Source organism: Podarcis vaucheri (genome assembly GCF_965113315.1).
Source record: "Podarcis vaucheri genome assembly, chromosome: 14".
Taxonomy (NCBI): domain Eukaryota; kingdom Metazoa; phylum Chordata; class Lepidosauria; order Squamata; family Lacertidae; genus Podarcis; species Podarcis vaucheri.
In genome coordinates, this window is record NC_138752.1 from 45462796 (window position 1) to 45591374 (window position 128579).

General features: G+C 46.6%; 1 protein-coding gene across 3 annotated transcripts; it reads left to right on the forward strand.

The window, feature by feature from the left end:
* The first annotated feature begins 2765 nt into the window (after positions 1-2765).
* MAP2K3 (mitogen-activated protein kinase kinase 3) lies at positions 2766-73709 on the forward strand. Of its 3 annotated transcripts, none has more exons than XM_082199872.1 (13): positions 2766-2964; positions 56038-56070; positions 57389-57458; positions 58580-58628; positions 59067-59180; positions 59561-59680; positions 60077-60193; positions 62252-62303; positions 63018-63145; positions 65253-65330; positions 66152-66291; positions 68436-68481; positions 69311-73709. In XM_082199872.1, exons 1-13 carry the CDS (start codon positions 2949-2951, stop codon positions 69392-69394), a joined length of 1047 nt encoding a protein of 348 aa, XP_082055998.1. In that variant the 5' UTR covers positions 2766-2948; the 3' UTR covers positions 69395-73709. The 3 variants fall into 3 exon arrangements, with proteins under 3 accessions (XP_082055998.1, XP_082055999.1, XP_082055997.1); XM_082199873.1 differs by lacking the exon at positions 2766-2964 and adding an exon at positions 38156-38179; XM_082199871.1 differs by lacking the exon at positions 2766-2964 and adding an exon at positions 39493-40314.
* The last annotated feature ends 54870 nt before the right edge of the window (positions 73710-128579 follow it).

Sequence of the window (128579 nt, forward strand, 5' to 3'; positions counted from 1 at the left end):
GTCCACCCTCTTACCCAATTCTACCCTTCGAGATAAGAGGGAGTTAAGACACACAGAGAGGCCAGATTGCATTTGGATCCCTATTTTTCACCCCAGTTTGTGTAGGGCAGGCATGGCCAAACTTGGCCCTCCAGCTGTTTTGGGACTACAGTTCCCATCATCCCTGACCACTGGCCCTGTCAGCTAGGGATGATGGGAGTTGTAGTCCGAAAACAGCTAGAGGGCCAAGTTTGGCCATGCCTGGTGTAGGGTGTTGCCAGCTCAGGAAGAAGAAGAAGAGTTTGGATTTGATATCCCGCCTTTCACTCCCTTTAAGGAGTCTCAAAGCGGCTAACAGTCTCCTTTCCCTTCCTCCCCCACAACAAACCCTCTGTGAGGTGAGTGGGGCTGAGAGACTTCAGAGAAGTGTGACTGGCCCAAGGTCACCCAGCAGCTGCATGTGGAGGAGCGGGGAAGCGAACCCAGTTCACCAGATTACGAGTCCACCGCTCTTAACCACTACACCACACTGAGAGCTAGGGGTGGCCTCTGGTGATGCAGCAGGATAGCGTGGGTTGCCGGGACCCAGGGTGGGCAAGCTGCAACCGCCACCTGAGCTCACCGCCACTGGAGCCTGCACAGGGCAGAGCCCAACCAGCCAATGCAACCTTTGGCAGGGAATCCCTCCAACATCCTCAGAGAGGAGCATTGGGCTGAACTATGCTGGGTCTCCTCGCCCGCCTCATTCTGGGGTTCACAGCTGCTCATCATGAACCTGAGTTGCTCTGCTGCCTTTTCCAGAATGGGGCAGGGATCCCCACGGAAGCCGGCAGCTGCGTGAGGGCTCCTGGTTGTGTCCTCTCTGCGAACTGCCCTTAGATCTATGGACACTGTTTTCATAAATAATAAAACACAGACCTACAATTCCCAGCACCCTGAACAAACTACAGTTCCCAGGATTCCCTGTGACTGCTAATGTGGCACAAAAGTGCTAAGGAACGTGTGGCATGGATGTGACTCTTGCCCGCCACACAATGTTAAGCTGGAACAAGAATCCCTTTTGATAACTCATCCTGCTCTGGAAGTTCCAGATTCCAAGCTTGGGTGGTTCTCCGCAGATAATGCTGCCACTTGTAGTTCCCTGGTTCACCACATGGGGCAGCTTCCTGACGACGGCAGTGTAGCACTTCTATGTCGCACGATGCATGATGCACCGTACGAATATTTGGGTGAAACTCTTAATGGGCTGTTTTAATGCACTGTGGGATTATTCTGCTGTAGACGGATGGGATGGGATGGGATACACATGATTGTAATGTGACTGAGTTCTGCAGCAGTTAGCTTTTATGGTGCCCCATGGTGATACATCTGGAGATAATACATTTTCCCTAAATACAAATTTCCCTAAATTCCCAAACTTCCCCACCCACACCCCCTCCACGGACCACATGAAAATTATGGATTTTTCTGACTCGGTGCAACAAGACGACTAGCTTCCTGAGGTTTAAAAAAATCAAAAAACCGCTCCCAGAACAGAATCTGCTCCTGTAATAGGAAAACACCATCACATAATTTGGGATTGCCCTCTTCTCGACACTCATCGCAGAGATCTCCTAGGGACTGCCTTGCAGCTCAAAATATTGATTTACAAAGAGTCTGTCATCCAATATTTGTCGAGGGATGATACTACAAAGATTGTTTCGGGGGACTTAGCCAAGATCTTTAAAGCTAAATCTAACATTTCCTGATTTATTCAATGGTGGCTATGTAGTCTTTTATATATTGTATGTGTTTGGATTATCAATGCATTTGGATGATTTTGGATGATTTTACTGTTTTAATTTATGCCAACGAAAGCTAGTAGCAGCAGCTAGCTTCCTGTTTTCCTGGCAGCCTCTTGCCAAACCTCAGAGGGCAAGGGCGCAGAAGAAGCAAGACCTCGGATGCTGAAACACAGCATGCCAGTGGTAACCCAGTGCAGGGAAACCAACTTTTATTTTGAAATCTTTTAAGATAGCATTTTAGTTTTCTGTTATGTTGCTTTGACTGTATGCTCTATATTTGACTTTCTTCAGATTGTTTTATTTATGTTTTATTGATTTAATATGCTGCAAACTGCTTTGCTGTAAACCACAGAGCCTAGGACTTGCCGATCAGAAGGTTGGCGGTTCGAATCCCCACGATGGGGTGAGCTCCTGTTGCTTGGTCCCTGCTCTTGCCCACCTAGCAGTTCGAAAGCACATCAAAGTGCAAGTAGATAAATAGGTACTGCTCCGGCAGGAAGGTAAATGGCGTTTCCGTGCGCTGCTCTGGTTTGCCAGAAGTGGCTTAGTCATGCTGGCCACATGACCCGGAAGCTGTACGCTAGCTCCCTTGGCCAATAAAGTGAGATGAGCGCCGCAACCCCAGAGTCGGCCACGACTGGACCTAACGGTCAGGGGTCCCTTTACCTTTACCTAAACCGTTTTAAGATTTTTCTTAAAAATATGAAGAAATAAAATAAAAAAAAAACTTGCAGGGGAAGAAGGTGACGAAGATTCCTGTGGCACCCAGAGCGCCTTCCGCCTTGTGCATAGATCAACGCTTCTCCACCGCGCAGCCGGTGACTGGGATTCCCTGCAGGGCTACCTGAGTATAAAAGGTAGAGCAGGGAGGGGGCGTGGCCTAGCACAACCCCGCCCCTTCAGAGAAGGCAGCCAATGCGGGGGGCAGAACGGATGGTCCTGGGCGGGGCCGGGGCTCCTTTTATGCAAGCTCCTCGCCGCCCCTCCTGCAGAGGCTGTTGCGCTTGATCCCCGCGAAGGCTGCGAGGCTGTTTGGACATGTCCTGGGTGCTGCCGGCGCGCGCCCTTCCCCGACGTCTCCCGCTGCCTCACCTGGGCGCCTAGCCGGATCTTCATCGGGCGGAACCCGCCAGGAAGCAGCGCTCTCTCTCCTCCGCCGATCCACTCAGCCAGAGAGAGAGAGCCATGTCCCTTCCGAAAGGTAAGAGAGGGATCTCGCGTGGGTTGCGCGAGTGGCAAGAGGCTCTTTAGCGACTCAGGCAAAGGCCAACTGCTCGCACCCCTGCGCTCCACCCCAGTGCAAACTTCGGTGTTCAGAAATGGATGGCAGGAAACGCACAACGCTCGAAACCGCCAAAAAAAGTAATATTATTTTTTTGGCAAGGATAAGCAATGCAAGATCTCTTGCTGATCTCTCCCAAATGCGAAATGTTTGAGCGCACAAGTCAAATGGAATAATCGTGTGACTATAAATCTGGCCTAACGATAGCTCTGGCACTCCGAGAACGGGATCTTCTTAATTTTGCCCTCTTCTCTTTAAAACCGAAAGGTGGTCACACTGTCTTACTGTTTTGTTTAACCGTTTTTAAAACGAGTTTTGAATTCATTGGTGAGAATGAGATCGGTTGTCCCTGAACTTCCTTGAATGCGTTTTATTTTCCGTCCTTATTATGCCAGTGCAATGTCTTGAGAACAGTGTTGAAAGGCAGTTTGCCAGTACTATTAATTAGGTGATTATTAATGGTTTTGTGGTACAGTAATATCTGGAAGGTGGCTTGCCAGGAACGTGATTGGTGCGGAATCAGAATCACCTCTTTAGGTGTAAAATCTGAGTGTATTTTTCAGTCCAAAATTGTATCGAGGTCTCTGTAATCCACTGTGGGTGCAAACAGATGTGCCAGGTGTGCACCCACAGTGGATTACACAGTGGATTGTATTTTATGATGGATGTATTCTTTTTTTGCCTTGTGTGTGTGTTGTAAACTGCACTAGTGTGAAAGTGTTGTTGTTGTTTAGTCGTGTAAGCCCTGCTCTGCGCAGTGTGTTGCATTGGACAAGGAATACCGCTTTTCTGGTAAGTTATTCAAAAGCGGAGTGATGCTAGACATCTTTTTGGATAAAGAAAATAAACAGGGCACTGATTCAGCTAAAGACTTGTAGAACGTCATGGAATATTGGTGGCACATAGCCTTCCTTCTCCCTACCCCAAACTTACCCCGAGTTATATATTTTGGGGTCACACTAGTGTGCGAGGGTCATTCAACGTAGCGAAGAAATGGAATTTGAAAAGGTGCTTCTGTCTAAAATTTTGTATGGGCGATATTTATTTGGAAGTTTGCGTCCTGCCTTTCTTTGAGAAATAGACTTGATGTAGCTTACAAAAGAAGGGAAAAAGGCATAAAATGTTAATGAAACAGTTCGGATGGCTAAGAAACAAGTTCACGGCTTAAACCTAAGAGCAGGGTTTGAAAAACCAGTTAAGCATAAAAATACAGACGTTGCTAAATTATTGGTGAAATTAAAAGCAGCTTGTCTGAAACTTGACAGAGGGAGCCAACAATCCTCTCTATAACATGTAAATTATTACGTTTATATCCCCCAGTTCCTTCAAGGAGCTCAAGGTGGTGTACGCTGTTTTGTGTTATAAGTAATGCGTATCTTAGAAAAGTGTGTGTTGTCTTTATCTGTCCATATAAACATGAGGGGCAGTGTGGTGCAGCGGTTAGAGCATTGGCCCACCGCAAGGTTCTTTGTGCCTGGCCTTGCAAGGTTGTTGTGAAGATAAAGTGGGTGAGTTGAGTTCCCTAAGAGGCTGGGTGGCGTAATGATTGTATAAGGTACAAACGCATGGAGAAATCAGAAGGCCTTGCAAGGCCCTTATGAGCTTCACAGGCAGTTCTTCCCCTGTGCTGCGCCAGTTCTTTCTACAGATGTTTCATATTTCTGCTCTTATCATCACAGGCTGCGTGAGCTTTGCTCTGTGTCATGCAGCAGCTCTGAGCTGTAACTCAGCCTTGGTGGGATGGGCAGATAGTGTCATGCTTTTGTTTTGGAACACTTGCTCACGTTTCTGTTTCCAAATCTCGGTCCTCTTTGCGTGGGATCCGGCTGCTTGTTCTCGACTGCCTGAACTCTGTCCAAGGGGCAAGATATTGCACAGCTGCTGTGGTCCTTGCCGCATGTCGGAGGATGCAGGGCAGAATAAGAGTCCTGCTGGGGAAAGGTCCTAGCTCACCCGTAGAGATTCCGCCTTGCATGCAGAAGGTCCCGGGTTCAATTTCTGGCATCGCCAGGTAGGGTTGGGAATGTTGCTTGCCTGAATCACTGGAGAGGTGCTTCTGGTAATTGTAGACCAACCGGGCGACCACGATCGACAGGTAGATTGCCAGGGTTATCCAGGTCGACTGCAGGAGTAAAAAGAGATCGCTGGTTGTTCCTGAGCAATGGCGACGCATCCTGCCCCTGCTGGCGCTGCTGTGAAAGCTTTAACTCCCTTAGTTGGTGGCAGAGTGGGAGAAGGAGTGAGGGCTGCGGACTGTTGTGATTGATAGTCTGACACCTTTCCCTCAAAAAACTCAACTCTGGTCTCTTCCCCTAAGGAAAGCTCAACAATTGTGGGCAGTGACAATGGGTAGATCACATTATACTGGGAGTAGATTGCAGTCTCTATAGAGTAGGATGTGTCTGTTGTGGACGATAGATGTAGCTGGATAAAAACCAATGGTCTGATCTGGTATTAGGCAGCTTCCTTTCCTGCTAGGAGTAAGTGGCTGGAGGATGCAGCTGTACAGAGATAGAAGGCAAGATTCAGTCTGAATTCTTGCCATTGGCAACGAGGGATATGGGGAGATGCTTTAAAAGCCCCCAGCATGAACGCAAGTACCCCTGTGGCTCTGCAGAGGTGGAGTCTGAGGCCCTTGTCCTCCTGTCCTGGACAAAATATCAAACCCCTCTTATTTGGAAGCTTCAGCTGCCCCCAAATGCTCCAGCCCGGCTGCTGACTGGCGCCTGTTCCAGAGAGCATAGAATTGTAGAGCTGGAAGGGAGCGCACGTAGATAACCTTGCCCAACCCCCTGCAATGCTGGAATCTTTTGCCCGCTGTGGGGCTTGAACCCACAACCCTGAGATTAAGAGTCTCGTGCTGTACCAGCTAGGTTACCCCAGGTCATGAAAACAACTGCACAATTCAAAGTGTTGGTTATGACCTCTGAAGCCCTATATGACTTGGGCCCAGGCTCCCTGAAAGAATGTGCCTCCCTATACAGTGGTACCTTGGGTTAAGTACTTAATTCATTCCGGAGGTCTGTTCTTAACCTGAAGCACCACTTTAGCTAATGAGGCCTCCTGCTGCCGCCGCGCCGCCGGGGCACGATTTCTGTTCTCATCCTGAAGCAAAGTTCTTAACCTGAAGCACTATTTCTGGGTTAGCAGAGTCTGTAACCTGAAGCGTATGTAACCTGAGATACCACTGTATATGAACCTGCCTGGGTGCCAGGATCCTCGGTCGACCACCTTCTGTCGGTCCCATGAGCATCAGAAGCGCATGGTCGGCGGTGGCACGAAAGGGAGCCTTTTCCCGTGGCCCCAACTTGGTGGAAACCCCTCCCAGGAGAGGTTAGACTAGCTTCCTCCTTGGCAGGCTGAGACTGACTTATTCAGATGGCCCCCAGTGTCCAAAATTCGCCAGGTGCCTTTTGTCATCCAGCAGCCATCTATGTGATGGGTGGTCCTAATGAAGGTGTGGGCTTTGGTCCTGAAGACATAAAATGGACAGACATTTCAAGATGCTATAAGATTATTTAGATTATTCATTCCTTTCGTCCGGGTTGGAGCATGGCCTGAGGGTGGGTCCCAAGGGCCTGGGGGACAGGTTGGGGGGGGCGTCATTTATTTCCTGGGACTGAGGTTTAGCATCCTTGTCCTGCACCTAGAATTTCCAAGGCTGCTGAAGTGGTTTAATCCTAGTTGGGGAGGAAAAGGCTTCAAAGTTTGGAAAACAGCTTGGTTTGTGCCGACACTGCAGTTAATTGTACAAAAAACATATACTGGCCTGCAACCCCGTGCCCATTGAATAAACCCCATTGAGCACAGTGGGAATTGTAAGCGTATGAAAATGGAATTGTGTTTGTCACTTTTGGCCGGGCAGCACACCTGAGCTGTGTGTGTTCTGCTTAAGATAAAAAAAAAAAAAAAATTAAATACAAGGGAATGTCCCTTTCTGGGATTACAGTTGGAACAAGAATGCTTCGTTATTTGTTAATTCCCCACATCAAAGGCCGGGGAACCCTTTTAAGTACTCTGTTAATGACTACTGGGGTATGGCCCGCACGTTGTTTGCATAGTTAGGCATAATAGAGTAATTACTACTTGCGTAACTGGCAAGAAGAGAGAGAGAGAGAGACGGCTAGATACCGAAATGTTCTTTGCGTTTCGGTGTTCTCATTTGCCAGGCTGGCTTTATGGCAGGCTCGTAAATAGCAGATTGCCCGATTTGCCTGCGGTGGGTAAGAATCTCTTGCCTGCAAATGAACTGGGAGAATTTTGAAAACAGGAGGACAGTTGTCCATCAATGACTAACATAGGTATGTGCAGGCAGGCAGATGAGTCAACAAATATGTATGGGCAGGCAGGCAATGTTTTTCTGGTTGGGCTAAGTAACTTTGGTCCAAGGGTGAGGAACCAGATGTTGATGGACTACAGCTCCCACAATCCCTGACCATTGGGCCATCTTTCCTGGGGCTGCTGGGAATTGGAGTCCAGGAACATCTGGAGCAGAGCTTTCCAAACTGTGTGTCATGACGTCAGTGTGTTCTAGGTGTGTCACGCCCCCTGCACTCCTCCTGGGGCTGGAAAGGGGTTAGTTCAACCTCCAGTTTGCTAGTAAAACTGAATTATTGTGTTGCAAAATGATGCACGTCTAAAAAGTGTGTCACTGACATGAAAAGTTTGGAAAGCTCTGATCTGGAGGGTCGTAAGTTCCTGTATTAATGGACCTAATGTTCTACCACTGAGCTACAGTCTTGTGGAATAGAGTTTTGCTGGAGACAGCCAGAAGCTTTTGGAAATGCCTCAAAAGCTGGTGTGATAAAAGCAAGCGGTTGCTGTGTTGTAAAAATCAGTCCTTAATATCCTTTCGGCACATACTTGGAGGCCTGTCATCGCCCACTTCCCTTTTGGCAAGTTTGCAGAAATCTCTGATAATACCCAAAGGTGACACAGGAAATCACTTAATGAAGTGGGCTAATTTATTTGGACCATTTTTTTAAAAAAAACAAACCCTCTAAACTACTCCAAAACCACTTTGTATGTGGGTTTTAAAATAAGTTGGAAATGGAAAGCTGTAGGGTCATTGTGCCATTTATTTTTTTAAAGGTGTGTGTAACTGCTTATCTTACTTGCCAAACTGCAAAATGAACAGAAAGTGATTTGCAGCAATAGAATATTTGGTCAATATATTAAAAACTATACATTCAGGTTACCAGACCTCCAGTTCTGACCAGTCTCCAGGTTTGCCTTCCCCTGACAGGTAGACGGCTTGAATCTTCAGGTGGGTGAGAATGCCTTTAATAGAGTAAAAGAATATTAAGAAGATTATGCATGTTGTATGCGAGCGTTAGCCCAGCAGGACGTGGCTGCAAATTATAGCATAGAACCTCTGGGAGACCTGTCCTCCTCTGCTCCCCTCTCCCAATTAACCTCCATCTCCAGGGCCTGTCCCTGTGACATCACCAGTTCTCAGGCTTGGGCCCTGAAATCTCAGGATCTGGGATGCTCCTGATCTGGCAGTCCCATTGAAGATACATAAATCAGCAGTCGTGGAAGAGCATGATGAGCCCCAAGTAGAATTAAACGACAGAAATCCTGATGCAGGTGTCTCCCCACTGATGGGGGTTACATTCCCCGGTACCACACCAAATTGTGTATAGTGGGGAACACCATCTAAAAAGCCGAACTCGGTCCAAAATCCACAAAACCCCCCACCAAAACGATTCCTTCCAAACTCTAGCTCTCCACAGTTCTCAAACGTTGGTGCAAAGGCTCATGGGATTTCAAGCTGTGTTCCCACTCTTTTTGTGCCATTTTTACTGTTTAAATCTATTTATTTAAATATTTCCTGGCGCTGCACGTAGATGCGGTTGCACGTGAGTCAAAATGCATGTAAGTGGGGAAAACATTCGGAAACCAAAGCGCAGCTTCCGATTCGGGTTCCAAAGAACGTTTGCAAACAGGAACACTCACTTCCAGGTCTGCGGCGTTTGGGAGCCAAAGCGTTCGACTCGCAAGGTGTTCACAAACCAAGGTACAGCTGTATTAACATCACATACAAAAGCCACCTGCATGACCTTGTGTTAACTGAGCATATAAAGACATGCAACGACCTGGGCTGTTTCTCACCTAAAGATGCAACAGGTTGTTAAAGAAAAGATGGCTGCCAGTATGCTCTTTCTGTGAGCTAATCCATGGTCAGTCCTAGTTCAGGGGTGGGGAACCTGTGGCTTTCCCACTGTTGCTGGATCAATATACTTCTGACCATTGCCCAAGGGGCTGATGGGAATTGTTGTCAGTTACCTGAGCATTCCTATATGTGTCTACTCAGAAGTAAGCCCCATTAATGGGATTGGGTTATTATTGGGTTAATGGAATAATAATGGAATGATGATGATGATGATAAATATAATAAGTATAATTATTATAAATAAAAAATAGGTTAATGGAATAATAGTTTAATGGAATTAATGGAAGTTTTTATAGGATTGCACTGAAAGTGGACTTTATTGGATGCTCACCCATAAGAAAACACTACTTTGGGCTATTATGAATAAAAACCTTTAATATATTTATATATTAATTAATACAGCAAACTTCTTTTTATTATAAGTATCCAATCTTCTTCAACTTAAAGCAGCAGAATATTTTCTTGGAGAAGCAACATAAATAAAATAAAAGTTTAAAATAAAGTATAAATAAATATTATTGGTATTATTATTATAACTGGATGTGATCAAAGTATGATCCTTTCAATAGCTATTATCTATTAGCTTTGCAAATAATGCTGTATCTTGTGCTGCTGCTTGCATGTTTGTGTTTGCTTAACCTCATGTGGAAAGGATGCTGGGGAATTATCACCTGTGCAGGTGAGTGAGCCTGGAAGGCATCACTGGCTTGTCAGGTGCCTTTACAGGTGAGCGTGATGACAAGGAACTTGAATAATTTTTTCAAAACATAGGAAGCTGCCTTATACCTGAGTCAGACCGTTGGTCCATGTAGGTCAGTATTGTCTACACTGACTGGCAGGAGCCCTCAAGGGTTTCAGGCAGGAGTCTCTCACCCCTATGTGGAGATGTCAGAGATTAAACCTGGGCCCCTTCTGCCTGCATAGCAAATGCTTTACTACAGAGCCCTATGGAGGGAAATTATATTTTCAACACAGTTGCTGGAAGTTTTGAGGTGAATTTGGAAAGTGGTTTTGTGTTAATTGCGTTTTTGGGGAGTACAGTGATATCTCGGGTTAAGTACTTAATTCGTTCCGGAGGTCCGTTCTTAACCTGAAACTGTTCTTAACCTGAAGCACCACTTTAGCTAATGGGGCCTCCTGCTGCTGCTGCTGCGCCGCCAGAGCCCGATTTCTGTTCTTATCCTGAAGCAAAGTTCTTATCCTGAAGCACTATTTCTGGGTTAGCGGAGTGTGTAACCTGAAGCATATGTAACCCGAGGTACCACTGTATTTTAAATATGTAGTGGCATTATATTACAAAATACTATTTTTAATTTTTGTTCACCTCCTTTTGGCAACGCCTGCAGCCATGCTGATGCCAAACGTATTGCTCTGCTTTCCTTTTCATTTAAATATGTGGAATTTTATTCAGTTCTCACAGATTTCACATATAATTCCAATATGTAATGCATTTGTACCTCGGAAGTTGAACAGAATTCATTCTGGAAGTTTGTTCGACTTCTGGAATGTTCGACTTTCAAAGCACGGCTTCCGATTGGCTATAGGAAGCTCCTGCAGCCAATTGGAAGCCGTGGAAGCCCCGTCAAATGTTCAGCTTCCGAAAGAACGTTCGAAAACTGGAACACTCACTTCCGGTTTTTGATCCTTCAGCAGCCGGAACGTTCGACTCCCAAGGCATTGGGGAACCGAGTGTGGTGATCACACAGGGCCCCTGGACGTTTCACCACTTTATTTCTCGCTGCCACCACCCAGGCCCAGTCAGGGTTAAATTGGAACACAAACTTCTGTTTATTTATTGCAGTTTAACAAGTGTGTGGTTTCATAAATGGTCTCAGTCAATTACAATCATGGGCTGCCTATCCAGACCTATAACTTCCGCTACCTGCTCTCACTCACTAAACCACCTCTCAGATATTTACTTGTCTTCCTAGCTCCCTAACTGTTCCTGACTCAGCTTATTTCGCTACACTAACTCAACCTACCCACAGACTCTATTCACTCCCACTCCAACCAACCACCCAACTCCCAACGAACTCCCTGTTTCCCCTTCCCAGAGCTGGTTTTATAGTCCCTCTGACTCCACCCCCTCGGTTCTGATTGGGTAACCTGTTTAACTATTTCACCTCCAGCACTCTCATATGTTAGCGTCACACTGAGGTACGTCTACCATTCTTTCGTTTTATCAACGTCTTACCCTGTTTTCCAATCCCCCCCTACCTCTTTGCTGCACCCCATCTTCCCTCTTTTGTATCCTAATCACAGTACAATGATTTCTAAATCTTTCCGTTGCTCATAACTCAAATCCTGCTCGCGTATTCATCATATTATAATATCCCTTTAAATGCACTGCTTTCTTTGGGACCACATCAGCAAGACCAAGTGGGGTGTCTTGTTGTTTGAGCAGTCCAGGACCTCCATAATAATTTAATAATAATAACAATAATTTTATTATTTATACCCTGCCCATCTGACTGGCTTTCCCCAGCCACTCTGGGAGGCTTGCAGCAAAATATAAAAACATAATAAAACGTAAAACATTTAAAACTCCCAGATATGTGCAGGGCTGCTTTCCATATACGCTGCTGAGATTTGCGCCCGGGACAAATGGATGTCAACAGCAATTTCTGTCTCACCTTTCTTCCATCCTGGAACTCAAATCGGCATACCTCCTGTTCTGAGATGGTCAGCCGCCTAGATACTGACCAGAAGCGGACCTACTTTGCTTCCTCAGGCCCTCTTGCATCTTCAGACCAAAACCTAGGACCATAATGTGAACTGCTGTGGTATATATTTGCAAGAATAATAATATACAGCTGTCTTAAAGCAGGCGTAGCAAATATTGCACACCCTCCAGTTATTGGACTCCAATTCCCATCACCCACTACTATCATAGCCAATGGAGGGGCCTCCACATTGGGCATCACTGCCATAAATGAATAAAAATCACTTCCTTCTGAATCCGGTTAAGCTGATGCATAAATTTGGCCATGGCATCTTTATTAAGCCCTCAAGGAAAGGAAGTGAGCTTGAGTCAGAATGGAAGTTTCCGTTGTGTACTTTGGTGGTGGTTGTTGTTTAGTCGTTTAGTCGTGTCCGACTCTTCATGACCCCATGGACCAGAGCACGCCAGGCACTCCTGCCTTCCAATGCCTCCCCCAGTTTGGTCAAACTCATGCTGGTAGCTTCGAGAACACTGTCCAGCCATCTCGTCCTCTGTCCTCCCTTCTCCTTGTGCCCTCTATCTTTCCCAACAATAGGGTCTTTTCCAGGGAGTCTTCTCTTCTCATGAGGTGGCCAAAGTCTTGGAGCCTCAGCTTCTGGATCTGTCCTTCCAGTGAGCACTCAGGGCTGATTTCCTTCAGAATGGAGAGGTTTGATCTTCTTGCAGTCCATGGGACTCTCAAGAGTCTCCTCCAGCACCATAATTCAAAAGCATCAATTCTTTGGTGGTTATTATTATTATTATTATTATTATTATTATTATTGAAAGACAGGATGTGAGAGGCAGCATGGTGTAGTGGCTAGAGCACTGGTCTGGCTTGGGCTTAGGAGTGATGGGAATTGTCCAGTCCAACAATGCTTGGAGATGCTATAGGTTTCCTGGCTCTGTAGCGTAACCTACTTCACAAAGTGGGTGTGAGGTAGGGGGGTGTGTGTGTGTAAATGGGTTGGCTGTGGAGAAATAATTGTCTATGCTACCTTGAACTCCTTGGAGATACGACAGGATAAAAGTGTAGTTAACACCAGAACTGGATATTCTGTTCTGAAGGGGGGGAAATGGTGCAATAACTACATTAGGGCAATTCCTTTGTTTGGACCAACCAAAATGTTGCAGAGGTGTGTCTGTGTATTTCATTGCTCATCTTGCTTTTTATCCCGCAGAATTCTTCAGGCTGGATGTTTAAATAAACCGTCAGGGAAGAGGGTGAGGAAGATTAAAATCTGGGCATGTGGGGAAAGTTTGCAGGTCTACAGTTCATAATAATCCTTGGCTGGTATGCGGGCAGGAGTTTCTTTGACAGACCTGTCCCATCCTTTTTTGCCTTGAACATCTTATCTTTCTTTGCTTGGAAGGAAGCCCCATGGATTGCAGTGGGATTTCTCCCAAGGAAATGTGTGAAGGATTGTGGTCAGCAGGTTTTGCATACCATTTCCCGCCTCCAAACTTTCTCTCCCACATTTCCCTCCTCCCCAGTAACACTTGTCAACACTGCATGGATTCTGAAGAGGTGGATTGGGGTCGCCAAAGGCTTGCTGTTCTGAATTTGTTGATTCTTTGCTGACTGGGCTACCCTGGGTGGTGGCTGGCGCCCGTAGGTGCTTTTACGGCGGAAGGCCGGGGGGCCCACAGTAGGCAGAGCCAGGATTGTTAGCTGACCCCCTATTCTTCTCACAAGGTTCCCAGAATTCCCTGGGAAGAGGAATGGATGGTTTAAACGTAACAAACTACTGCTCCCAGGATTCTTTGCAGGAAGCCGTGACAGTGTTAGGGTGCCCAAACTTTTTTCAGAGAGGGCCAGATTTGATGAAGTGAACATGCATGAGGGCTGACCAAAATTGCTGAGCATTTTAAAGGATTGAACTTGTTGAGCATTTTTTAAAATTGACATTGTTGAGCTTTTTTTTAGGATTTTACCACGGCAGGAGATAGACTGCCATAGGGGCTGGATTAAACTGACTGGTGGGCTGGATTAGGCCCCCGAAACGGACTTTGGAAATGCCTCGTTTAAAGTGTTACAATACCGCTTTAAACAAATAGTGTGTAGACCAGGGGTGTAGACCAGGGTGGGACGAAGGTGGGCTCATCAGTTGTCTTTTCCGCATTAGGTATCCCACCGAGGTTTCAACAACTGAGGGGGATCTTGCTTCCAGTGAGGTGGTGTGCAGGATTCTTGCTGGGTTTCAGTGAGGGACGCCACAACACGTCCCTGTGGGTTGAGCTGAGTGTGTGTGTGTGTGTGTGTTTAACCAGAGAGAATCTGGATTTGCATTTCCTGTCTATTGGCGTGTAAACCTCTTATGAGTCAGCACCGTCATGTTTCTGAATGAAGAAACTGATTCACTGGCAGAAGTGTGTAGGCTGGGCACGGCTTCCTGGCCCTTGAAGCAAGCGGCTCTGCCTTTTAAAGGGGAAATGGTGTGGCCTTGAGTTGTGACAGGGTTTGCCGTACAAGTACAGTGGTACCTTGGGTTAAGCACCGTATTTTTCGCTCCATAAGACGCACCAGACCACAAGACGCACCTAGTTTTTGGAGGAGGAAAACAAGAAAAAAAATATTCTGAATCTCAGAAGCCAGAACAGCAAGAGGGATCGCTGCGCAGCGAAAGCAGCAATCCCTCTTCCTGTTCTGGCTTCTGGGATAGCTGCGCAGCCTGCATTCGCTCCATAAGACGCACACACATTTCCCCTTACTTTTTAGGAGGGAAAAAGTGAGTCTTATAGAGCAAAAAATACAGTACTTAATTCGTTCTGGAGGTCCGTTCTTAACCTGAAACTGTTCTTAACCTGAGGTACCACTTTAGCTAATGGGGCTTCCCACTGCCGCTGTGCTGCCGGAGCCCGATTTCTGTTCTCATCCTGAAGCAAAGTTCTTAACCCGAGGTAATATTTCTGGGTTAGTCTGTAACCTGAAGCGTATGTAGCCCAAGGTACCACTGGTTCAGTTTCCGTTTCCCTTATGTGTTGGAGGTCTGGGTTCAGGGGCGAATGTTGGTAATGTGGCTCTCTGAGCAAGGACAAAATTTCGTGCCCCCTCTCAGCTCTAAATACTCACATTCCGCCCCGCCCCCCGCCGGTTCACGTTTTGGAGAAAAAAAGGAGAAGACTAAGTCCAAGTAATAATAAATTCAAATTTCTAAGCCTGGTGCCTGAAAGTTGTTTGAGGGGCCTGTCTCTCCTACCCCCCCCTCCCTGGAATGGGTCAACATTTATAAACCCAACAGGCAAAATGCATTCCTTGTGTAGAAAATCGTAGAACTGGCTAGAGGGGATTAGATTTCTTCCTTTGTTTAAAAGCAGCAGCAGCAACAATACTGAACAGTTTGAGCTTTTTAATGTGGCATTGCACATCTGAGCTATCTGGAGAGTAGAATAATATGGTGCAGTAGGAGATATTGGGAACTAACAAGACCTGATTGATGCCAGAATAATAATAATAATTAATAATAATTTTCATTTGTACACTGCCCATCTGACTGGGTTGCCCTGGCCACTCTGGGTGGCTTGCAACAAAATATTAAAAACACAATAAAACAGGGGTTGGCAAGGCTTACCCGCGATTTCCGGCTCCTGCGTCTGTGCAGACGTGATTTCCGGCAACGTGGAAGTGAGTCCCCATGCTGTGCTGTGCCAGTTTAGTGCAGCGCATGGGGACTCGTTGAGCGGGCGACTCAGTTCGGGGGTAGCTCGTGGGCCAGTTAAATGACCCCCCCCCCAAGGGCCGCTTGTGGCCCACGGACCTTAGGTTGCCTACCCCTGCAATAAAACCTCAATAAAACCACAATAAAAACTACCCTTTACAGGGACTGCCTTCAGATGTCTTCTAAAAATCAGGCGTTTATTTCTTTGACATCTGATGAGAAGGTGTTCCACAGGGAGGGTGTGATTAGTTAATGGAACTTCTCCACTGAGAATATTGATCTGTTAGTATAACAAGGTCTTAATTTTGCTCATTAAGATAGTTAAAGAAAGGGGGCCCTTGTGTCTTTGAAGTTGTCTCTCTTCATTATGTCTTTAATTGCCCTCTTGTGTCTGCTGAGAGGTTCCTTGTAACTTCACTTCTTGCCATGAGGGAACTGCCAGAAGGCCCTCTAGGCTGGACCTCCGTGTCCGGGCTGAACGGTGGGGTTGGAGACGCCCCTTCAGTGTTATTATATTTTAATGCACAAACAGACAGCTTGAAACAGGCATCAACTGCATAACGCTAGTTGGCCAAGAGATTGTCCCAACTTGGAGAAACTTGGCTCCGTTGCATCTGCCATGTTGTGATATTAATTGGTTGACGCTGCCAAATCCGGTAGTTCCATCGAGGTAGACGTGTCCCACTGTGTCCTGGTAACCTAACCCAAATTGGTCTGGTGTATTGCCGAAGCATAAAGGGGGAGAGTGTCCCAGTGTCCATTGCACGGAGGTTGCATGCATGCCTGAACATGTGCAAAATCAGGGCTGGTTTATTTACAGCACAAGAGCTGAGATTCCTGACATCGAAACGAGTGTGCAACGTGGAAACAAGCACCTAGCGCAGCAGCCGTTTTTAATCTGGTCTAGGCGACCCCACAAAGTTGGTACATTTCCAGGTAAAAAAGTGGGTCATGTTGTGATTCTCCCCCCCCCCCACCCCAAATAATCTTTATTAGTTTTCCGGTTACATATTCCACATACACATAATGTGTCGCGTTTTACATTTATAAATGGGTGGCGGCTAACAGATTGAGGTTGAATCCTGACAAGACAGAAGTACTGTTTTGGGGGGACAGGAGGCGGGTGGGTGTGGAGGACTCCCTGGTCCTGAATGGAGTAACTGTGCCCCTGAAGGACCAGGTGCGCAGCCCGGGAGTCATTCTGGACTCACAGCTGTCCATGGAAGCGCAGGTCAATTCTGTGTCCAGGGCAGCTGTTTATCAGCTCCATCTGGTACGCAGGCTGAGACCCTACCTGCCCGCAGACTGGGCGGGGTATAAATAATAAATTATTATTATTATTTATTTATTATACTTGCACTTAGGAGCATGTTGTGATTCTTTTAATAGAATGCGATGCATAAGAGAGGGAAGGTTTGTGTGGTGGGAGACGTTATCTCTGGGGAAACAAACAGTGCCGTCTTGGAACTTGGCGAGGCAGGAAATTAATAGTGCAGCAAGCTGAAGGGGCTGTGCTGGGAATGGGGCAAGTTCCTTCTGGCTGGTGGTGGCTGCAGATAGTGGAAGGAAATGCGGGTTGGGGTTATCCAGTAAGACAGGAAGGACGGGCCGAAAGAGCCATCAGGTGCCTGAGCCTCTTAAGTACGCCTACAGCTCTTGAAACCCACCAGCTCTTCCTTCCCCTTTCTGCACAATGAAAATGGAAGTTATTCTGAACCCTGAAGGCTAATCATGCTGCTTCTGGGAGGTGCTAATCTGGATCTTGTGCTGCCAGGTCTGTGCACGAGAGGCAGTGTGGTGTAGTGCTTAGTGTTGGACCCGAGAGACCAGGGTTCCAATCCCCACTCGGCCATGAAGCTCACTGGGTTGACCTCTCAGCCTAACCTACCTCACAGGGTTGTTGTGAGGTTGAAATGAGGGTTGTGCATTTCATCCCGAGCTCCTTGGAGACAAAGGTCAAAGGCCCATCAAGTCCAACATCTTTGATCACAGCCAGATGCTTGCCAGCAAGACCTGAGTGGAACAGCATTTCCCCACTTGTAATTCCCAGCAGCTGGCATCCAAAGGCAGACTGCCTGATAGCTCAGTTGGTTAGAGCGTGGTGCTGATAATGCCAAGGCTGCAGGTTTGATCCCCGTTTGGGACAACTGCATATTCCTGCATTGCAGGGAGCTGGACTGATCCCCTACAAAATTCCAGCCATTGTGGCTAGTAGCTATTGCAGCTGGGTGATCCAGAAAGCATAAAACAAAGCAGTCACATATTCTGCAAATAACATTTAATAATAAATTGATTTATATACAGTACTGATCTTCACCAATCAAAAGATCCTAGTGTAATGTACTTCATATAAATAATAATAAAAAAGCATGATACAGCATAATAGTAAAATAATTATAATAATCATTTTTATATTATACTGTACTGTGCTTTGTTGGCATCCGTCTGTCTCAAGAGACAATGGAGTATGCCTCTGTGGGTCATGTCCAACCACAGCATGATATACGACACAGGAATGTTTAAGTGTTACATTGATCACTTAAACACCAACACACTTGCCCTTGTCTCCTGCCACACCCTTTGAGAACCACTGTCTTAGATCATGAGGTTCTTAGATGTAGACCTAGATCTCTTGAGCTAATAATAGGTCAAGAGAGGACTCTGGGAGGATGGAAGTTGCGCTCAGCAAAGTTTGCTCCATCAAGTGGAGTTTGCTTTCTTTTTGCTGCTGCGCAAGCGAAATTAACGTTGTCTTGCCTTGTTCTCTGTTTGCATTGGCCAGCTTTGTGACTCGGCTCTGAATGTCTTTCCCCCTTTGTTCTGGCTTGCAGAGAAACAAATATAATACGTTAGTATTACTCGACCATCATTTGGAGGGCTACGGATTCTCCGCCTCTGGCCCACTCCATCATCCTTGTTTACCCTAGTGGGAAACTCGCAAACAGGTCACTAGTGCAATGACTGTCTCCTGCTGTCACCCCCCAGAATCTGGTGGCATTTTTGCCTCTCATCCCGGGCTTTCAAAGCAGCCAAGCTGACTAGCCAAGCAGCCACTGATTGTCTCAATCCCCCATGAATGTCCCCAATGCTCTGCGATTCCTGGAAAGCTTCTGGACATGACGCAGAAGCAGAGTTCTCTCTTGTGTAGACCAGGCTGCCTTGCTGACTAGTTACAGCCTTGCATTTCTGGAGCGCCTTTGTACAAGAGCTCCACATAGTGGCTTTGGGTTTATTTTTAAAACAGTGTTTAAAGCATTGACTCGAGTCGCTGCTTTTCTTTTTTAAAACAAGTATCCCTTCTCCTTTTCTTTAGGTGAATTTTTTTCGCTTTCCACCCGGCGTTGCCCGTTTAATTCAAACTCTGTCAGCTAGCAACACTTCCTGTTGACGCCCTCCCTTATTGGCTGGTGTTTCGCAGAAGCCAAATAAAGCAACAGTATATAAAGAGAGGATGTCAGGCCGGCTGCTGTGGAGAGAGCTTTTTGTGTGGGTGGCTCAGTTGTGAATGGGATCATAACTGCGGCTAGCTCTCTTATCTTCCTGGCAGCATTGACAAAAAAAAGGGGGGGGAACTGTTATTTTTGTTTCATTTCCTTTTTCGAGGCTGAAACTGTGTTGCAGCCTGTAAAATCCGCAAGCATTTGGCTGGAAGTTACTGCACTTTCAACTTTCTCACCGGTGTGATTCTCTTGAATTTTCTTTCACTGCTTCAGATTATTGGTGCTTTTGTAATAATAATAATAATAATAATAATAATTAATAATAAATTATTATTTATATCTCGCCCTCCCCAGCCGAAGCCGGGCTCAGAGCGGCTAACAGTAAAACAATAAAACATTCTAAAATCATTTCATTATGAAATTAATTCCAATCAAGTTAATGGCAACCATTGGGCTAGAAGTTCTGTGAGGATTGCCAAAGGAGGGGGTCAGGCTGTGCCCTGACCAAAGGCCTGGTGGAACAGCTCTGTCTTGCAGGCCCTGCAGAAAGATGTCAAGTCCCGCAGGGCTCTAGTCTCTTGTGACAGAGCGTTCCACCAGATCGGAGCCACAGCCGAAAAAGCCCTGGCTCTGGTCGAGGCCAGCCTAACCTCTCTCCTTATGAAGGGTCAGGCCCGAAAACTAGACTCTTTGGAAATTTTTGTGGGCAGGGCTAAGGTTGGTCAGTGTGACATACCACAACCCTCAATACAAGCAGTCACAGGCATTGAAAATTCAAGAGTACAGTATTCATTTATTTACGTTTATATCCCGCCTTTTCTCCAAGGACTCACCGGGTTGTGCATGGTTCTCCCCCATTCTTTTCATCCTCTTAACAGCCCTCCGAGGTAGACTATAGGCTAAGGGACTGTGATGGGCCCAAGGTCACCCAGTGAGCTTTCAAAGGTGTGAGTTTGGACCCTGGTCTCTCAAGTCCTGCAACACTCTAACCACTGCACCCTAAAAAGGTAAAGGGACCCCTGACCATTAGGTCCAGTTGTGGACGATTCTGGGGTTGCGGCGCTCATCTCGCTTTATTGGCCGAGGGAGCCGGCGTACAACTTCTGGGTCATGTGGCCAGCATAACTAAGCCGCTTCTGGCGAACCAGAGCAGCGCACAGAAACACCGTTTACCTTCCCACCAGAGTGGTACCTATTTATCTACTTGCACTTTGACGTCCTTTCGAACTGCTAGGTTGGCAGGAGCAGGGACCGAGCAATGGGAGCTCACCCCGTCGTGGGGATTCAAACCGCCGACCTTCTGATCGTCAAGTCCTAGGCTCTGTGGTTTAACCCACAGCGCCACCCGCGTCCCAATACTGCACCATACAGACCCTGATTTAAAAATAAAAATGTACAAGTGGTTTCGGACATGATGTAATGTGTGGGGTCAACACACAGCAAGAGCCTGTCTCATGTGCTTCCGTTGGGTGCCTGTGGACTACATCTCCCATCATCCTGGATCATTAGTGACGCTGAACGGGGCTAATGGGAACCGCAGTGTAGCAACATCTGGAGGGCTGCAGCTTCCCCATTCCTTGTGTGCAAACCTGTTCCTAACACATGGAGAGATGCATAATGTCCGTGTCGGATATACTGCACTGAGAAATGAAGGGAACAGGAAGCACGAGGGGACATGTGCTTCCTCTCCTCCCTGTCTCCAAACCATTCCGTAATGTCTGGAACCACAGACTTTCCAGGTGTGTTTGAACCTAGGCCTGCTAAACACCTTATCTGCAAGAAAATCAACATTTCGCGGAGCCTTTTTAGGTTGGGATGGACAAGGCTTTAGTTAGAAGTTGGGTTTTCGTTGTTAACGTCCTTTCCTTGAATTGTGCTGGTAACAATTGCACGGGAAGAAGCTGAGGAATGTTTCTCTCTCTCTTTCATCTTCAGATGCTAACTACTGCCACCCTTCTTGTTTGCGCTGTTCTTGAGTTCCTCCCTGGAGAATTGTATGACACCCCCCCCCCGCTTTATTTATTCTGCGTCTCTCTTACACAAGCAAAGGAATGTTGGTGCAGTTCAAGATTTCCTGAATTGAATCCTCTATTGTGGTTCAGGCTCAAAATATGCTTTAAAACCACACAACACCTGTGGGTTTAAAATCATGGTTTATGGAAGCATGCTGTTAAGCCTAGGAAACAAGGTACTAGTCCTTAAGGATGTTGGCATGAATACTCCCCTTTAGTCCTTTCAAAGATCGATCAAGACCTTTTCCAAATAGCCTTTGAGTTGACTTGTTGGCTGCTGTTTCTGCTGTTGTATTCTGTACAGTGGTACCTCAGGTTACATACGCTTCAGGTTACAGACTCTGCTAAACCAGAAATCTTACCTCAGGTTAAGAACTTTGCTTCAGGATGAGAACAGAAATCGTGCTCCAGTGGCACGGCAGCAGCAGGAGGCCCCATTAGCTAAAGTGGTGCTTCAGGTTAAGAACAGTTTCAGGTTAAGAACGGACCTCCGGAACGAATTAAGTACTTAACCTGAGGTACCACTGTACTAGTCATTCCAATTATTCCATTTTTTAAAAATGCCACCTGCTCAGAACAGTGTGATCTGTCCTTTCCTCCACCATAATCTTCACAAGGACCCTGCGAGGTCATTCAGGCTGAGAGTGACAGCTCAAGGTCACCCGATGATCCTTGTTAGTGTTTGTTACTATGCTACGTGCATTATCTTCGTGTTTTTATGTTGTAAACATCCCTGTGATCCTTGGATGAAAGGTGGCGTAGAAATGTACTAAACAAGAACAGAAATAAATGAAGCTTCATGACAAAGTGGGGTTTTTTAAAGGTGGTTTTTTTGGGTCCTTTGTATTATTATTTTTTACTTCTTAATGTATTTACATAATTCTACTTTTCTTACGTTCAAGAGCCCAAATCAGTTAACTGCAAAGCATGTTTAAACCCAGCAACCATAAATAAAAATCTTAGGGGAACGAACAGGTGACTCAGGCATAGAGCACAATCTTTGCCTGGCATCCGATACGGTATCTTTACTGTCATTGTCCCATGCAGAACAATGAACTTGAAAAACTACATAAAACATTCAAAGACCCCTAAAACCTCTAAAACCCCATTTTAAAATACACTATACTATAGAGACCCCTTATGCTGCGTTTAGAACCAGAATTGCATTTGCGTAGAAACTGTTTCTCAGGCGTCTAGTCCTGGCCTTTATAACCCTGTACCTTCTTCCAGAAGGCAGAAGCTGAAAGAGATCATTTCCGGGGTGCGTACTATCCTGCCGCTTTCTTATGGCACCTGACAGCATAGATTTGATCTAAGGTGGGAAGAGTGCACCCAATTATTCTCTCTGCAGTCTTTTACAACCCTGGACAGCATTGTTTTTTCCCTGGCTGTGCAGCTCCCAAACCACACACACAGACCATAAGTTAATACAGTGGTGCCTCGCAAGACGAAATTAATTCGTTCCGCAAGTCTCTTCGTCTTGCGAGTTTTTCGTCTTGCGATTTACGGTTTCCCATAGGAATGCATTGAAAATCAATTAATGCGTTCCTAGGGAAACCGCCTTCAGACCAGGTCCGGGGACAGTCTGTCCCCGGACCTCTTCTGAAGGCTGGGGGGGGGGGGACAAGGGCTTTTCTTCCCACGCCCAGCATTTTAAAAAACCCCGGGACAGCGGAGGACTTCTCCGCTGTCCGGGCGATCTTAAAATGCTGGCGGGCGGCATTTTAAAATTGCCCCGGGACAGCGGAGGACTTCTCCGCTGTCCGGGGCGATTTAAAAGCCCCTGGGAAGGCAGGCAGGGGGGACAAAGACTTTTGCCCCCCGCCAGCCTTCAGAAGAGGTCCTGGACCTCTTCTGAAGGCGGGCGGGGGGCGAAAGTCTTTGCTCCCCCCTGCCTGCCTTCAAAAGCCCTCCGGGACAGCGGAGAAACGCGCTGTGTTTCTCTGCTCTCCCGGGAAGGCAGGCAGGGGGGAACAAAGACTTTCGCCCCCGCCCGCCTTCAGAAGGTGTTCCCTCCCCGCCGCCCGGCTTCGGAGCATCGTTCCGAAGCCCGGCGGCGGCGGGAGGAGGCGTTCCCACCCCACCGCCCGGCTTCGGAGGAGGTCCAAGGACAGTGGGGAAGACGCGCTGCGCTTCCCCGCTGTCCCGGATATTTCCCTAAGGGCTGTCGTCTTGCGAAGCAAGCCCATAGGGAAATTCGTCTTGCGAAGCACCTCCAAAACGGAAAACCCTTTCGTCTAGCGGGTTTTCCGTCTTGCGAGGCGTTCGTCTTGCGAGGTACCACTGTACACTCTCCACAGTGCAATGGTAAAATGCCATCAACAGGTCCTTTGAGAGATTGTTTTTCCAGAGGATTCTCAGAAAATATAACCTCTGCTCTGTCTGTCTCTGGAGACAATGGAGGTTTGCGCCTTTTGGGAGTAAAGTCAATCTGTTGGAGAGTCGCAGCGCCTGCTGTGGCTGTAGAGACCGATAGAGGAGAGACGTGTTTTGTTGCAGCTGGGGAAGATGAAGGCGCCCAGTTTTGTTGCTGCAGATGCACCATGGCGTTCCTTCTCTCTGAGCTCCTCCCAGCCATCACTCCTCCTCTGGTCACTGCTATGGATACAGGACTTGACTGCTTGTCTCCAGGCACTGCAGGCGTCCGCGAGGGATTCCCGCATGGCCGGGTTGGTTTTGCCAGCCTTTGTGTCATGTTTGCAGACATCTGTGTAACACACAGAGTTGGTCTGGCAATGGGCCCCGGTGCCTGAAACCAGCTCCCCGTAGAGCACATCCGTGGGGATCCTGCCATCTTCCATTCTGTGGACATGACCAAGCCAGCGCAGACGTCGCGGAGACAGGACTGTGAACATGCTGGGAACATGGGCTTGCGAGAGCACATCTTTGTTTGAGACTCTGCTCTGCCATGTGATGCCCAAAGTCCTCCTGGCCGGGGTGGATTTGATTTTAATCAAATTGATTTAAATCACGATTTACCATATTTTGTGCCCCATAGGATGCTCTGGCCCATAGGACGCACCTAGTTTTTTGGGGGGGAAATAAAGAAAAAAATTTTTATTCCCCCCCCCCAGGTGCGGGGCTGGAAGAACCAGGTTGGGGAACAGTGGGAAGGCACGCTCTGCCTCCCCGCTGTCCCCCGAGCTTGTGGGGCTGGCGATGGGGAGAAGTGCGCTGATCCCGGGACTGCAGGCAGCTCTGCACCGCCATCGGGAGCGGGGAGGGGCTTTGCTCCCGGTGGCCGCGCAGACCTGCGCTGATCCTGGGACTGCAGGCAGCTCTGCGCAACCCTCGGAGCCGGTCTCCCGCGGGTTGCGCAGAGCTTCCTGAAGCCTGGAGAGCGAGAGGGGTCGGTGCGCACCGACCCCCCTCGCTCTCCAGGCTTCAGCGAAAGCCTGCATTCGCCCCATAGGACGCACCCAGATTTCCCCTTCATTTTTGGAGGGGAAAAAGTGCGTCCTATCGGGCGAAAAATACGGTAAATCACTAGTCAGTAAGACTTGCTTAGAATCATTTTTTTTTTAACAGAAAGACTCATTCTTGCTGGTATAATCTTAATATTTACAACCAGAGGAAGGTTTCATTTTTGGAATAATAAATTTTTCAGAGTAGTTTTTACAGTTATATCAAAAATGACTGATTTGGTTATGCTGTTAGAATTACACAGACAGATAATTATGAAATTATTGTGAGGTTTAATAAGGTAACTGTTTATATTTGGACAACTTTTCTGCTGTACTTTGTTGGAAGGAGAAAAATAATCATTTCCTTAACAATTTAAACAATTTATTTAACTAAAACAATAGCATTATAGCATATGTATCCCTGTTTGTTAACTGATGTGGTTAAACAATTTCGTTTAATGAAAACACCTTAGACTGAGTTTTAGCACACATGAAAAACTTTAAACAAATCCTTATTTCCTGATGAATAGCCTTTGGACTATAATGTAACTTAAATAGAAAACTATCTTTAGAAAGATTTTTCCTACTAAAGCATTTTATTTTAAAAATCCAATTTAAAGGGGGGAAAATCCAATTTAAAGGGTGGGGATCCGATTTTTAAAAAATCATTTATTTTTATTCACCCTGCTCCTGACGTAGCACATGTGGAAGCAGTTAAGTTTTCAGTCCTGGTGGGTGTAAGCTGTAGGTCCAGCAGGCCTGCACATTGAGCATGCTGCTTAATGGTAGTCAGTTGAGAGCACAATCTTTGCATGCAAAACATGTCCCTAGATCAGGGTTGGGAAAGGCAGTTGCCTGAGACCCCTGGAGAAATCTTGAGTGCTACTGAGGAAGATAAACCAGCAGTCTGACTTGGCATAAGTGAGGTCAGGAACCTTGTGGCCCTCCAGCTCCACATTAGCTTTGACCAGCAAGACCAGTAGTCAGGGATGGTGGGAACTGTGCGTCAGCAATATCTGGGGGGCCACAGATTCCACACCCCTGTGGTATAGAAAGCAATATCCTATGTTCTTGTTTCCTGCTTGGCAGGGGGCTGGACTCAATGGCCCTTGTGGTCTCTTCCAACTCTATGATTCTAGGGTTCAGCAAACTTTTTCAGCAGGGGGCCGGTCCACTGTCCTTCAGACCTTATGGGGGGGGCAAGACTATATATATTTTTTTGGGGGGATGAACGAATTCCTATACCCCCAGAGATGCATTTTAAATAAAAGGACACATTCTACTTATGTAAAAACACCAGGCAGACCCCACAAATAACCCAGATATGCATTTTAAATAAAAGGACACATTCTACTCATATAAAAACACCAGGCAGACCCCACAAATAACCCAGAGATGCATTTTAAATAAAAGGACGCATTCTACTCATGTAAAAACAGATTCCCAGACCGTCTGCGGGATTTAGAAGGCGATTGGGCTGGATCCGGCCCCCAGGCCTTAGTTTGCCTAACCATATTCTTGATGATGCAGCAAAATCACTGCAGCAGATCAATACCAACCTCCCCAAAGGCATCTTGAAAGTCAGGTTTTAATTAGCTGGGGAAAATGTCTTATGATGGCAGGCAAGACAGACTTCCTTGGGGAGACTGCAGACTTTAGAGCATCAGCGCCATCCTCCTTCGCTGCCTACCTGCTATACTTAATCTGGCAGGAGAGGGGGACAGGACCTCCAATATTTCATTATTTATGGTTGCAGTAAAACTTCCTGGCAGTTTACAAAGAAATATTCAGATTATCAATAACAGTTTAAATGTTTACTGCTGATTTTAATTACTTTAAGTAATTGTAATCTAAAAAGAACACATCAACATCTGTATGTCTGCATTAGGCTTGCCTAAACAAAGTAGTTTTAAGCAGGTGCTGAAAAGAAGACAGCAAAGGTGCCTGATTTCAATCGGCAAGGAGTTCCAAAGTGTAGCTGCTACCACAGTTAAAGATCAGTTTCTCACAAATGTGGACCGTATGTGTAACAGGGCGACTTCTGTTTACTGAAGCTGTCAAGTGGGCGTATAGGGGAAAAGGCAATTCCACAATAAACTGGTCCTAAGCGGTTAAGAGCTTTATATATTAAAGTTTATCTGAGTGCATGGGGAGAGCCAGTGTGGTGTAGTGGTTAAACTGTTGGACTAGGGCCTGGGAGAGCCGGGTTCAAATCCCTACTTGGCCATGGAATTCACTGGGTGGCCTTGGGCCAGTCACAATCTCTCGGCCTAACCAACCTCACAAGGCACCATATTTTTCGCACTATAAGACGCACCAGACCACAAGACGCACCTAGTTTTTGGAGGAGGAAAACAAGAAAAATATTCTGAATCCCAGAAGCCAGGACAACAAGAGGGATTGCTGCACAGTGAAAGCAGCAATCCCTCTTGTTGTTCTGGCTTCTGGGGTAGCTGCGCAGCCTGCATTCACTCCATAAGAGGCACACACATTTCCCCTTACTTTTTAAGAGGGAAAAAGTGAGTCTTATAGAGCAAAAAATACAGTAGTAAGGATAAAATGGGGAAGAAAACAACCACCTTGAGCTCCATGGAAGATAAAGATGGTTTATAAATGTAATAAACAGAACTTTGTTTTGTATGCTGCTCTGATTTTTTTACAAACATAGAACAAAACAGAGGAAAATGTATTTTAAAAAAATAAAAAGTGTACATTTGGACATCACAGCAACTGTAGCTAGAGGAAAGGCAGACATATAGGTAGGTGACACGCTGTTCTTCTGAATGTTACTGGAAGGCAAAAGTGTGGCAGTGACGACTTGGGTGCAAATTGTAGGTTGATTCTTCAACATCAACTTTGTTGTACTAGTCATGTTGTACAGATTCCTGATTATCGTCTTCCAAAGCAACTACTCTATTCCGAACTTTAAAATTGAAAGCGTAATGCTGGTGGTCAACAAAAGGTTTAAAGACACTCTCAAGGCAAATCTAAAAAAATTGCAACTGGGACACACTGGCCTGCAAGTGTTCCAGTTGGCGAGCAGACTTTACCAAAGGTGTCATGGGCTGAAGGACACCTGAAGAAGCGTCTCCACCCTCATCGTTCTGCCCGGACACTGAGGTCCAGCGCCGAGGGCTTTCTGTCGGTTCCCTCGCTATGAGAAGCCAAGTTACAGGGAACCAGGCGGAGGGCCTTCTCGGTAGTGGCACCCGCCCTGTGGAACGCCCTCCCACCAGATGTCAAAGAGAAATACAACTACCTGACTTTTAGAAGACATCTGAAGGCAGCGCTGTTTAGGGAAGCTTTTAATGTTTAACAGACTATTGTACAGTGGTACCTCGGGTTACAGATGCTTCAGGTTACAGACTCTGCTAACCCAGAAATAGTACCTCGGGTTAAGAACTTTGCTTCAGGATGAGAACAGAAATTGTGCGGCGACAGCAGGAGGCCCCATTAGCTAAAGTGGTACCTCAGGTTAAGAACAGATTCAGGTAAAGAACAGACCTCCGGAACGAATTAAGTTCTAAACCCGAGGTACCACTATATTTTAATATTTTGTTGGAAGCTGCCCAAAATAGCTGGGGAAACCTAGCTAGACGGGTGGGGTATAAATAATAAATTATTGTTGTTGTTATGGGCTTTGAAGACACTCGTACTTGGGACGCAAGGGAGAAACATGCTAAGAGGAAGGCATGCTTGGCAAACCCTCACCGTGATCAACTCCCACCCGGAAACCTATGTCCCCACTGTGGAAGGATGGGTGGATCCAGAATTGGCCTCCAGTCACTTATGGACTCACTGTTCAAACTGTGTTTATGGAAGACAATCTTACACGGCTATGAGTGATCACAAAAGAAGAAGCAGAAGCAATTATTAGGTACTTTTAGGCTGCATTGAATGGGTGCAATGTGTCATAGTATATTCCTTCTGATAGTATATTCCTTCACTCACTTCAAAATGGGGCAAGGCAGCCCTGGTCTGTTTGGGGGCTTTCCTCTCCATTCTTCTGGGTGGGGCCCCAGACCTCTGCCTTGAAAGTCCTGCCCTGCTGGTTCCAGGAGGGTTGATTCACAGCCTTTGAGATCTTGAGCTGGCAAGGGAATGGGGTGCTTTTGTGCCTGGGACTAGCCTGCTGTGGGGAAATTCAATTTCCATAGAACTGAATGACTTTTTATTTCCTTCGTCATAACTGTGGATAGTGGAGGGGGAAAACCTGCAAAGCTAGCTTTCCATGCAATCTTGGAAACTACCATCTCAGTTACAATGATGCTTTTAAAAAAATCCTCCTTTCCCTCTATCCCATTTTTTAAAACTAGATTGTCTTAGGCAGAAATCTTTGAGATGGGGTTGGTGATCAGTTGGGAAGCAGAAAGAATTTGGAATCGGTTTGCATTTAAAGGTGATCTTTACCTTATTTGCCCTTCCCGAAACACACTGAAACACAGCAGTTCTTTGAGATTTGCACGTCTCTGAATTATGCATGCAGCGTTCCAGCCACGTGCTGTGCACAAGAATGCACTTATTAGTGTAAAATTTGCATAAAAATATATGCACAAGAATGCAAGTGTTAGTGGAGAACATGCAAAAACAAAGGGGCTTGCCTTCACTGGAGGCTTTTAAGCAGAGGTTTGCATGGCCACCTGCCATGGTTGAGCCCCTGGTCTGTGGTGCACTGAGCTGTGCAAGAGGTTCGATGGTGTGGAAGGGGTGCATTTTCATTTTCTGCCTCCAGCCTTCCTCCTTGTGCTACCTTCAGAGCTTGCAAAGGCCCCCTGCCCTAGATAGAAGTGCGCTCTGGCTGAGCTCCAGGCTTGTCGGCAAGGCGCTGAGTCATGCTGGCCTCTCTTCCAGTCGCTCCTCGTTCTGAGAATCGCTTCCCTTGCAGGAAGAGTTGAGTGTGCAGCCCGCTTTCGTTCTGCAAGGCCAGCCACGCTGCTACTGGCAGACGGGGTCTCGGGGCACCGCATATTTCAGAGCTGACCTGCAAGAGCACAAGAATGTGGACAGTCGGTGCCAAAAAATAATAATGTAAAAAGCCAATGGGAAGCAAGAGTTACGGTGTTGCTGGAACTGAACCTCTTCAGATTGCAAGGGGGAGAGCTGCACATCTGAATGTTCCCACTCCTGTCAAACTCCCCGCATGCAGTCTTAGATACATAACCTAGGCGCCAAAAGGCTCCTTAAACCAAGGTTGCAGTCGCCAAAACGGAATGTCTAGTTGCAAGGCGGCTGCAAAGTCTTTATTTTTCAAATGATGGACGGATTGTGATTGATTCTCAGTTAAACCTCTGGCTAGTTCACATGACTACCTTGAGCTAGGTTAAGGGGACGCAGGTGGTGCTGTGGGTTAAACCACAGAGCCTAGGACTTGCTGATCAGAAGGTCGGCGGTTCGAATCCCCGCAATGGGGTCAGCTCCCATTGCTCAGTCCGAGCTCCTGCCAACCTAGCAGTTCGAAAGCACGTCAAAGTGCAAGTAGATAAATAGGTACCGCTCTGGTGGGAAGGTAAACGGCGTTTCCGTGCGCTGCTCTGGTTTGCCAGAAGCGGCTTAGTCATGCTGGCCACATGACCCGGAAGCTGTACGCTGGCTTCCTCGGCCAGTAAAGCGAGATGAGCGCCGCAACCCGAGTTGGCCACGACTGGACCTAGTGGTCAGGGGTCCCGTTACCTTTACCTTTAATTTAGAACACTGCCTGCAGGCGGAAAGACAGTACGCTGGGGCTTTGCTGTGTGACATGCAGATGCGAATTTCTTTTGTGATATGCAGATGCAAATTTATTTTGCTCGTAGGAACTTAGGAAGCTGCCTGGTAGCAGGCCATTGGCCCATATGGCTTGAGAGCGTCTGCTCTGGCTGACGGCATCTCTCCAGGGTTTCAGACAGAGGCCTCACCTTGCCCTGCCTGGAGATGCCTGGGATCAAACATTAGGACATTGTTCTGCATGCAAGGCTATTGCTCTACCTCTGAGCTGCATCGTTTTTGATGTTTCCCTTCCATTAGAACGGACTGAAGTTAATTGTGTAACAGCATAATTAATCCTTGGGTTTCTAAAGAAGTTAATAAAATCAGTTAGTTTATAGGAGAGTTTTAATAGTTTGGAAGCTGGGTCTGCCCATTTTGTCTCATTCGCGCCTCACTACTATTGCCTTAAGAAGAGTACCGTATTTTTTGCTCTATAACACGCACCAGACCATAACACGCACGTAGTTTTTAGAGGTGGAAAACAAGAAAAAATATATTCTAAACAAAATAGTGGATATGTTTTTTGTGGTTCATGCTGTGGCCACAGACATGTGATCTGACGATGAGTTTGGAGTAGCCCAATGCAAAAATCCTGAGGATCCATGTGGATCCATGCTTTGTAACCACGGAGGAAGGAAGGAAGGGGAACCATGGATCCTCTGCTCACGACTGCAGCAGATCCCCCCGCCACCCGCAGGCATTCGCTCCATAACGCGCACAGACATTTCCCCTTACTTTCTAGGAGGAAAAAAGTGAGTGTTATGGTGCAAAAAATACGGTAAATGGATTGCACCAAGCTCCCACTGGTAAAGAACAGGTTCTTTACAAGTGAGTATTGTTAACGGACAAACTGCGTGAAAAGGACAATTGTGATTTTGAAAAAGAATGGGAACCCTTTACAGTATATTTGCAGAAACAACAAAAAAAATGGACTCGTTGGCAGGATTTAAATAAACATTTACAATTTGATTTACAGAGAGCAAGAAGTATAACATAGTATTAGATACAAACAGCAGAATGTATCATTTGATGTAACAAACTAGAAATGGAAGCTGAGGGACGTCAGAAGGGAGGGGGGAAATTGGAAAATGAATGTTTAGTAAGGATGTTGGATATTTGACATGTGAAAAGAAAATCTGTAAAAATTATTAAACAACAACAAAAAAAGAACATACTGAGTTTCTTTGTATTTACAAGGATGGCATCAGATTCTAACCTACACAGTGCAGCTAGTTTTTCATGGTTGTCTCATGCAGGAGGGAGAGGGGGAGAGAGAGTACGCACTTGTCAGAGTTGCTCCCCGATCCTAGCTCACAGAGGATCACGCTAGCCAGCGATCATTAAGTAGAAGTCTTTATTGAGTTACAGTTCCCATTCTCAAGCTGCTGCGTGCAACTCTACGTCTTATGGTTAGATCGGCGAAGCTCTGTCTGGGTCCCCGCCTCCTGTACACCAACTTAATATCCTAGCCCTGCTCCACCTTTTCCGCCTGACTGTTCTCCTCTGGGTCCCTCTGCCCCCCGGGGTCTCCTCCCTCCGGGACTCCTCCGACGCCGACCCCCCAGACCCTTCTGTCTCCTTGCGCCGGGCTTTAGGACCTGGCTCCCTCTCCGGGCTGCCTACTGCGTCACTTCCCTGTGCATTTGAACTTGGCGCGCGCGCCCAACCTTCCACTTTCCGTCTGACCGTTTCTTCGCTCCCTGATGGAGGTGTGGCCACTCCTGACTTGTGCCCTCCCTCCTGTTGTGAGCTGCCAGCGCTTGATCCCTGGCCCCCTTCCTCTTCCCTGCTCTCTGGCGGTGACGCTGGTCCCGATCTCCAACTGCTCCCCTCTGAGTCCCTCTGGCTCTATCTTCCTGGGGTGTCCCCCTAGGCTCCCCCCTTGCCCTGGCCACTGGTGCTCCTTTCTGTGAATCTTCTGATTCACTGGAAAGACTCGGAGATCTCGGGTCGTCGTCATCACTCATCTTTTCTTCTGCCTCCTCCTCCTCCTCGCTCTCTGTTTCCTCCCTTGCCCTTGCCTCTGCTCCTGAACCCCTGACAGCACTCAACCCTGTTGCACTCAACCCTGCCCTCTACTGAGTGAAGGCATGCAAAGCTGCATATACCCAATGTTAATTATGTTGCTTTTGGAGGAAGCCGAACTGCAGCCGAAGGGAAACAGCGCTGATTCTGACAAATGCAGAGGATGGAAAGCCTTGCCTCCTCACATTCCTTCTCCCTGCAGGCTGAAAAATACTGCATGTTGGTGGGCAGGAGGCTAATCTGAATCCTCCTTCCCAGGTGTTCAAGAATGACTTAAGCCCTGGTTTTTTTCAGTCTGGGCCCCATATCTCCACCCACTTCTCTCCCCTCTGCAACTTTTAAAAACATAACCAAAAGAGATATAATTATTTGCTTATGGGGTTTGTGGCTGTGCTGCAAAGCAGAAAGCTTGTACATCTTAATTTGCTGTGATTGGATTTTAAATTAGCATCTATCCGTATACATTAGCATATGTAAATTTGTGTCTTGGGCCTGCCTCTTGGCCACACCCCTGCTTCTGCCTGTGATGCGTCTTTTTCTTGTATCTGAGAGAGCATGCCATGAGTGTGCAATTCCTTTCCACACAACTACTGTCCGTCTCAAAAACCCCCCTCTTTACTGGTTCTCCATACCTCCAAGGCTCAATTGCTGCTTCCCACCCAGCCCCTTCCTGGTTTCTCTTCCTCTAGCTGGTGAATCTGCTGTGCCCACGGCCTTGCAAGTCCGCTGGATCGCGGGTTTAGTGCCAGGTCAGCTCATGTGCCTGAGTCTTGCATGAGCTGGAATTTTTTTGCTGAGTTGGATGAAAAAAAAAGTCTCCCCCGCCCCTTTTCTCTAGGGGCTTATGAGATCACGGTTCTAAAACCCAATCAGCAGAAATGGTTCGAGGGAGCTAGCCTTGCGGGGAAGGTTGCTATCCACTTCTTAGGCTTTCTGCAGAGTAAACCTCAGCGCGCCTCTCTGTATATGGAGATCTGTGCCGCTGCAGCCCATCTGGGTCCCATTATAGAGGGGCTGAAGAGGCACAGCCTCATAATGCAAGAATTTTGCGGTTAACTCAGCCACGGTCCTCCTCCCCACCCCCTTTCCCCACAAGTCTCACTCAATGTATATGGTTTAACTTAACGTAATGTAATTGGGGCATTTTTTGGTGATGACGAAACTCTCTGCTCGTTTGAAGGTAAAGCAATTGGGTGCCCTATTGTTTCCTAGACTGACTCACTTCGGAATGATAGTTAGGAGGGGATAGAGAGAGAGAGAGGAACAAGTTTCTCCAGCCGCACTGAAACTTCGATTTCTCTTTGATCAGGTAACGATGCCCAGTTTTCCTACCAGCCCTTGGGAAGCAATAAGACAGTGTGCGTTTCTATTCCATTATGTTGCTACTATTGCATTTGTGTCCCGTCTTTCCCATAAAGAACTCAAGGTGGCACGCCTGATTCTGCCCATTTCATCACCACAACAACCCTGTGAAGTTGGTGAATCTGTCAAATTTGGTTTCTCGGTTTCCCTAAGTTCAGTTCTCCACATTAAGTGATTTTTTTTTTTTAAAGGCCTAATGAAAATTCACCAGTGTTTGTCTCAAATTTATCCAGATATATACATTTACATATGCAAGCTTGTCATATATATAATATACTGTACATGCATGCATGCATGCAATTTCCCTTAATACAGTGGATGGAGCTTGCAGCTGGTGAGTCAAAAATGGGGTCCAATTTGGCCTGCTAGGCCATTCCCCAACCATGGTGACATCAGCCTATGGGTGGGAGAACGGGGTTTAATTCTGTGTTGACTATACCCCCACCCCAATACAGAAATGTATTGGGGGTGGGGGTTTATGCTATGTTGTAAATAAAATTTCCAATAAAATTTATTTAAAAAATTAAAAATAATTCTGCGTTTACTGCATTCTGTTCCCAGCAGCTAACAGAAATGCTCAACTTGGTCAGCAGGATTTATATACTGTATGTATTTATTAAATTTCTACATCACAGGGTGGTGTACAATATAAAAATGCAAAAATACATAACATAGTAACAAGCAAAACAACACCCCTTCCCGATGTTCGAAACTAGCCAGGCGCCAAGTGCGTTTTTTTGACTGGTGCTGGTCCAATTGTAAGCACATGGAGATCTCATGGGGATGCCACGTTGGCGACCGACATCTCCGTCTGGCTGGCTGTTTCCAGCTTTCTTACACAGTTAAACAAGAAGAGCTTATTGTATTTATATCCCACCTTTTCCTCCAAGGAGTGCAGGGTTCACTGCCATTTGGCAATGAGCTTATATACCTGAGTTTCTAACACTGCTCCCTCCGTAATCTAAAAGGCCTTAGATCAGGCTTCTTCAACCTCGCCCCCCCCCAGATGTTTTGAGACTACAATTCCCAGCATCCCTGACCACTGTTCCTGCTAGCTAGGGATCATGGGAGTTGTAGGCCAAAAACACCTGGAGGGCCGAGGTTGAGGAAGCCAGCCATAGATTGTTTAATTTTTCGCTCTATAAGACACACTTTTTCCCTCCTTAAAAATAAGGGGAAATGTGTGTGCGTCTTATGGAGCGAATGCAAGCTGTGCAGGTATCCCAGAAGCCAGAACAGCAAGAGGGATCACTGCATGTGGCTCTGTCCCTTCCCCCACCTCCCGGAAAAGCCCCCAAGAGCCGTGCTCCCTTTAAAGAGCCGTGTGTGGCTCTTGGGGGCTTTTCCCCTGAGGAGGGAGAAGGGCAGCCCGTCAGTGATGGGGCTGCCCTTCTCCCTCCTGGGGAAAAGCCTGCAAGCGCCGCACACACGCTCCTCGCGGCTCGTGAAAGGGAGCGCTGAGCAGAGACTGGGATGCATACAGACTCTGTTCAGCGCTCCCTTTAAAGAATATATTTTTTTCTTGCATTCCCCCTCTTAAAAACTAGGTGCGTCTGATGGTCAGGTGCGTCTTATGGAGCAAAAAATACAGTAAGCAAAGGCCTGGGAAAAGAGGAATGTTTTCGCCTGGTGCCTAAAGATATGTAATGAAAGGGGCCAAGTGAGCCTCCCTGGGGGAGAACATTCCACAAATGGGGAGCCACAGTAGAAAAACCCTGTTCTTGTATTGCTGCTATCTGGACCGCTCATGAATGGGGCAAATGAAGAAGGACCTCAGGTGATGATTGCAGGATCTGCGTCAGTTCATATGCGCTTGCTCGAGCTTTGTAATCAGCATTTGAGGCTCTGTAATCTACTGGTGAAAGCTGTGAGATTAGTGAGTACCAAGGACAGAGCCTCTTTTACGGCGACTCCACATTTTCTTTGGAAGAACGTCTGGCCTCCCTTTTTGCATGTGGTTAGTTTCAATGCCCCGTGCTTTTCAACAGAGGTTTTCTCTGCTGCCGCCACCTTAGCTATTTATTTATGGTTTGTTTATTCATTCTGCTTTTACAAGTATGCTGTGATCTGCTTTACGAGGGGCTAGTTACCCCCAAAAGCGAGCTGGGAATCTATTTAGTACCATGTCAGGGGTTGAGTGTTCGAATCTGTCCTTAAAGGAGTAGATGCATTTGGGAATCGTACTAAGTATATGGTGTCTAGCAGCTTAGTTAATAACCAGGACTGGACCTCTGCCACCTTTAATAGCTCGGCAGAAGAGGGAGGATTATCCGTCTTGGGAGCAAACAACGTCTCCTCTCGCCCTTCCTAAAACTCAGCTGCAGAGAGGTCCCAGTTTCGACTGGGACTTTGGTGCAGAGGAAAGGATCTAACTTTTGCAACCATGCTGTAGCGCTTACTTAAAATCTCTCTCTCACCCTACCCCGCACTGAGCAGAGAGGTACATTATTAAATCATTATGAGCTCCTCCAGAGTGTTTTTTATTTGCAGTATTTCATTGATGAAATAATCGTATATTTGTGGCGGATGGTGCATCAGTTTGATAACAGTGCACAAATTCTCCTCCTAGCACAGATCCTGCACTGAGTCGTGTTTCACACACGTGCCCGCCTGCCTAACTTCAAACAAGTCCATCCAATCTCTTCTCTTTCTGCCTCCCTCCCGGCTACCCTCCTTCCCCCTCCCCGGAAAAAAATCAAAACCCCCGCAAGCGCACTGGCATAGGGTTACCGATTCCACTCTCCTCCTGACAGCTGGCTTGCTCATGTTCCAAAAGAGGATCTCTTGTTTCGCTCCTGACGCAGGTTGCTGTGAAGGAGGCCGGGCTTGGCAGTTTGGCGTCAACCGGGATAGGTGAGAGCTGTCACCAGGAGGCACCCTCTCCCAAAGAAGTTCCATAGCTACCCAGCTACAGTGGAACACAAACAAAACCTTTTCACCGCTGCTATTATTATATTACTGTTATTATTTCGTTTATTTTAAAAAACACACGAGGTAGCCTTTGTTTCTGCCGTTGGCTTCCCCTTCGATATCTTGGAGAGATGCACGGTTCTTCTTAAGCCAAATGCAGGGAGTTTGCAGGCCTGTGTGAGTTGAGATTCCTGCATCGCAGCGGCGTTGGACTACATGATCTTTGGGGAGCCCTCCAATTCTGCAATTCCGTGATTCTACGTTTGCCGAGGGCGTACACACAGAGCCTTGCAAGGGGCTGAAATGTGGGTTGCCAGTGTGGCACTTGTGGGCACACAAACGTTTGCCTTCACGCCCCCCCAATCCCTGCTGAAATTGTGCTTGAAAGAGGCCGCCTTTAGCCAATAAAAGACTCATTTTAAAAGCCCAACCACGGTGCAGGGGCAATTTCAGTGATGCCACAGATGGGGAGATAGGGGAGTTTCGGCCCGCAGCAACTCCTCTGGTTTGCAAATGTACCCACAGGCCCTGAAAGGATGATGGCACCCCATGGACATAAACTTGTAGGCCAGACCTGCTTTGGGTGTGTACCCACTGGAGTTCTGAAACCCAGGTTTGTCCATGTAATGTGTGAAATCACACAAGGGTTGCCAAGTCTCGGAGTTGTCTCCAGTGTTAGTCTTACCCAAAGAAGACCCGTTGAAATTAATGCACGTGATCTATCGATTTCAGTGGGCCCAGTCTAAATAAAACTTAGATGCAACCCTCTGTGTTTGATCTGAAGTTTCAGGGCAGGAAGGAATATCTGAGTGGATGGTGCTAGAATTCGTGTCTAGCTACCTTCCGTTGACCAGTTTCTCGCTCTTGGCTCCACCCAATGTCCAATAGGCTCCGCCTACTGTTACTGTTACTGGGGACGCGGATGGCGCTGTGGGTTAAACCACAGAGCCTAGGACTCTGGTTGGTGGTTCGAATCCCCGCGACGGGGTGAGCGCCCGTTGCTCGGTCCCTGCTCCTGCCCATCTAGCAGTTCAAAAGCACGTCAAAAGTGCAAGTAGATAAATAGGTACCACTCCGGCGGGAAGGTAAATGGCATTTCCGTGTGCTGCTCTGGTTCGCCAGAAGCGGCTTAGTCATGCTGGCCACATGACCCGGAAGCTCCCTTGGCCAATAAAGCAAGATCAGCACCGCAACCCCAGAGTCGTCCACGACTGGACCTAATGGTCCGGGGTCCCTTTACCCTTTACCTTACTGTTACTCAAAATATTTGGGAGGACTGTTTTAGAGAGACAAAGTGTGATTGTCGGCTTGTGTATGTCTGTGTTGCAGCTGACCACCATCTTTGAAGGGGAAATCCCCTTTTCTCTTATCCAGGAAGGAATGACTCTTTCAAATCTATTTATCATAAAGGTATCTGCTATCCACATTTTTATTCCTTTTTTTTCTTCCATTCATATTACAAGCAATTTGGGGTTTATCTGATGGCTTAAGCTAAAAACAAGGGTCATCGAGGTCACTCCTGACCTAAAAATAAAAATCAGATTCTGCCTTTGTGCACAGAGAGGAACATTTCTAGGAAAGTGGGCGGTTTTCCGGCCGAGAAACAACAGCACATTACTCACAAACGCCCCCACCCTGAACCTGATCTCCCTAAAGTATTATTCCTCTGAAGTAACTATCTCCCCTGAAGTCGACTTTCAGGTAACTCTTCTGTCTGCCTACAGTTCTTAGTAGATGCTTCTGCTGTTTCATAACTCATTTATTTCATAATAATAATAATAATAATAATAATAATAATTTATTATTTATACACCGCTCATCTGGCTGGGCCTCCCCAGCCACTCTGGGCGGCTTCCACAGAAAACAAAAATACAATAAAATATCAAACGTATCAAACATAAGAATTATATGCCACCTGATTGTTAAAAAAACCCAAGGAAGCCTCAAAGCAGTTTTTAGAATACTAGAATTCAACAACGGCAAGGTTTTTAGAAACAGTACTCAATATTATAGCTAAATAATAAAATGTTATAATTAGCAACAATGTGTTTTTATTATGTCATTAACTGCTTGGGGACTTTTTGTGCAACCAGAGTTGCCTTGGGGCAAGAAAAAGCCACTAACAGTTTTTTTAATAGTAAGTGGGATAGCTCAGTCCGTAGAGCACGAGACTCTTAATTTTAGGGTTGTGGGTTCGAGCCCCACTTTGGGCAAAAAGATTCCTGCATTGCAGGGGGTTGGGCTAGATGACCGCCGGGGTCCCATCCAACTCTATGACCTTATGATTTCCTAAGCCTACTTTGGGTTGCAACTTGGTTTGATTCAGTTACAATTTTGTACATGAATGGGGGAATGCCTTTCCATGAGCCACCAGACAGGGAGTGAAATATTGGGGTGCTGGCATGGGCTTAGCCAGGATTTATCTTGTGGGGGGCAGGTAGCCAGGATTGGGGGGTGGGAGGGGCAGGACACCCACCTGTCATCATACTCAGCAGATTCGGAAGGAAATGTCTCCACAACAGTTCTTTTACTTTTCTTTTGACCCCCAAGTGCTTCGAAAAAATCTGTCCATCTATCTACAGTGCAGAGCTTTCCCCCTGCCGTAAAAAAATGTTTAGGGGTGCATACTCTCATTTTCCTATTCCTGTTGACAGTGGCGTAGCGTGGGTTGTCAGCACCCGGGGCAAGGCAAGTAATTTGTGCCCCCTAACCCGTGGATTTGCGCCCCTAACCCGTGGATTTGCGCCCCCTAACCCTAACCCCCAGATGTTGCGCCCGGTGCGGCCGCCCCCCCTGCACCCCCCACGCTACGCCACTGCCTATTGAAATACAGCCCCTCAATGAAACCAAACTTCAGATTCACAAAATGTTTAGGTGTGTGAGCCCCTCAGAAAGAGAGAAAGCACCGCTACAGTGTATACAGTACTTGTGATTAAGTATTTTTATTTATTTGCTTGATTGGGAGGGAGGGAGGGGCGGCAGCTGCCCATGGGTGCCGCTCGCCCCCCTTTCCGCGCTTGCAGAGGAAGGGTCCCCGGTTCGAATCCTGAGCCGGCGTTTCCAATGCAAAAAGTCTCGCTTGGGCTGCTGGATCCATCTCCTTTTTGGGCGAGCGGCCGTAGCAGCAGCAGGAGGAGGAGGCTGCAATGAGCAGCCTCCGTGTCCCGTCCCAGAGCTGCCGTCTCCCTTCCGCCCCGATTCCCGGGAGCCGGGGCTTTTCCTCGCCCGCCCCCCGTGGGCAGCCTGGCCGCTGCCTCCCCGAGTTGGCGGCCTTCCAGTTTCCTGTTTGACGTCACGGGCCTCTCTCTTTCTCTCCTCTCTCCTGCCGCCGCTGCTCTTTTTTGCAACTTGCGCTGCGTTCCGCTTGTAATCCGAGAAGCCCCCCCGGAACGGGGCAACCTCAGCTGCCGCCTAGAGAGATCGCGCTGCGCTTTTACTACCGCCGGGAGTTGGTTCTCCCTCCTCCCTGCTGCCTCTCTTGCGGGGTCTCTTTTTTTAGCCTGCGGGAGGAAAAGGAAAAATAAAAAATCCGGATTGCTCTGTGCAAACCTTTCCTCCCTCCACTCGCCTCCTTGCTGCGGGTTTTCTGCACGCCGAGAGCACGAAGGAAGAGTGTTTTATTTTTTTTAAGGGAGCAGGAGGCGAAAACAAGCAATTGGCGGATAAAGTTCTAGTCCGCAAGAACTTGGGAGCATGCACCCGTGCTTTTCCGACTAGCCGCCGCTTCTTGCAGCCGACCCGGGGTTGCTTTTCTGCAGGGCGCAAAGTCGTCCCTCCGAGGCGGCGCCGTTCGCTGTTCTTTCACTTCTGGGAAACCAACATGGACAGAAAACAAGGTAGATGTGTTGCAACTGTCGGAAAAAGGGTGGCGGAAGGCTTAAGAGAGGTCGATTGCAATGCAGCTCGTGCTGCTCCCAAGGCTCCTTTAAATGCCCTGCGTGCAATTGCTAATTTTAATTTTTTTAATTTTGCAAAGGAGGGTCTGTGCTCGGCGGAGAGTCGCAGGAAACTTGCATGGTTTTGCGGGGAGGTGCCGGGAACAGCCGGAGGAAGGGATTTGCAATGTGGGGGCTGGGGTGGCTGTAATGTCAGCCTGGTTCAATCATGAGCGTGCAAAAAAAAAAAAAAAGTTTTGCAGGGGGTAGAGTTGGGTGGTGCATTTTGTGTGTGTGTGGGTCTGCGCGGAAATGCTTCCCGGTTGCACAACTTTACCCCCCCCCCCCAGCGCCGGGTTATTGTTCTGCAGAGTGTTTTAACGTTGCATGCTGCCTTGCAAGCTCCTCCCCCCCCCGGCTCCCTTTTCCAAGTTCTGATTTTAGCTTTGGCAGTTGACAGGTAACACTCTCTGGGGTTGCCTCTGCAGCTGCTGCCCCCCCTTTTCCCTTCCTTTGCACAGGCCTCTGCGACTTGGAAAGGGGACTTTTTTATAGTGAGCTGCTTTTTCCTCTCTCGTCCGCCTCCCCTCCCCCACGCCCAGTTGCAACTTCTGCAAACAAAAAGGTCACTTGCCCCTTGCAGGAGAAAGCTCTCCGGGGGTCGGCGACGGGGTGATGGGCGGCAGCTAGAGTCTCACCCCCCCCCCAAGCGCTTGCAAAGCTTGCAATGTCCATAGTTGTTTTGTGTGTGTGTGAATGACAGAGAACGTGTGCGCGCACGCACCTAAAAGCTCTCTGTTCCTAGACCAAGATGTGCTCGGTCCATTTATTTGTTCTGCAGTCCCCACTTGTTTGTGGACCATGGGGGGGGGTTATAATTCTGGGGCATAAGGCGATGCACTCTGCACGTGCACAAAAGCAGGGGTTTTTTTTTTTGCCTTGCCATGCATGCGTTCGGAACATGTATATATCTCTGTGTGTTCCCGGGGGCCTGATGGTGCAGAAAGGCCTCTTTGGAGAGGGGTGGGAAAGAAACTCGAACTTTTGCCCCGCTCGCTCAGGACTCTGTGTACTTTCTTGCAATCTCTGCCGGATTAAGGCATGCCTTCGGAACATCTCTTGATGTCTGCGGTGGTTTCGCGTTGAGCAAGTTTCCAGTTCTCGGGGCTGGCTGAAAGAAAAGTTTGGCTGCAGAAAGGAAAAGTTTGCAGACATGCACAGAATTTCTGCCGCATCTCTTGCACGGGGAGGGGCAGGGCTGGACGCGGAAAGGCACCCTGCTCCTCAGCCTATTATCCTTCCTCTTGAGGCAACATCTGTGCAGTGCGCACCAGGCAGGAATCCTTGCAAGCAGACGTAAGAATATGCAACCAGCTTGCTTGGATCAGTTTCAGTGGCTCCTCTAAGTCCAGCATCCTGTTCTCACAGTGGCCGGCCAGAAAACCACAAGCAGGATTTGACCCCAGAGCGCTCTTCCCTCGCGGAGTTTCCGGCAACTGATATTCAGAAGTATTGCTGCTTCCGAGACCCACTGCTGCTTCCAGAGACTGTGTGTAGCCCAGGGGTCAGCAAACTTTTTCAGCAGGGAGCCCATCCACTGTCCCTCAGACCTTGTGGGGGGGCAGACTATATTTTTTTGGGGGAAATGAACGAATTCCGATGCCCCACAAATAACCCAGAGATGCATTTTAAATACAGTGGTGCCCCACAAGACGAATGCCTTGCAAGACGGAAAACTCGCTAGACGAAAGAGTTTTCTGTTTTGGAGGTGCTTTGCAAAACGAATCTCCTATGGGCTTGCTTCGCAAGACGAAAATGTCTTGCGAGTTCCTGCAGGTTTCCCCCCCCCCTTTTTCTAAGCCGCTAAACCGCTTATCAGCTGATCCGATAAGCCGCTAATAGTGCTAATCCGTCAATGGGCTTGCTTCGCAAGACGACAAAACCGCTAGACGAAGAGAATCACAGAACGGATTCTTTTCGTCTTGCGAGGCACCACTGTAAAAGGACACATTCTGCTCTTGTAATAATATGCTGATTCCCGGAACGTCCGCTGGCCAGATTCAGAAGGCGATTGGGCCAGATCCGACGCCCGGGCCTTAGTTTGCCTACCCATGGTGTAGCCAGTGATTCCCCCCCCCCTTGAAAAATAGGTGCTGGTACTCGCAATGAAGTTGTTATAGTAAGTGCCACAATTTAACAACAATAAAAAAGAGGTGGCTGTACTGCGTGCCCTTAAGCACCCCCTGAAAAAAATTCCCTGCTGTGTATAACTCTCTGGCTTGTGTAGCCATTGCTAACTTTGTCCTCCATGCTTGGTTCACTCCTTTTTTCAAAGCCACCAACCTCCGTGGTTTTATATATCCTGTTGTCAACACGTGGGAAGGGCTTGTTGATTTGCCAAAGACCACCCATTCAGTTTGTGCAGAGGGTGGGATTTAAGGCTTTCCAGGTCCATCCCTTGTGTACTTACTACGCCAGTGGTTATCTCACACAGAGGGCAGGATGGTTTGAGCATATTGCACTGATCCTGGCCCAGCTGCACTTACTTGCCAATCATTTTTCAGGCCCTTTACCCCCAAGGGAACTCCAGGAATTTTAGTTTTGCAAAGGGGCACTGGGAATCTCCTAACAACACCCAGAAAACTTAGCAAACGGCGGCTCCCAGTATTCTTCGGGTGGCAAGCCATGACACTTGAAAGTGCTATGATAGTGCTTTAAAAGTATAGTGCAGATGGAGACTTGGAGGAATAAAGCCATCCAAACAGCTGAAGACATTGTACACCGAAATGTCTGGGCAAATAAAAGTTTTGTCAGCTTGGCACTTAGCGCGGTATTTGATGCCAGGTGTATCTCCATCTAATAGTGAACGCGGCTTCTGAGTGCCAACATAACTGTAGCCAAGTTGGAACAGGTCACCCTGTGTGCTCAGAGGAAATTCGAGCTTTGCAGAAGTACCCCCAAACTCTTACATGTTACCCTTAATAAAAATATTAATTAATTAATTAATTAATTATACCCCGGCCATCTGGCGGGGCTTCACCAGCCACTCTGGGCGGCTTCCAACAAAATACTAAAATACAGTAATCCATCAGACATTAAAAGCTTCCCTAAACAGGGCTTCCTTCAGATATCTTCTAAAAGTCTGGTAGTTGTTTTTCTCTTTGACATCTGGTGGGAGGGCGTTCCACAGGGCGAGTGCCACTACCAAGAAGGCCCTCTGCCTGGTTCCCAGTAACTTGGCTTCTCGCAGTGAGGGAACCACCAGAAGGCCCTCGGCGCTGGACTTCAGTGTCCGGGTAGAACGAGGGGGGTGGAGTTGTTTAAGAGTTTGGAGTATTTCTGCAACCACCCCCCCAAAACACACACACACACACACACACACACACTACAGTATTGTCCAGTGAAGCTTGAAGATGCTCAGTGACCATAGAATGCTGAGCTCTCTTGGATGGGGGGGGGCTAGAATGTGTGTTCTGGAAGAGACGCAGGCTGGCTTTGTATTTATTTATTCCATAAAATGTATATACCTCTTGATTGTTGGAGGGGGGACGGACCTCTAAACCAGGAACAGGAGTTCTTCAAACTGCAGCACATTGGTCTCTGTTTGCAGCATTACTTTTACAGTATTTATTCTTGTCTTCCAGGAGCTCAGAGTAGCCTTCTGGGTTTTTATCCCTTAAACCCATCCTGTGATTGTGGTTAGACTGGTATAGTGTGAATGGGCCAAGATCCTCCGTGAAACCTTGGTACCTGAGTAGGGATCTCTACCCAGCTCTCCTGGATGTGCATGACTTTGGTTGATCATTTTGTGCTTCACTCTGCTCATGCGCTGAATGCACATGTGCAATTCTCTCTTGACGCATGGTCTGCAAGGCAGGGAGAATTCCAAGTGAAACGCTAGGTGCTGTCCGCTGTAGAATTGCTAACCCAGAATATAACAAGAGTCTCCTTCCTGGAGCTTTGATATTGTTGGAGTGATCGTCTGGAAGGCTAGCAAAAATCCACACTTGGTACCAAACAAATCAAGGATTTAGGAGAGGGCTGGTGGTTGATGCCCCAAACATACCATTAAAAAAACAACCCAGCAACCCGAATCCTCCAAGTGATTTTGGATGTGTTTATGAAGGGTTTCCACTAGGGGAATTGGAGGAAGGCCTCAGGGTGAAAGAAAAGGTAATGCAATGGAAGTGAAATAATTTAAAAGCACGCCCCTTGGAAAACAATTGTTGCCTGGATTGTTTTGGCAAGATATTGAGGATAGGTGAGTGTGCTGCTTGCTTGTCCACTAATAGGTCAAATGTCAACAATCGGCTTCTCTGTAATTCCTAAAGGTAAGAATGACATTGTGCAGAACAGCAGTTTTATCTTTTCGATTTTATTTACGGGGTTAGTTGGTCGACAAGAGTACGGGCGAGGACTGCTTGTTCTCTTTCCCCGCAACCGGTGTGGCGGCACATTCTTTAGCACAGCGCAGGTTCTTCTACTGGCTATAGTGGCTGTTAGCTGCGTGTATTAGGAGGAATGTGTTTTGGCTACCCATGCCAGCCAAAAAAAAAATTAGAGAACCCTCAACCCCCCCCTAAACAAAGCTACACCAGAATTTGTGCATCTCTCTGTCTGGGCTGCACATTGCCAGTAATGAAGTGCTTAAACTAGTTTCCTGGCTGCATTGTTAAAAGCAGCCTGCAAGTTAGGAATCTGTTTGCAAACTACACATGCAAGCCCGTGCGAGTGAACTTTGCAAGATGCGTGGAGCAGCACCAAACACATAGTGGCCTTGAGGATTTAAGGACAGCTCTCTCTGGTCCAGTGCCCTGTTTTCACAGTGGCCAAAAAGATACCCCAATGAAAAATCCACGAATGGGATCTGAGTTGCAGCTTCGCTCTTCTGGGACTTGGCGATTTCCAGCAGCTGCAGTTCGGAGGCAGACTCCCTCCAAAATGTAGAGCCTTCACTTTGGTCCATTTGTCTAATACCGTATAAGAGCATCAGAATATAAGAAGAGGCTGCCATATCAGGCAGAAGCCTTGCCTAATCCAGCTTCCTGCTCTCGCACTGGCTAAGCAGATGTTTCTGGGAAGCTCTCAAGCAGGACTCTTGGGTGCAACAGCCGTCTCTTCGCTTGCAGCTGGTATACAGAGTCTTGCCGCTTCTTGCCTGTAGCACCTGAAAGCACATTAGGCAGAAAGATGGCTCCTAAGCTGTATGCATTCTCCTTGGTTAGATGAGTGAGCGGTCCTGTTATCCTCGTACTTTACAGAACCCTTCCCTGCAAACTGGCATTTAGTTAATGTGCAATTCCTGGGTTTTTTTGGGGGGGATTTTTAGACCAGCTGGAATTCTCTTTCCTTGTCTCTCCGTTTTGGTTTGTCATCCTCCTGCTTGCTCAGACAAGTATTCGGAGAAGTGTCAGCTGAGTGTAAATCTCCTTGTGCTATTTATAGCTTTTCTTTGCCCTGTGTGTGTTTGTGCGGTGTTGAAGAGGTATACAAGAGGCGGAGGGAACTGCGCTGGAGCCTTAGCAAAAGAGGCAACCTTGAAACTGTAGCCGCAGCAAACGTTGACAAGGCCTCCAAAACAGAAAGGCGGAATTTCCAGCAGAGCTTGTTGGGTTAGGAACAGGTCACCAAATGTGCATATTTTCATGCATGCTCCTGGCTTGAGGTGTTCCAGGAAGCTGGTGTGTCAGAAGGGTGGAGATTGCAATGCAACGTGAGGTTGCAACCCATCCTTTAATTTCGGAGGTGTTGCAATGGTGTCGCTAAGGAAATAAAAATGTTAACAAGGGCACAGGCATTGAGACGGTGGGTTTGAAGATGCTTTTCTCGTTGCTATAAACTGCAGCCTGAAGATTTGTGGAGGGGTGGGGTGGTTGTCTAACCTGCACCCTACAGCATGGGTAGGCAAACTAAAGCCCGGGGGCCGGATCCGGCCCAATCACCTTCTAAATCTGGCCCATGGACGGTCCAGGAACCAGCGTATTTTTACAAATGTGTCCTTTTACAGTGGTACCCCGCAAGACGAATGCCTCGCAAGACGGAAAACCCGCAAGACGAAAGGGTTTTCTGTTTCGGAGGCACTTCGCAAGACGAATTTCCCTATGGGCTTGCTTCGCAAGACGAAAGCCCATAGGGAAATCTCCGGGGACCTGTTTTAAATTGCTGGCGGTCGGGAGCAAAGACTTTCGCCCACAGCCGGCCTTCAGAAGAGGTCCTGGACCTCTTCTGAAGGCCGGCGGGGGGCAAAAGTCTTTGCTCCCCCCGCCTGCCTTCCCGGGACAGCGGAGACTTCTCCGCTGCCCCGGGCGATCTTAAAATGCTGGCGGGCGGGAGCGAAGCGTTCGCAGCCGACCCCCAGCATTTTAAAATCTCCCCGGGACAGCAGAGAAGTCCCGCCCCGCTCGGGATGGGCGCAGAGCTGTCTGCCGTGCCGGGATCAGCGCGGGCTCTGCACGGCCATCGGGAGCCGGGGGCGAAGCCCGCCCCGCTCCAGATGGCCAGCTTTCTGAAGGCTGGGGGTGGGAATAAAAGCCCTTGTCCCCCCCCCCCAGCCTTCAGAAGAGGTCCGGGGACACACTGTCCCCGGACCTGGTCTGAAGGCGGTTTCCCTAGGAATGCATTAATTGATTTTCAATGCATTCCTATGGGAAACCGTGCATCGCAAGACGAAAAACTCGCAAGAAGAAAAAACTTGCGGAACGAATTAATTTCGTCTTGCGAGGCACCACTGTATTTAAAATGCATCTCTGAGTTACTTGTGGGGCATAGGAATTCGTTCATTTTCTCTCTCCCCCCCGAAATATAGCCCAGCCCCCCAAAAGGTCTGAGGGACAGTGGACTGGCCCCCTGCTGAAAAAGTTTGCTGACCCCTGCCCTACACGGTGATTATTCTAATGTAGGCCCCCTCCAGATGTGTGGGGTCTTTTTGCAAGCATTTTCTGCAACTTTTCAGAGATGTAATGATAGTGCTTTGGTGGTGGATATATATTGGACTGATATGTTGGACTGTCCATGCAGTATCATTCTGCTTTATTTTTTCTGTGATGCTTCCCCAGTGTTAATGCATTATTGCCATCTGGAGGGACAACCCTCCAAAAACAGTGGTATTAAAAAGATGCCGTATTTTGGTAGGAAGATACAGGGAATGAATTAGTTGGAAACAAAGCAGTAGGTTCAATCCCAAAACACTGCAGGCACAAACAGTATTGAAAGAGGAATTGCGTATAACTGCCCTGGTTTCATCTTTTATCATTTTATTTATCATTTAAATTTATATAGTATTTAAATATAGCTTCCCACCCCCCAAAAAAACCCCATGCGTCTTTTAGATTTTTTAAATACTGGTTTTAATGTATGTATGTGCTTGTTTTTTGCTTAAAAATTAAAATATTGTAAGTCGCTTTGAGTTGCTGTGGCAAAAGATGCAACTAATAATTTTATTTTTTTAAAAAATAGTTTTTCTTTGGTTTTACAAATGTAGAATTAAACAGTACAATACAAAATACATATCCGTGGGGTCCTATTGTCATCCTTTTTATTGCGTATTCCATGTTATATGTCTCCCATTTTGTCCATAATATTTGCTACATTCAAGTGTTACTGCGATCCTTCTAGTGTTTTCATCTGTTTACAGTGGTCCCTTAGATAAGATGCCACTAACAAAATAAATGAATAATAATAATAATAATCTGGAACTAGACTCTGTATCCTTGAAGAAGTAGGATTTGCTAGCGACATCGTACTCGCACCCCTGTTTGTGGAGGAAAGGGGGCAAAGTTTGGACCTAAGAATCTGGCCACCTATGGGAGACCCCTCCATTGATAGCTGTGCCCGTCTACCGATGAGCAGAACTCCCTCCCTTGTGTGTCACACTCTCTCCGTAGAAGTTGTGGGCTGCAGTTTGTGGACACGGCGTTCCAGCTTCCTGATCCACCCCAGATTTCACTTTGGGGTGGGGGGAGCAAGTCTCTAGTCCTCAAGGATCCGAGGATGTGCTTGAAAGTGAATGGGGGCGATGGCTGCTGGAATCCCAGAATCCCAGGGAGGCATCTGAGTAAGAACTTCTGGGTGGCAGGACTTCAGAAGCTGGCGCTGCTTCTCGTTTAACAGTTTGGGAAAGCAGAGGAGCAAAAATAGCAGACTGCTGCAGAAGTTCCTCAAGGAAAATAAGCCAATTGGCCTAATTTTATGCTGATTGTAGAATTTTGGGTTTCCTTCATGCAGGGTTTTGGATTGCCTGACCTAGAAATACGCTTTCCCCCTTCTCTCATTAGCATGGGGTCTCTCAGTGTTAGAAACTCAGATATATAAACTAGGCACCAAATGGCTCCTTTAAACCCGGATTACAGTCGCCAAAATGAATGTCTTAGATGCCGTTTGGGGGCCGGAGGGCTCAAAAGTTCTATTTTCCCCCATAACACTACTCTTTGGTTCCTGAATTTCGTTCCGATGGTGCAGATAAAATATCATGGGTCGAATTCTACAGGATTTGCTTGTGAAAACAGGCAAGATCCAAACGTCAGGTGACATTATGGCACCTGGGCATCTTCACTTGGTTGGAAGTGGCGGATAATCGCCAGGTGCAAAATGCGCTTGGTAAATGTTGAACAATTCTCTCTCGGGACCTTTCTTGTCGCCTGTCCCAAATTTCTACCCCTTTGCCTCCTGCAGCATTCTAAATTCTGCAGAAGTCCCTACGAACAGAGTTCACTAATAAACTGTTAAAAGATGGGCATTTTAAAATAATAATAAATTGGCGTCTAGTCGGAGGGCAAGATTAAGGGTTTTTACCTGCTCGCTGGAATGCAGCAGCGGGGAACATACACCCCCTCAGCTATGAAAAGATTTACAGCGCCTGACACTAAGCAGACCAGCCTTGTTGCAGCCACTCATTTTATGGGTGACAAAGGGACGGTTCACACAGTAATTCAGTCTACGGCTGAGCCCTTGGCAGGTTTCCCCCCCCCCCCAACACCTTAGCCAACCCCTTACTAACCTACATTTTAAAATCTGCCTGAATTTGGGAGGTGGGTAGTAACATGGCTGGGGAACTTTTCATGGCGGGGAGGAAGAGAAATCAGAGTATTGGAAAGCTTTTCATTTTCTAAAAAACATTAATAGCTGCAACACCAGTCAAACATCAGGCAGTTTTAGAGTTGCAATTAATTCAAATGTGTGTGTGTGTGTATGGGTGCACCGCTTTTGGGATGTGTTAAAATTTACAAATGCTAATGTTTTTCCCCGGTGCCTTTGTTCCCTCCTTAAAATATCTGAAAATTCAAGAAAGGTTAGAGATAAAAACAGAAGAATACCCGGAAATATTTCAAGGCATGGCCTATATAGTTTTCTTAAACAATGTAAGGAAACTACAGGCCATTCCTTGAAATACTTCCGGGTATTCTTATTTATTTATTTATTCGTAAATAATATTCACTTGAGTTTTCATATGTCTTAAGAACACAATGCTATTATGCATCAAATACTATACTACCAGGTATTCGGAGAAAATTAATTTCCAGGTAAAGCTTTGCATTTATTTATTTTTTAAATGTAACATTAAATGTGCTTAAAGGGTTTTCCCTCTAATTCATTTCTGTTTGCCTTTTGAGGTCCAAGTTACACACTCGGTTTAGGGCAAAGGAACATTTTCTGCGTTCCATTATTTTTTGCATGAAGCCACATCTCTTGGGGAGAAATTTGCACAAGACCGTGGGGAGGGGCATGTGGAGCCTCTGCCCCTCCTTGCCAGGTTGCAGGTAGATCTCAGGGATGGGGTAGGTAAACGGGACAGACAGACGGGGCCTTTGCATGCTTCAGCTCTGCTTTTCAGGTCTTGTGAGCTGACTGCCTCTTCTCTCGAGATGAGAGATCCCAGGCTTCCTCTGAACCTTGGGGCTGGAGAAAGGTCAGGAGCCGCAGGTTGTCAAAACGGACTCATTACACCAAGTAGCTGGTTCCAGGTTTTCCAGGTTTGGGGAGCAAGTGAGCCCCAGCTTTGAAAAGGGTGACAGCTAGAACAGGCCTCCCCATGCATGCTCTGGCTGTCCGTTTGCAACGGGAAACAGGGTACAGTGGTACCTCGGTTTAAGAACAGTCCTATTTAAGAACAATTTGGTTTACAAACTCCGCAAAACCAGAAACAGTTTGAGAACTTTACTTCGGTCTAAGAACGGAATCCAAACAGTGGAAGCGCACGGGCGGCGGGAGGCCTCATTAGGGAAAGGGTGCCTCGGTTTAAGAACAGTTTCAGTTTAAGAATGGACTTCCGGAACGGATTAAGTTTGTAAACTGAGGTACCACTCTGTCTGTCTGTCTATCTATCTATCTATCTATCTATCTATCTATCTATCTCTATCTCCCAACTCTTTTTGGCCCCATCTTTGCTGAACATTTAAAGCACTGTACAGTCGTTCCTTGGATCCTGAACGCCTTGGTACTCGGATGTTTTGGCTCCCGAACGTCGCAAACCCAGAAGTGACTGTTTTGGTTTGCGAATGTTCTTTGGAACCCGAATGTCCGATGGAGAATCTGACAGGCTGCAAGAGTTTCCTGCAGCCTATCGGAAGCTGCGCTTTGGTTTCTGAACGTTTTGGAAGTTGAACGGACTTCCGGAACGGATTCCGTTCGACTTCCGAGGTATGACTGTAAAAGCACTTTAAACAGTCATGGCTTCCCCCATTTGTTAAGTGAGGTGTTAGGAGAGGAACCCCCCCCCCCTTTAGTCTCCTCCCAGAGCTAGTTCCCGGAGTGGCTTAACTGTCGATCCCTCTTCCCAGGGAACTATGGGAATTTGTTCAGTGAGGAGAACGAGGTTCTCCTAAGAACCCTCAGTACGCTTAAGAAACTACAGCTCCCATAATTCTTGGGGTAAGCCTTGGTGGTTTAAAGTGGCATGAAACTGCTTCAGATGCTTAGTGCAGATGAGGCCGGAAGCAGAACTTGAATATTGGCCGTCCACTCCTCCCCCCTACCCAAAAAGCTCTGTCTTGAAAAGTGCATGGAGGCCATTTTGTGTTTCGGAACATTTTTTCCATGTAAACCTGTCCCGAGCAGTAGAGGCCCTTTGCAGTTAATGGCTCCTCTCAGGCCTTTCACACTAGCAGAAAATAGGAGGATATTCCATTGCTGCCGCCTCCTTCATGAAGGCCGTAATGAATGGCTATTGTCCTGCTGCCTGCTGTTCCAGGCTGACATCACTGGCGCTCTTTTGCGATGGTGTTGGACAATTTCTCTCCCCCCAGTTAACCCTTCCCACGATCTCTTTGAGTTTTGCAAGCTCCATTCTACATCTTCACGTCTCCAGGAGAACCACAAATTTGCTCAGGGTGCTCGGCTGAGACTGAGAGGGTTCAGACTCGACTCTGAAACTGTGATTTTTTTTTTGCATGCTTGATTTATTGTGGCATCTGCACCGGCTCCCACCTGATAGAGCTATGGTTTGTGAGTGGCTGTTGAAGCTGTTTGTTTTTTTTTTCAAACCATGGTTCAGGCGGATCATGGTTTGGTGTTGCATGTGAGCTGACAAATTGTGATGTTGCTTTGGCCTCGAGAGGCTTTGGTTTGGGGGTAGGATTCGGGGACTTTTGAAGCATAGGGGAACGGAAACAATAGATGCTATGGTCTGCCTGAATATTGGGGGCACAATTTGTGGTTTGGAGCCTAGACTGTGGTTGGCAGCGCAGGAAGTTTTCTTCTACTAAGTGAGACGACTGATCCTTCTAACTGTTTTGCTGATTGGGGATGGCTTTCCATTTCTTTCCGATGGGGAGTCTTCTCTAACTGTGCCGGGAAGTGCTATGGAATTGGGACCTTCTGCATCAGGGGTCAGCAAACTTTTTCAGCAGGGGGCCAGTCCACTGTCTCTCAGACCTTGTGGGGGCCGGACTACATTTTGAAAAAATAATAATGAATGAATTCCTATGCCCCACAAATAACCCAGAGATGCATTTTAAATAAAAGGACACATTCTACTCATGTAAAAACATGCTGATTCCTGGACCGTCCGTGGGCCGGATTTAGAAGGTGATTGGGCCGGATCCGGCCCCCGGGCCTTAGTTTGCCTACCCATGTTCTACATGCAAGTCAGATGTTCTGCGGCTTGACTACAGATTTTCCCTTTAGCTCACATCATCTGTGTTGAAGCTGCTGTTGCAATCCTGGCGCTGCAAGCTCCCCCTCTCTTTACCAGAATTATTACAAATCCTCCCTCCATTCTTTATGCAGCCTGCTCCTGCAGAACGGACGTTGGGTGTGCATTTTGGAATGTGTCAGGCGAAAGCTTTCTAGCAGGGGGAGCCAGGCGTTAATCAGACAGAGCGTCAAGGGCCATCAACAGATCTTGCCAAGGCCCAGCAAGGACTGGGCATGTCTGTGTGCCACATTTTGACCTTGCACAGGGCGCCATAGTACCAGAGTTGGCCACTGATATTGGCCATGAATCTCACAGGGTGACTTTGGGGGAGCTGTCATAGTTTTTGTTTTTAATGTTTTTGTTGTTGTTTATATGCCACCCATCTGACTAGCTCGCCACTCTGGGCAGCTTCCAGCAAAATATTTTTTAAAAATACAATAAGACACCAAACATTACAAACTTCCCTATACAGTGGAAGTATTGCATACGCTTCAGGTTACAGACTCCGCTAACCCAGAAATAGTGCTTTAGGTTAAGAACTTTGCTTCAGGATAAGAACAGAAATCTGGCTCCTGTGGCGGCGTGGCAGCAGGAGGTCCCATTAGCTAAAGTGGTGCTTCAGGTTAAGAACAGTTTCAGGTTAAGTACGGACCTCCTGAACGAATTAAGTACTTAACCCAAGGTACCACTGTATACAAAGGTCCGTATAGTAAAAGCCATGGTTTTCCCAGTAGTGATGTATGGAAGTGAGAGCTGGACCATAAAGAAGGCTGATCGCCGAAGAATTGATGCTTTTGAATTATGGTGCTGGAGGAGACTCTTGAGAGTCCCATGGACTGCAAGAAGATCAAACCTCTCCATTCTGAAGGAAATCAGCCCTGAGTGCTCACTGGAAGGACAGATCGTGAAGCTGAGGCTCCAATACTTTGGCCACCTCATGAGAAGAGAGGACTCCCTGGAAAAGACCCTGATGTTGGGAAAGATGGAGGGCACAAGGAGAAGGGGACGACAGAGAATGAGATGGTTGGATGGTGTTCTTGAAGCTACTAGCATGAGTTTGATCAAACTGCGGGAGGCAGTGGAGGACAGAAGTGCCTGGCGTGCTCTGGTCCATGGGGTCACGAAGAGTCGGACACGACTAAACGACTAAACAACAACAACAACAACCACTGTACAAGGGGAAGTCACTGCAGCTCAGCCTAGCCTACTTCACAGGGTTGTTGTGGCGATTAATTGAGGAGGGAGGAAGAAACAAGCATGCTATCTTGACCTCTTTGCAAGAAATGAACAAGGAATAACTCAACACGCAGCAACACTGGTGCTGTTACGTGGAAATTCAGAAGAGCTCTCCTTAAGAACCTCACACTTTGTGCCCAAGCCGTTAAAGATCAAAGTTTCCCATGGAAAAGATGGACATTTTGCACCGTCTCTCGAGTTATCCTGAGGATAGCAACGATTCCTGCTAATGCCAGTCCTGGCCAGCTGGATCCAGCCTTGGAAACTTGGTGGCCTGAACGATCATAACCCCCTGTGAGCGGTTGCTGCCGCCACCGCATTCTGAATGAAGAGCTTGAACGGATTCTCGAAAAAGGCGGCGTTGTCCCAAACTGGTTGCTTCATTTCCCCCCCTCCAGATGCTTGGAGATGTAGCGACCTCTAGCGGTCAAGAAAGGCTTGTTTGCCCTTGGCTCCCCAAGGATAGGAACCCTGGGGAATTGAAATTCGGCACTGTGCTGTGCATCCCACAGCCCAGAGCTGGTTCGTGCTGGTTAGGAGTTAAATGGCAAAATCCAGGCCTTGTACCAAATCAGATCGTTTGCCTTGTACCAAATCAGATTGTTGGTTTATGTGGAAATCGTTCAATTTGGTTGTGTACGTTCTGATGTTTTGCTTCTGACTGCTTTTGCTTATGTTCATGGTTAGTACATGTGTTGTAAGGTGCCTTGAGCATGGTTTTAACTTTGGAAAGGTGGCATACAGTGGTGCCTTGCAAGACGAAATTAATTCGTTCCGCGAGTTTTTTCGTCTAGCGAATTTTTCGTCTTGCGAAGCACGAAATCCCATAGGAATGCATTGAAATTCAATTAATGCGTTCCTATGGTCAAAAAAAGTCCAAACAAAGCCAAATTTGGTACAACAAGAGTTTATTAAGTGCTCTTTAAAGTCACACATACTGTAAAGAGCATTTCAAAAATTGAAGGAACAATAAATTAAGTTTCTAAACATGACAGAAAAACTTTTTTTAAAAAAACAACATGTCCCAATGGTCACAGAAAATCATAAAAATTCAAAAAAAACCACACAAGCTCCCAGATTCTTGCAAACCCCTCCTCAACTGTTCCCCCAGCCACCCACCACACAGAAATTCAAATCCAGAAATGTTTTTAAAAAACAGCAGAGTGGCCCAATGGTCACAGAAAATCATAAAAATTCAAAAACAAAACAAAACCACACAAGCTCCCAGATTCTTGCAAACCCCTCCTCAACTGTTCCCCCAGCCACCCACCACACAGAAATTCAAATCCAGAAATGTTTTTAAAAAACAGCAGAGTGGCCCAATGTTCACAGAAAATCATAAAAATGCAGAAAAAACACACAAGCTTCCAGATTCTTGCAAACCCCTCCCCAACACCAAGTCCTTGAATTCCAAACACCCCAACCCAAAATCCTAACCCCCCCAAAAAAAGTTTTAAAAGTTTAAAATAAGTTTTGGAAAAGCTTCAAAAATCACCAAAAAACTCAAAAAAGGCTACCACATCGTGTTCTATGAGTTGCTCCTCGAAGTCAAGTCACAACTGTATTAACGGTGTTCAGAAAACGGAAACAAACTTGCAAGATGTTTTCGTTTTTTGTCTTGCAAAGCAAGCCCATAGGGAAATTCGTCTTGCGAAGCAGCTCAAAAAATGGAAAACCCTTTCGTCTAGCGAGTTTTCCGTCTTGCGAGGCACCACTGTACAAATAAAAAGATTGATGGATTGATCATTGGTCCATCTAGCTCAGGTGGTAGAGCCCAATAATAACAATAAATTTATTCTTTATTAAATTTGTATACTGCCCCATACCTGCAAGTCTCAGGGCGGTTACAACATAAATTCACAGTAGAAAAAAATACAAAATAAATAATAATAACAAAAACAACTCAATATTTGTATCAGGCATAGGCAAACTTGGCCCTCCAGATGTTTTTGAGACTACAATTCCCATCATCCCTGACCACTGGTCCTGTTAGGTAGGGATCATGGGAGTTGTAGTCCCAAAAACATCTGGAGGGCCGAGTACGCCTGATCTATATGCTGCCCACCTAACTGGGTTGCCCCAGACATCTGATGGTAGGGCGTTCCACAGGGCAGGGGCCACTACCGAGAAGGCCCTCTGCCTGGTTCCCTGTAACCTCACTTCTTGCATGAGACTCCTAATTTCAGAGTTGTGGGTTCGAGGTCCACGTTGGGCAAAAGATTCCTGCATTGAAGGGGTTTTAGAATTCTTTAGTACCTGGACAGCAGCTTGGCTAGAATTAGGCTCTTAGTTTGTTTTCTCTTTCTCCTTTCTCATAGATCCTAAAGGATCCTCGGAAAAGCGGAAAGGAGGTAAGGGATCACCTGAACTTTTGGAAACATCTCTTTGTCTCCACAGTGCTTTTTGTTCTCCCCACCCATGGACTGTCATGGACTGGTTGGAAGCGGAGGAATGGTGGGAGGAACAAGCTTCGGAATTCTTAAGAGAATAGAGCTCAGAGCCCAGGGATTGGTGGTGGGACAGTGATAAGTAGAGGGAGAAGACTAGGAAGAGGTGGTGTTGAAAGCTGGAAAGGTAACAGGGCTTAGTGAGATGGGAGAGTCTGTGGCAGAGAGAAGGCCAGATTCAGAGGCAGAAGCTGAAGCCAGGAGAGGAGGGAGGCCATCAAAGCAGACAGCTGAAAAAGGCTAAATTAAAGGATTCTAATTAAAGGGTTTAAAGTTGAGACGTGGGTAGCGCTGTGGGTTAAACCACAGAGCCTAGGACTTGCTGATCAAAAGGTCGCGGTTCGAATCCCTGCGACGGGGTGAGCTCCCGTTGCTCGGTCCCTGCTCCTGCCAACCTAGCAGTTTCAAAAGCATGTCAAAGTGCAAGTAGATAAATAGGTACCGCTCCGGTGGGAAGGTAAACGGCGTTTCCGTGTGCTGCTCTGGTTTGCCAGAAGCGGCTTAGTCATGCTGGCCACATGACCCAGAAGATGTACGCCCTCAGCCAATAAAGAGAGATGAGCGCCACAACCCCAGAGTCAGCCACGACTGGACCTAATGATCAGGGGTCCCTTTACCTTTAATACAAAGTTGCAGGCTAAAGTATAGTGACATAGGGGAAGTTTTCAACTGATTCCTTAAGGAGAAACACCCTGGTGGTTCTCCATGGAGATGTGTTCCATTGTTTTGGTGCCACTCTTAAAAAGACCCTGTCTTGCATATTTGCTTGAGAGGTCATCACCTTGGAATATTTGTTTAGGACCTGGTCCTATTCTGAACATGGCACATCAAGATTTAATTGATTACATTTTGGGTGTACATTTTTTTTTTAATTCCCTCTCCCCTCCAAAGAGCTCAAGTTACTCCCTTGAAGCAACACTGTGAGGCAGGTGAGATAGTGACTTTTCCATGGTCACTCAGTCCAGGGAACATTGTGTTGGAGTGTGAATTCGAACCCGAGTCTTCCCAACCTCATTTCAGCACTGCTATGCCTCTGCTGGTTCTTGCTTTATTAAAAATACCCGGGGTACCTCAGTTGGTAGAGCATACGACTCTTAATCTCAGGGTCTTGCGTTCGAGGCCCATGTTGGGCATTGCAAGGGTTGGACTAGATGACCCTTAGGGTCCCTTCCAGTTCTACGAAAAAAGATGATAAGAGAGTGTGTGTCCTCTTTCTTTCCAGGGCCGAAGAAGAAACGGCCGCCTCTCTTGAGCATGCCATCAGCAAACAGGCAGTCATCCGTCCCACCAACGTAAGAACCGCTGCTTCGCTCTCTTGCAAGTTCCTAATATGCTGTCTGCTGTTATGCTTTTTATTTTATTTTTTTAATTATTGGTGCTCTGTAATGTGTTTTCAGAGGGGCATGGGTGGCGCTGTGGGTTAAACCACAGAGCCTAGGACTTGCTGATCAGAAGGTCAGCGGTTCAAATCCCCACGATGGGGTGAGCTCCCATTGCTCAGTCCCTGCTCCTGCCAACCTAGCAGTTCGAAAGCACGTCAAAGTGCAAGTAGATAAATAGGTACCGCTCCGGCGGGAAGGTAAATGGCGTTTCCGTGCGCTGCTCTGGTTCGCCAGAAGCGGCTTAGTCATGCTGGCCACATGACCCGGAAGCTGTATGCCGGCTCCCTCGGCCAGTAAAGCGAGATGAGCGCTGCAACCCCAGAGTCGTCCATGACTGGCCCTAATGGTCAGGGGTCCCTTTACCTTTAATGTGTTTTTAGTGTTGTACGCCGCCCTGGGATGTTTTTGATAAAGGGCGGTTTATAAATTGAATAAATAAATAAAAACAAATAAGAAGAAGAAGAAGAAGAAGAGTTTGGATTTGATATCCCGCCTTTCACTCCCCTTCAGGAGTCTCAAAGCGGCTAACATTCTCCTTTCCCTTCCTCCCCCACAACAAACACTCTGTGAGGTGAGTGGGGCTGAGAGACTTCACAGAAGTGTGACTAGCCCAAGGTCACCCAGCAGCTGCATGTGGAGGAGCGGAGATGCGAACCCGGTTTCCCAGATTACGTGACTACCGCTCTTAACCACTACACCACACTGGCTCTCCAGCTCATAGCTTGTCTACATAAGGAGAGAGGAGTCTGTGGCTCTGCTGGACTATATCTTTCTCATAAAGCCCTGACCATTGTGCATGCTGGCTTGGGGCTGATGGGAGTTGGCGTCCAACATCACCTTTGTTAGGGGCACAGTTGCCCACTTCCACTTTGGATTCTCCTCCCCATTTATGTGCCCCTCGGTTTTGCTGGAGCCCTAGTGACTTTACTGAGTGTACCCGTTTGACACTCACCAGCAGCCAAATTGCAAAATTTCAGAAAATCGACACCAGGTGGTGGACTTTTAAATAGAGCCTTTGTATTTCCTTGCAGACCTCCAAGAAACTTGGATTCCAGGACTTTCATTACTGTTGGTGAGAAGGTATGTTGATGCTGATGTTGTTCTGTTTTTGTTTTTTTTACTTGTTTGGCGCATGCACATCGATTAACAACATTTTTTTCTCCCTGTGATGTTTTCTGGATTATCAAGAATTCTTCCTTGTTCATCTTTAAATAATTGTTTGGGGTCCGGTTTTATATAGATTACAGCTCCTTCCTTTTTTGTTACACCTGAGGTTACAAAGTCCTTTCCCAAAGTCCTTTTGTTCTTCAATATTCTTCTACGTTTCCTTGCTATGTGTGTTTCTCAGAGGCAAATCACATCAAGGTTTAACTTCTTTAACAACAAATTTTGTTTGTGAGAGAGATAAAGAAGGTTGCTGGCTGATGTTAGCAATACGAATATTGGCTCGATCCTAAGCTAAATGTATTATTTTTTCAATTTTTTTGTGTGTCTTTCTTTCTCTTACCTGGTCAACAGAATTTCGAAGTAGAGGCCGACGACTTGGTGAGCATTTCAGAGTTGGGAAGAGGAGCTTACGGCGTAGTGGAGAAAGTGTATCATGCGCAGAGCGACACCACCATGGCTGTGAAGGTAAGAGCTGCAGTACTATATAAATATTTATTTGTTTGGTTTTTCAGATTAAAGTTTTACAATTACATAGCCAACCTACATCATAAAAACAAGATTTCCAAAGAATCTCCTGGACCCCCCTCCTCCCCTTTGTGGGTCCTGTTGTTAGTCATTTCCTCCTGCATCTTTTATAATACAGTGGTAACTTGGTTCTCAAACTTAATCCGTTCCGGAAGTCCGTTCCAAAACCAAAGCATTCCAAAACCAAGGTGCACTTTCCTATAGAAAGTAATGCAAAATGGATTAATCCGTTCCAGACTTTAAAACAACCAGGGGAGGAATAGTTTTCCTGAAGCCTTGACCGTATGGTTATTTCCTTTTTCCTTTCCCACTCTCTGCAGAGAATCCGAGCCACTGTGAACTCTCAGGAACAGAAGAGGCTAGTGATGGACTTGGATATTTCCATGAGGACCGTGGACTGCTTTTACACTGTCACATTCTACGGAGCCCTTTTCAGAGAGGTAGGTGAGCAGCGGGGAGGCCAGAGCCCCTTCATTTTTGCCGGCCACCTCAGACAGCGAACACAACCTCTGAAGCGTTTGCTGAAAAGCAGGGGGAAGCCAACCTGATGCCCCCCCAGATGTCTTTCTTATTTATTTATTTATTTATTTGAGGTATACGGCACAAAAAATGTAACACTTAAGTAATAAGTGGTTAAACAAATAGCGTTCTCAATAAAGCGCATTTTTGAAAAATCAAGTTCCAAAGGCATGTCTCGAAATAAAGCAGGGATGACTCCTGCCACGCCCTTCCATTGGCAGGGAGTTCCACAGGGCAGGACCTGCTAAAGGTTCAGTCCTCTGACGAAGGCCAACCAATTCATCTCTCTCCTCCTTCTCTCCCTCCCTTCTTTTCAGGGTGATGTGTGGATCTGCATGGAGCTAATGGACACGTCTCTGGATAAATTTTATAAGAGGGTCCTGGAAAAGAAGAAGACGATCCCCGAAGACATACTTGGGAAAATAACCGTGTCTGTGAGTGGCACCTTCTTTCTCTGGGGAAGGTTGCTGTGGGACCCACCCACCCATAGCAAGTGAGCCAGGGAGAGCAGTCTGCATGATTGCTAAGCGCAGAATGCAGCAGCCAACACAGATGGAGAGACCCCAGCTTCTCTTTGAAATCAGGGTGGGGTCGTGCAAAACCCTTTTTATTAATTGAACTTCCATATGTCTCCCCAAGCTGCTTATTTCAGGCTGGTGAAGAGGCGTGTGTATCTCCCCCTCCTGCTGCAACAAACTCCCTTCCCTACTTGCCTCCCAGAACCAGAAGAGGCATGAAATGGGCAGAAGGGAGATACCTGCAGGCGCAGTCTCTGATTATTTGGAGAAGAGGGGACTTAGGCAGCTGTGGGGAGATGGGGGACATTCAGTCTCATGGGGGCAAGACTTATTGGAGATGAGTTGCTGTGCTCATTAGGCCTGATACTCCTTTGCAGATTGTGTTTTTTGCTAATAGAGTTAACTCTAGCTTGCATAGCGTGATTTGTGAGTCTAGGGCCCGCCACCCGCTTAGAGATAAATAAGACACAGGGACACATGAATTTAAGGTTAATGGGCTAAAGAAGGCCACAACTTTATTGGTTACAGCATGTGAGTGCTATTTATTGGCTTTAGGCATTGGATCAAACAGTCTATACATGACTCCACCCCGCTCAGCGGGGAGTCATCTGAAGGTTAACAACCAGTGGGAGGAGCTTGTTGATGCAAATACAGTGGTACCTCGGGTTACATATGCTTCAGGTTACATATGCTTGAAGTTACAGACTCCGCTAACCCAGAAATAATACCTCGGGTTAAGAATTTTGCTTCAGGATGAGAACAGAAATTGTGCAGCGGCGGCACAGCAGCAGCAGGAGGCCCCATTAGCTAAAGAGGTGCTTCAGGTTAAGAACAGTTTCAGGTTAAGAACGGACCTCCAAAACGAATTTAAGTACTTAACCTGAGGTACCACTGTACAACTGAAGCTTCCCCTGATGTCACTGGGGGCCATGCCATGGCCCTAGCCACCAGCAAGGCAGCGGACAAGATCCACAACCGCCGGATTCCTTTAAAGGAATATCTACACAAGGGGAGGGTAGGTGATGGCCACACCTGCCCTCCAACACACGACACATATTCCAATGCCTAACCGCCAATACCCAAAAAGTTGTGACGGTTTGCTACGAGGTAAGTGAAAAATCAAGAGGCTGCTTCCAATTTGCCAGATGGAGAAACATTCCTACCAGGCCCCCAGGGCAACCACCCTGAGTCCATAGCAAGGTCAGACACATAAATATGATCTAAAGGGCGGGTGGCCGGGTGATCTGATGACAAAGGGGCACAGAATGTGAAGATGGAGCTGCCGCGGCTGCTTGAATGCGGCTAAACCCTGCCCACAAGCCAGTCCTATTGGCTGGCCTACAGGCGTAGCGCGGCAGCCAGGTAAGCTGATACAGGGGGCTGAATACGCCCCCCTGCCGACAGGGGAACCTGTCGGAAATCAAGCCTTTATCTCCCAGGCACCCGGCTTGGTCTCCTGTTGACCTCCCTGTCTGCTTTCCCGGCAAGATCCAGGCAGAGGTCGCGATAGGCGATCCTTCTCAGCGTGAGAAGAACACACCACTCTTTCCTGCCCCCCCAGGCAGGGGAAAGAGATAGACAGAAACGTATTTACATGCCTTTATTTCTGTCTTTGCAGCGTTACAGAAAACACGACCGCTCTCTTCAAACTCCAACAGCCGAGAGACAAACTCCTCCTGTACTTCCTGTACAGCTCATATTACACTCTGAGCTAATTCCGGTGCCCTCTGCACTGTGAATTGACTGCCCCTCTGTTTCCCACGGAACAGTCCCAACATTCCCATTATGTTTTGCTTTCAAGCTAGCAGTAGCTCGCGGCTGCATTGCTTCAATATCGTAACACTCCTGCTCACAACTCCCCTCTGTTAGGAGGCTATACTGCTGGGTCGCTCCAAGCACGGCAGCTCACCTGGTTGGCCAAAGCTGGTCTGCAGCTAGAATTACACCTCTCTCTCTCTCTTTGTCTTTCTCCAGATTGTCCGAGCCCTGGAGCATTTGCATAGCAAGCTGTCTGTGATTCACAGAGGTAGGCATTGGAGTTTGTGCATTACGAGGGCTGAGCAGGGGGCGTAGAGCTCCTCTTGGGATGTGGAAGATCCTGAGGCCAGCCTACAGCATCTCCTGTTGGAACGATCCTGGTTGCAGACAATATAGAAAGATTGCCTGCCCAGAACCCTGCCAAGCTGTTGCCAGTCAATATCCAGTACTGAGCTAGATAGAGGCAGAGAACAGTCTGTGCTGATAGAAGGTGGCTTCACCATTAATCATTCCAGAGCTGCTAAAGTTAGTTTCCATTCTGCCTGACTGGACACACCTTGTCATGTTTGCATCTGTATCTTGCATATAATAATAGTTTATTATTTATACCCCACCTGTCTGGCTGGGTTTCCCCAGCCACTCTCCCAACAGAATTAATGATAATAATAACAATAAAAAATGATAAAACACCAGACATTAAAAACTTACCTAAACAGGGCTGCCTTCAGATGTCTTCTAAAAGTCAAATAGTTGTTTATTTCCTTGACATCTTAAGCATTCCGCAGGGCGAGCGCCACCACCGAGAAGGCCCTCTGCCTAGTTCCCTGTAGCTTCACTTCTCACAGTGATGGAACTGCCAGAAGGCCCTCGGAGCTGGACCTCAGTTTTTCATTAAAAAAAATAATTAACGGAGGAAAGTCTCCCTAGCCGATCCAGAGAAAGAAGCGTTAATTGCTCTCTTTGTGCATTTTCCTCTTAACAGACGTGAAGCCGTCCAATGTCCTTATCAATAAACAGGGACATGTCAAAATGTGTGACTTCGGGATCAGTGGATACTTAGTAGATTCTGTGGCGAAGACCCTGGATGCTGGTTGCAAACCTTATATGGCGGTGAGTTTTTGATCAGTTGTTTTGGGGCACACCGCCCTTCTCTTGCGCCCCCCCCTTCAATCATTCAGTTTTTTGTGATCAGCGATCAGCCTTCAGGAAGAAACATGCACAATTATTTATTTGTTGGTTCGTTTGTTTCCTATATCCGAGGATCACAGGGTGGTGTACAATATAAAAACACAAAAATACATGACCTGGTAACAAATGTAAACAATAACCACTCCCCAGTATAAGAGGCTATAGATTGTTTAATTAGCCCAAAGGCCTGGGAGAAGAGGAATGCTTTTGTCTGGCGTTTAAATGAAGGCACCAGACAAGCTTCCCTAGGAAGAGCATCCCACAAGTGGGGAGCCACCACAGAAAAGGCCCCGCTCTCATGTTGCCGCCCTCTGAACCTCTTGCAGAGGAGGCACACAAAGAAGGCTGCAGGTGATGACTGCAGGGTCCAGGTGGGTTCATATGGGGAGAGGCGGTCCTTGAGGTATTGCGATCCTGAGCTGTTTATACAATAATACCAGGCCCTGGGATCTTGGGATAAAGGGTGGTATTATAAATTGTATCAATAATGGGAAACCAGGCTGATAAAATTACGAATAACAGTCTCAGGCAGGCATGGAAAACAAAATTATAAGTTTCCTCAAATGAACTCTGGCAAGTTTCACATGCACAATTTTTGGCTGCTCTGGAAGGAAGAGATGGATGTGTTCTTATCTGAAAGGACCCCCCCAAAAAAGCATAAAATGCATTTGACCATCCTGGGAATTTCTGTAAAGTGAGTTCAAGTACAGATCTTACGTACATCCCAGCAAGAGAAGTGGTGCTTAAGTGCATGAGTTATAATTTGTTGGGAGCCACCCAGAGTAGCTGGGGCAACCCAGTCTGATGGGTGGAATAAAAATTATTATAATTATAACTGTAGTAGTAATAATAATTATTAGTCTCCCTCTCTGGATTCACAGAAACGTTTACATTGACAATAGGGGACTTCTTTGAACTTCCCCTCCAAAGTGCATTTAACGGTGCCAGAATAAATGCCCCGTGATGTTCAAAGAGCACACAAAGAACCCAATTCCTCCCCATTGGTCATTTCAACAGAATGAGTGTCACTTGGCTGAGGACCCTTTCCAGGCTCTCTTTGGGGTGAATGGGTGGGAGGGTATATTCTGCTATTGGTCCCATAATAGTGTTTTAGTGATACAGATTGTCCACATGTCATTCCACTTCGTTAGTTGTTCTGTGATGCTTCCCCCGATGTGAATGGGCACAATTGCCGTCTGGAGGATAACTCTTGTGCGGCAAAGCAAAACGTATCTGGATATTTTCAGTGCAGTGGTACCTCTGGTTGCGAACGGTATCCGTTCCGGAGGCCCGTTCGCAACATGAAAAGCCCGCAACCTGAAGCGCCGTATCTTCGCAGGTGCGCGGTGCAATTTGGTGCTTGTGTGCATGCGTGAAGCGCGATTTAGCGCTTCTACACATGTGTGAGCGGTGAAACCCGGAAGTAACCCTTTCCGGTACTTCCGGGTTGCCGCGGGACCCAACCTGAAAAAACGTATCATTTAGCAAGCATAACATGAGGTATGACTGTATTTAAAAAAACCCCACAGGATTTCAGCAGGAAGCTACAGTGATACCTCAAGTTATGAACTTAATTTGTTCTGGAAGTCCGTTCTTAACCTAAGGCGTACGTTCCCTACATAGTCCTCCTGTGGCCCCAGAAGCGGATTGTGTTCGTATCCCGGGGCAAAGTTCGCAACCCAGGACACCTACTTCCGGGTTTGTGGAGTTTGTAACCCGAAGCAGTTGTAAGCAGGACTGTTCGTAACCCGAGGTAGCACTGTACTTAAAGTGCAGTCTGTCTGCCCTGAAGATTTCTGCAGGTGCAAACAGTATATTTATATCTTACCCTACCTGCAAGGAACTTGGGGGAATGGTTCTTCGCCTCCCCTTTCTATCCTTAAAACAGCCGTGCAGGGTAGTTTGCGGCTGAGAGGAGGGGTGGCCTGGCTTAAGGTGAGCTTTCGTGGCTAGGCAGGGACTTGAATCCAGCTTTCCGTAGCTCAACCACCAGACCATGCCAACCCTTTTCGATACCTTTCCTTTGCAGCCAGAGAGAATAAACCCTGAGCTGAACCAGCAGGGGTACAATGTGAAATCGGACGTCTGGAGCCTGGGCATCACCTTGGTAAGAAATCTACGCAGAAGTGTGTCTGTGTGTAAAGGGATCAGTAATTGAGTGGGTTTAAGAATTCAACAGTCAGGAAACACGTGAACACTGTTGAGGATCTATGAAATATATTGCATGAGATACTGTCACCTTGTTGTGGGGCTTGCCCCAATCTAGAATAGACGTATGGAACTCCCTGCTACCAGATGCAGGGGTGTGTATTAGTGTAAAGGTAAAGGGACCCCTGACCATTAGGTCCATTAGGTCTGGGGTTGTGGCACTCATCTCGCTTTAATGACCGAGGGAGCCGGCGTACAGCTTCCAGGTCATGTGGCCAGCATGACGAAGCCACTTCTGGCAAACCAGAGCAGCGCACGGAAACGCCGTTTACCTTCCCGCCAGAGCGGTACCTATTTATCATCTTTCACTTTGACGTGCTTTTGAACTGCTAGGTTGGCAGGAGCAGGGATCGAGCAACGCGAGCTCGTCCCGTTGTGGGGATTTGAACTGCCGACCTTCTGAGTGGCAAGTCCTAGTGTCTGTGGTTTAACCCACAGCGCCACCAGGGTCCCTGTGTATTGGTGTACTTAGCTTTAAAAGAGGATTAAAAGAAAAATCACAGGGAGAGTTTCATCAGTGGCTACTGGGCTAATGGAGCCTCCTTGTTCCAAGATAGGATACCTCCAAATAAGAAATGTCAGGGACGTAGAACGATGAAACTTGCCTTCAGGCTTTCTGGTTGGCTACTGCAGCAAGCAGAAACACTGGACCCAGGTAGAAGTTCCGTTTGACCAGGAAGGGCTCTCTGTTTATGTCCTGTTCTGCTCTCTACCTCTCAGATTGAAATGGCCATTCTCCGATTCCCGTACGAATCCTGGGGCACCCCTTTCCAGCAGCTGAAGCAAGTGGTGGAAGAGCCCTCGCCTCAGCTGCCTGCGGAGCATTTCTCACAGAACTTTGTGGACTTCACAGCCCAGTGGTAGGTGCCCTTCCCATCCAGGCCGCCATCTTGTCTCCCAGAATGCACTGCACTGGAGGTGATCCATTTCCCTGGAGCACAGTGCTTCAAAACACCCCCAACTTTGCATTCAGAATGTCCCTGGCAGCATCTCCCAAGTTGGTTTTTATCGAAGTAGGTTTTACCCTCGGGCATTTTAATCTGGTTTAGGACCCCGTTGGCTGTTGGTGGTTTTAGGGACGTGTGCAATACAGCTTCTTCACCACCTGAGCTTTGCTGTTGGAGTGATTTGTAGGAAGAGGAACCTCATTTTTCCACCGTCTGTTATTAGCAGCTTGCAGTGAACTTCACCAGCATGTGAAATTCCTGGGAGAAGCATCTCTGGGTTCATGTGGATGATGCATGGGCACACCTGGAAGCGAGGAGCGTCTGCCAACTCTCCCCACCCCCACTCCCAGCCCAGATTTACCCCTGTAGTCACATGGTAGCAATAAGTAAACAAACAACCCCTGTGTTGCAAAATGTGACTCAGCAATATCAAAAACAACACGATGGCCAGAAACATTTACAGTATAGAAAACTTTATGGAATAATGCAAAACATCAAAATTATCAAACTGATGAAGAACTGAACGAAACAGTAGTTGCTATCTGGAAACACTGTTCAGCAGAGTTCAGATTTGGACATTTGCTGATCATACAAAGCTTTACAAGCTTGATCCCTGCCGGGTAAAATCTGGCACGGTGACTTATTCAAGGACTTCTAGAGACTTCAGTTTGATAATTTTAATGTTCTGCGTTATTCCGTAAAGTTTTCTATATTGTAATTGTTTCAGGCCATCGTGTTGCTTTTGATATTACTGAGTCACACGGTAGCAAGCTGATACCCTTAAGTATGGCAAATCCAGAAATTTGCACTCTTGCAGCTCTGCAGAAGGCAAAAGCAGTGAAAGCAATTTTGTAGGAACAGGTGAGAGGAAATAGGGACTGTCCTTGATGAATTTGGGCAGCTGAAATGTATGCAAATTGAAATTATAATGTGTAATTAAAAGGCAACATAAAAGCTGCCTACAACAAGAGCAGAATACTGGGACCTGCCCCCACCCCCATTCCCCCCCAAAAAAACTCCCCATATATGAGTAAAATATGATGCAAACTATTGTTTTTTTCCTTTTTCAAACATAAACCTTTGTTAATGTTAAGCAGAGATAATATAGATTGGGAGGAATGAAAGCTTCACACAGCCCTCAAGTTTCTTCTGGGTCTTGGTAGGATGCATTTAATTGAAGGAATGGGTTTCCAAAACCCAAAACTGACTGTGCAGGCAGTTTTTAAACTGTACCAAAATCCCCATCTCCTTAGCTAAAATGCATAAACTTTAGCCGTTGAGCAAATGAAAAAGAAGAACACAGCTCTCTCCCTTATCAGTTTGACGGCAAGACTGGCCTTGACTTTACCAGTAGAACAGACACAGACATATCTTATGTCCTGACCACAAATGACGCAGAGACCCAAGTCTGGGACTAACGTCAGAGCATGTTCTCAGAAGTAGTGACCTCTTGCTCCAAGATAGGAGTAGGAACAGGAATATCCTTTTATGGTCAGGAGTGCAGGAAGGAAATCCCTTTTATGGTTGAGAGTACCAGAGCAGGAACATATGTGATGTCAACCTACATATACAAGCTGATGTGGTTGGAAGGAGGAAGAGGGTGCCTGGAGGATATATATACTGCATGAAACTTGTCATTTCTTTGGACTTGCTGTGGACTCACCACGCAAGTGCCTTCTGCTATCCGGAGAGCAGAATAAACTTTCTTTGAACCAACTCGGTGTCATTTTGACTTCCTTCCTCCTGTCACGGAGCAACGCAGACCCAATCGGTGAACTCCAATAAGGCTACATAATCACCAAAACATATGTTTCACATAACTCTATAGATCACAAAACTCTGTTTACATAAAACAACCTGATGAGTATTCAGGACTATATTAAAATGCCACACAAATAAAACCAGTGGCTTCATTACTATGAAAAAGTTACATTTTATGTTTACTTCCTTCATAGCAACATAATACCTATCCAGCTTTCCTCTAAAGTTCTTAATGTTTTGTACAACCGACCTCTTAACTCTCACGAATTGTCTTTCCTTGTTTTTCATTCTCTTAGTTTGAGGAAGAATCCTGCCGAACGATTGAGTTATGTGGAACTCATGGTGAGTGTCTCTTCTTCCTTCTCCAAATTTGGTTAAGGGTTATGCGGTGCCAGCAAGGAATTAATAGAATTGTAGAGTTGGAAGGGACCACGAGAGTCAATAATAATAATAATAATAATAATAATAATAATACTTTTATTTATACCTCACCATCCCTGGCCAGAGCCAGGTGCAGAGCAGCTAACAACAGTAAAATTACAGTAAAAACATAATTGGGGGGGACGGGACCAATTTAAAATACAGGTTAAAATGCAATTTAAAATGCCGCCTCATTTTAAAAGTAGCCCATAGAGCAAAAACCATAAGGGGAGGGAAACATAAGGGTCAGACTTGAGTCCAAACCAAAGGCCAGGCGGAACAGCTCTGTCTTGCAGGCCCTGCGGAAAGATGTCAAGTCCCGCAGGGCCCTTGTCTCGTTCCACCAAGTTGGGGCCAGTACTGAAAAGGCCCTGGGCCCTAGTTGAGACCAATCTAACCACCTTGCGACCTGGGACCTCCAAAATGTTGTCATTTGTGGGCCTTAAGGTCCTCCGTGGGGCAGACCAGGAGAGGTGATCCCGTAGGTCCGACCCCCTGCAATGCAGGAATCTTTTGCCCAACGTGGGCTTCAAATCTGTGATCCTGAGTCTCATGCTGTACCTACTGAGCTATCCAGGAAATGACTGCCCTTCATTGGAGGATTTTACACAGAGTTTGGACGGCCATCTTATCAGGGACTCTTTAGTTGTGATTCCGGCATTGCAGTGGGACCGCCTCTTCCTTTGCTCCTTGTGCAAGATGAGACCTCTTCTCCCTGTCCCAAACTGAAGCCGTTCTCCTTTCCCAACAGGCCCACCCGTTCTTCACTATGCACGACACCCGCGAGACTGATATGGTCTCCTTCGTCACAGAAATCCTGGGAGAGGACTCCTAAAAGTCCCACGGAACCTCGCCATCGGAACAAAAGAACCAGCCCTGCCTTCTCCTGGCGGGGGGAGAAAACGGAATAAGGATTTTTACAGCACCAACTGTGGTTTGCACAAAAGAGAATGAATGTCTTCGCTGCTTCCTCCCCTCCCCACCCCCACCCCCAAAATAATTTTTCTCTTCCCTCCCATCCCTTTTCTCGGCATCATGCTGGACTTAGAGAGCGATTTTATTATTATTATTTAACAAGAGGCCTCTATGAATGACACGTCTTTGACACGTAGACGTCTTCGATCCCAACTGTAGCCACGCACAGTCCGCTTAAGGGTTGAAGGGCGCTCAAGACAACTCCCCCCCGGGTGGGTTTTGAGAAAAGCACGTTGTGTTACTTTTAAAACCAGGCGCCTTTTTGAAATGCAGCTCTGTGTGTGTGTGTGTGTGTGTGTGTGTGTACGTGTGTGTGTACGTTTGTGTGTCTATGAGCATGTGTACCTTTGCTTGGAGAGATCTGAGCCCATCTAAAACTGCATACAAAACCACAGCAGCCACAGAAGTGTCACCTGTCGCAGGTGAACCAGCAGACCTGCGGGGCTGGTTGTTTTTTGGGTGGTGTCACTTCATCTTGCAAGCGGCAGATCGCATTAAAATAAAATAAAAAAGCTCAGTAGATCACGAGGCTCTTAATCTCAGGGTCGTGGGTTTGAGCCTCACGTTGGGCAAAAGATTCCTGCATTGCAGGGGGTTGGACTAGATGACCCTGATGGTCCCTTCCAACTCTATGATCTAATATCTATGAACTGAATCCACACCCCAGTTACTCCCCGTATGTTGAAAACTAGCTCTTAGAGCAGAATGGAAGAGTTATTTAAATGTTCTCCACTGTGGAAGTCTGGGAAGGACTCTCACCTATAATTCTGTTTTTAACACGACTCTTAGTTTTGTTATCGCCCCCAAACATTTACTCATTTAATGCTAACAGCCGTTTTTCTTAGATCTAGACAGACGTCTCCTTCAGTTTTCCACAGCTAACTGTAATACATTATCAGTTTCTTTTAAATGCTCTGTCCAGTCACAGTTGTGTGGCAAAATCAGTACACACACACATACACAAACCCCTCTTTAAGCACAAGCAGAGAGTCCCTCTCTCCAAAATTGCTCTAGAAGCTGTGATTGAGTTGAGCAGCCATCTCTCTGCTGACCTAAGACCACAGGTGCATCCTGTTGTTGGACTGCCATACCCATCATCCCTTACCCATTGGCCATGCTGTCTGCTGGGGTTGATGGGATTGCTAGTCACGCAATGCTTTGAACACCACGTGTTTCCCACCCCTGCTATAGAAAGAGTCCCAAGGACAGACAGGCAGTTCATAGCCATATTTAATATAGTGGAGGGAAGAAGCTAACGTCCAGATTTATCTAACAAATCCCCAGATCTTTCTTTCTTCCTTTTTAATGAAAAGAGCAGTTGAATGTGGGGTGTCTATATGTATTGGGGTGGGGCATATTGACAGTTCCTCTGCTGTCTCTCCCGCCCCCCCCCCAAAGTTCACATACACAAACCAGCTTCAGTACCACCCAGCCAGTCGGTGACGATGGGAGTTGTAGTCTTAATAAAACTTTTTTAAAAATCCACAGACACTTTTTCATCTGTGACACATTGCAGGGTAGAAGCATCCATGTCGGTTTCCCCACCACGGGGACAAGCGGACTTGCTTTTTCTGTCATGCCAGCTAATGTCTGCACATGGGGAAGTTGTGAGTCAGTTGTCCAGTGTTGGGTGTGCTAAATGGCAGTCCCTATCTGGGATTTCTCAGGCAGTGCCCATTTCCATTCCTACCTGGAAATGCTGGGATTTGAACCTGGGACCTTCTGCATGCGAAAGCCAGGTTCTCTGCCGCTGAGCTAGGGACCGCCTCCTTTTGTTCATCTGTCTCATCCTCTCGGAAAAGGTGCTTACCAACACAGTTGACGCTTGTTGCTAAGTTGTACTCTAATGCCCTGCCCACGACCCACAAAAAGGGAAGCATTTACCTGTGATATTATTATAGCCCCACTTGGTTTCTGTGGATTACGTCTCTCTCCCCTCCCCTAAACACACGTGCAAGTCATATCCATTATTATTATTATCTTCCTTCTTTCTAATATATTTGTACATATAAATTATATTTTGAAAACTCAGCATTATGCCCAGGTGGGAATAGGTTTGACAAAACAACCAGCAATTTTACTTAGACCAACCAGCCTTAGGGAGTGTTGGCAAAGTGTTGTGGTTCAAAGGGGAAAAAACAAGCCACCTAATTTTTAATGGGTCCTTTTTAAGAAGCATCCCTGGATTCTTAAAAGCATGCCTTGGGTCTTCAAAAGTGGCCACCTCCTTTGGAGAAGTTAGGTTTCCCTCCTTTGCTCTCCTTCCTACCCCCCAACCCCAATAATGTTCCTAAAAGTTCCATGCCTTAACTACTTTTGTAATTCTGTGGAATAAGGTCCAGGGTTCTGGAAGCGTAGGAATGCAAGCAGGATCAGGCCAAAGCTCCATCACTGACCAACCACATCCCTCTGGGAAACCTGCAAGTGGGGAGCTAAGGGCCCTCGACTCCTGTTAGGGCCGGTCCTGCCATTTGGCAGAGTGAAGTGTCTGCCTCAGACTACATCTGCCGAGGGGCTGGGAGCAGCTACAGAGTGGTACCTGCATGCCTCCTAAGCTAGCAAGCTGATTTTGGGGGCCGTTGAGGAAGCAGTTCCATCACCAGTGCTGAAGTTTGACCCCATTTGCTCTGTACATTTGAAGCGGCCCCCTCCTACTTTGAACAATGCCAGAAACTGCTGAGAGCTGTTGGGAGAACCCCATTCAACTCGCAGAGTCCCTTGGGGAAGAGGGTTTGGCTGCTAAACAGCTCCTGAGAACCGTAGCTTCTGCATGTGATGGGCGTGGAGTTACTTTTGGCCTTCCAGTTGTTGCTGACCCACAACTCCTGGGATCAGTGGCCTCGCTGGGGCTGATGGAAGTTGTATTTCAGCAAAGGTTCCCCACGCCTGGTATATGGAGTGGGTGAGGAGAGGTGCCACCTCCTGCTTTCACGTGGGCAACACAATGCCGTCACTGGCTGCGTTGTCTTTCCACACTTGGGCTTCAGTAGCCATGCCGCCACTGAAGGTGGAGGTGGTATATTGCCATCATGGCTCCTATTACTTTGCCCAACCTCCCTTCTTGTAGCCACCAAAGCCCAGCGGCTATTGCTTTAGCAACCTCCTTAAATTAAATAGGTGTCGTTTGATCAAGTTGTTCTTTTGTCTGTCCCGAAAAACCCATGGCTTCAGCATTTTTAATGTTTTGTTTTATTTTTTTTAAAAGATGATGAATCACTTTCCATTTTTCTCCTGAATTCCCCCTCCCTTCATCTCTTCCTAAGGCAAACTGCTGCACTTTTGTCATGGGTTAGCCCTGCAAGTGTCGTGTGGCAGGTTTTTTGAATTGCAGGTGTTGTATAATTTTTATCACTCGTCTTTATTTTTAACGTTGCGGTTGTACTTTTCTGGAAAATATCCCCCCATCCTCCTCTTCCTTCAAAGCTTTGGTGAATTTATTTTTTAACTGCATGGTTTTGGATTTTCAGCCTTGTTTTCTCCACTTTTATATCCCCCCCACCCCACTTTTTCCAATAAAAACCTGGTTTGAGAAAGCGAGAGTGACTCCATTTTGAACACCCAATAAACAAAATGGCGGCTTCCCCACTAGCGAGAATCCAAGCCAAGGGGCTAAATGCAGCCCATGTGCCCCCTCTGTCCTGGCCATGCCCATAACTGACCTTACCTCACACACTTGTTGAGTGGTTTTTGCCTGACTGGAATGTGTCCTAACAATGCCTCTTGCTTGCCTGGATGGTGAGTGGTGTGTGTGTGTGTGTGTGTAGAAGTTAGCCTATTTTATGTGGGTAAAATTCACATTCAGCATTTGCCTCTGGCCCTGCCCGCTCCGGGAACGTGGCCCACCAAAGGTTGCGCACTACGGAATGTGGCCCTCAGCCTGAAAATGCTTTCCTGCCCTTGTTACATGAGCTGGAACTACGTGGAGCCAGAGAGAACCTTCTGGGTTGATCTTAGTTTAGAGAGAGCCACATCCCTCTCTCTAAACTACACTGCAGCTTGCTTGCTTTTTCTTCTCCGCTTGCCCTACCCCGCCTGGGTCCTTTCCAAAAAAAGGCTCGCCGGTGGGGATGGAAAATGGTTTTGTATCTAGGAAAGAACTGGATGCTTTTATGAATTGGAAGACTGTATATAACAACAAACTTGGTCATTGGTTTTCAATAAAATAAGCCACCCAACCCAGTTTCTTCTGTGATTTTTTCCCTTACAAACACTTTAAATAAAAGTAACAGCCAAGCTTTCCTTGATGATGTGTTCTTACTCCAAATCAGTGTTCCTCAAACTTGGGTCCCTCTCCAGCTGTTTTTGGACTACAACTTCCATCATTCCCGACCACTGTTCCTGCTAGCTAGGGATGATGGGAGTTGTAGTCCAAAAACAGCTGGAGAAACAATGTTCTAAAGCTGCTCGCCATCACAACTCTTAAATCTTGCACTAATTCCTAGCTGGGGGAAGAGAACTGCTTGCTTAAGGCATCCTTGGTTTGACCCAAATCGTTCTGTCCATTGCTATAATGTGTTGTCATTATTCTGTGATGAGTTGCACACCTAGATGAGAGCTGATCCTGATTTGCTGTATCTCCAGACTGCCTTACATGTTTACAGAACAACTTACAGAAAACTGTTAAATCCAAATGTTTTTAAAATGTATATTCCACCAAGGCAAGTGTACAAAGGCCTTTTACGCTGCTGTTCATTTTTGCAACATGACATGGATGCAATAATAGTGCAATAGCGGTGGATTTACACTGGACTGTTGACAAATCATTCTGCTTTGTAAGTTCTGCAATACTTCCCCCATGTTAATTACATTACTGCTATCTGGAGGGGTCCCACTGCATGACAAAATAAGGGCAATAAACAAATTAAACCGAAGCATCACTTGTATAAAATGCTACAAGATTTCAGCAGGAAGACACAGGATAGGGAACAAAACAAGTGTGTGCCACAAAACATTTGCAGGTGCAAAAGGTATTGGAATAATCACGTATAACCACCTCAGTACCAGCAGGAGTAGAAAACCACCATGAATGCATAAGCAGGAGCGGCCCACTGTCTCATGACTTATTCCCAAATTCCTGGTGGAACTTAAAATGTCACACACTGTTGCCATCGTTTTATCATTTCCCCACATTTTTTGGTGCAGTTAAAAAAACCGATGGGAGGATTGCAGTAGAAAGTGCAGGCTAACCAGCAGATTAAATGCAGAGGGCAGATGGGGCCTAGTTTATTCTCACCTGGTTGCTAGTTCTTACCCATGCTGAATTTATACCTTAAAGCAAGGAATTAAGTGTCATTTGCCTTTTTCACAGAGTTGGAAGAGGGGTTGAAGAAGGTACTTCAAGAGTGCTATCACATCATTTTGACGAATGCCTTCAGAATTAGGTACCATATCCCTATTAATCTTTTATTCATAGCAGCACAGCTTCAAAAGAGAAGTAAGGGGCTTTGTGCTTATTTTTAAGCATTTTTGTCTACTCAAAGTGGCTTAACGATGCCAAAGTTGTCTTCCTGGTGAATGTAATAAATGCATACCGGGGCAAGTGCAAGAAATTCCAGTTGATGCGTTTGTGAAATGATCCATTTTTAAACCCCTCCCCACCCCCGGTAACCTCAATACCTCTGTGCCACAGATGTTCAGGCTGGAATTACTTGCATTATTTTAAATCTTCAAGGGAAACACAGCTTAAGCCCCCCCCAAAATAAGATATTGGAGCACTCCGAATTATTTGCCCATGTATGTACACCGAAAAGAATACATCTAGCTGAAAGGCAACACACTGATCTCCACTGATCATTGCAATGTATCCCTAATTATAACTATTGCATAATTATAATTAGGGATACATTGCAATTATAATTATTATTGCATAGTTATAAGATTGTTGTATAATTGTAGAAGGAGAAGTGGCTGTGAGAGTATTGGTGCAAAATAAATAAATTCCTGCATGCCAAGATCCAAGTTTGTGGCAAGTAGTCATTGGTGAGAGAACCTCAGCAGATATTTAAAGTCACAAAGTATGCAGCAAAGTAAATTGTGAAAATATAGGCTGTTAGTCCATTAAAATATGACCTTCCAAGTGAGTTCCAAAATGTCCCCTTAAACAGTTGCTTTCCAGAGTTTCCCTCCTCACTCATCATAGGAAAAATGCGGCATATATGTTAAGTTAAAAATTGGTTTGCTTACAAAGCCTTCGAAGGCCATGTTCATGTGCTTCAGAAAAATTTCAGAGGCAGTAGAACTTAGTTTAGTTACAAAGTGGTAAAGGTTCCTAGATTATTGGTATATGAACTCAAAAGTGGCTGGTGAGAGCCGTACAGCAGAGCTGCAGCAACCAGCCCAAAGCTCTTCACATCCTGAGCTTCTCAGGTAGACAGATCTGATTACCTATTTCCTCCCAAGATGAGGGGAAGTAACATAACTAGGCCTAGCAGGACAGCTTACTTTATGGTTTTAACCCCTTCATGCATTAATTAGATTTAAGCATATTTGTTATACAAGACTGGTTATCCCACAGAGGGTGAAGGGACCCTGCACTTCTGAATTTGCCACTACTTCTTGCACCTGAGTAGACACAAAAATGCACATTGTGTCTCCACTCACAGGTGCTATTCATCCCATCAGGCACTGCAACACAGTTTCCCTTACTTGTTGGCCATTGTCTGGGAAATTTTCTGATCATTATAAGAAAGTGATATCCAAACTTTTCCATCATTTACCACTAGAGGGTGCTGTTGACATATGTTTGCCCCTCTACATTGTACCATAGAAGATTGCACTGTGAAAGAGTATTAACCATGTCTGCTCAGAAATAAGTCCTATTGAATTTGACGGGGCTTCCAGGTGAGTGGAGCTGGGGATTGTAGGCTTCATTTGCTAACTAGCTATCACAACAGTAGATCCCACTTTTCCACCAAGATGCTGATGGCAGTGTACCTGCCACCACCCCGTTTTTATTCTGACGGTAACCCTGAGAGGTATGCCAGACAGCAAAAAATGTGTATATTAATCAAAACTACATGCAAAATATGAGAGGGGATAATATTAAAATGCAATTTTTAATAAATATTTTAAAAAGAAAACCTACCTCCTGCACTTCCCTGGCAGTAAAAATAGAATTTTAGGCATTTGTCTGTCTTGAGAGACAAATGGAGTGAGCCTCCAGGGGTGAAGTCAAAGCACTGTGTTAGCAGCACCACAGAGACCTCCCCGGGGTGCAAGCCTAGGCAGTGTGTGTGGGGGTCCTGGGCTGCCCAGAAGTCACCCCCCCCTTGGCATTCCTGATATGGACCAAAGGAAAGCAGAGCAAGACGTTTGGCCCCAGCTTGGCTGCAGGAGTTGCCGCAAGGAGGCGTACAAGGCACCATCCAACTGTCTTAGGAACCCCACTCCGGATTTGTGTACCATTTACTCAGCCTTTTCTTCTCCCAAAGATGTCCCACAAGGCTGAGGGTACAGATTTTTCCTTGGGTTTACTCCCAAAGCCTTTCTCACAAATGAGTTTAGCCTCAAGGCCATTGACGTTTCACACCGGAGTTTTCCTTCTAGATTTTCCTTCCTTCCTTCCCAGGTGGACAAGCCCCATCTGCCCCTCATTTCCCTCTACAGCACGTGCAGAAACCACCTTCTGGACCATTGGACCCACTATTGGTCTTGTCTGCTCAGTTGACCACAGCCTGTCTTTGCATGCAGGGTGTTATGTACTGAGTTGAATAGGATCCAAAAGGCAGCAGTCTGATTGGTCCTAGAACAATAGGGTCCAGAATGCAGCAGTCTGATTGGTCCACAGAAGCCACTCAATCCAGCTCCAGGTGGAAGTGAACCCGCAACCTGATTGGCCTACAGGTGAATGCTGGAATTAGCCAATCATGTGGGGCCCATTGAGTAAATAATCTCTATAAAGCAGACATTCTGGGGGGACTTCCATTCCTCCTCACCACTATGAGCTGAATAAGGAGCATGAAATCCACTCTTGACTCCGAGTATATTTCACAGGGGAAGTCCCTAACTCACCAAGGTGTTTGAGACCCATTGGTTCCCCTCACCTGGCTTAGCCAGCCAGTCCAAGCTGTTTCCTGGGATTGTGGCTGCTGTTGCATGGTGACAGCTTCTAGGAACCACAGGTGAGAACTGAGTGCAAGATGGGGACCAAAGGTGACAAACTACCCCAGAAGGAGAATGAGGTGTTCCCTACCAAAGGATCAGAAGAAGATGAAGAAGAATTTGGATTTGAGATCCTGCTCTATCACTACCCTAAGGAGTCTCAAAGCGGCCCACAATCTCCTTTCCCTCCTCCCCCCACAACAAACACTCTGTGAGGTGAGTGGGGCTGAGAGACTTCAAAGAAGTGTGACTGGCCCAAGGTCACCCAGCAGCTGCATGTAGAGGAGCAGGGAAGCGAACCCGGTTCACCAGATTACAAGTCAACTGCTCTTAACCACTACACCACACTGGCTCTCGAGGGACTCTCCTTGAAAGTGCCCTGTAATTTGAATTTTACCACTGCTCCACAAAGGTTTTAACTATAGCAAATAGCCACATGCCACCACCCACCTGATTAGTGTCAAGACCTGTGACTGGATGCCACCACCCACCCAGTTTACAACGAGGCCTGTGATTGGTGCTCCTGACCCATCTCCCAACTCCTCCGCTTTCAGCCCTGGCCTATCAAGTGGATGTGGACAAAGGCTTCTGTACTGCCAGGATTCCAGCTTTCTACCCCCCCCCTTTGCTGTCGTAAAGGAAGTGTGGGATACAACAATATGCATTGTTGCTCTAACACAAGTCGTTTGTTGTCATTGTTGCAGTGGGGACGGGACGCGATTGGGTGGGACCAGGGGTGGAGGCCATTGCTATTGTTCCCCCTTTACAATGGGGCCATTGGTCACCGGAGGCCATGGAAGTCTTAGCAGAGGGGGGGGGCCTCCACCCACTGCGGGCGAAGCAGAAGCCACCAGATGGTGCGACTGAAGAGCAACTCTTTCTTGTTCTCCAGAAGCTGCAAAGAAGGAGGGAGAGCTCTTGAGAGACAACGCTAGCAGGGAACAGGGTGCTGTCCTGGACCAGTTGGAGGCAGAGGCGTTCTGGGAGGAACCAGCTGGAGAACTATCCAGGGAAGAAGGCTCAGATCCTGGGGAGTGGTGGTGGGACGACCCTGGGTGGTCAGAGGCAGAAGAGGGAGAACACTGGAAAGAGGTGTTGGAAGCTGAAGAGGTAACAGGGCTTAGTGAGCAGGGAGAGTCCGGAATCAGAGGGAGAAGTTGAAGTAGGAGAGGAGGAGGGCCAAGAGTCAGAGATGAGTCTAGCAAATAATAATAATAATAATAATAATAATAATAATAATAATAATAATTTATTATTTATACCCCAGCCACTCTGGGCAGCTTCTAACAAAATATTAAAATACAATAATGCATCAAACATTAAAAGCTTCCCTAAACAGGACTGCCTTCAGATGTCTTCTAAAAGTCTGGTAGTTGTTGTTCTCTTTGACATCTGGTGGGAGGGCGTTCCACAGGGAGGGCGCCACTACCGAGAAGGCCCTCTGCCTGGTTCCCTGTAACTTGGCTTCTCGCAGTGAGGAAACCACCAGAAGGCCCTTGGCGCTGGACTTCAGTGTCCGGGCAGAACGATGGGGGTGGAGACGCTCCTTCAGGTATACTGGGCTGAGGCCGTTTAGGGCTTTAAAGGTCAGCACCAACACTTTGAATTGTGCTTGGAAACGTAGTGGGAGCCAGTGTAGGTCTTTCAAGAATGAAGAGTCACAGGTGTCTCTCCCTCCTGCTGCAAGCCTGGGCAGCCCAGGACCCCCGTACCCACTACCCAGGCTTGCACCCTGGGGAGGTCACTTAATTATTATTTTTTTAATATCCCATCCATCTGGCTGGGTTTCCCCTGCCACTCTGGGCAGCTTACAACATATATAAAAACACAATGAAACATCAAACATTAAACACAAAATATCCTCTACAAGGAGCAAACCAACCAATAACTCAATAGAAATTGATAACAATAATAAAAATACTGGGGTACCTCAGTTGTCGAATGTAATCTGTTCCAGAAGACCATTTGACTTCTGAAACGTTTGACAATTGAGGCGCAACGGGCATACAAAACTGGGCATAAAGATGCTGCTCATTGATTTGATTTGAACTGTGTGTGAATTTTTATTGCAGGTTTTCAAACAACAAAAAATAAATAAATAGCAAAATGACGTTGAACTGGGAAGAACTGAGTTTAAGATCGAAAAATCCAGAAATTGGGAGATCTGTCCATTCCTCGGCTGAAGTCTCCATGCTGGAACAGTCCAACTTACAGAGGTCTTCCTTCCCCTCTCCTTCAATTACAAACTTAATAGCTACATCAAGAAGCATTAAAAATGCATTAGGCCCCAGTAAGGAAAGGAACAGAAGAGAGAGAGAGAAATCCATCATTTTAAAATTACTTTATTAGCTCAAAAGGGTTTTATTTCACCCCCTTTCTTTTTTTAGACACTGACCAAAAGAAAAAAAAAGAAACGAAAAGAAATAAGGTTTCGGCTGTTTCCCAAAGTCCCCCGATGCATTTGCTGTTCCCGGCTAAACTATATTATTTCAGACTTGCTGTGCCAAAAAACAGGAGCCTGATTTAATTGAACTTTCTCTTCCTCAATGGACCAGAATTCTAAGGATGCTCTCACAAAACATAGGTGTTTCCTAGAGAGCAGTAAGAGGTGTATCTACACTGACCTATATTAGATATGTCGTTCTAAAACATCACAGGGCATACTCGTAAATTAGAGCGGCTTTTTTTTTTCACCTTTGTTTTGTGCATGTGGTCAAAACGTTGTCTCCCTGCTGTTGCTTGCTGGTTGCTCTGCAGGGGTCGCATTTTAATAACGTGTTACGAAGGTTAAAAGTGTCCAAATACACTATGTAAACCATTCCTTAACCCTTCCTTAATGTTAAAAACCATGACTGTAGGTCCGCCCTAAGGATACATAGTTTTCCATGGGAACGAGAAAGGGAGATCTTCCATGATTAGGAGAGCATCTGCAAGCGTCACTCGGAGGATTGGTCTGGACTAGTTTTGTCATGAATAAGAGCAAACAAGGAATGCTGAGGCGAAAGGGCTTCAGTAGACTTAGGCATGTTGCTTATACGAGGCTGGCTATCCCACAGAAAGTGAAAATAGTGGTGGTTTGCCTTTAAATGCGTCCTGAGTTGAATTCCCCTCTCATCCCTATACCTGAAGGAGCGTCTCCACCCCCATCATTCAGCCCAGACACTGAGATCCAGCACCGAGGGCCGCTTGGCAGTTCCCTCATTGCGAGAAGTGAGGTTACAGGGAACCAGGCAGAGGGCCTTCTTGGTAGTGGCGCCCGCCTTGTGGAACGCCCTCCCTTCAGATGTGAAGGAAATAAGCAGCTATCTTATCTTTAAAAGACATCTGAAGGCAGCCCTGTTTAGGGAAGTTTTTAATATTTAATGCTGTATTGTTTTTAACACTCGATTGGAAGCCGCCCAGAGTGGCTGGGGAAACTCAGCCAGATGGGCGGGGTATAAATATATTATTATTATTATTATTATTATTATTATTATTATTATTATTATTATTATCATCATCATCATCATCATCATCATTATCATCATCATCATCATCCCTACTAATAATTAAGTAGCAAAAACAAAATTCCATCATTATACGCCTCAAAATTCCACAGTTATTCAAACTCTGCTTGGAAGTTGTGAGTTGCTCACCCCTCTTAACAGGGCTGTCTTTAGCATATGCGGCACCAGGGTGCAGATATCCGCTCTGCGCCCCCAAATTACCACAGATAGTGGGGGGGGGAGGAGCAGTGTACAGCCAGCCATGGGGTGTGTGTGTGTGTGCAACTCTCCCCAGCCGCTGTGGGAGAGCAATCCCCGTGGAGGCTTGGGAGGCAAGCTGCATGTCCGCCAGCCGTATGTTTGACGGGGAGTAGCTGGCGTGCGTGCAGGGAAAGTAGAGGCCGCCGGGAAAGCCACGCAGCTCCCTCACTCGCTGGAGCGCCCCTGAGAGACTGGCACCCTGGCACAACGAACCACTAAGCCGTATGGGAAAGACAGCTCTGCCTCTTAACTTTGTTTTTATAGACAAGGATGGGGGAACATGCAACTCTTCAGATGTTGCTGGAGTACAGTTCCTGCCATCCCTGATCGTTGGCTTGGTCTGGCAGGAGTTGGTCCTGTAACACCCAGAAAGCCACAGGTTCCCCTTTCCTGCTGTATAGTAGGAAAAGTTCCCGGTGTTTCATTTTGTTATACACATGCACTGTTGAAAAGCACAGCAGCAGGGCCGGTATTAAAGGAAGAAGTTGGCAACCTCCTTTGGAATCGACTGTGGGGTATTTAAAGAAAGGTTAGTGCAATGTGGGAGGCCTATTTGTGGATCTGGAAAAGCACCAGGAAGGCATGTTGAAGCAATTAGACCATCTCAAGGCAGAATAACCTGAAATAACCTTTCTAAAAATAAGGCGAGAGTCCCCGCGGCATCTTAAAGAGTAACAAATATATTAGGGCACAAGCTTCCGTAGAGCCCATAATAAATCGGTTAGGGTCCCTTGGGACTGTTGTTCCGCGCTGCAGGTGACTTTTCCAGCATGTTCTTAAGGCCCAATAATATTGCATTAATGGTGGGTTTATCCTGCTTTAGTTTCTTCTGTAATGCTTCTACGGTGCAACGAACATCGTTGCTGTCCAGAGGAGATGTAGCACAATCAAAAAAAAGCATTTGTAGTACGGAAAGTCGCAGGGCTTCAGCTGCAAGAGTTCTGATTGGAAGCAAAGTATACGACACGATACCAAGACTGGCAAGAAAAACTGGTGTACGCCGAAATGGCAAAACTAACTGGGAGACTAAGAGACAAGGACAATAGAGACTTTTAAAAGTATATGTTGTATTTACAGAAATATTGTAAAGAAGTGGACTCACTAGCAGGGTTTGAGTGAACACTTACAATTAAGAAAACAAGCATAAAAGTTAAGATGTAATAATGAGAAAATACCGAAGGGTAAGATGTAATACGAAAAGGTATGGTACAACCATGCTAAGATCACACCAATATCAAACTACAGTGGTACCTCGGGTTAAGAACTTACCGTATTTTTCCATGTATAAGACTAGGTTTTCCCCCTTAAAACTAATGTCAAAAATTAGGGGGCGTCTTATACGCGGATCCATCTCCACCCATTTTCTTAAATCTGGGTTCACAAAAATAGGGGGCCTCTTATACATGGGGGCATCTTATAGATGGAAAAATACGGCAATTCATTCCAGAGGTCCATTCTTAATCTGATACCGTTCTTAACCTGAGGTACCACTTTAGCTAATGGGGCCTCCTGCTGCCGCTGCACGATTCCTGTTCTCATCCTGAAGCAAAGTTCTTAACCCAAGGTACTATTACAGCGGAGTCTGTAACCTGAAGCGTCTGTAACCCGAGGTACCACAGTAAATGATTAAAAAATTAGGGTAGAATAAAACAAGCAAGAGAAGTAAATATTTAAAGAACCAGAAGCGGAAGTTGAGGGAAGTCACGGGAGGGAAGGTGGAGGAGAATGGGATTTATATATTCGTTTTGTGATGATAATGATTGTGTTGAATATAAAATTGTAAAACTTAATAAAAATTATTTAAAAGGAAACAACGTATGACTGCCCCCGGACATCTTGAAACGGAAATGGTAATGAAATCAGGATCTCGTGTGACCTCCCCGACAACATCACGAGCACAATCATGAATGTGTAATAAAGATCATCTGCAGGGGACCCAAGTCTTTAAGGTGCCACAGGATTCTTTGTTTTTGCAGCAAGAGACTGATGCCGCTACCCCTCTGGAAACTTTCTAAAAATAATACCCGTATAACCAGAGTTCGCACTCACGAGCCTCTGCTGAACTATTTGTTCCTTCCCTCGACAAAGTGTTTCATGTTTGGATAGGACTCCCTCCTTCCCCTCCACTTTGTCCCTCTAAAACTGCACTTCTGGAATTGAGAGCAGAAAGGGTGCCAACCTCTCCTGGCCTGCCCACCTTGGCAGGACTCCTCTGCCTTTAACAGCTGCATGTGGTTGGCAGGCAAACTCCGCACAGGAAGCTTTCTGATTGCTCAAATAAGCCTCATCTGTGAAGTTTCTGCCTGTTCTGCAGCTGCCCCAAGGAAAAACAGTCCTTCCAGATTTTTTAACCGTTATAATGTGAAATATTTTATTGCCAAACGTAATGGAATAAAGTCACTATTATTATTTTTTAAGACGGTGGTTGAAATTCCCTCTTCTGTACACCCATTAAACGTGCAAGAGCCCTGTCTACCTGGACACCTTCCCTACCACCCAATCTTTTTTTAAAAAATGTAATTTTATTGCTTTTACGTTTTTACAAACGTCCACAAAATAAGCAGCAGCAACAATGTGTTTGTTATTTGTTTATGTTTTATTCATTTATCGGAGAACATTTGACAGCGGAACAGACTTATTGGAAGGTGGTAGACTCTCCTTCCTCTGAGGTTTTCAAACAGAGGTTGGGTGGCCATGTGTTATGTTGGGTGGTCAGTGGTCTGTGTTTGCCTGAGCTTGAAGTCGGGACTAAGGAATCTGAGCTCCTGTGTTCTGATTCGATACATGATGTCCAACCACAGAACATTTCAGGATTTGGGCCTCTGCCATTGGCCCTTGAACTCTGAGTCATGATTTGCAGCTTGGAAGTTTAGGTAGCCAATCACGTTGGGAGTGGGAGTGGCCCAGGCTTTCAGGAATGTATATAAGCAGTTGCTTTGCCCGTTTCCCAGTTATGTAGTTCAATAAAGGTTCTTGCTGTTATCACTGTGTCTTGCCTTCTTGCCTTGTGGGAACCCACTAATAATAATAATAATAATAATAATAATAATAATAATTTATACCTCGCCCATCTGGCTGGGTTTCCCCAGCCACTCTGGGCGGCTCCCAACCGAATATTAAAAACACAATACAGCATTAAACATTAAAAACTTCCCTAAACAGGGCTGCCTTCAGATGTCTTTTAAAAGTAAAATAGTTGCTTATTGCCTTGACATCTGGTGGGAGGGCTTTACACAGGGCAGGTGAAAGTAAAAGGGGAAACATGTCAAAGTGTTGGTGCTGACCTTTAAAGCCCTAAATGGCCTCGGTCCTGTATACCTGAAGGAGCGTCTCCACCCCCATCGTTCAGCCTGGACACTGAGATCCAGCGCCAAGGGCTTTCTGGCGGTTCCCTTGATTGGGAGCCACCCAGAGTGGCCGGGGAGACTCAGCCAGATGGGTGGGGTATAAACAAACAAACAAACAAACAAACAAACAAACAAACAAACAAACAAACAAACACTACTGTGTGGTGCCAGTGTGGTGTAGTGGTTAAGAGCAGTAGACTCATAATCTGGGGAACCGGGTTCGCGTCTCCGCTCCTCCACATGCAGCTGCTGGGTGACCTTGGGCCAGTCACACTTCTTTGAAGTCTCTCAGCCCCACTCACCTCACAGAGGGTTTGTTGTGGGGGAGGAAGGGAAAGGAGAATGTTAGCCGCTTTGAGACACCTTCGGGTAGTGATAAAGCGGGATATCAAATCCAAACTCTTCTTCTTCTACTACTGCTGAGAAGGCCCTCTGCCTGCTTCCCTGTAACCTCACTTTTCGCAGCAAGGGAACCGCCAGAAGGGAATGGTTCTTCATGATATTTCACCATGTATCCTGTATGCTTGCGTTGAGATTCCTGCACACTGTCACCCATGGGCAACACACACGCTGCCAGGGAAACAAAATGTTTAAATGGTGTGAAGACTACAGGGTGGACCAAGAGAAACTCTCAGTCAGGCAGCTTCCCCTCGCCATCCTCTGTCATCCTGTGTGTACTTTCCGCAACCCCAACCTCTCTTTTTCGATCCCTGGCTTACCCCGGCGTCTGCCCCCTTTTCCGAGATCCTCTTTCTCCTCCCCGTTGTCCTGCCATTTCGTGACACGGAACATTTTCCTATCTGCCCCGAAGCTGGCAGAGGGCTTTTAGAAGAAGGACGCCACCAGGCAGGCTCACAAGTTTTGTTTTTCTGGAAGATCATCCGTATTGCTTTGTCATCTAAAGGTTGAGCACCCAGTCTTGCTGTCATAGGCATCCATTCATCTTCTCCATATATGCATCTCCAAGGCCTTGCAAGGTCATGTCTAATTAGGATGATAAAAGACCATCTCTCTCATTAGAACTTTCAAGCGGGTAGCGGAAAATATAAGGCAAAAACAAAGAGCCACCATGCTTTATGTAAGGGGGGGGGGGCGGGCAAAGCAAGGCAGCCCTTCATTATAAGGAATAAACCGACTCTTCGTGACCCCGTGGACCAGAGCACGCCAGGCACTCCTGTCTTCCACTGCCTCCTGCAGTTTGGTCAAACTCATGTTAGTAGCTTGGAGAACACCATCCAACCATCTCGTCCTCTGTCGTCCCCTTCTCCTTGTGCCCTCCGTCTTTCCCAACATCAGGGTCTTTTCCAGGGAGTCTTCTCTTCTCATGAGGTGGCCAAAGTATTGGAGCCTCAGCTTCAGGATCTGTCCTTCCAGTGAGCACTCAGGGCTGATTCCCTTCAGAATGGAGAGGTTTGATCTTCTTGCAGTCCATGGGACTCTCAAGTGTCTCCTCCAGCACCATAATTCAAAAGCATAAATTCTTCGGCGATCAGCCTTCTTTATGGTCCAGCTCTCACTTCCATACATCACTACTGGGAAAACCATAGCTTTTACTATATAGACCTTTGTCGGCAAGGTGATGTCTCTGCTTTTTCCCCTCCCAGCTAAATATACCCAATACCTTAAACCTCCACTGGACTCATTTTTCTTCTGATAAAAAAACAACAACCATCTCACTTTTCTCCGTAAGAGAGTCATTTCATTCTTGGGTTGTGGCGGAAGACAAAAACCTGATTCTGGGGTTGTGCTGGGTGTGTTTTTCCCCCGAATGCTCTCCCTCTGGGTGATACCTCTGCTCTCCTGCCTCATTGGTGGCCTCCTTGTCACATGCCCGCCAAGCGGCTGCCACCATGTAGATCTGAAGGAGCTCCTGTCACTCAGCGACAGATCAATAGCATCTTGACAAGCTTGCCAGCAGCTGCAAAAGACACCGGAAGCGCGAGAGAGCAGATTGAGGATAATGGAGCCGAACTGTGTCTTATCGATCCATCCAGGCGAGACGGATCTCCGGGGATCTGGCTGGTGGAAGAGCAAAGGAGCAGCAAAATGATTCACCCCACCCTCAGCAACACCCTCCATTGTCCCTGTTGAGCAGAGATAGGCCCAGTTTTGTTAGTGCCTGGCCAAGGCTGTCTTGCATTTGTAATTTTAATGTTTCTAGTAAGCTGCTTAAAGGGCCATGTATAATCAAGGGCCCTGGAAAAGACCCTGATGTTGGGAAAGATTGAGGGCGCAAGGAGATGGGGACGGCAGAGGACGAGGTGGTTGGACAGTGTTCTCGAAGCTACACGCATGAGTTTGGCCAAACTGCGGGAGGTGGTGGAAGACAGGAGTGCCTGGCGTGCTCTGGTCCATGGGGTCACGAAGAGCTGGACACGACTAAACAACAACATAATCAAGGGGTATATAAATTTTGTGGGGTGTATGGGGAGGGGTGGTACCTCTGGTAGGGGGCACATTGTGCTCCTTCTGGGATAGTCTGCCCGCCTTTGGTCCCCACCCTGCTCTCAGCTCTCACCTGTGGCTCCTAGAAGCTGTCAGCCTGTGACAGTGGCCACATCCTGGGAAATGGTTTCGACTGGTTGGCTAAATCTGGTGAGGCGAGCCAATGGGTCTCACTCTTAGTGAGTTAAGGGCTTCCCCTGCATGTGAAGCCAGGCTCTGATGGATTGAGTGGATGAGGCCAAGAGTGGGTCCAATGGTCAAGAAGGTGGTTTCTGCATGTGCCTTAAGTGGGAAGCGAGGGGCACGTCAATGTCAGTGAAGGAACTTCTCTGACATCCTTCACTGACAATCAAGCTGGGAAGGTAGCCCATCTAGGAGAAGGAAAACTCTGAACCTAAACCTCTGCTGCCTTGTGGGATATCTTCAAGAGATGAAAAGGCTCAGGAGTAAACTCTACACAAATCCAGAGTGGGGCCCCTAAGACAGCTGGATGGCACCTTACATGCCTACTTCCGGCAACTCGTTCAGCTAAGCTGTGCCAAATGTCTTGCTCTGCTTTCCTTCGGACCACATCAGCGAAGCCGAGTGTGAGGTCTTGTTGCCTGGGCAGCCCAAGTTCTCCATACACACTGCCCAGGCTAGCACCCTAGTGCTGCTAATGCAGCAGTTTGGCTTGACCCACAGAGGCACACTCCGTCGTGTCTCGAAACAATCTGATGCCAACAATATAAATTTTGTGGAGAATCCCAAGGGTCCGGCAGAGAGGCCTTGAGGACTTCATCTGGTCCTCAAGCCTTGAGTTGCTCCATCCTTGCTATATACATTATCTCTAGTATTGAAGGTAAAGGGACCCCTGACCGTTAGGTCCACCCGCAAACGACACTGGGGTTGCGGCGTTCATCTCACTTTACTGGCCAAGGGAGCCGGCATACAGCTTCCGGGTCATGTGGCCAGCTTCTGGCGAACCAGAGCAGTGCACGGAAATTCCATTTACCTTCCTGCTGGAGCGGAACCTATTTATCTACTTGCACTTTGATGGGCTTTCAAACTGCTAGGTTGACAGGAGCAGGGACTGAGCAACGGGAGTTTGCCCCGTCACTGGGATTCGAACCGCCGACCTTCTGATCGGCAAGCCCTAGGCTCTGTGGTTTAGACCACAGTGCCACCCACGTCCCTATCTCTAGTATTAGAGGCTGAGTATTAGAGGCTGAGTAATACCAATTGCTGAAGATCACAACTGGAAGAGGCCTATTGTGTTCGTGTCTTGCACCTAGTTGGCCACTGTGATAACAAGCTGCTGGGCCAAGTGTGTCTTTGCTTTGATCCAGCAGGACTCCCCAAATATTCTTATGGGTCCTGGCAACTCCTAATATGACCCTCCCAGACTTTTTGGGGTCTGGTCCAGTGTGGGGCATCACTGGGATATATTGTTTAACAACAAGGCCTTGCAAATAAATATCGTTTGAATACTCAGAAGGAAATCAGTTCCCGGGATCAACAATAAATCAGTCTATGCTAATAATTTATTTACATGTACAGTTTTTCAGGTGCCATAAAAAATGCAGCACACCCATTCTCGCCAGCTGAAGACTTCTAAAAATAGGGACTGCAAAATTATTAGATCATCTTTAAAAAAAATATATTAAAAAATCCGTTGGCTCCGCAACAGATGAATGTATTTCCACTGTTAGTCTTCCCCAATAGCTTGTGCATAATAACTCAAGTCCAATTACAGAGTGGAAATGATAACAGCTATAAAAAATGATAACGATTTTGTAACGGCTATTTTGAATTGACTTGGATACGTTGAAGCAGTTCTTGCTTTTGAAAACATAGATGTCCCTAAATGATCCAGTATATATGTAGTTTCTCATCATTATTATAAATAAGTGAGTAGAGGTGTCATCTTCTCAAGATGATTGAGGGGGCCTGACGCAACTTTCTGATATCATGCATGCAACATCATGAGGAGCCAGGAGGTGGAGCGGAATACCCTCTGAATATTAAGGAGGGGGCCCGTCCTTAAAAAAAACATGGGGGGGGGAAGGTTCCTTGGTCTCTAGGAGTCGGAGCCTATGTAAGTGAGCACAATTTATTGCTGATCCCAGCGTTGGGTTTCTCAGGACGTGTGGTGGTTGTTGTTTTTTGACACAATTATCCCAAGCAGGGGTGCCAATGTGAATAAAATATTGGAGGTGGGCATGTCCCGCCCCACATAATTGATCATGTGGTACAGCATGCACACACCATTTGAATGGCAATACCCATCAATTTGGGGGTGGGGCTGGTCCCCTCAAATGTTTTATTGGGTGGGGCGAAGGAACCTCAGCCCCTCAGAGTTGGCTCCTATGATGCCAAGCATGTTTACATCCAAAGTAGCACTGATACTTGCCCTTGTCATGTGACGGGCAGCTAAGAACGGATGTTTTTTCACTTCCCTCAATACCTCAGAGCATCCAGGGCCATGTTTTATAAGTTGTGAGTCCTTGTTTCTCAAGTGGATCCTTTTATATGGTTTTGTATGTATTGCCGTATTTTATGCATTGTGATTTGCTGTTACGTATTTTTATTGATTACAGACTGGTAATTCCTTATTGTGGTTGGTAAGTGTTTAATTATTATCTGCTGATGTTAAATTGTACTGTTCACGATTAGATTCTGGTGGACTGTTGAATGTTGCTTTGTTTGATATAGGCTGTTTGTTTTAAAGCTATTGTGACTTTTTTTATATCGGATCAGATTGTAACTACGAATGTTTAATTATGTTTTTATATGTGTTGGGAAGCCGCCCAGAGTAGCTGGGGCAGCGCAACCAGATGGGTGGAGTATGTATGTAATAATAATAATAATAATAATAATAATAATAATAATAATACATTTTCTTTATACCCCGCCCTCCCCAGCCAAGACCGGGCTCAGGGCAGCTAACAAGCAATAATAAAAACAAGTTGATTGAAATACAACTTAAAAACAAGTTTAAATACAACATTAAAACATTAAAATGCAGCCTCATCACAGGAGGAGAAAGGAAAAAAGAAAGAGGGGGAGGGAATCAAATTGACTCCAAGCCAAAGGCCAGGAGGAACAACTCTGTCTTACAGGCCCTGCGGAAAGAAATCAGATCCTGCAGGGCCCTGGTCTCATGAGACAGAGCGTTCCACCAGGTCGGGGCCAGTGTTGAGAAGGCCCTGGCTCTGGTTGAAGCTAATCTAACTTCCTTAGGGCCCGGGACCACTAGGGTGTTGCTATTTATGGACCTTGAGGTCCTCCATGGGGCATACCGGGAGTGGCAGTCCCGTAGGTACGAGGGTCCTAAATAAATATTCCGCTAGGGAACAGGGAGGGAACCTCAGGCTTGGGGTCCAGATGTGGCCCTCCAGGGGTTCAGATCTGGCCCTTGGGATTCTACTTGGTTCTCCCTCTTCCCCATGCCACACCCCTTGCTGATTCTCTTCTGCAACCTCTTCAAGTGTTTCTGCCTGTCTGGAATTTGCCCTCGACTAGTGATGCTGCCTCTTACTTGCCTGGATGTGAGATGGAGGGGTGTGTGTGTGTGTGTGTGTGTGTGTAAATCTCTGTTCTTAGCATGGCTAGATTGCTGCCTATTGTGCACAGGTACACATTTCTCTGCCCGTTTTTGCCTCTGGATCCACCTGCTGCAATCCGCCTCATGCTTGGGCCGGTTCTGTTTACAAGCTTTGCAATCTCTGGCAGAGGAAAAAAACCGAGTCTTTCTGCTGACGGCCGTGTAAAGTCTCCCGAATTTATCCTGCCAAACGAAACATCGATAGCAATCCAGTTATGTTGTATTTTTAACCAGGCTTTAACATGCAGTTGCCTTGCGTTAAGTCAATTTGGCTGGAGCTCGGTGGCAGCGGGATGGAGATGGAGATGGAGCTCTCACGGGCATGAAATGGGTTCTTCTCTGACCCCCCCCCAGCCAGTATTATCAGTTCCCTACATCTCTTGGAAGAAGGTTTAATAAGTGCACCAGAGATGCAAGCAACCCAGAAGCAAATAACCACACATTAGCGTGGACGCTGGGAAGGTCTCGCGGCACCTTAAGGAGGAACAGACTTGTTGTTGTTGTTGTTGTTTAGTCGTGTCCGACTCTTTGTGACCCCCTGGACCAGAGCACGCCAGGCACGCCTGCCTTCCAATGCCTCCCGCAGTTTGGTCAAACTCATGCTGGTAGCTTCGAGAACACCATCCAACCATCTCGTCCTCTGTCGTCCCCTTCTCCTTGTGCCCTCCGTCTTTCCCAACATCAGGGTCTTTTCCAGGGAGTCTTCTCTTCTCATGAGGTGGCCAAAGTACTGGAGCCTCAGCTTCACGATCTGTCCTTCCAGTGAGCACTCAGGGCTGATTTTCTTCAGAATGGATAGGTTTGATCTTCTTGCAGTCCATGGGACTCTCAAGAGTCTCCTCCAGCACCATAATTCAAAAGGATCAATTCTTTGGCGAAAACGCAGCTTAAGCCACCCCAAAATAAGATATTGGAGCACAATAGTCCACAAATATTTCTACAGCACTTGTGGGAATCCTTTTTCAGAAAAAAGGGGGTTTGCACTCTCTTCTGGCTAATATTCTATGGGTCGCATGCTTATGCTGGGCAGGAACAGTGGGAAAAGTAGGTCTGGAGGTCCGTTCTTAACCTGAAACTGTTCTTAACCTGAGGCACCACTTTAGCTAATGGGGCCTCCCACTGCCACCGTGCGATTTCTGTTCTCATCCTGAAGCAAAGTTCTTAACCAGAGGTAGTATTTCTGGGTTAGCGGAGTCTGTAACCTGAGGCGTCTGTAACTTGAAGCGTCTGTAACCCGAGGTACCACTGTATAAAGTTGGGCTTTGCACAGTAGGCTTCTCTCTCTCTCTCTCTCTCTCTCTCTCTCTCTCTCTCTCTCTCTCTCATATATGGAATTGTAGAGTTGGAAGGAACCCCAAGGTTCATCCAGTCCAACCCTCTGCAATGTAGGAATCTCAGCTAAAGCATCCATGACAGATGGCCATTCAACCCAGGGCCATCTTAAGTATATCCAGTGCCATGGTGCAAAGATCCCTCCGGCGCCCCCTCAACCCATTTCCCAGAGTTACCGACCTTTTTACGGCACTGTCGGCAGCTTTGCGGGGCTGGAGGAGGCAGGCAGCGGCTGGAGGGTGGCTCCTCTGGCGGGGAAGAGGCAGAGACTCCGGGCACGGCACGGCTTCAGTGAGGAGCGCGAGGGCGGCGAGCTGATGCTGGGAGGCACCGCGCCCAGCCTCTGCCTCTTTCCTGGCACCCTCCAGAACTTGGCACCCTGGCGCCCTGCCCCACTTGCCTCTATGGGCAAGACGGCCATGATTCAACCTCTGCTTAAAAACCTCCAAGGCAGGAGAGTCCCGAGGGAGACTGTTCCACTGTTGAACAGCTCTTATTGTCAGAAAGTTCTTCCTGATTGTTTAGTCAGAATCTCCTTTCTTGTAACTTGAAGCCATTGGTTTGGGTCCTACCCTCTGGAGCAGGAGAAATCAAGCTTGTTCCCTCTTCCATGTGACAGCCTTTGAGATATTTGAAGATGGCTATCCTATCTCCTCTCAGTCTCCTCTTTTCCAGGCTAAACATACCCAGACCCTTCAACCATTCTTCATAAGGCTTGGTTTCCAGACCCTTGATCATCTCAGTTGACCTCCTCTGAACAGGTAAGCACCTCTCTCTATCCTCCATCCTTCCAAGAAAGCAAGATGCGTTATCAGAGGACAAGGACAGGATCCAGCTAGGCAAGATCATTCCAGGAGGCGGTGAAGGGCTTGTGGAGAGAGGGTGTGTCCTTGGGACATTCCCACGGGCCAGATCGACAACCTAGAAGGCAGCATTCGGCCCCCAGGCCTTGCATTCCTCACCTGTGCTCTAACCACTCTTTGCATGTGTGGGATCTTATTAAAAAGGCTCTTTGCATGTGTGGGATCTTATTAAAATGACAGAGGATCTGAACCCAAAGATCCCTGTAAACTGTAGTTTGTTAAGGGTGCTGGGAATTGTATCTCTGTGAGGGGTTTGCCTAACAACTCTCAGCACCCTTAACAAACTACAATCCCCATGATTCTTTGCGGGAAGCCATGACGATGTTAAAGTGGTATTATGAGTGCTTCAAATATATGATGTAGATGGGGCCAAAGTCTCATTTTCAATAGCAACACTTTGAGAGCTTGAATTAGGGCAGCTAAAGTGCTCTGTGTTCGTTTGCCGCCGCGTCTCTCTCCATTCCTGCCCTCTGCAATTTTAAAATTACATGTTCGGCAAAGGTTTTGCCTCTGCGAAATGACCTTGTTAATTAAAACGTCGATCTGGGCCCGGGGAAGGGAGGCAGACCTACGCCGGGGAAAACAGATGGTGACTTCTAGACTGGTGTCACCACATGTCAGAAAGAGCCAAGCTGATTGAAGGCCACACAAGAAGAGACGGAGAGGAGGAAGGGGAGACCAGACAGCTCTCCGCGTAGGGAAGCCAATCACTGGGCAAGGTGCCTCGCTTCGTTGCCATCTCCACTCGCCAAATTAAAAGCTCTTTTACTTTGTTTCAGGTCCCTCCCCCCCAAATCTGACAGCGCAGTAGAATTGACAGCCAACTCTGTGAGGTGGGGGGAGGAATCTTTTGGCTGTCAATGTTTGGCTTTTGTGCCAGCTGCAAGAATATCTAGGGCAAGGCAACTCAAAGTGCTGGTTTTAGATGTTCAAGGAGGAATGAGGAATCTCAGACCCAGAGGATAAACATCTCTAGATGTCTAGAGAGCCAGTGTGGTGTAGTGGTTAAGAGAGGTAGGCTCGTAATCTGGTGAACCGGGTTCGCTTCCCTGTTCCTCCACATGCAGCTGCTGGGTGACCTTGGGCTAGTCACACTTCTTTGAAGTCTCTCAGCCCCACTCACCTCACAGAGTGTTGGTTGTGGGGGAGGAAGGGAAAGGAGATTGTTAGCCGCTTTGAGACTCCTTAGGGTAGTGATAAAGCGGGATATCAAATCCAAACTCTTCTTCTTCTTTTCCTCCTCTATTTGGCCCTCCAAACCTCTCTGTTTGGCCCTTGGGACTCTCTCCCCGTGCCAAACACCCTCCATAGCCACACCCCTCTCTCTAGGCCACACCTTCTTTGTACCCTCCTTAAGTTTTTGCCTGGCCGGAATGTGTCCTTCAACTCCGATGATGCTTCTTTCTTCCTTGCGTGGAGGATAGAGAGGAGCGTGTGAGTGTGGAATCTAGTCTACAAGGCAAAATTGACAAGTGCTGTTCCTCCAACTTTTGCCTCTGGCCCCGCCCACCACTGCCATGTGCTCCCTGGAACGTTGAGCATGAGGCTTTTAATCTCAGGGCCATGAGTTTGAGCTCCATGTTGGGGCAAGAAGATTCCTGTATTGCAGGGGGTTGGATTAGATGACCCTCAAAGTCCCTTCCAACCCTACAACTCTATGATTTCGTAATTCTAGGACTTTAACTTCTGTTTGGTAAGTGTGTATAAGAATCACCAGTGTGTTTCCAGGTCGATTCAAGACGCTCACATGAGTGTTTAAATTCCTAAATGACTTAGGCCCCGAGTACCTGAAAGGCAATTTCCATCCCTAACAACCTGTTAAGATCTGCAAAGGGGATTCTTCTGGTAGTTCTGTTGTTGGAGTTTAGTAAATATATTGCAGCAGTATGCAGAAATGAATAGTTTGGTATGGGGGGGGGAGGTAAAGGACCCCTGGACGCTTAAGTCCAGTCAAAGGTGACTATGGGGTTGTGGTGCTCATCTCGCTTTCTGGCCGAGGGAGCCGGCGTTTGTCCACAGACAGCTTTCCAGGTCATGTGGCCGGCATGACTAAACTGCTTTTGGCACATCGGAACACTGATGGAAACCAGAGCAGCGCATGGAAACGCCATTTACCTTCCCGCCGCAGCGGTACCTATTTATATATTTGCACTGGCGTGCTTTCGAACTGCTAGGTTGGCAGGAGCTAGGACAGAGCAACGGGAGCTCATCCCATTGTGGGGATTCGAACCACCGACCTTCTGATCGACAAGCCCAAGAGCAGGGGTCAGCAAGGTTTATCTTGCCTGGGCTGGATCGGTTCCACGGAGATCCCTCCATGGGCCGGATTGCACCCCCGTGATTTTTGGCATTTGTGTAGATGTGATTTCTGGCGCTGCGGAAGCGAATCCCCATGCCGTGCTGGTTTAGCACAGCGCACGAGTGGGCAGCTTGGTTTGGGGGCTGCTTGTGGGCTGGTCAAAGGATCTCCTCAGGTCGCTTCCGACCCATGGGCCTTAGGTTGCTGACCTCTGTCCAAGAGGCTCAGTGGTTTAGACTACAGTGCCACCCGTTACTCAGTCTGGTAAGACTGCTGGTTGAAGAGATAAAGAAAACTAAGGGCTTGTCCATGCTTCCATGTGCTGTGTCTAGAAAGCACGGGTCTGAGCAGTTTCCCCCTTGCCCCTGCTAACTTCTCTGTGGCCCTTTTCATGCCTTTTCTGGTTCTGGGAGAGGAAAGCTGGTTGCAGCAGGAGGGGAGACACCTGAGAAACTTCACCAGCCAGATTCAGCTCTGCCTATCGGCCTCCCTCATCTCACCCTCCTGCTCCAGCTTCTGCCTCCGATTCTGGCCTTCTCTCTGCCACAGACTCTCCCCGCTCACTGAGTCCTGTTACCCCTCCAGCTTCCGACACCTCCTCCTCCCAGTCCTCTCTCTCTGACCCCTCATGGTTGTCCCACCACCAATCCCCATGTTCTGACCCTTCTTCCCTTGGGGGTTCCCCAGCTGGTACCTCCCACCATTCTTCTGCGTCCAACCAGTCCAGGACAACCTGTGACCTTACGGTGACGGGCTGGTAAGAAATCTTACAAATAAATGCGAATAAAGTAAGTCCGGCTCTCAGCCCACAAATCTGTTCCCCTCTATGCAAACCTTATTTTTCACCCATCAGAGGTGAGGCCCTTCTGGGAACTGGGCCCTTGAGTGGGAAGGATCCCACCCCCAGCAGAAATAAAACAAACAGATGACTTTCTTGACTTCGCTTGCCAGCTATCTGAGACTTGAGTTCCTGGGGTGATCCATCATTTGGCACACCAAAGGAAATGTCAAGAACAATTAAGAGAGACCGGCGGCTTTAACTTTATCAGAGTCAATATGTCTTCTTTAATGAAATGCTGGGGGGAGGGGTGGGGGAGTGGAAAGTGCTGACGGTAAAAGTATTATTTCACCTCCCAGTCATTTGCAGTCTGCAGTTTTCATTCAGGGAAACGAACAGGACCTGCCAATTTAGGGTCTCTTCCTTTCTAACTTTCCCAGCCTTAAATTCAGTTCTCCACATTTTGCAGCAATCTGCCATTTGGTGCTTTTTTTTTTTAATGAAAACCCTCATAGAAATTCATCAGCATGTTAGTGCATTTTTATAAGCAGTTTTGACTAACGTACAGATTTTTGCATAATGCAACTTTTTACATTATTTCACCAATAGTCATCACTTTTTATGCATGCTAATTTATATGCATTACTGTAAACCTTGTTTGGTTGGAGAAATGCAATTTAAAGCTTTATATAAGCACAAATCATAGAACTGGCATGGACTGTGAGGATTATTCTCATCCAACCCCCTGCAATGAAGGAATCTTTCGTTCATTGTGGGGCTCAAACCCATGGCCGTATGATCAAGAGTCCCATGCTGCCTCAACTGAGCTATCCATAGTTGAACAATTGAAAGCATGATTTGCATTATATCAGTGTCTGAAATAAGGATGGAGCTATGCAGAGGCATTGGCTGGCTTCCTGTTTCCCCCCACATTGTAATTTTTGCATAAAAATAAAAATAAAAATAATAAAATGGTAATAGTAATAGTAATATTATTAATTATTTATATGGCTGAGTTTCCCCAGTCACTCTGGGCAGCTCCCAATTGAGTGTTAAAAAAAGTACAGCATTAAATATTAAAAACTTCCCTAAACAGGGCTGCCTTCAGATGTCTTTTAAAATTAGGATAGCTGCTTATTTCCTTTACATCTGATGAGAGGGCCTTCCACAGGGCGGGTGCCACTACTGAGAAGGCCCTTTGCCTGGTTCTGTGTAACCTCATTTCTCGCAATGAGGGAACCGCCAGAAGGCCCTTGGCGCTGGATCTCAGTGTCCAGGCTGAATGATGGGGGTGAAAACGCTCCTTCAGGTATACTGGACCGAGGCCGTTTTGGGCTTTAAAGGTCAGCACCAACACTTTGAATTGTGCTCGGAAACGTACTGGGAGCCAATGTAGGTCTTTCAAGACCGGTGTTATATGGTCTCGGCGGCCGCTCCCAGTCACCAGTCTAGCTGCCGCATTCTGGATTAATTGCAGTTTCTGGGTCACCTTCAAAGGTAGCCCCACATAGAGTGCATTGCAGTAGTCCAAGCGGGGGATAACCAGAGCATCCACCACTCTGGCGAGACAGTCCGCGGGCAGGTGGGGTCTCAGCCTGCGTACCAGATGAAGCTGGGAGACATAGCGCGCACACACACATACACACACACGGCCAGATTTAGGTTTGATGAGGCCCTAAGCTACTAAAAGTAATGGGGCCATGTATATGTCCAGCTGTCCTTTTTGAACAACAAATTGTCGCTCTTTTTTGTTTTGAATATATGCTATATGGTAATTTATGGACCTAATAGGTATCTAAAGTGCATAACAAATGTGCAAATAACAATTTGCGGGGCCCACTACTTACACCATAGGAGCCAACACAACACACTGTCTCTGTATGTAGGTTTTATTTTATTTGTTTTATATCTTTTATTTTGGAAATGTACATCCAGGTTTTCTTTTCCTTTAATTTTTTTGGGGGCCCCCAAGAGAGTGGGGCCCTAAGCTATAGCTTGTTTTGCTTATACGTAAATCCGGCACTGCACACACATAATGATTTGTGATATATTGCTAGGTCAGGAATTAGGAAACCAATATCACAACATGGACTTCGATCCGGCTTTGAATGATATATCAATATGTCATCCAGCCCTAGAGAAGGCGTGGCCTAAGGAGCGTTCCGAAAGTCGCATTTAGAGCTTGCGCTTGTCCTCTCCTCATTCATGCTTTAAAGAGTGGCTTTCTGTCTTTGCCTTGTCAACAGATCAGAAGTCTTTAATGGTTGCTGTAATGGGTATGGGGTTGCTCGTGCGTAAGTTGCCGCGTCTCCAGGCTTTGTTGCCTTGCTAAACCTTTCAGTCTGGGCAGCCCTTCACTTCGTGGCTGCCTCAGTCGCTAGCAGAATCCGTCAGTGGGCGTTTCTTAAATCTTTTCCAACATAAAAGTTGTTTGACACCCAGTCTCCTCCTACTCTCCCTGCGCGGAAGTCTTCTGCACAGGGAGGGCGTGGGTAGCAGAGGACCCGTGCTCTCCCCGCTGGTGTCCGGTGGAGAGTCCTGGAGCCCTCTCGCCGATTCCCCCATCTGCCCCTCTATATCCCTGGTGTTGCGCTGATTTGCTTCCCCATCTGCGGAGCTGCCTCTCTCCCTGCTGGGCCCTTCTCCAGCATCATTTGAGAGCCTTCCCTCCGCCTCTAGCTCCCATGTCAGTTCCCTGACGGTTGCCTTCCAGGTTCCACATTCTAGAACTTCTCACTCAAATCAGGAACCTCAGAGGGGCTCACCTGTTGACCCAGCCTGCCTAGCAAGGACAGCTGCTGCTCAAAAATGCCTGAGAGCCATTTGCAGAGAAACCTGTGAACGAAAACCTCCCTGTGCTTTTGTTATATTTAGCGCTTACAGATGAAACGCAATCAAAGGAAATATTTGAAGAGTGCGTGTTTGCTCTTAAAAGGAAGGAGAACCTTTCATTAAGAAGGAAGATAAGCTCTCTTTGGCTTTGTTCTCTACAAATGTGGTGTAAATAATGGAGCATCTTGCCTGACAAATAAGGGAAAGATTCTCCTGTTTCTCCCCGTGATTCGATTCCAACAATAAAAGCAAAATGTGCCTCATAGAGTTGTAAAAATATCTCCAGGAAAGACAGCTTAGTTCTCAGTCCCAATATTGATTAGTAAATGGGTTCTGTCGTAGCTCATGGTGTATCAAACTTTGTTTAATTTGGGCGCAATTGATTCCTTGTAAAGCTCTTGATGCAGAGTTAAGTGGCATGCTTTCCGTGAGGTTTTCTGGGGAGTTGGGTGGGGGAGAAAATGCTGTTTTAAAATAAATCTAACAGTCGTTTGAGTATGAAAACATTTTGCACATTGGCACACAAGGAGTGAGGGAGCAAGAGGAGGAGATGCTCTGAAATATTTAACAAACTCCCCTCTTATCCCCCCAACTGCATGTTTTATTTAGCGAATCTCAGAGAAATGTAATTTATATTCTGCGGTTTGCTCTCGTCCCAAGGTCCTTGGCCTCAACAAACAAACAGGCTGCTCAAAGAGAACCATTGTTGTCACTTCTAAATGTGAGGCTCATTAAAGAAAATGTCTGGATTACGGGGGTGGTAGCACTGGTGGATAAGTGTTTTTTCCCCCTTTTTCTTTTTAGATAACAGCTAAAGAAATGGGAAGATGAAATATCAGCCCAACATCCTCTTTCATCTTGGCATATGTTTTCATCCATGGCTCAACTGACAAAGCCATTCCTTTGAAAATGTTATTTGATTAAAGAGACTTCATTCAGGTGCTTTGGCAGTCTGTTCTATGAACATAAAAACAATCTTATTGGATCAAATCCACGGTCCCACTTAACCCAGGATCCAGGATCGAAGCTCCTGAACTCACAGGTGAAAACCTAGTTTCTTCGTTTCATAAAATATATACACCGTTTGATTGCAAAACGCCCCCCGCAGTGATTTACAAAAAGTATAAAGCAACTCTACTATTGTGTGGCGAGGCCCCAGGTCCCACAGTTCCCTTAGATAATAAACATATGGACACGAATATTTAGGTTAATAGGATAAAATAGGCCACAACTTTATTGGTTACAGATGTGAGTGGTTTGGCTTATGCATTGGGTGAAACTGGACTACAGTGGTACCTCAGGTTACATACGCTTCAGGTTACATACGCTTCAGGTTACAGACTCCGCTAACCCAGAAATAGTGCTTCAGGTTAAGAACTTTGCTTAAGGATGAGAACAGAAATCGTGCTCCGGCGGCGTGGCAGCAGCAGGAGGCCCCATTAGCTAAAGTGGTGCTTCAGGTTAAGAACAGTTTCAGGTTAAGAACGGATCTCTGGAACGAATTAAGTACGTAACCTGAGGTACCACTGTATATCCTGACTCCTGTCCATCTGCAGGGAGTCCCACTAAGGGTAAACCACAGTAGGGGGAGACCTATGACATATGTCAAATTGGGGCACCCCCAGGGTCCCTGATGGGTTGTGGCATGGCCCTAGCCCACAACCAGGCTTCAGACAGGATCCGCCCCCCTGGATCCCTTTAACAGGATACTCTTACTAAGAAGGGACAGGCAGAGACTACAACCTCCCCTCCCATAACAAAGGCTTACCCCATGCCTAACCTTACAAAGTTGTAACGATTGCTACAAGGTAGGTGAAAACCAAATGGCTGGTGCCAATTTGCCTAGTGGAAATATTCCTACCTGGTCCCACCAATATGGCGGCTGATATTAGTTCATGGCAAGGCTGCTGTCATAGCAATGCATAAAAAGAGGGTGGGCGGGCTGGGAGATCCGGCAAGGAGGTGAAAGGAGGATGCCACAGTTTAAATGGCAAGCGGCCACGCCCCCGGCTGTGCCAATTGGTCAGCTGGGGGCATGACGCAGCCGGGAGTCCCGATGACACGGGCGGCATCCCTCTGCTCTCCAGCTGGGTCACTGCTCACCGGGGAAGGTGAGCGGACTTCTATGATTATAAGTCATTGGCAAAGCCAGCTGAAAATGACTAAAACATTTAAAAAAATTAAAACTAGCGATAAACTAAAAACAGACTACCGCGCACTACATCTAGGCTTATCTAAACAAAAATGTTTTTAGCAGACACTGAAAGGGGTGCAGCGAATGTCCCTGCCTGATGTTAGAAAGCAGGGAATTCCATAGAATCCCGAGTGCTGTCACCCTAAAAGATTGATTTCTTACAAATGTGGAACAGGCAGCTCTAACAGTGCCAGTTCCACAGATCAAAGTGGTTGAGTGGGCATATATGGGGGTAAGGTGATCTCACAGATAAATGGGACCTAAGTTAGGAATGAAACCAGTTTCTCAAGAAGTGCTTTCCAGGGGCAGTAACAACAACAACAACAGTAACAACAACAACAATCCATAGATCTGGATTGTGTGTGGACTACATAGAAAAAACTAGTAGCCAGTCTCCATTGATTCTAGAATATAATGTTGGGTTTATGCAGCAATGTCTTACAATCTTGGCTAATCCTCCTACTTCAGAAATGAACTGACCCTTGTTTCTACACCCCAAATTGGCCAGAGGTCCATCAGTAGATCCCAGCTTTCCATAAACAGATGCTTGCTCTGAAAAGAAATTGCATAGTGAAAAATCTCAGAATGGGCACCTAGCGCATACCAAAAGTGTGTTGTGAACCGCCGTAAGATCTATGGGTATAGGGAGATGTACAAGTTTAATAAATAATAATGAGGATGCTAGTCCACATGAAACCTCCATGTGCCTTCCAGGCAGCTCTATCCGGGATCACGTGGTATCTGGTATCACTTCCACACCACCCTGTTGCTGGCAAAGGGATCAGCTAATTAATTAAGCCAAATGCATGATTAATTTTCCACAGTGCCGGTGTCGAGCAGTCATTAAGAGCAACCGTGTAAGCTTAAGTCTCAGATGCCTTTTTGCCAAAAGAGGCTAATTACGACTTAATTGCTTGTGTAATTTTGATAGAACGGCATGACAGAGGAGGGGAGATTGCTCCGCTGAGAGCCCACAGAGACCTCAGGAGAGTGAGACCAGCTTTAATACGTCTTTATTGAATACATAAATTAAGACATTGGAGACATGGTGCGGCAGGTGGGCTGTACTGGAGATGGGTCCTTCTGGTACATGTGTGGGGTTTTTTTTTAATGCGCTCCCAGCTGTCTCGTGGTATCTGCGATGCAGTCATGTTATCTGCCAAATCTCCCCATTGTTCTGGAGATGTCTCTAGCTGCCTGTTGCATCTTTGTGTATTTAGCTCGGAAAGCTGGCAACTCGGCTTGCTGGTGCTTGAGTCACTTCCCTCTCCCAACCTCTCCCGTGTCCCATACAACACTGTCCAAGCATCGTGCGTGCTGTGACCAACATCCATATCCAGAACGATAGATGCAGCCAGCTATGCTGAAGGCAAAAGCTGAACATGAGTTGTATGTGTTTAAGGTCTCCTCCAATCTCTTTATTAGTGTAATGGAATGGCAAGATGCAGAGAAGTGGCTTCAGTGACTGTGGCAAAGATTCAGTCAGGTGGCAGACGTACCAACCCCCACAGCAGGCTGCCAAGAACGGACAAGACAAGGAAAAGTCCTTACCATCTGCTTTTATTCAATATTCACAGAGAGAGGCTTGGGAATACAGCCTCTCAGAATAATGGCGTTGCTCCGAGTGAATCTCCACCCCCTCCTTCTCTCCCACTTCCTCGTGAGTCATAGCTACTGGTGCTGGGAAGTGCCTTCTGCCTTTGAGCTCTTTGCTCTCCTACTTTCAATGCCTGCCGGGTTCTGGGAGAGGGTGTGTGTCTGGAATGCTTTCTAAAGACACAGAGTCCATCAGCTGTCGCTCTTCTTCTTCTTCTTCTTCTTCTTCTTCTTCTTCTTCTTCTTCCTCCTCCTCCTCTTCCTCCTCCTCTCCCATTATTTCCCAGCTTTCCCCCTCATCTGCCTCTGAGCTGTGACCTTCCTCAAACCCCTTTTGTAATTCTGAACCGTCTCCTTCTTTTCTGGAAGGGTTAGGCTGGGGATATGGTTTCCACCACTCCTCCTTTGACCAGTCCCTGACAGCTAGGCCTGGCCTCCTGAGTCTGTTCCAAGGTCAAACAGCTCTTACTGTCAGAACGTTCGTCCTGGTGGAATCTGCTTCCTTGCAACTTGAAGCCAATGGTTCAGCATTCTCCATCTTCCATGTGACAGCCCTTTAGATATTCAAAGATGGCAATCATATCTCCTCTCAAGTCTCCTCTTACCCAGGCTAAACATACCCAGCTCCCTTGAGTTTTGGTTTCCAGACCCTGGATCATCCTGGTCGCACTTCTCTGCACACCTTCCAGCTTGTCAACATTCTCCTTAAATTGTGGCGGCAAGAACTGGACAAAGAATTCCAGGTGCGGTCTGACCAAGGCAGAATAAAGTGGCAATATTACAGTGGTGCCTCGGGTTACAAACACCTCGGGTTACAAACACTTCGGGTTACAGACTCCGCTAACCCGGAAGTAGTACCTCGGGTTAAGAACTTTACCGCAGGATGAGAACAGAAATTGCACGGCGGCGGCGTAGCAGCAGCGGGAGGCTCATTAGCTAAAGTGGTACCTCAGGTTAAGAACAGTTTCAGGTTAAGAACGGACCTCCGGAACGAATTAAGTTCTTAACCAGAGGTACCACTGTACTTCCCTTGACCTGGATGCTATCCTTCTGCTGATGCAGCCTAGAGTAACATTAGCTATTGTAAGCCAGGAAACTCCCTGGAATATTTTGAATGAGTGAAACCAATTGGAGCCTTAGACGCCCCCCCCCCCCCCCGCAGTTGTGAGGGAACCAAATGTACACATCCTTCCCCATAGATACTGCTTTCTCCCAAGTTGTCATCATCTCAGCCTTCAGTTACAGCTTGTTTCTTTGACCTCCCATTTCAATTTTTTTTTTGGTAAGCTGATTATTGTCTAGCCCATTGTCCTTTTTTTAAAGCGGCTGTTATTTGTGTGGTGGCATATATTTTTCAAGGTTGCGCCGTTATTTTACAGCATGGTTGCTCTCATTTGGGGTCCTGTATCTGTGCCAATGGAGGGCTAGGGTTATGTTGTTTTTTTTTTTTAAAAAAAAAATAATCGTAATGTCAACAGTAGCATCAAGAAAATCCAGATTGCGTGTGGGGCAGGGAAGCGGAAAGGCCTCCCTCGCATAGGTGCATGGAAGGCAGAATTAAATGTCGGGAACAACAGCGGTAATCCTAAATCGTGGATAATCTCCTCAAACACGTACATGATGTGTGTGTGTGTGGGGGGAGAGACTAATAGCCTGCTAAGGGCACGTAATTGCTATTCGTCATTGTGCGCCCTGAGTTTATTGTTCGGTATTCTGTGAAAGAGAAGGAGTTCTGCTTGGAAGAGAACGATCCCATGCCATTCACTATTTCACGAAAGGCCCACAGCTCCATAGTAGAGCAAGCAGAAGGTCACAGATTTGCTCCTTGGCATCTCCAGGTAACTCTGGGAGATGCTCCTGCCTGGAATTCTGGAAAGCTGCTGCCAGTCAGTGTGGACAGTACTGAGACAGATGGACCAATAGTCTCGACTCCTTGTAAGGCAGCGTCCTGTGATCCTGTGTTCAAGGGAGCCAAGAGCTCATGTGAACCACAGTGTCGTAGGAAAATCCTCGGGCTCACTTGCATCGCCAAACAAAGACACCATGCAACAACAAAAATCCCCCGCGTTGCAAAACAGAACAATCTGACAAATCGGGTCCTCCCTTAAAGAGGGCACGTATTTAAGGACAACCGACACCCTGTGTTGTGGGTGGGTACGTTTGGACAACCACAACACCCGATTGGTAGGTCCCTCGAAGCTGGGTGCAATCTGGCCAATGGGACGCAGTCTAAACGGATTGAGGGACCTATTTATGCCCATGCACGTGACCCAGAGCTTCTTTCGGTGCATGCATTTGGAACACCCGCCCACCTCTCCCTACTTTTAGGGCTTTGCGCTTGACCTTGCTATGCCGTCGTGTGCCGTCTGTCGTTGGGACAGGGGCACGGCAGGAATTTTCCCCACTTGGCTGATTGGCTGTTGCCATTTGGGTTTCACCTGCCGCGTAGCAAATCGTCACAACTTGTAAGGTTGCGGATAGGCTATGGTTCAGGTGATAGGGATGGGAGAACGCTCTCGCCATCCCTATGTGAAAAGTATTCCATTAAAGGAATCCAGGGACTCGATGGTTTGGACAACCCCTGAGAGCAGATTGTGCCCATGCCTGAGTCCAGGGGGACATTTGGGTGGCGGAGTTAGCCCGTTCCCGGATTCTGCTTATCCAGGTGTTCACCCTTGGCTGACCTATCCTGGAACCCTGGGTCAGCGCTATCTGCATGGGAGGGAGCTATTCGAACCAGAGTCTAGGCAACCAGTCACTTTCTGTAATCAATAAAGTTGTGGCCTAAATTCTGCCAAAACCCAAAACCTGCCCAAATATCAAAGAGAGCTGGTCAGAGCCCACAAATACTACCTTGGGACTACTTTGAAACGAAAAGTGGGCTGCAAATAAACAAATAATCACATAGATCAGGGGTGGAAGATGGGCAAACCTAGGGGCCAAAGTGAAATGAATATTCGTTGCTCTGCCCATGTTTGCCCCTGGCTCCGCCCATCACCACCATGTGGCCCTCAGAATGTTGCCCAGAAGGGATTATGGCCCTCAATTTCAGAACAGTCCCTCCATTTCCCCACACAGATGACTGACTCATATCATGCCAACTTTCTAAGTGTTATCAGTTCCCTAATGCCCAGAAGGGGTGTGATTTCTTTTACCAAAGGGAGTGCCGTGCCTTGCAATGATGGACACGTAAGAAACATTGAGATCTAGCAGAAGAGGTGACAATTGTCTTCCAAAGCGGTTTGAGGATGTTGCCCTTAATTATAAAGAGAAAAATGCTCGTCGCCATCTGGTAGGAAGGAAGTGGCAGGGGAACAGAGATCTTCCGGGTAAGGGGGAAAAAAAGTTAAACAAAACCAACCAAAGTTAATTAGTTTCTTCATTAGGACAAAAGTGTGCTCCTTTCCCTGTTGCACAAAGTGAGTGACAGCTACCAGGAAATGAGATATGTCTCAGGGATGAAGTGTGGCAATAGTGGTTAGCCTGCTAGCCTGGACTAGGGCCTGGGAGACAAAGGTTCAAATAGCCACTCAGCCCTGAAGACTGGTGACCTTTGGGCCAGTTACTGTATTTCAATCTTACCTCCTCTCACAGGGCTGTTGTAAGAATAAGATGGAGACAGAGGGAATAATGTATGCCATTTCTTTCATTTCACTTTTAATTTTTATACCACCTTTCTATATCACTATACACTAGTCGGTTTACAACAACAGAATATACAACAAAGAACACACACCTCATAATAATCTGATCCAATGCAAAAAGTCAAAATAAACCGTAACTTTAAAATGGAATGACTTATATATCAGATAAAGTAATATTCAGTAATCTATTAGAACATAATAGTACACAATAAAAGTAACTCTCAAAACATCAGCAAACAATAAACAGAAATTCACTCTTAACAATTACAATAAATAATGACTAATCTATGATCAATAAAAATAACTGCAAGTCACAATGCAAAAAATTGCGTATTTTTTGCATTTTTGTAAAACAACTTTGGGGTTTTCCTTTTGAAACATGGCAACCCTAAAATTGAGAAACAAAGGCACACAACTTATAAAATTGTTATTATTTAAATCCCCTTTGTTTCAGGGATCTAAACATGCCGGGCACAACTCACTCACCTTGAGTTCCTTGGAGGGATATAAAAATAATGACGACAACAACAACAACAGAAGATAAAAAAGAGGCAATGCTTTATGATGCCATTGGATTTATGCATAAATCAGCAGTGGAAGCTTTTTGAAGTGGGGGCCACCTTTGGCACCCGCTAGTGTCCACAGCTCAAGAACGGGAGCACGGGTGTCAAAAAACAAGAGTTGGCCACACTTCCTAGGGCTGCCTTCAACATTTCCCTTGTTACACAGGGCCCCAGTTTATCCCCTCCCTGCCTCCGGGGAGCAGAGCCTGGAGTTTCACATAATTACTGTAAACCACACTAAGCCCTGCCCCATGGTAATTAATAAAATTATTAAGTGTGCACTTTCAGATTCTGGGGTTACAGGCCATTATATCCAATCCATTTTCACTGGGCCAGCTACCAAGTTCCGCGGCAGAAAGAGCAGGGTCTTGTTGCCTGCCCGCCAGCCCCCCTCTTGCTCCCAGCTCCAGAGCAATCTGATATTACCGTATTTTTTGCTCTATAAGACTCACTTTTTCCCTCCTAAAAAGTAAGGGGGGATGTGTGTGCGTCTTATGGAGCGAATGCAGGCTGCGCAACTATCCCAGAAGCCAGAACAGCAAGAGGGACCGCTGCTTTCACTGCGCAGCGATCCCTCTTGCCGTTCTGGCTTCTGAGATTCAGAACATTTTTTTCCTTGTTTTCCTCCTCCAAAAACTAGGTGCGTCTTGTGGTCTGGTGCGTCTTATAGAGCGAAAAATACGGTAGCTGAAATGCACCTTTCTCCCTCAGTCGGCATATGGCTGTGGCTTTAAGGAGGCGTAATCCCCTTTAAACAGCTTATTCTTGTTAATTACACAAACACATGTTTAGAACTGCCCATGCTTCAGGCTGAGGGGTGGGTAGATGTTTCATTTTTCTTCTTCGCCCCCAGTATTTTGATAACACCGCAGTTTGCTTTGGGGGGGCTGGAACTTGCCGGAACGTTGCGGGAACTCTCAGGTCCTTGCCGTTCTAAGAGAACGAGGAAGGTGTTCTGGTTAACATTATTCTTGCCAATGTCCCCATTCTGTCCCTTTTGATTTTAAAGGGATCGCTGTTCAAATCACGGGTTTCCCCAATGTCTTTTGAACTTCCAGCTTATGACTATAAAGGGTACAGCTACAACCTTTCCAACGCGGTCCAGGAATGGCACATTTTCTCAGGGCGAGGTGGAAAGTGTGTGTGTGTTGCTTTCTTATAATTGACAGCCCTGCTGTGAAATTCTCCACTTTGCATTTGAACCTATCTCGGAAATTAATGAGCCGTTGTCTTCAGTAGACAATGCTTCATTTGCAAGCGCGGCAGAGGATTTGCACATTGGGGGCTGTGTTCGAGTGGCGTAATTTGGCACATCAATTCCGTCTGTGTCAGAGAAAGCCGAAACCACAGTTTGCAGACATGTTAAATTTGTTTGGCAATATTAGTGAGCGGCCCTTCAGCAAATCTTGTCCTGGGCACAAAAGGAGAAAAAGAAGGAAGATTCAAAGCAGAGAGAACTAATTCATTACAGTGGCACCTCCGGTTACATACGCTTCAGGTTACATACGCTTCAGGTTACAGACTCCGCTAACCCAGAAATATTACCTCAGGTTAAGAACTTTGCTTCAGGATGAGAACAGAAATAGTGCTCTGTGGTGCGGCAGCAGCAAGAGGCCCCATTAGCTAAAGTGGTGCTTCAGGTTAAAAACAGTTTCAGGTTAAGTATGGACCTCCGGTCCGAATTAAGTACTTAACCTGAGGTACCACTGTACATTATTTATTGCATTTTCATCCCATCTTTTCTTTCAAGGACCTCGAGGTGGGGTACATGGTTCCCTGCCCCCCCCATTTTATCCTCACAAGAACCCTGAGAGCTAGTCTAGGCTCAGAGACAGTGGTTGGCCTAAGGTTGCCCAATGAGCTTCATGGCTGAGTGGGGATTTGAACCCTGATCTCACAGGTCCTAGTCCGACACTCTAACCATTATGCCATACTGGCTCTAGCCATTCAGTGTCAAATCAAAATTGCCTGTCATCCCAATCTCTGAGCAGTGTGAGATTCCAGGGATTCCGGGATCTGACACAGGGTTCCTGTTTCCTTTTGGAAATGAGGCACAGTGGAGACAGCGGTGTCTTTAGGATATATGGTTTGTACATATATACAACCTGAGCCTATGATGGAGGGGCTCCCAGCATTACACTCTGTATTAAACGCAAATCTGCCCTTATTCCCTTATGGGGGACACAAGAGCCCTTATAGAGTCCTTTGTAGGTTCTCCATCGGTCGGAGAAAAGAACAGAGGCCAAACAGAGAATATTGAGAAGCAAAGCAGCTAGTAAGCCTGATCTTTATTGAACTGTTGCAAGAGGGTGCTCCCCTCACATGCAGGAGAAGGAGGAGGACCCAGAACAAAGGTGTGCCTCCCCTTATATAGACATTTTAAATTGCCCGCCCTGGAGTCCAAGACCACCCCCAGAAACATCATACATACATCACAGAAGGGGCGGTCTACAGCAGAAATCTGAGTGCGTTATTTATCTCCTGTTGTTGTTTATCTCCTGTCTGGCAGGTTAGCTATTAATGCTTACTTGATTGGATACCCTGGGGAGCCTGGCCAGTCTTTTGTAGTGACAAATACTTAGTTCCTGAGCCAGGTCACAGGCTCACCCTATTCATACCCAGACATACCTTTAAGACAGGATTTGTGAAGGAAAAGACAATGGGGAGGCTTTTCCATTTTCCTTTGACTTTGCAGAGAAAACATTTGGTCAGTTTGGGAGCCAAAATGGCTTCATGGCTGTTTTCCTGCGATGCTTCAGATATGTGGTTTATATATCATAGAATCATAGAATCATAGAGTTGGAAGAGACCACAAGGGCCATCGAGTCCAACCCCCTGCCAAGCAGGAAACACCATCAGAGCACTCCTGACATATGGTTGTCAAGCCTCTGCTTAAAGACCTCCAAAGTAGGAGACTCCACCACACTCCTTGGCAGCAAATTCCACTGTCGAACAGCTCTTACTGTCAGGAAGTTCTTCCTAATGTTTAGGTGGAATCTTCTTTCTTGTAGTTTGGATCCATTGCTCCGTGTCCGCTTCTCTGGAGCAGCAGAAAACAACCTTTCTCCCTCCTCTATGTGACATCCTTTTATATATTTGAACATGGCTATCATATCACCCCTTAACCTCCTCTTCTCCAGGCTAAACATGCCCAGCTCCCTTAGCCGTTCCTCATAAGGCATCGTTTCCAGGCCTTTGACCATTTGGGTTGCCCTCCTCTGGACATGTTCCAGTTTGTCAGTGTCCTTCTTGAACTGTGGTGCCCAGAACTGGACAAAGTACTCCAGGTGAGGTTTGACCAGAGCAGAATATTTATGTATGTGTTTGCTTGGTACATTTATGAACATTTCTTATATATATAAGACCTTAATTTTTTTATTTCAACTCCAAGAGGTTCTTGCTTCTGCCATGGCCACCATCTTGGATGCCAGCAGAAATCAGCCATGGCTCTCTGACCCTCTGCTCCAGCTTGTTGTGTTCTCTCTCTCTCAGCTCACATCCCAGCCAAACTGCCAGGAGATCACAGCCACAGAGATAAGAAAAGAAGAGTTGTTTCATTGTCTGGAGAGGTCACTTCCTGATTCGCGTGGAGAAGCTATTTTCAATGGAGCCCATTGACGGAAGCTGGCAGCCATATTGAGGCAGCAATGGGGGTTGACATTTTTAGCCCCCTAGCAATTTTGCGCTTGGGGAAACCACCCCATGGCCCCCAGTACGCTACGCCACTGCTTCTGGGGTGCAGGATAGTGAGCTGTGTGTGGAGAAACTATATCCTACTTTCCAAAGACACCATTTACCTCTGTTGCTCAACCCACTTTTGTCTCTGGCCCTGCCCACTAATAATAATAATAATAATAATAATAATAATAATAATAATAATAATAATGGCAAACACAGGCATCGGCTCTTGACATTGCAGTGGAAATAATTGTGGGATGTGAAACACAAGAGCAGTCAAGTACAACATTCCTAGAGTGAACATGTTTACACATGGGGAAGAATGTTTGTCCAGCCAGCAGGTAAACTTCCTGTTTCCTTCTGGGCTGGGACAGACTTCCTCTGACTAGAGGTGGGTGTGGCCTCACCTGTGCAGGTAACAACAAAAGCACAGGGCAGGGCAGCCATCTCTCTCTCTTTGACTACATGCATCAAAGAAGCAACATCTGCTTTGCCAAGGATGTTTTCTTGGCCTCCAGCCAAGAGAGGACAAAGGGACTGTCTCCTTATGAGATAGTTTCCAGGTGTATGTTACTTTTCTAAGCTAGGTCTGCCTTCTGGGATCTGACTGTGAACAGAATGTGAGTAAACTCTTTTTATACTTTTATAGAAGACTGTGTTGTGTCTTATCTTTTATGAGGGAATAAGGGGGAAATACCAGAACAGTTATTATAGAGGCTTTAGCGAGCCTGAACAAACACATCCGCTGTGAGTTTAAAAAGGGGAATGTTACTCTGCTAAATTGTGAACTTGTTAACACAAGTTGGAAAGGCTATAATCAAACAATATATCCTCTTCTGCATCCCTGAACATTCCCACAATAATGACCGACTGAGGTATAAGCAGTCCAGACAGCCTGATGGTAGGGCTAGGTGATAGTTGAGGGAAGGCCAAAGACAGGCGATCTCTCAGCAAAGGTGACGAAGTAACCCTGATTTTCTGCTTATTCTGACAGAGTGGCATCCTGCTGAGATTTCATCCTTCCTCAGTTTCCCCGGGGCCCTCTTTTTGATATATGACAACAAGGGAAGTGCTTAAAAGCCAAGATGCTTCATATAGTAGCAGTGAAAGGAGATACTCTGCCCGCAGGCCTCTTGAGGGGTCGAGAACCCCTGACTCATAACGTTCCGGCTTGGGACTTTTACAGCCGGAACTGGCACAACTGTGTCAGCTGAGATACTGTTAGGAGCAATTAAACTCAGGGTATTGGGTATTCATTTCCAGGGAGATTCGTAAGGAAGCACCCAGGAGACTTCCGTAAGCAGCTGGACGGGTTATGCTGGGTTTGGCTTTTTCCACAGGTCATTGGGTCCTCAAACCATCTGTCTTAAGCCTTGGCAGTCCCACCCTGTGTATGTATATTGACTCAGGATCTGGTCCCACAATATCCAGTAGGACCTTATTCCTAGGAAAGTGTGACTGCAGCATTTAATGCTGCTTTTTCTGCAAATAAGGGGTCACTTTTTTTTAAAGGAGGAAATACATCACCTCCTTCTGCAAAAAAAAAGGACATAACATTTGCATATAGGAACTTGTGTGCATAGATGCAAACATGGGAATAATTATGATAATTTAAAGAGAAGTGCACACATCACACCCTAGTGGGGGGAACAGTGACAAGCTAGCCTGTTTTTCTGTCTGCTCAGTCTGCAACTTCAAGACTCTCCCTTCTGATGGCTCTGTACCTTTAAACTGGACTTGCAACAGCAGCCTAATGGGCATTTGTGCCAAGAAGTATGCAAGGAAGTGGAGACATTTCAACTCCCTTTGAGTGCAAGGAAGTGGATGTCTTTCAGAAAGAGCACTGAGGTATGAAGTCCAATATGCACTCAGGTCTCCCAGCTGCCACACAGCAGACAATCGGCAACATTCAAATCTGATATTCATTTGGTGAAACAAATGAGTTTCCTCTCTCTCTCTCATCTCTCCCCGCAGACCTCTTTCAGTAGCAGAAATTAATGGCTGGAAGCAAGCCTTGGGTTTAGCAACGGCATCACCTGTTTAGCGGTGGACCTCTGATACAAAAGAAGTGATGTAATGACTAAAGCACCTTCAAGCATGTGCAGAGAGCTTTCCGGCAGAATAGCTGCAACAACCCCACATGGATCTGGGTTGAGGAGAAAAAGGCATCATAAATCCAAGGGTGAAACTTCCAGACACACTCAGCCCCAAGCAGCTCCCAGTTTCGAAAGTAATGTTTTAGGTCACAAACATTGGTTCTGTAGCCCAGGGGTGGGGCAGCTTTTTAGCCCAGGAGTGCAGATATTTATCTGTCCCTACACTCCCAGGCCAATTTTAGCAGGTGGGTAGGACAAACCTCCCCGTTCAGCCCTGGCCACACCCCTCACACCCCTTTGGCTCATTCTGTTTTGCCTCCGAATTTGGCCAAAAGTTCTCACTGGAGTTTTAAAGGATGTTTAAAATAACATTTGTAAAAACAAAACAAAACACAAAACAGAACAAAAAACACCAGAAGCCTTTCTCTTGGGAATTATAGGGATATTACTACCTAAATTGTATAGAAATTTACTCATGTATGTGACTACAGCAGCAAGAATATTACTTGCCCCAAAATGGAAAGAAGCAGAAATCCCAGTAAAGGAAGAATGGATACAAAAACTTATTGAATATGCAGAAATGGCGAAACTTACCGGAAGAATAAGAAATCAAGATAACAAACTTTTTATAAAAGAATGGAAATGGTTTATTGAATATTTACAGATAAATTGTAAACAGATAAAAAATTTTGGCCCCACTTCCCTCAACCCCCAAGTGAGACAAGGCAGTGTGTGGCCCACCGGTTCCATGTCGAAGAACTCTTGAAGCCCACCTGGTATGAAAAGTTGGACCGCCCTGTTTTAGACCCTCACTCAAATGGAAATGAAAGCTAGTAAGTTGTTTTGCCTCAGTCCTATTTATAATGTTTTGCTTTCAGGAAGTCCCCTCAGGAAGCGAGTTAAAAATATTGGTGAATACACTATGTGGATCTATTTTTGAGACCCTGTAAGGATAGCTTGTTCCCCATCATCTCCTCCTGAGCCCACATCTCAGGTTGCTAATCTAGCTGGTCCAGATGTCTAGCTATCCTGCTTATCCTGCTCATCCCATTTGCTGGGCTCTGAAGGGACTGAACACCAGGAGTGGTGAAAGCAGAGCAGAGACCAGGACCCTGGGCAGGCAGGCAGCATTGAAAAAGCCTGCTGCCCCAGCTAGGTGTGCTGTGGCAGCTCTAGAAAGTCCCTTTGGGGGAGGCACTTTGGGGGGTGCAAAGCCAAATAATCAAAAGCCACATTTGCATTCTGGCCAGGGTTATAGGGAGGGGTTGACAAGGTTGGGTTTTTGGCCATTTACTTGTGACCCCAGTTTGAGTGACAATTACTAAGTTTGGGGGTTGGTGGCACAAAACGTGGGGTCAATAGCACAAAACTACAGTGGTACCTCGGGTTAAGTACTTCATTCGTTCTGGAGATCCGTACTTAACCTGAAACTGTTCTTAACCTGAAGCACCACTTTAGCTGATGGGGCCTCCCGCTGCTGCCGCGCCCCCGTAGCATGATTTCTGTTCTCACCCTGAAGCAAAGTTCTCAACCTGAAACAATATTTCTGGGATAGAGGAGTCTGTAACCTGAAGCGTATGTAACCTGAAGCGTATGTAACCCGAGGTACCACTGTAGCTCAAAACTTTGGCTCCTGTTTGGAGTCAATCAGGCAAAGTTGGGGCTTTTTGGGGGGGGCATTGTGACCTTGATCTGCTGTGTCAATTGCTTGGTTTGGGGGTGGCACGAAATGTGGGGTTCACGGCACAAAACAGCACTAAACTATCACTAAACTTTGGCATCAGTTTGGAGGGGGACCCGGAATTTCAGGGTCACACATTAATGAAACTTCCCAGCTGCCCAGCCTTGCACCTTCTAGCTTCTACCTCACCTAACTCAACTCTCCAACCTGGCCTTTATCTTTTTAACTACCAGTGAGTTGAGGGAGGGTACCCCCCCCCCACATTTCACCTCTGCCATTGAGCCACTTCCTTTGTTCCTTTTATGACCCATGTTGGTGTTTAGTCGTTTAGTCGTCTCCAACTCCTCGTGACCCCATGGACCAGAGCACGCCAGGCACTCCTGTCTTCCGCTGCCTCTCGCAGTTTGGTCAAACTCATGTTCGTAGCTTCGAGAACACTGTCCAACCATCTCGTCCTCTTTCGTCCCCTTCTCCGTGTGCCCTCCATATTTCCCAACATCAGGGTCTTTTCCAGGGAGTCTTCTCTTCTCATGAGGTGGCCAAAGTATTGGAGCCTCAGCTTCAGGATCTGTCCTTCCAGTGAGCACTCAGGGCTGATTTCCTTCAGAATGGATTGGTTTGATCTTCTTGCAGTCCATGGGACTCTCAAGAGTCTCCTCCAGCACCATAATTCAAAAGCATCAATTTTATGGTCCAGCTCTCACTTCCATACATCACTACTGGGAAAACCATAGCTTTAACTATACTTTTTGCAATCCCCTTTGTACCCCCATTTTCACCTTCTTCTTGTTTTTTCCTCCCTCCCACTTTTCCGCCTTGCCTTTTGCAACTCTCCCTTGCACACACATTACCCGTTTCCATCCTCGCCCCCCTCCCAATGTGTGCCATCCCTTGTAATATAATTAAGCCAAAGAGGAGATTTTTCAAAACTTTTCGGGTCCCTCGGAGGGAGTGTTTTATTCTTAGCCTTCCTGGGAGCTGTGTGGCAGCTCTATTAATTACGGGCGCCTTCTTGCTGTGACAACCTCCCTTCTGAGAGCCCACAATGGTTTTATCATCCTGACACCCAGAGTTTATTTCGGGCAGGCGGCGGATCGCAACTCAGAGTCTGACCATTTGCAGACTATTTGCCCTCTCCCCCCCCCCATGGGGCTTTTCAAGACTGAAGAAATGGTGGCTTAATATTACACACACACACACACACACACACACACACACACACAGTAGTACCTCAGGTTAAGTACTTAATTCGTTCCGGAGGTCCGTTCTTAACCTGAAAGTGTTCTTAACCTGAGGTACCACTTTAGCTAATGGGGTCTCCTGCTGCTGCTGCGCTGCCGGAGCACGATCTCTGTTCTCATCCTGAAGCAAAGTTCTTAACCTGAGGTAATATTTCTGGGTTAGCGGAGTCTGTAACCTGAAGCGTATGTAACCTGAAGTGTATGTAACCCGAGGTACCACTGTGTGTGTGTGTGTGTGTGTGTGTGTGTGTGTATGTATATATATATATATATATATATATATATATATATATATATATATATGCTTTCGTAGATTTTCACGGGTACAGGAATGCAGGTTTTGGTGTCTTCGGGTGTCTTCCCGTGTAAGAGTCGGGGTGTCTGTGCGACGTTTCGACGAGGTCTCACTCGTCATCTTCAGGCTGGTGCTTTCGGCTTCTTGTTACTGGAACCAGTTGTTAGTTCCAGTAACAAGAAGCCGAAAGCACCAGCCTGAAGATGACGAGTGAGACCTCGTCGAAACGTCGCACAGACACCCCGACTCTTACACGGGAAGACACCCGAAGACACCAAAACCTGCATATATATATATATATATATATGCTTTCGTAGATTTTCACGGGTACAGGAATGCAGGTTTTGGTGTCTTCGGGTGTCTTCGGGTGCAAACTCAACTAATAAAATCATTTTGAAACAATCTGTTTATTTATTAGGTTTCCGCCTTTCCTCTAAGGAACTCAAGGTGGCAGCCTTCATGGGTTCCCCTCCCTCCCCATGTTATCATCACAACAACCCTGTGAGGTCAGTCTAAGAAACAGTGACTGGCCCAAGGTTACCCAGTGAGCTCCATGACTGAGTAGTGTTTTGAACCCTGGTCATTCTGTTTCCTAGTCCAGCGCTCTAACCACTTCACTGGAAATAGGGCTGGATGACGGCTATTTTGGTCCCTGTGCCTTTTTTTTTTACATTCTGGCATGTATATTTATTTTCTCGGAGGGCAAGTACAACTCGTAAGTGCCATGCTTTGTTCAGAATGAGTCACTTCATCCACCAAGGCCTTTGGCAATTTGATAGGAGACTCATAACACTTACTTTCTCCGTGACGAAGGATGGAATTAGGCTTTACTGGAGCGCATATGTGTGCTTATTACACAGAAACCTCTTCATTTCCCCAACTCCTCTTTTCTTCAGCATCGGATGGGGAAGGGGAACCTGACGTTATCCAGATGTTTCTGGCTCCAGCTCCCATCTCCACTAGCCTTTGGCCATGCTAGCCAGGGCTGATGGGACCAACATCTGGACATCACCACATTGGCTATCCCTGCTTCCGACTCCAACTGCAAGCCACTGTGGTCATCAGCCAGGGATGTTGGAATCTGTAGTCCAACAACATCAATTCAAAGTGTTGGTGCTGACCTTTAAAGACCAAAACGGCCTCAGCCCAATATACCTGAAGGAGCGTTTCCATTCCCCATCGTTCAGCCCAGACACTGAGGTCCAGCTCCGAGGGCCTTCTGGCGGTTCCCTCACTGCGAGAAGTGAAGTTGCAGGGAACCAGGCAGAGGGCCTTCTCGGTAGTGGCGCCCTCCCATCAGATATCAAGGAAATAAACAACTATCTGACTTTTAGAAGACATCTGAAGACAGCCCTGTTTAGGGAAGTTTTTACTGTTTGATGTTTTATCATGGTTTTAATATTCTGTTGCAGGGACGCGGGTGGCGCTGTGGGCTAAAGCCTCAGCGCCTAGGGCTTGCCGATCGAGAGGTCGGCGGTTCGAATCCCTGCGGCGGGGTGCGCTCCCGCTGCTCGGTCCCAGCGCCTGCCCACCTAGCAGTTCGAAAGCACCCCCGGGGGCAAGTAGATAAATAGGTACCGCTTACCAGCGGGAAGGTAAACGGCGTTCCGTGTGCGGCTCTGGCTCGCCAGAGCAGCGTTGTCACGCTGGCCACGTGACCCGGAAGTGTCTTCGGACAGCGCTGGCCCCCGGCCTCTAGATGTGAGATGGGTGCACAAACCCCAGAGTCTGTCAAGACTGGCCCGTTCGGGCAGGGGTACCTTTACCTTTTACCTTAATATTCTGTTGGGAGCCATCCAGAGTGGCTGGGAAAACCCAGCCAGATGGACGGGGCATTATTATTATAATTATTATCTGGGGCATAGCCAGGGGGGCAGCTGCTCCTCTCTAAATCAAGTATAGTGGTACCTCAGGTTACAGACGCTTCAGGTTACAGACTCCGCTAACCCAGAAATATTACCTCGGGTTAAGAACTTTGCTTCAGGATGAGAACAGAAATCGCATGGCAGCAGTGGGAGGCCCCATTAGCTAAAGTGGTGCTTCACGTTAAGAACAGTTCCAGGTTAAGAACGGACCTCCAGAACGAATTAAGTTCTTAACCTGAGGTACCACTGTAAGCAAATAAAAATACTGAAGAGTAGAAATAATTGGAATATTTTAAATTGAAATGATTGCTGAGGTTGCTTGCATGAGTTTGGGGTGCATTCTAGCAACACAACTGGCAACCTGGCTGAGTCAGAGGACGATGACAGGTGAGTGTCTTGCCCCTCCAACATAAATCCTGGTTACGCCCATGTCTTGGGCGTCATAGGGCCCCCATCCCCAACACAGACCCTTACAATTTCAAATCATGTGTAAAATATTGCTTTCAAAGAAACACTGCTATCTCTGAGTCTTCTGCATGCTGGAGCAGCGAATAAAGCATTCAGGTGGGGAGAGGAATGGGGAGACTTTAATGCAGGGAGCGGGAGACAGGCCCTGAGTATAATATTAATTTATTATTTATACCCCGTCCACCTGGAGATGCTTCTGTTCTTAAAATGAAAGGCAGAAAAATAGACCCAGAAGGTGGAGCACACACCTGGACAATGGGGACACACACACACACACACACACACCAAAACTATAAGGCAGAAAAAGCTAGCAGAGTCAGATACAGTGTGGTGAACTTTTTTTAAAAAATAAAGTTTCTTTTTTTATATATAAAGTCACCAGCTGGTGGATCAGGAGAATGCTACGGTTGTAGTGTATCTTGATTTCAGTAAGGCTTTTGAGAAAGTCCCCCATGATATTATTGTGGAGGAGCTGGTAAACTGTGGGCTGGGTGAGGTGTCTGCCCGGATACTGAGGTCCAGCGCCGAGAACCTTCTGGCAGTTCCCTCGCTACGAGAAGCCAAGTTACAGGGAACCAGGTAGAGGGCCTTCTCGGTAGTGGCACCAGCCCTGTGGAACGCCCTCCCACCAGATTTCAAAGAGAAAAACAACTACCAGACTTTTAGAAGACATCTGAAGGCAGCCCTGTTTAGGGAAGCTTTTAATGTTTAATAGGTTATTGTATTTTAATATTCTGTTAGAAGTTGCCCAGAGTGGCTGGGAACACCCAGCCAGATGGGCGGGGTATAAATAATAAATTATTATTATTAATGGATTTGTAGGTGGCTGACTGACTGAAATCAAAGAGTGCTCATTAATGGTTCCTTGTTATGCTGGGGAAAAGTGACAAGTGGGGTGCCACAGTGTTTTGTCTTGGGCCCATTGTTGTTCAACATCTTTATAAACGACGTGGGCGAAGGAATAAAGGGACTACGCATCAAATTTGCAGGTAACACCAAACTGGGAGGGGTAGCTAATACTGCAGAAGACAGGATTCAAGATGATCTTCACTGACTGGAGAACTGGGCCCAAACTAACAAAATGAATTTCAAAGGGGCAAATGTAAGGTTCTACAATTATGGAGGAATAATCAGCTGAATACATATAAGATGGGGGGGGGGGACACCAGGTTTCCTGGTGGTACATGAGAAAAGGATCTGGGAGGGGGGTCTTAGCCGACCACAAGCTTGACACGAATTCACAGTGTGGTGCAGAAGCAAAAAAAGCTGATATTCTAGACTGCATCAACAGAAGTATAGAGCCCCAGTCAAGGGAAGTAATAGTACCTGTGTGGGAATCCCTTGTAGACGACCGCAGTGCCTGGAGACAGACAGTCAGGCCATGTATCCACAGCAGTGACCAGAGGAGGAATGATGGCTGGGAAGAGCTCAGAGAGAAGAAACGAACAACTGGGCGCCTTCATCTTCCCCAGCTGCAACAAAACATGTCTCTCCCATATCTGGGCTTACCCTGAATATAACTAACATTCGGTGCAACCCACTATATGTTGGGCATTTCCTATTTTCAAGCAGTATGTCTGCTTAGAAGCCACTGATCCTGCTCTGAAGCCCAGATAGTGGTGTTTGGGAAAATTATACGCTTTTAATAGATACATATAATTGTTACGATGCAAAAAGGATTTTTTTAAAAAAAAGCACACTGCACACTGTCTTTTTTGATATTTTGCAAGCCAGCTTGAAGAAAGAGATAAGGGAAGAATACATCCCTTAAAAAAACAACAAGCCTCTCCCAATTTCCCACTGGTTCATTTTAGGATTGTGTGTCAGATATTTCCTGCTGCCTCCTGATTATTACATTTATATCCACACTTTCTCCCATGGAACTCAAGGTAGCATAGGCAGGGTTTCAGACAGACTCCTTTCCAAGCATTGGCCACACCCAGCCCTGCTTAGATTCAGCGAGGTCTTTTGCCCAGACTTCCTCAACCCGGTGCAACTTCCATCACCCTTGATCATTGGCTATACTGGCTGATATTGATGTGAGTTATAGCCCAAAACATCTTGAGGGCACTAAGCTGTGGAAAGATGCTTTAGCACTGTCAGGAGTTCAGATTCTCAGCTTGATAACACTGTAAGCATAGGTAATGAAAAAGGAGGATTTATTGCAAAAACAGATAGTTCCGGATGGCTCTGACAAAGCCTCTGGCATCATTACTTAAGATAACCCTTCTGAAGACTCCTTCCAGCATTGACAGAAGATACTGAATTTACGACCTTTACGTCTCTTGTTTTGCTCCCTATCTTGCAGCCCAATCAAAATGTTTATTCGGCTTTACGCCCATCATAAAGCACAACACACAAAACAAATCAAATAAAACAGCAGTCTCGTACAAGCCACAAGTAATATAAACACAATTCACAGCTCACAAGGACAAATATTGGCAAATCAAAACAAAAATTTAAGATTAAAGTTAAAAATTTAGGCACTACACTAAAATCAATATCTGATGTCATTATCGAAAATTCTTATAACTATCAATAATCAGCTAACATTCCATTCCGTCTCTTGTACGAGAGGACGGCTGTTAGGAATTTAGCAACATGTAGGGTAATATAAGGATCCACATCTTGAAGAACCCAGGCAAGCTGTAGGTCTACTGGTTTGTCAGCCATAGGCTGGATTATGGAGTTTAGTATACTAGCACGAGCTGAACTGTACATAGGGCAGATAAACATAACATGATGTAAAGATTCAGATGTTTTCATTTCACAAGCACACATTGAAGGGACTTGGCCCTTAGTGAATCTATGTCTCAGCACGTTTGTTGGAAAAACATTGAACCTGGCTCTAATGAAGGCATATCGGTGAGATGCGGCTATAAGCGATGTTAAGTAGGACGGAGCACGATAGATAGGGGATATGCCGAGATTTAACGGCGAGCAGGCTCCACCACCAGCTAAGAAATTTTGGTATAGCTCCACATCATCCAGCCTTTGATTTATACACCTTTTTGCCGCGTTTAGATCCAGTTTGAGCAATTCCGTGGGTGAGATCTCATAGGACAGCAATTTGGCATGGATTTTTCCTGACCACAAATTTGTGAAGTCATCCCGCCACATGCTTTGAATGAGATAGTGGTTCGGGAGTTTATGCCATAGGGATATCCAATAAATCAAAACTCTCCTCCATAAAACTAACTCCACTGAGGGGATCTTCATTTCTAAGCGAATAGCCGCATTACTTACGCATGTTGGTAGTTTTAAAAGTCGGCATAAGAATTGGCTTTGAAGCGACTCTAAAGGTGAGAGGTTTGCAAAGGCAGCCCATAAAGGTGCAGCATAGGCCATTGTGGCCATCACTTTGATGCTATACACTTTCAAGGCCGCAGGGATGAATAAGGCCCCCTCAGAGTAGAAAAAACGGAGGAGGGAGTGTGATAGGGCTTTTGTCTTGTTTTGAAGATATTCAACGTGTGCTTTCCACCCTAAATTATATTGAAAATAAATTCCTAAATATTTAAATTTATGTACTTGTTCGATTTTCATGCCCTCCAATTTCCATGAATATAATTTTCGACTCCTTGAAATATCAGTACTTTGGACTTGGTGTGGTTGATAGACAGATGATTAGAATGGCAATATGACACAAAAATCTTTAGTGCCCTCCTTAAACCCACTCTGGAGTAGGAGAGTAGTACCACCAGCCCTCCCATTCGCTTACTCTTCGAACTTAGTGGATCAGCTCCAACCCCTTCCTGATCTGAGATGCTGCCTCTGAATCTATTCATGCCTATTTGTGCTTCCGCCCAGCTTTGGCTGTGTTCTAGCCTGCTCTCAGCTACTGTTTTATCAGCCTGCCCGTCAAGGTCAGGAAGAGCCGAAATCTGCTGCAGCCGGCTCTCCCCTGCCTGACTAACATCTAAGCCTCTCTGTTCCTGGCTGCTTTCTGCAGTTGGCTGCAAACCTTCACTTGGAGCTGGCTCATTCCTGACAAGCACATAGCCTTGGGCTTCCTTCTTCTCAAAAATGAAGTCAAGACGTTCAGTTGTGTTCTTTGCCCATTTTGGAAAAATGATTTTGTTGTTGTTGTTTATTTCCATCCGCTATTGTTCCAATGATGTAGAAGCCACCTGAGACCCGAGTTCCAAAGACCTCACCATTCTGCTGACTCAGCCTGCTCCATTTCTTATGTCTCCTTGAAGGAGATTCAGTCAGTTCAAGGCTTTGCTACCCCGTACATAGCTTTGCTATATCCGTAAGTAGCATAAAGAGACCAATTTGGGTCAGTCAAACTCACAAAGCATTCATCTTGCTTCCCATGGGAAGACCTTAGTAACACGAGAAAGTATCTGCAGACTCTTGTGTGAATCAAAGGGACCCTCAAGAGGAGCTGGGTAATTTTGCAATATGATGATATTGGGACCCGACAGACCCTAGAAATGCTATTCAAATTAAAATAAAAGCAGTTATTGAGGTCACTGATAGGCTTCGAGAAGGACACGTCTCGTACATGTCATTCATAGGAACTGCCTTGCTGGAACAAGCTAACCCAGACCCTGGAAAAGTGCCTGAAACCTTGGGAATGTTACACCACTCAGAGATTCGGCTGGTGTGCAGCAATATTAAGATAAAGCACCCTTCTAATGGGACGCGGGTGACGCTGTGGGTTAAACCACAGAGCCTAGGACTTGCCGATCAGAAGGTCGGTGGTTCGAATCCCCGTGAGGGGGTGAACTCCTGTTGTTCGGTCCCTGCTGCTGCCAACCTAGCAGCTCGAAAGCACATCAAAGTGCAAGTAGATAAATAGGTACCACTCCAGCGGGAAGGTAAACGGCATTTCTGTGCACTGCTCTGGTTCGCCAGAAGCGGCTTAGTCATGCTGGCCACATGACCTGGAAGCTGTATGCCGGCTCCCTTGGCCAATAAAGTGAGATGAGCGCTGCAACCCCAGAGTCAGTCACGACTGGACCTAATGGTCAGGGGTCACCTTACCTTTACTCTTCTAATGATGAACTCATACGCAGAGTAACAACCACTGCATAGCCCAAACGGTCCTACTGAAAAACAAGGAGCAGGTACCAGCATGCTTGGGAAAGTCCCGGATTTGCAGAAGTACACAAACTTTTAGAAAACCCAAGGAGGACTTTTAAAATATATATATATATATATAATTTTTATTAACAGGCCACTCAAATCTCATTATTTCCAAATCACATTGGTTCCAAATTATACAGCCAGCTTTTTAAATTTTGTTTGGGGTGCCCATACTCCAAGCTCCGAACGGGGGTCCAAACATCACTTATATTGCTGCTTTTATTAGACAGTTCTATCCAGTTCTGTCCAGATAGTCTCTTTATTACTTTCTTCATCTTCTTGTTGTTATCATATATTCCTTTCTTTGAGATCTCTGATAATCTTCACAAGCGGGTTGGAAACAAACATTCTTTGTGTGGCTTTTACACTCTCCAAGAATCATATCACATAGGGACAGACACCATTCTACACCTCCGTAAAAAAATTATCCTCGGTCTGTCCATTAATTTTCCCAGGCTTGCCAAGTATATCCGAGGGCTCTGCCAGGTTTAGATCACATTCCATTCATCATTCACATTCCGATGATCCTGGTCCTCCTCCCCCCGTCTTTCTTAGACAAGCCTGTCTTAGCGAGACGCCATTTTAAAACTGCGTCATAAATCTCTCCTCCGTTCTGCGGTGTTTATCAATCCTCTCTTTGATCAGTAATTCACTCCACACGGCTCTTAAATTCCTGCTTGTGATTAATAAAATGCAACGATTCTTCTTTCTTTGGGGTGGAGGGTTATTTATACTCACATAAGGCAAAGAAAAGAAAAGTTTTTTCCTCCACCCCCCCTTCCTTTCACTTCAAACGTACCAGTCTCTTAATGGTGATTCATCACTTGATTTATTTGTCCCGTCCGTCGCTCCGGTCACAGAGATCCATTAATCAGCAGTCTTATCTCCCGGACCTCGCTTGGTGTATGTGCTTTAGCTTCTTTCCAATTATATTTTCGAGCTAAAGCGAACCAGCACACGCTGATTGGAGACAGCGTCAGGAAGAGCCGACTTAACCGAGGGCTAGTGCCAAGTGACCGGCACCCCTTCTTTCAAATCCAGGGGTGCATTATGGACACCGCTGGCAAGGCAGTCCCCCCCATCTCCTTGGGGGGTCAGGAAGACTGCATACTTCCCATAGCAGCCTCTTAATTACCTCGTGTGGGTCGGAGAGATGTTATTGTCGGCCATCTTCCAATGCGCCGCCTGGTGGCCCCCAGAAAACCCAACGATGACTTAGCGGAATGCTGAGCATTTGTTTTTGGGATGGTTTGGAGCATAGTTGCCTTTCTGGAAACCTCAACAGGGGAGCCCCACATTGAACTATTGTACTGCAGGTCCCTCTTGTAAATTGCAATGCAAATGCTTATTGACAGTAATTATACATCAATCCATCTAGCATTAGCCGTAGAATCAGTTTTGATGCAAGACGCCATTTCAAACTCTTCAGACTGCTGTTTGCAAAAAAAATAAAACCAACCAATCAATCACCATATCTTTAAACGGCTTCATTTAAAGCTTTTGATAAGTTCTGAGGCCTGAGATGAGTTACTTAAAAGCTGCAAGAGATGGAGTGGAAGGCTCTGCTCTGACCTCTGGCCAGGTGAGTCGCTGCTAGTTATCCGGAGGGGTGAGGTGGCAGGGGAGGGTGGCGCAAACACATCAGCAGGAGCAGCACATCTGCAGTGCACCGACCTGGATGCTGCTTCATCCTTCTCCCTTCTAGGAAGCAGCAAGGACTCACCTGCTGGGGGGTCAGGTAAGCGCCTCTGCCCCACCTTGTCTGCTCAAATGCATCTATGGCTGATCGTCCACAATAGAATCATAGAATTGTAGAGCTGGAAGGGACCTCAGGGGTTCTCTAGTCCAACCCCCTGCAATGCAAAAGTCTCAGCTAAAGCATCTATGGCAGATGACCATCCAAACTCTGCTTAAAAACCTCCAAGGAAGGAGAGACCACCACCTTCCGAGGGAGACCGTTCCACTGCCAAACAGCTCTTACTGTCAGAAAGTTCTTCTTGATGTTGAGTCAGAATCTCCTTTCTTCTAACTTGAATCCACCGGTTTGGGTCTTGACTTTTAAGTTCGGAATAGAGTAGTTGCTTTGGAAGACGATCATCAGGCACCTGCACAACATGACCAGTTCAACAAAGTTGATGTTGAAGAATCATTGCTTCGACACTGGTGATCTTTGCTTCTTCCAGTACACCAGTGTTTCCCAACCTTGGGCCTCCAGCTGTTTTTGGGCTACAACTCCCATCATCCCTAGCTAGCAAGACCAGTGGTCAGGGATGATGGGAATTGTAGTTCAAAAACAGCTGGAGGCCCAAGGTTGGGAAACACTGCAGTACACTGATATTAGTTCACCTGTCTTCCCAAGTGATGTGTAAATTTTTTGGGAGACACCGTTGATGGACTCTTTCGAGGAGTTGGAGATGGCGTTTATAAGTGGTCCATGTTTCACAAGAATACAGTAGGTTCTGCAGTTTAATTCTATGCTGAGACCAAGTCCTGTTGTCTTGTCTCTCTTTCTCTCTTTTAAGTAAGAGAGTCTTTCCCAGCTTTGGCCTACCATTTCCATATCTCCTTCTTATGGGCTCTAATCACCCTACAAAGAGCTGGAAAATGTTAGGCATTTGCCAGCCACAAGTGCTTGCAAACTCACCATGGTACCAGAGCAATACTCAAGCTCATTAAGGGAATTATGATCTCGTTGCTGTTTTTGGATCGTTGTTGGAAAAGGAAGTGAGAAATATACCATTACAATAAACTGAATGACTTCTGTTCCTCGGATACTCTAATGGCCTGTTCTGTGGAATGCGGCGGTTGTCTCCAGCAAAGAGAAAACAAGGAAGGCAATTAATATTGCATCAAGCAGTAACCGAGATGCACTCAATCTAAAACAAACAAGCCAAGTAATTTTCTTTTTCTATTTAAAAAAACCCCTATGCATTATGACAGCTATGATGTTAGTCATGTGCAGAGCACACCCATCAAAATCATTAGACCCAATTTATTTAGGTCTCTTGCAATTTCAGAGGGTCTACTCTGTGCATGGGCTTCCTGACATTACTCAGAACAGTATCATTTTACCTGTGAACATGTCTTATCCAGGAACATCCAGTTAAAACCACTCTCTTCCCCACAGTACAATTTCAGTCCTCAATTGGCAACTGACAAGTGTTGAAGCAACATCTCAGGCTGTTTTAGCCAGGCTATGAACCTCTCCATGAGCTGTCCTTGGTACTGATCCCTTGCCACTGCAACTATTTGAGCTGTGTAATGGTGACAGCAGCCACGAAATTAAAAGGCGCCTGCTTCTTGGGAGAAAAGCAATGACAAACCTAGACAGCATCTTAAAAAGCAGAGACATCACCTTGCCAACAAAGGTCCGTATAGTAAAAGCTATGGTTTCCCCAGTAGTGATGTATGGAAGTGAGAGCTGGACCATAAAGAAGGCTGATCGCCGAAGAATTGATGCTTTTGAATTATGGTGCTGGAGGAGACTCTTGAGAGTCCCATGGACTGCAAGAAGAACAAGCATATCCATTCTGAAGGAAATCAGTCCTGAGCGCTCACTGGAAGGACAGATCCTGTAGCTGAGGTTCCAATACTTTGGCCACCTCATGAGAAGAGAAGACTCCCTGGAAAAGACCCTGATGTTGGGAAAGATGGAGGGCACAAGAAGAAGGGGATGATGGAGGACGAGATGGTTGGACAGTGTCATAGAAGCTACCAGCAGGAGTTTGACCAAACTGCAGGAGGCAGTGGAAGACAGGAGTGCCTGGCGTGCTCTGGTCTATGGGGTCACGAAGAGCTGGACACGACTAAATGACTAAACAACAAATACTTGAGTCCTTATATTTGGCTGATTTAGAAAATGTGGGTGTCCCCCACACCTGCCCCTCTTCATTAAAGTCCAACACCTGGGACAGTGAAAGATCTGGGGAGATTGTGGGAACTGGAGTCAATTCACCTGGCCAGTTCATCATCACACAGAGGGCCAATATAGTGTGAAGGTGAGAGAATTGGACTAGGAGAGGAAAGGGCAGAGTTCAAGCCTTTTCCAGCTGTGAAGCTTTCTGGGTGATCACTATTTCTCAGCCTAACTTATCTCATAAGGTTGTTGTGAAAATGAAATTCTGGGAAGGAATCCATGTGAAGGACCAGGTGTGCAGCCTGGGGGTCATTTTGGACTCACAGCTGTCCATGGAGGTGCTGGTCAATTCTGTATCCAGGGCAGCTGTCTACCAGCTCCATCTGGTACGCAGGCTGAGACCCTACCTGCCTGCGGACTGTCTCGCCAGAGTGGTGCATGCTCTGGTTATCTCCCGCTTGGACTGCAATGCTCTCTACATGGGGCTACCTTCGAAGGTAACCCAGAAACTACAACTAATCCAGAATGTGGCAGCTAGACTGGTGACTGGGAGTGGCTGCCGAGACCACATAACTGGCGGTCCTGAAAGGCCTACATTGGTTCCCAGTACGTTTCCGAGCACAATTCAAAGTATTGGTGCTGACCTTTAAAACGGCCTCGGCCCAGTATACCTGAAGGAGCGTCTCCACCCCCATCGTTCTGCCCGGACACTGAGGTCCAGCGCCGAGGGCCTTCTGGCGGTTCCCTCACTGCAAGAAGCAAAGTTACAGGGAACTAGGCAGAGGGCCTTCTTGGTAGTGGCGCCCTCCCTGTGGAACGCCCTCCCATTGGATGTCGAGGAAATAAACAACTATCTGACTTTTAGAAGACATCTGAAGGCAGCCCTGTTTAGGGAAGCTTTTAATATTTGATGAATTATTGTATTTTAATATTTTGTGGAAGCTGCCCAGAGTTAAATTATTATTATTATTATTATCCCTAACTCTTGGGCTCATTGTAGTAAAAGTGGGGTATAACTGTAATAAGCCAAGCTCACTGGGTCCCTATTTCTCAGCCTAATCTACTTCACAGGCACTTTGTGATGATGAGGGGGCGGGGAGGAAGCACCCTGATCTTTTAGGGATAGGGAAGGAGACAGGATGCAAATATAGCAAATATTATCTGTGCAAGTCCTTACTTGATTGCTCCTTGGTCTCCGGTTCTTTAGGACCTTCCGCTTAAGGTAGCTGTTTCTTAAAGCGACATGGCATGCTTTATGAATAAAGATGAACTCGACTTGGAGGTTTGGGAAGGGGAGGGTGGGGAGAGGGAAGAGAAGAGAAGAAAAGAAACCTAAAGCAAAATCAGAACAAAAAAGCGACTCTCAGAGAATAGATACTTGCTCCAGCTCCCCAGGCGTCCCCTAAAGGGCTTAGATAAGATGTCTGAGCAAAAGAGCAAAAGAGT

What these genes read in the sequence shown, in the direction of transcription:
- MAP2K3 (XM_082199872.1), top strand. An exon ending in GTGGACTTCACAGCCCAGTG is followed by an intron (nt 66,292 to 68,435) that starts GTAGGTGCCCTT and finishes TCATTCTCTTAG; the next exon opens with TTTGAGGAAGAATCCTGCCG. An exon ending in TGAGTTATGTGGAACTCATG is followed by an intron (nt 68,482 to 69,310) that starts GTGAGTGTCTCT and finishes CTTTCCCAACAG; the next exon opens with GCCCACCCGTTCTTCACTAT.